Source organism: Sciurus carolinensis, chromosome 11 (genome assembly GCF_902686445.1).
Source record: "Sciurus carolinensis chromosome 11, mSciCar1.2, whole genome shotgun sequence".
In the NCBI taxonomy this organism is placed as follows: Eukaryota; Metazoa; Chordata; class Mammalia; order Rodentia; family Sciuridae; genus Sciurus; species Sciurus carolinensis.
Window position 1 is genome coordinate 19,360,013 of NC_062223.1, and position 131,747 is coordinate 19,491,759.

The 131,747-nt window shown below is 34.2% G+C and overlaps 10 protein-coding genes across 10 annotated transcripts; all 10 read right to left on the bottom strand.

Annotated features, from left to right (window-relative positions):
• Window positions 1–1,230: 1,230 nt before the first annotated feature.
• LOC124960159 (olfactory receptor 8J3-like) lies at window positions 1,231–2,163 on the bottom strand. The gene has a single exon (XM_047518731.1). The coding sequence runs from the start codon at window positions 2,161–2,163 to the stop codon at window positions 1,231–1,233; it is 933 nt and encodes a 310-aa protein (XP_047374687.1).
• A 5,394-nt stretch (window positions 2,164–7,557) lies between these two features.
• LOC124959118 (olfactory receptor 8K3-like) lies at window positions 7,558–12,597 on the bottom strand. Its single transcript, XM_047517755.1, has 2 exons — window positions 11,693–12,597; window positions 7,558–7,639 (listed from the first exon to the last, which is right to left on the bottom strand). The coding sequence occupies exons 1-2, from the start codon at window positions 12,595–12,597 to the stop codon at window positions 7,558–7,560; spliced, it is 987 nt and encodes a 328-aa protein (XP_047373711.1).
• A 5,743-nt stretch (window positions 12,598–18,340) lies between these two features.
• Window positions 18,341–19,309, bottom strand: LOC124960161 (olfactory receptor 1086-like). The gene has a single exon (XM_047518733.1). The coding sequence runs from the start codon at window positions 19,304–19,306 to the stop codon at window positions 18,341–18,343; it is 966 nt and encodes a 321-aa protein (XP_047374689.1). The 5' UTR covers window positions 19,307–19,309.
• A 16,912-nt stretch (window positions 19,310–36,221) lies between these two features.
• On the bottom strand, window positions 36,222–37,163 carry LOC124959728 (olfactory receptor 8K3-like). Its single transcript, XM_047518066.1, has one exon. The coding sequence runs from the start codon at window positions 37,161–37,163 to the stop codon at window positions 36,222–36,224; it is 942 nt and encodes a 313-aa protein (XP_047374022.1).
• Window positions 37,164–49,657: 12,494 nt separating this feature from the next.
• On the bottom strand, window positions 49,658–50,599 carry LOC124960267 (olfactory receptor 8K3-like). The gene has a single exon (XM_047518975.1). It carries the CDS (start codon window positions 50,597–50,599, stop codon window positions 49,658–49,660), a length of 942 nt encoding a protein of 313 aa, XP_047374931.1.
• A 14,454-nt stretch (window positions 50,600–65,053) lies between these two features.
• Window positions 65,054–69,317, bottom strand: LOC124958862 (olfactory receptor 8K3-like). Its single transcript, XM_047517397.1, has 2 exons — window positions 69,290–69,317; window positions 65,054–65,985 (listed from the first exon to the last, which is right to left on the bottom strand). The coding sequence occupies exons 1-2, from the start codon at window positions 69,315–69,317 to the stop codon at window positions 65,054–65,056; spliced, it is 960 nt and encodes a 319-aa protein (XP_047373353.1).
• Window positions 69,318–73,521: 4,204 nt separating this feature from the next.
• Window positions 73,522–74,472, bottom strand: LOC124959119 (olfactory receptor 1086-like). Its single transcript, XM_047517756.1, has one exon. The coding sequence runs from the start codon at window positions 74,467–74,469 to the stop codon at window positions 73,522–73,524; it is 948 nt and encodes a 315-aa protein (XP_047373712.1). The 5' UTR covers window positions 74,470–74,472.
• A 5,608-nt stretch (window positions 74,473–80,080) lies between these two features.
• LOC124960154 (olfactory receptor 1086-like) lies at window positions 80,081–83,771 on the bottom strand. Its single transcript, XM_047518725.1, has 2 exons — window positions 82,867–83,771; window positions 80,081–80,084 (listed from the first exon to the last, which is right to left on the bottom strand). The coding sequence occupies exons 1-2, from the start codon at window positions 83,769–83,771 to the stop codon at window positions 80,081–80,083; spliced, it is 909 nt and encodes a 302-aa protein (XP_047374681.1).
• Window positions 83,772–88,871: 5,100 nt separating this feature from the next.
• On the bottom strand, window positions 88,872–92,550 carry LOC124959121 (olfactory receptor 8K3-like). Its single transcript, XM_047517757.1, has 2 exons — window positions 92,014–92,550; window positions 88,872–88,916 (listed from the first exon to the last, which is right to left on the bottom strand). Exons 1-2 carry the CDS (start codon window positions 92,548–92,550, stop codon window positions 88,872–88,874), a joined length of 582 nt encoding a protein of 193 aa, XP_047373713.1.
• Window positions 92,551–116,625: 24,075 nt separating this feature from the next.
• On the bottom strand, window positions 116,626–117,567 carry LOC124958920 (olfactory receptor 8K3-like). The gene has a single exon (XM_047517515.1). The coding sequence runs from the start codon at window positions 117,565–117,567 to the stop codon at window positions 116,626–116,628; it is 942 nt and encodes a 313-aa protein (XP_047373471.1).
• Between the last annotated feature and the right edge of the window lie 14,180 nt (window positions 117,568–131,747).

Consider the following 131,747-nt stretch of genomic DNA (forward strand, 5'->3'; position numbering starts at 1 on the left):
ATAAAGTGGGATTGATTGCACCAGAACTAGAGTCTGTGTCTTTCATTCTCCATCCATCGCCGACGCTGTCTCCCCATACCCCATTTACCTGTGTGGAACCCATGGACTCCTGCTAGGGCTGGACCCCAGCAATAAATGCAGTTTCTTTCCAGATACTACATTTACATCAGGTTTCTGGTTCTTTCTCCTTTACTCCATTGTATATTGGTAGCATTTTGCTCATACCGAGATTTGACCCATGGCCATATTAACCTCTTTTGTTGTTGTTCAGGGGAGCTCTTGAGAATATGTGACACTTGCAGAACAATAGGACAATGTCTTCTATGAGGGAGGGTATAATTTTATTTCATTCCCAATTACATTAAATGAAAGTATTAAAAGAAGTGATATTGAGTGTTATGGCTTCAACAAAAAGAAAATCAACTTTAAACAATAACGTTAGCATGAGGTAGAAAAATTGGTCATACATTTTTTTGGGTGAATGACAGAATTTTGCTTTTTGTACATGCACCCAATGAGAGAGATGAAAGAAGAAAATGCTTATGTTGACTTGTTTTGGTTTATTTTTCTATGTGTTCTTTCCCATGTGTACTAAATACATTTTGTTTAGTATATATCTTTTGCTAAAAATTTACTTTTTCTTTGATACACATTTATTACTAAAAACAAGATAAAATGATACCTCAAAAGTTGAGAACTCAATGAAGAAACTGCTGCACAAATAAAATATATCATCTTTAGTAATTCAACAAAGATGTCAGTGGCAAAGAGGGTAATCTCATATTGGACCCTTTCCCAAGAAATTATTTTCACAGACCTTCTAGTCCCCTGTTATAAGCCATCTCTTACTTAGAAATCTTAAGAACTCCTTGGTATCTCCCATTTTAATTTAATATGTCCTTCTTTTATAATTATTATCTAGTTTTTTTTTTGTTGTTGTTATTTTTGAGGAAAAGGAAAAAGAAGTTTTATTGCTTTGCTAGCAAAGGAGAAGCACAGTGGACTTCTGTTCCAGAGACTGTGATTCTCCTATAATAATTATCTATTACATGCATAGGATTTTCTCTAGTTTCAGAGTAATTAAAGTTGGAATGAGTACAATTTAAATTTGTCCTACTGAAATAAGTGGAGTTTCTAATCACTTACTGCTGTTTTGGAAAAGAGAAGAGATTTCAGGAGGAAACAAAAACCAGTAATATAGTTGTAGTTTTAAATTTACATTGGTTTGAACTATTTGCATGGACTATGCAGGAATCCCTTCAAAACATCTTTTACATCTTTATTCCTTAGACTATAAATTACAGGGTTTAGCATGGGTATCACTAGGGTGTAGAAAACTGAAGCCATTTTGTCCGTGCTTAATGAGTGGTTGGTCCTTGGTTGCAAATACATGAAAAGGAGCGTCCCATAGAACACAGTGACGGCCACCATGTGGGAAGCACAGGTGGAAAAGGCTTTTTGTCGTCCCTGGGAGGAACGTATTCTCAAAATGGCAAGGACAATGTTGAAGTAGGATATGAGAACGATAATCATGAAGAAAAACAAATTTGTCCCTGAAAAGATAAACACCACTGTTTCTGGTATGTATGTATCAGAGCAGGACAGGGCTAACAAAGGGACGTTGTCACAGTAAAAATGGTTGATTTTGTTGGACGAGCAGTAAGACACAGAGAACACACAAGGCGTAACCACAATAGCTGTACAAAAGCCATAGAGGTAGGTGAGGGACACGAGCAGAAGGCAGATCCTACGAGATACCACCACCATGTAGAGCAGGGGGTTGCAAATGGCCACATAGCGGTCATAGGCCATCACTGCCAGCATGAAGATCTCAGCCACAATGAAAACCAGGAATCCTCCCAGTTGGGTGGCACATTCATAGTAGGAGGTGGTTTTCTTACTTACTAAGAAGTTGACCAGCATTTTAGGGGCAATGACAGTAGAGTAGCCAAGATTGATGACAGCCAGATGTCGGAGGAAAAAGTACATGGGGGTCTGAAGCCGAGAGTCAACACTGGTGAGGGTGATGATGCCCAGGTTCCCTGTCACAGTCAGTCCATAGATGAGCAGGAAGAGCAGGAATAGGGGGATCTGCAGCTCTGGGCGGTCCGAGACTCCCATGAGAACAAACTCAGTCACGTGGGTGAGATTCCCAGAAACCATTTATATTGTTGTGTTTGTCTTTTAATGAGGAAAATGGAAAGATATCAAAGTCACTTTCTCTGTTATGTGCTAGGTTTTTAAGTGCATCATTTAAAATTAGTTTATTTAAAACTTTTAAAATGTTTCAATACTTAATTGCTTTTCTCCCCTTCTTTTCACAAATCATGGAAACAGAAACCCACCAGAGATAATTGAGTTTCTTAGATATGTTTGGATAATAAATTTATTTGTTCATTGTGTGTGTATGTATGTATATATTTGTGTATATATATATATATACATAAATATATATATATATATACAAAAATATATATATATATATATACACACATCAGGGATTGAGCCCAGGGGTGCTTAAGCACCAAAATACATATATAAATATATAAGTGTGTGTGTATATATATATATATATATATATATATTTTTTTTTTAATTTGCAGGCAGCACTCTCTAAGATGCATAGGGCTTCACTGAGTTGATTAGGCTGGATTTGAAATTGCAATTCTCTTGCCTCAGTCTCCTGAGTCGCTGGGATTATTATAATGCAAATATCAGTCATATAGGCACCAAACTTGATGAATATACATATGTGTGTGTATATGTATGCCCACACCTATGTGTTTTCCCAGAGTGCTCTTTAAGAAATCAATGAACAGGCGTTACTTCCAGTTATCTTTCCTTGGCTTCTACAGGTGTCCTTTTCGGGCTATTTTTATCATCAGTCAACCTGGAGAATTTCAATATTTTCCTTTCTCCTTATAAATTGCAGCATCACTTTTTTTCAGCTGCCTGCAAACAGGCCTGAACCTCAATACTTCTTTTTTACAAAAAGTTTTATTCTATTACTTCTACTTTTAAAGTATCAAGCCCTTTTCAATATATTGGAGGAGAAGGTGTTCCACATGAGAACTGCTCCACTATGCACAGAGCACTGTTAACTGAAATTGCACACCTAACAAAGTCCATAATCTGAGTTGTCTCCTAACGTTCTTGAACCTTTCCCTCCTCCTCACTTCCTTCTCTCTATTTTCAGCCCTGTGGACAACTTCAGGCATTTGTAATGCTCAGAAATGTTTGAATAAATTCACATCCAGAAGTCACTTACAGAGCACAAACTTTCCTATGAATTTCAACACAAAATTTGCAAAACACGCTGATTTTACTACTATTTGGTCATACACTGACAATCTCTTTAACATCTAAAGACTAAATATTTAAAAATTATTACTCACTTTTCCGTTATATACACTATATACACAGCAAATCAAAATGCATAAAACATATAGAAACCTGATGTCTGAAAATGTCCAAGTACGGACACACTAACAAATTACCTTTTGCAACTGCCTCCCTCCCACCTCCTCCACATCACTGAACAAGTACAACAGTACTGTACTGCTCACAGAGGTGGTTCAATTATTCCATTCCCCAAAGACCATATCTCATATGAATTTTAGCAAAAAGATATTTACAAGTGATACTTTACTAACTCTAATGTCCTTACCTATTGCTAATTCCTTCCTCTACTGAAATATGACTGATAAATACACGGTTGCTTTACAGTAGCGGTGAGTACACCTGCTGAAATAGTTCCTATAGGACAGCACCAGTTTTCTCGTTTTTTTCCCCGTCCCTCCAGTCTTATTTGACTTAGCATTTGTGCTTGAGTTAGTTTAATTTTCTGTATTCTTTTCAAATTACTCATTAGTACAAATATTTCATACGTCTACTACTACAATAAAGTCATAGTAACAAAAAGTTTCAAAATATATAAGTAAAGTTAGTCATCTTAATGTCCTATTTTATTTCCAAATGTGACAAAATATGAACTAGGAATTATAATATGAATTATTAATTAACTTCTCAGATAATTTTAAAAATTATAGCCCATTGCTTTCTACCACAGAATGATTTCTTTTTTCACTGAGAATCAAACTCAGGACTTCATTCATGCTACATGAGTACTCTACCACTGAGCTATATCCCAAGTCCATGGAATTTGTTATAAACTTATTTAGACATGTATTGTATTTGGGATAAATACTGAATGACCTCATGTCTCCCAGTGCCCACTGTGAACACAGAGATTGACTATTGGCACCAGGGAATATTTCCATCTTAATTTTCTATCATGAGCAAAGCACAGATTCAAAAGAAGAAAGTTTATTTGTTCCTCTGCATACTCAAGCACTCTAATCTATCAATAGAGAAGTTAGACATAATTATTTAAGTTCTGTCACCATATCTGCCACTGAGCAATCTGTAGGCAGACAGTTGAGTCACTTGGAAAGAAAATACACCGTTTCAGTCTAGAGTCTAATTTGAATGTCAACATTTCAAAGTAGTTGGACCTTATATTTAGACTAAGTGATAAGTAAAATATTTGATGTAACCTACCTGTGCAGAGAACGCTGGTGAAGCCCCCAAATCAAGGTTGCTTTGGAGCATGATGAAGACTTACGAGGGTCCGGTGTCCCTGAAGACCTTCCCCCTCAATTATGTTTTCTACTGGGTTCAAATCCCTGGACATGAGAAATACATCTCTCAAATAAAGGCTTGATTCCAGAGGGAAAGCAACAAATAGAATGCTCATTAGTCAGGTAGGAATGAAAGATGAAGATCATGACTTCCCTTAAGCAATCAAACTGGGTAACAAAAGGCGCAGTAATGATATCAATTTCTTTCTCCTTCTCTTGAACTGTACCCCTGCACCCTGTGTTAACTGGGAAGTGCTGCTGCTGGTCCTGGGATGAATAAAATTCAACAGTTAGAAAGCACAGAACTGTGGCATTAATGATCACATGTGAATATAGGAAGTAGAACTGAATATAAGCCGCCATTTTTATTTCAAGAGTAACTCCCCCATGAAGGTAAACTTGAAAACTAGATGATATGCAAAATAAATTCAAAATGTTAATTATTTTAAATAGACCCAATATCAATTGTATTGAAATTTTTAAGATACCCCTCATATACCTGGTCTCATTTCTAGTTTTTAATTAAATAATTAGGATGGAAAAATATTTTTTTCTTCCAAGTTAGCAATGTTCCCTCAAAGCATGTTATCTGTTGAAATTTAAATCCTTACAACATTTTTATGTTTCTTATTGTGTGAATTTTTTATACTATGAACAAAATAAGTGAAAAAGTCATGTCAGTTCACCTATTATCAGTCTCTAAAAAAATACTCAGTAAAGAGATACTCAAAATATTTTTGTTGACTAACTGATGCAATACATAATGGAGTAAAGGAATAAATAAAATATCTATTCTAAAATTCTGCTCTAATATGCATGTTTTATTCCCCATAGGATAACAAAAATGTAAATGTGTTTTTAACTTTGCATGAACAGTATTCATTTTCATGTCATTATCTATATTATTTACTCCTTTTGGTAGAACAAGAGTGGTCTCTTTTCTTCTTGGTATTTTTTAAAAATATATATATGTGTGTGTGTGAGTGTGTGTGTATACACATATACATATACATATATATGTATATATATATTAACTCAGAATCTCAAAAAGAAATCATATGCTATCATGTGCACTTTCTCACTATTCAAAATGTCCAAGATGTAGATAAAACCTAAAGTCCATAGATGGATGACTAGATGCAGAAAATGTGACATGTTCAGAAATGAAATATTACTTAGCTTTAAAAGATAAAGGTAACTTGCAATATTTCACAATGTGGATAAACCATGAAGACATCATCTTAGTGAAATAAGCTGGTCACAAAAGGACCAAATTACACCATTCCACTTTTTTAAGTATCTGAAACAGTCATTCTCATAAAATCAGTAACTAAAATGGTGGTGTGTTGGGACTAGGGAAGGAGATACATATCAAAAGGTACAAAGATTTTTGTTTTTTGTGGGGGAGCGGACCAGTGGTTGAAACTCAGGGACCCTAGACCACTGAGCCACATCTCCAGTCCTATTTTGTATTTTATTTAGAAACAGGATCTCACTGAGTTCCTTAGTGTCTTGCTTTTGCTGAGACTGACTTTGAACTCGAGATCCTCCTGCCTCAGGCTCCCAAATCACTGGGATTGCAAGTGTGCACTGCCGTGTCTGGCTAGGTACAAAGTTTTAGTTGTGGAAAATTAATAAGTTGTGGAGACCTAGTGTCCAATATTGTGCATACAATTAATGTTCTATTGTACACTTAAAAGTTTAAGGGTGTATATTGCATGATAATTTTTTCACTACAATAAAATAAAAAATTTAGAAAAGTAGTGAATAGTTATAAGTAGTATTAGAAATAAGTATGTATGACTATTTAAACTAAAATATTCAAAGTAAAAGATGCCATGCAAAATAAGCTAAAATTTAGTATGACTTCATTTTTATGAACTACCTAAACAATACAAATCCACACCAACGAAACAAATTTTGTAGTACCCAGGGCACAGAAAGGAGGAAAATTTGGAGAAAAATTAGTGGATATCTAGGAGTGATGATAATGTTGTAAAACTGTAGAGAAGTGTTGACTGAACAAACTATGGATATGATAGTTGCTGCTAAATGGTTGTATTTAAGATAGTTAATAATATATTATGTGAATATTATCTCAATTTAAAAAGTGAATTTAGAAAAGTTCAATAATCAGATTACTGATCAATTTGTTCTGCGCTTTTAAAATGAAGTTTATTATTGAACTGTAACACTTGTATACATGCCTAAATAAATTTTGTTATTCTATATAATAAAATAGATTTTCATTTAGTTTATGATGTCTTTTGGCTTGTGGAAGATTTGCATTTCTCTGTCAAATATTAACATTGCTAAATGTTTTCCTGAATTAAACCATACTTGATCTTCATAATGAATTTTAAATAGAAATGAAATTGAGTACATATTCACATTAGTGTTTGATTTACTATAATCATTAAAATTACATTTTATGAAATTGAAACTTAACACACTATTTCCTCTTCCTTTTAATACTGGCCCTGACCCTTACAAGTTATTAGCGTTACCTGAGGAAAGTTCCAACTGCAATGTGTCATTTATGTGGAGGTTGTCATTGGCAACTTTACATTTATGTACTCATTAAAATTACATAGTATGGCCAGGCACACATGCCTGTAATCCCAGCAACTCCAGAGACTGAGGCAGGAGGATTAAGTTCTGGGTCTGTCTCAGCAAGAATCTTAGCTAAAATATTAGGAACTTCGTGAGACCCCTTATCCCAAAATAAAAAATAAGTTGAGTGTCCCTCTGTTCAAGCCCTAGCAAAAAAAAAAACAAAAAAACAAAAAAAAACAAAAAAAAACCAAAAATAGAATATGATTTTGCACATTTTAAGTTAATTTTTAAAACACTGAATGTCTGTCTAGTAGTGAAAATTTATTTCTTCTCTCAGATATGTATTTTGAACTTTTCCAAGTCATTCTATTTGGATATTAATTGTTCCTGGTTTTGCTGGATCTAGAAATACATTACATGTCTGCAAATTGTCTAACAATTTTGCACTCCCACTAGGAGAGTGGGAACGCTTTCCTTAATCCATCTCCCATCATTCTTTGGTTTTCCTTACTGTATACTTTTGTCAATTTTATGAGTTTGTAAAAGTATTTTATGTGCATTTATATTTTCACATTATTACTAAACTATATGCATAAGTCATAAGATACTATCATTTTGTGATTTTTCTGTGCATATACATTGTTTCTATGGATCTTAGCTCTATTGTTTATTAATCCAACAAATGAGCAATAGTACCTATTTTCCCTAGTCCATAGCTTCCTCTATCATTATATTTGCTATTATTTTTGTGCAAACTTCAGAAACTTTAAATTGCAAAATGTATCAATCTTTGTGATTTTCATTTGTGTTTAAGGATCTTTTCCATGCTCTGAATGATACACACACACACACACACAAACACACAAGAGAGAGAGAGAAAAGGGAGAGAGAGAGAGAAGCACAATTTGTTTGTCCTTGTTTGCATGTCCTGCATAAGCATGGATAACATGTATCAGTAACCATGATTTAATTCTGACATTTGAAGAGGAAACTGTGTGAGATGTTCTGAATAGGAACCGGCCAAACAAAAGCAGAGACACTGTGGAAGGAATTGATGATAAGAAATATTCTGTTTATGTATTTTTTCATGTATTAGTTGAACATAATAACATTTTATGGATATCCTTGATAAAATTGTTTCATAAGGGGATTTTCCTGTTCAAATTAAAGAATAATGTTTCCCCTTCAGGAAGAAAGTAGAATTAAAAAAAATAAAAATGATAAATGAAAAAGAAGGAAATGAGAGAGAATACTAACAGTCTTAGAAACTTTCATTTCAACATTAGGTGGTCAAGGGCTAGGGAGATAGTTCAGCTGGTAGAGTGCTTGCCTCGCAAGCACAAGACCCTGAGTTCAATCCCCAGTACCGCAAAAAAAGAAAAAAAAAATTAGTTGGTCAAAGTTTATGTACACTGGAACTTATAAAAAATTTCCACATCTATTGAAATGTGATAGACATGCATTCTTTTTTAGTCTCTTATTAAGGTGAATGACATTATGATATTTGAATGTTAAAGTAATATAAATTTGCTTAAATATGATTTTTTACTGTTTTTACACATCACTAGATTTGTCAGCTAACATTTTATTTGAAATTTTTGCACGTATTATTTCTTCATTGACCTTTGATAGTCAAGGAATATGCCTCCAAACGTTTGAAAATACAACATTTCTTCAGGATTCTGGAAGAATCTGTAGAAATAGTTATTCCTTTCCTCCTTAGCAATTAATAGAACTCACCATTCAGGCCAACTGGACCTAATCTTAAGGTGGTGGTAAAGTTATTTTCAGTATAAATTTCCATTTCAAGAGTCTTAATTAATTTTTTCTCATTTATATCTTGGTATCCATATAAATGAAAAACACAATATACTGCTTTTTATTATTTTAACTTCAAGTACAGATTGCTTTTATAAAGACATTCTAAATATCATGACAATTTTTGTATACTTCTTATTCTAAACTGCATTGAGCTTCCTGAATCATCATTGTACAAATGGTTGAACATTGTTGACACAAACTACCTTAGTAAAGGTTTTACCAGATTACAATTCCTGATTTTTAAAACTATATTTTATGGAAAAATATGTAACTGTCTGATATATCTTATACATCTACTTACCAATGAAAAACAGAGTAACTTTCAGAATGAATAAAATATTTTACCAAAATTTAAACCTCAATACATTTTGTTCTGTTTTTGATTTATCATTTGAGGGATTATGAAAAGTTACACTAAGGTCTGGGGATTCAACTCAGTGATAGAGTGCTTGCCAAGCATTCAAGAAGACCTGGGTTTGACCCCCAGTACAGAAAAAAAAAAACAAAAAACAAAAAACAAAGTCACACAAAAGTCACACAAAATTTGTAATAAAAGTGAAATAATGTTTTAAATTAATTTGGAGTGTTTTTTCAAGTATAGCTATTAGAAATATGTATCTTTCTCATACATTTTATTCACTGAATTAATTTTGGAAACATAACATAATTTAAAATAGTGAACACGAATTTGAGGAAACAATCAGTTCATACGTAGCATAAAGTGCCATGAAAACAAATCAATGAAAATAATGAAAAAGTGTTCCAGATTTTAGAGAGGTTTACAATGAATTAGTTCCTGAAAATGACCAGTACTACTATCAATACAGAGCATAATCCACTCTTATTAGAAGTAATTAGGGGGGTAGGGAAAAATAGAGGTACTTTGGATTAGGCTGGGGGAGTGAAGGAAGGTGAGGGGGCATAGGATTAGAAAGGATAGTAGAATGAACCAGACATTATTACCCAGTGCACATATATGATTACATGACCTGTGTGATTCTACATCATGTACCACCAGAAGAATGAGAAGGTATACTCCATTTATTTTTGAACTGTCAAAATGCATTCTACTGTTATGTATAACTAATTAGAACAAAGGGAAAAAAAGAAAAAAAAAAGCAATAAAGCATAGAGCAAATTGTAGGATTACCTGTTTGATTTTTCCCAGGCAGAAAATCAAATCAACTCAAAGAATGGATCCTAAGTGACATATGGATCAAATGTGAGGAATGTCAGTCACAAGAAACAGCAGCAGACTTACTTTGTCATAAGAGTAAGCATATAATGAAAGAAAAATACAAGTAAAGTGTGACTTTTCAACAAAAATTTTTCTTTTACTTTACAGAGGTAAGGAAGAGTAACTAGACATTAGGAATTATTTGCCATCAGAAATCAGTATCAACTCAGTAAGAAAAGTCAAAGGGCAAAAGTCTGGAAACTTCTTTGTCAGAACTCAAGAAATCTCTCTCAATGTGAGTATTCACTCACATATACACATGCACTGAAATAGAATCAGATGCTGTACTGAAGTCATGAGCTATTGATATTCAAATACAAATCATTAAAAAGACTGTGTTAGATTTAGACAAAAGTAAAGAAACTGTCAAGAAAAGAGTAAGACCCTAAGATGCCCCTGTGGATTATGGAATTTGAGCACATACATATGACTGATTTCAACAAATAACCATGTTATGCTGAACCTCCCAATTCTACAACCAACCCTGATTTTAACATAATCCATAGAAATGTATGAAGCACTGTATAGAGGGAAAAAAGGGGAGAGGGGTGGGGGGGAAGGGAAAAATGGCAAAATGAATCAAACAACATTGCCCTGTGTAAATTTATGATTACACGAATGGTATGCCTTTACTCCATGTACAGAGAATCAAAATGTATCCCATTTGTTTACAATAAAAAAAAGAAAAAAAAAGAAATGTATGAAGCATAAAACACATGGAATGTGCTTACCCCCCCCCAAAAAAAGAAAAGCCAAATACACATGGAGATGCTGCAAATTTTACTGTAATAGTTGAGAATGTTGCAGAAACCACTAAGCTGCCCAGCAGTGCCTACTCTTCTTCCTCACTCCCATTCAGCAAACAACTCTGTAAATGCCCTTTTTGTCTTTAAATCTGAAGACCATACTATGGTACATTTTTTCAAGCATCACATTCAACCCTATGTACATGTATGATTATGCAAATGGTATGAATCTACATCATGTACAACCATAGAAACGAAATGATGTACCCCATTTGTGTACAATGAATCAAAATGCCTGACTATAAAAATAAATAAATAAATAAATAAAATAATTAAAAATATAAGTCATAAAATGTAACAGCATGTAATTCTATGATAAAACTAGAATAAAAATATGGGTACTACAAGAAAAAGAAAATTAAAAAACTTCCAACTGGTAAAAGAAAAAAAAAAAAAAAGATTCAGTTTTTGTCCCCAAAGAAAAATCTTTTAAATATTTTGTTTCACTGATTTTTATGGCATTCTGATGTCTGACTATTACTAAGACAGCCAGTGTTTTAATATGTTGAACTCATTTGTACTTGCTACAGATTCTAGAGGAAACAACATGTTAACATTCAAATCTTATTTGATGGGTCATAAGGTTTATGAACTTTAGTAAAAAAATATTATGTATTTTTTTCCATGTCCTCTGAAGAGCATACTTTACATCTTTGTTTCTCAGGCTATAAATCAAGGGATTTAACATGGGGATGACCATAGTATAAAATATGGAAGCCACTTTATCAGTGTCCAAGGAGTGGTTGGACTTGGGCTGCACATACATAAATATCAAAGTCCCATAGAACACAGTGACCGCTGTCAGGTGGGATCCGCAGGTGGAGAAAGCCTTGCGCCTGCCCTCAGCTGACTTCATCCTGAGAATGGCTTTGAGAATGAACAGATAGGACACAAGGACAATCAGAAGAGAGGAAATCAAATTAAAAGCTGCTAAAAACAGATTCATCACTTCAATCTCATGTGTGTTTGAGCAGAGCAAAGATAACAAGGGGAGACTGTCACAGTAGAAATGACTGATGACATTGTAGCCACAGAAGGGCAAAGTAAAAATCTTTGTGGTGATTAGAAGTGACACAATTGTGCAGTAGAGATAGGGGATTGCCATCAGAACCCAACATACCTTCTGTGACATGATGACAGTGTAGAGGAGAGGGTTACAGATGGCCACATAGCGATCAAAGGCCATTGCAGAGAGAATAAATAGCTCACAAGCAATGAACACAAGAAAGCAAGCAAGCTGTGCAGCACAAAAATAATAGGAGATTGTATTTTGATCGAGAACAAAATTTGCTAACATTTTGGGACCCACAGCTGTAGAATAACCCAGATCTGTAATAGCCAGGTGCCTCAAGAAAAAGTACATGGGTGTTTGCAGGCTGTGGTCCACCTTGGTGAGGATGATCATGCCCAAGTTTCCCACCAGTGTGCTCATGTAGATGATGAGGAAGAGCCCAAACAGTGGAGCCTGCAGCTCAGGGCGCGAAGTGATGCCCTTCAGAATGAACTCATGTACCACTGTGAGGTTGTATTTCTCCATCCAAGTTTATCACAAAACCTGTTCTGGACAGAGACATCATCAGAGTCAATAGATTTCAAATATTATCACCTGGGGACTTCTATTAAGCAAGGTTGATGTAAATAAGATAGATGGAAAGTTTTCCATTTAAAATTTTTGAAAATAAACTCACCTTTCTTAAAAGAGAAAGATAAATAGTGTTAGAGACAGAGGCGGATCAGTGATGCTATTTAGGGTTCTTTACTCACAATACTATTCACTGCTGAAGATAATTTGCCCCAGTTCGTTGGTGACAGGCTTTTGGCATCTAATCAGAGGCTAGTTAGGCCGCTAAACATCCCACTGTATTCAATATCCACCCCGAAATTATCAATAGCTCCAAATGTAAAGATTTGAGAGAAAGAGAAAGAGAGAGAGAGAGAGAGAGAATAACTGGAGATGATAGATAGCACATGTGAATATTATAAAAGAATAAACACAATAGTAACTTTGGGTGATAGGTATATCAGAAATTATAGCACTTCTTTAAGTTTTATATTTACCATTCATGTAATTTTAATTAAATAGTAACATTTATTAATCAAGTTCAGTAACATGGTACAAAAAACATATACCAATTCTGTAATAAGAATTTTGAATGATAAATATACATATAACTCTCTAATTCAAATATTGTTCTTTCAATCCTTGTACCTACAGGTATTAGAGCAGAAGATGATAAAAACTTTGGTAGATATTACATAGATGTAAGAATAGGAAAACCATAATGGATCACATTGCAAATTGTCTTTATGCCAAGAAAAAAACCAAAATATATGTATGTACATACGGTCTCAGTTATACTTGAACTTAGTGTATATACCAAAGTAGTTTTTGGCAAATAATTTATCTAAAACTCTTCCTTCACATATACAAACCCACAGGTCCTTGCAGGCTTTGGGGAAGATTAAAGGAGGATTAATTATTTCAGTATAAAATTTTAAAATAAAGTACATTGGGTATGATAATTATAAATTTTCATAATTGTGGAAAGATAAAAATGTTTCATCTGAATAGTGTATGAATTATTTTAAAGTAACAAATTGCTTTATCCTAGTTTATTATCTTTGCTGTATACTTGAATTTTCATTTTTGACACGATAGTTTTGAGAAAAATTTACTCAGATCCCACTGCAAAATGAATAACATTTTATCATCACTTTAACAGCAGATACATAAAGTATCCTGATACTTAAATAATGCTGTGCAAACCTCAGTGTGAGGAGGACACTTCATTTCCTCATCAGGACATCTGGAATGGATCACATTTATACATTTATCTGCACAATCACTAAATGTTCAACTACTTTCTGTGGTATCAACAAAAGTGTCTAGACTTACTATTTGCAAAGACACCATTGAGTCTCAAGTTTTGCAAATAAAGAGGTTATGCCCCTTTATTTAATCTGTATCTCCTCTGAGTTTTGATCTCCATTAAATATAAAATTATATTTATATGAAATCAATTCTTTTGTGAAAACGCACATTATGTGTGTTTCAAAAATGCTTATGAGAGTATAGATAAAATATTCACAAATTACTATGAAGGAAAAAAAAACAGGTTCTATTTCTGCAGCTGTTAAGCAGTTGTAGAAAGCACAGAATCAAAAATGGCCACTTAGTTACATGGCAAATCCATAGCAAAATATGACAATTCCTGTAAGTTCTGGTAACACATGGCACCACCTAAACCTCTGTCTTTATTACCTGCAATGAAACCTCTCCCTTGATTTTCAAATGTGTTCCTGAACATGGGGTTTTGAGAGCAATTTGTGCTTTTTTATTTTATTTTTTTTTAATTTCTAATAATCTCCCTGAGGAGATGCCAAAGTAATTTGTTCATTATATTTAAAGCATTTGAGAGCTTAATGAAATGCCTGGAGGTTATTCACTAATAATCAGAAACAATTTATAATTGACTATGACTTTACTTCTGTATTCATTTAATTATTTACTTACATATTTATTTTACACTTAAATCTCACTTATAGGTTTTATCAAAAGTGTAGGTAATAAGATCTCAACGAGACTTTAGATTCTTATTTTCATTGCAGCATTTTTCTAAATAACCAATATATGCAAGCAACTTAATTATCCATTCATTGTTACATGAATAAATTGAAAATAGTATATAGAAAAGAGGTAATATTATTTCAACCTTAAGAATTACACCCTGTAATCTATGACAACAAGGATGAACCTGGAGAACATTATGTAAATTAAATAAGCCACTCGCTGAAACACTGCATAATCTGCCTTACATGAGATATTTAAAATATTCAACCTTATTAAATCAGAAAATCTGTAATTAGTTGCAAAGAACTGAGGACTGGGAAAAATGAATGGTTGCTAATAGGTAAACTTCAAAGTCTCAATTATGTAAAATAGAAGAGTTCTAGAGATTTGATGAAAAACATCATTGCTATAATTAACAGTATTGTATTGACAGAGTTGAAAATATTGAGAGGGTGTCACTCATGTTAAGCACACCAAACTTTTTTTTATATAAGTCATTAAGTGTCAATACATTCTACTAAAGATAAGAATCTTGATGATCATGTACTAATTCAAAGTACGTGGGCAACAATGATCATCTTTACTGTGAATCCTTTACATGAAATGTACGATTCAAAGAGATGGAAAAAATATTACTGGGGTGGAAAGAAGTGAGGATGGGGAAATTGCTTAGTGGGAATGTTGTAATGATGGAATCCTTGGTGCACTAGATAGAGGTGGTGGTTGTGTGGCACTCTTAATGTAAGAATTGCCACTAAACTGGTCCTTTAAAATAGCTAGTTTTGTGGCCTGTGAAATTTATCATGATGAGGTCTTTTTTAATTGCATATAATTTTATACTTTTGTTATTTGTATCTTATTTAGTAACAAGCCTAATTTTGCTTTTTGCCCATATAATTTGTATGCATTCTTAATAATAAATTGTGTATATTTTATCAATACAATGAATGTCTTCTCAGTTTGCCATAGATTTTGCTTTACTGAAGATTTGAATTTGGGGTACTGAAAGTGTTTGTATCTGCAAATTATATAACTTAAAAATATATGTAATTAACTACCAGGATCATGGTAACCTTAAATTTCTGACAAATATTAACAATATTACTATACGTTTTTCTTAAGTCAAAACATGCTTTCTTTTCTTAATGAATATTAGGTCAGAGCAAAACCTACTTTATATGTTCATCTTTGTCCTTTTTCTTTCTTCCTTCCTCCCCCTCCTTCCCTCTTCCTCCTCTCTACTCCCCTTCCTCCTTCCCTCTTCCTCATCTGTTTTCCTCCCTCCCTCCCTCTTCCTTCCTTCCTTCCTTCCTTCTTACTTCCTTTTCTTTCGTTTTCTTCTTTCATCAGTGTATATGATTGAATCTAACTGTGCTTTACCATTGAGCTATATCCATAGCTCATTTTTATTTTATTTTATTTTGTTTATTTGGAGGCAGAATCTCCCTAAGTTGCCTAGGCTGACCTTAAGCTCAATCTTGCCTCAGCCTCCTACATTGCTGGGATAATACACAAGGCCACCATACCTGGCTTACCTTAATCAGTCTTCATTTTTACCATAAAAATCACATTTTTCAAAATTGAAACTATTGGACATATTTCCTCTTCCTATTAATCATGATTTTTAACCTGTCAGTTTCTTTCTGTGGTCTGAGGTGAGCACTGTCTACCATTTGTCATTCTCTTGCATTTATCATTGGTGAGCCATACATTGGTGTATTTATAAAACATACTTTAACATTATAGATATTTTAAGTGAAATTGTATAATATGCTACTGAAATTCTTATTCTACATATTTATTTTTTTAAACTTGGTCGTTTGATTTTGGAATCATCCATCTTAATTCTTCTAGCAGGATCATATTCTCTGCCATTCCTGAATATATAAATACTAGAAATTAATAGACTGTGTTCAAAACAACTTACTTTTACATTCCATAAGCAGAGAGGAAATGTTCCTTTAGTCCAACTTTGCATAATTACTTTGAAGTTTCCATCTTTCTAATTACTGTCAATTTTAAGTACATATAAAAGTATCTAATTTCATTTTACATTAACAGTTTCCAAATCATTATTAAAATGCATACACTGTAGACAAAAAGTTTCTTTTTCCATGAATTGTCTATATGGATGCTTGTTCATTATTTCCTTAGTCAATTGTGTATTTAATCAACAGATGTATCTATTTTCTCAAATAATGATTTGTACTTTTAGTATATTTGTAATTGATTACTATAATCCAGATGAAATCTTTAAAGCATAAAATTCATCTTTTGAATTTTGAATTGTGTATAAGGAACTCTCCCATACTTAATTTTAAAACATGTATATGCAGGTTCAATAAAAAATTATATGCTTTAGATATGTGGAGATAATAGAAATCAATATCCATGATTTGGATTTGACATTTGAAGGAATGAGTCATGTGGTATAACAAGGGAGAACCCTCTAAGAGATGAAAACAAATTCAAATGCATTAAGTAGGAATACATTGTATATGAGATGCTCTGTAGTTTTACCATTGTGTTATCATTTAAATTTATTAGTTACATATTTAGAAAGTATCCTTCATATAATACATAATAAAGATCTTGTTCTGCTATAATTAATAAATAAATGTGGTCTTGAGGGAGAAATTAATTCACAAAATAATTAGAAGTAGTGATAACGAAAGGAAAAACAGTATCATATAAACTAAAATTTGAGGCCCATATTTTCAAATAAAATGAGGTATATTGGAAGGAGGGTTAAATATGAGTTTACCAGAGTTCTTTTCTGTTCTTTTCTTCCAGGAACATGACAATAAGGAAGAGGTGCATTTGCAACAGACTCACAGAGTATTAGCAGTTAAAAGAAAAATAAGTCAAAACTGTGGGGAGTCTCCTAATGGTGGATGTGGGCTTAGTCCTAGGTAAAGCAAAATCTGTTAACCAGTAGCACACGACTCTGAAATGTGTTTTCCTTCAGTTATTCTTGTGTGAAAGTGTAATTTTGAAAAATGCAGATGTATACTTAACTGCAATTGGTGAGGAATTAGAGAATAGTCTTAAAACAGTGTTGTCGAAGATACCAAAAAAGAGAAAAAATAATTCACACTCAAAACAGGGGCCAGTGATGAAACCCTGGAATTTGATCCAGTTGCTTGTGGTGTCTGAACCACAAGCTGAGTAGTGTGCTGCATAGACATAAGGATGTAGCAGATTGCTTTGAACTAGAATCAGGTACAAATGACTATGCAAAACACCCTAGGATTATGAACACAAAATTATTTTCCTTGTATTAAATGGTGTTGGGTCAAGCCAGACAGATATTACTAAACAATAATTTGTAATTCCAAATATAAGAACCTAAAATATGATCTAGATGGAGGTTAAAGTAACATACCCAGAATTTTAAAACAAATATTATGTAAGTATTCACCAGCATGTGTGGATCTTTTAGCATTTCACTTAGTATCAGCATAGATGCTCATAGGTATGTATGCATATTCATATATCAGTATGAACATTGTAAAAAGCAAAAGGATGTTAAAAATTTTTCTGCATGTAAAACAACATAGTGGAGATCATCAATGAACTTTATTTTCAAATGTCTTCAAACAAGAAATACACTAACACATTAAAATACACACTTTCATTATATCCTCTTGACACTGACATACCTATCACACAAATTTTTTCAATATAATTTTAGAGGGAAAGATATACTTTAATGATAAACTAATTTTGCCCAAAAACTCTGCATTGCTTCTTTTACATCCTTGTTCCTCAAACTGTAGATGAGGGGATTCAGCATGGGAATAACAATGGTGTAAAATATAGACACTACCATGTCGTGCTCCAAAGCATAGTTGGATGTTGGTCTCACATACATGAATACAGCAGTACCATGAGAAATGGACACTGCAGTTAGGTGGGAGCCACAGGTGGAAAAGACTTTCCTCTTCCCTTCAGCAGAGTGGATTCTCAGAATTGCCAACAGAATGAAACCATAGGAGATCAGGACGATTAGGATAGTGCATATCTCAATGGAGCCAGCAAAGTAGAAGAGCAGAAGCTGGTTGGGGTGGGTGTCAGAACAAGAAATGGCAAGGAGAAGAGGGATGTCACAGAAGATGTGTTTGATTACATTGGATCCACAGAAGGACAGGCTGAAAGTGGCAGTCGTGTGTGTTATAGCATGCAGAATCCCACCAACACAGGAAGCCACCATGAGCAGCACATAGACCCTGGGTGACATGCTCACTGAATAGAGAAGTGGGTTGTAGATGGCCACATAGCGATCATAAGCCATGGCTGCCAAGAGAAAGCACTCTGTGGTTCCACAGGTTACAGCAAGGAACATCTGGGCTGCACATGCACCAAATGAAATGGCTTTCTCCCTTGACAAAAAGTCCACCAACATCTTTGGAGTGATAGCAGAGGAATAGCAGGCATCTATTGAAGACAATACACCCAGAAAATAGTACATCGGGTTGTGCAGCCGGGAATCCACAATGACTAAGACAATCAGTCCTAAATTTCCCATGAGAGTAAACAGGTAAAGTGCTAGAAACAGGAGGAAGAAGAAAATCTGCAGTTCAGGACTGTCAGTGAAGCCCTTCAGCACAAATACAGTTACTTCAGTGACATTCTTCATGTTGAAATCCCATGGAGCACACTTGAAGATGATCATAAAATCACACCGACATAACTAGGAAAGAATGAACAGCACAGTGAACCTAAGGAGCATGGACATACATGCGTGTGTGTGTATGATGGTGAATGGCCAGCTCCCAGTATTCCCTGGAGAGCCACATAGAACACAAGGCTGTTTACACAGTGACTATACCCATGTCATTTCTTAAGTCATCAGGTAAACTGATTAATATACCATTAGATTCTATTAGCTTATTACAAAATTATTCACATTGAAACACAAGGTAAGTGGGAGAAAAAAATTCCTTCTGACATCTAAAACATGAGCTTTTGGCTGGGGTTTGCCTCAGTGGTAGAGCACTTGCCTAGCAGGTGTGAGGCAGCGGGTTGGATCCTCAACACCACATAGAAACAGAAATAAATAAAATAAATTTATTCATTGTATCCATCTTCAAATAAAAATATTTTTAAAATTAGCTATTATGTCAGGGACATAGCATTGGAATAGAATCAGAATTTTATATTGGTCATCAACCATGAAGAATGATTTGCTATAATATACTCACCTATACAATGTTAAATTTAATATTTAATTTCAACATTACAGTTAATATTTAGTGACATTATGTTAAATTTAAATCTTCTGAATGGCTTTAATTATAGAATGTGCTAAATTAGTTCATTCACAGGGTAACTTATTAGGATTAAATTCAATGAAACATTTTGATATATGAATTTTTCCAATGAATACATTTTATATTTCTCAATTACTCTTTAGAGAATAATAAATTGTGTGAACTGAGTGATTTGGCAAAAGCAGTATATGTGAAAATTATTACAGTTCCCTTTTCTACATTATAGGGGCTTACTTTTCCTTTGAATATATAAGATTTCAGATAAATTCTTCTTGGGACAGGCATTCCTATTAGATATTAAAAGAAAGTTATTCTGCACAGTAAGTCAATAATGACACATATTCAGAGACTTCAGAGAACTAAAGAGAAGATAACTATGAGCAAGTTATAAAATTAGTGTTCATTAATCCAATTTAAATTGAAGGTAAAGCCCACATATCTTGAGCTCCATGAGGAAGCACTATATTTGCAATAAAGGGGATAAATCATAACATCCATTTGCTGCATGAACTTTCGTGAACATTACATTGTTTTACCTAATAGCAAATTTTCTAGGTAATGTTTTCCAGAGTTAAAAAGCAGTCCCAGCTCTCCTTCAGGAGTGCATGCTCTTTCCAGTATGTTCAACTGGATCCCATTACACTGTGGCTCCCTTATGCAGCTGCACCCCTGCTTCTCAGGGATTTAAAGCAGAGGCTGGGTCAAGATGGGTTTGGCTATTTTAGATCATTAAAAATAGAGGCATGTTAAGAGAAAGTCATAGATCTCATATCTAGGCTCTGCTTCTTAACTATTATATCAAAATACAAGAGCTCCAATGGTTCAATATATCAAACTTTTTTATAATCCAGTGATCAAAGTCATAAATGTCCTTACTTTGAAACATATAAATCAGAAAAATTAAAATGTATACCTGATAAGGAACACACTTATTTACTTATGGAAACACACAAATTCAGTATTTTCCTTTTTTTTTTTTCCTTACCAAGAAGCTGGTTTAAAGTAATAAAACAGATTTTGTTGAATATATGTGATTTATATTTGTAAGAACTAATGTGTTTAGTACTTGAAGTTTAGCAGCTAAAATGTTAAATACAAAATGACATAGTTGTACTTGAAAGTCCAAAATATCTGTCAAATGATCTGAAATTTTCTCTTACCTAAGACACAGCAACACAGACTCAGGTACACTGTGATTACGGCTAATTTAGATTGCTTATATCCACTTACAGAATTATTGAAGAAGCCCACAGGGGGTGTCCCAAGGGGGATATGCCCCAGTAGTCACCTGCCTTAATACAGCAACATAATGATGTACTTCATAACAAAAAAGTAAATGTTTCCAGAATGGGTCTTACCTGCTGCCCATTCTGGAAACATTTACTTTTTTGTTCCCTGTTAGTTATTGTTCAAATGTTTCAGATGTGCATTTCCCTGATGATTAGTGACATGGAGTATGGAATATCTTTCAATACACCTGGAGGTCACTGTCTTCACTGAAGAAAAGTATTTTCAAGATGTTTGCCTACTTGTAAGTCAGATTTTTTTTTCTTTTTTAGAAGTTTCCTATATATTTTCAATATTGAGTTTCATATTAGAAATATGGTTTGCAAATATTTTATCCTACTTTTATAGTTTGCTTTTTGCACTATGGTCACTATTTCCTTTGTTTTGCAAAATCTTTTGGTTGGATGCAGACCTAGACCCACTTGTCTAAGTTTTGTGTTGCTGTTTGTTGATTGTGTCATTTCAAGAAATCATGGACAACCCCACAGTCCTGAAGATTTTCCCTGATGATTTGTTCTGGGAATTTTACTCTCAGGTGTTTAGTATAAAACTTTAATGCATTTTTTCTTTTCCTTTCTTTTTTCACTTTTTCCCTGTAGTCCTGGAGATTCAATTCCAAGGCACTCTACCACTGAACTACAATCAGCTCTATTTATTTGTTTGTATGTTTATTTCTTTATTTTTCCAGTACTGGGGATTGAACTCTGGGGTGCTTTACCACTAAACAATATTAGCAGCCTTTTTTTTTAATTTTAATTTTGACAAAGGGTCTCCCTAAATTGATGAAGCTGACTTTGAACTTTGATTTCTCCTGCCTCAGCCCCCCATGGAGCTGGGTTTGCAGGAGTGCAGCACCAAACCCAGCACCTTTGACCCATTTTAAGCTGATATTTCTGTATGTCCTTAAAGAACTGTCTCATTTCATTATTTCACTCTACTGTTGAAGAGACCCTCCTTTCTTCATGTTTTATTTTCCACCCTTGTTGAAAATCGGTTGGCCATACGTGTAGAGTAATGTATCGGGGCTTTCAATTGTCCTTCATTGCCTAAAATGTATTCCCTACACCCATTCCTTATGTTTTTATTCTGTTTTCATTATAACTTCATATTATCTGATATGTAAATCCCCAAATTATCCATATCAATAATGATAAGGTGGGCACCATGCACTGTTTCAATGCATGAATGCATTGTGTAGTGTTTCACCATGTTGAATGTGTTTTCCTCAAATACCTGTCCTTTCTTTATTATGCTAATCACAATCTTTTAGTTTTGAAATATACATTAATTAGTGCTATCTATAATCACCTTTCTGTGAGGTAACAAAACAGTAAGTTTTATTCCTATCTAAATACAATTTAGTGCTCATCAGTCAACATTTTTTTTTCCTTTCTCCCTCCTTCTATTGTTCCTGGTCCTTGAAAAACCATCATTCTACTTTCAAAGTTTGTGAGCACAACTATTTTATATACCAACTATGATGAGGAAATGAGATATTTGATATCATGTACCTGACTTATTAAAAAAAATAAATTGCTTTAATAATGAAATTTTAAAATATTGAAAATAACAAAATTTTTTTTTTTAATTTATTTTTTACGTTTACATAGGGTAATGATGTTTCTTTTTTTTCCGTTCCCCCCCACCCCTCCCACCCTTTTCCCTTTATACAGTCCTTCTTTCCTTCATTCTTACCGCTCTCCTTAGCCTAACTCTAAACCTAACCCTAAACCTAATGCTAACCCCTCCCACCCCCATTATATGTCCTCATCCGCTTATCAGCGAGATTTTTCGTCCTTTAGTTTTTTGAGATTGGCTTATCTCACTTAGCATGATATTCTCCAATTTCGACCATTTGCCTACAAATGCCATAATTTTATCATTCTTCATTGCGGAGTAATATTCCATTGTATAAATATGCCACAGTTTCTTTATCCATTCATCAACTGAAGGGCATCTAGGTTGGTTCCACAATCTGGCTATGGTGAATTGAGCAGCAATGAACATTGATGTGGCTGTATCTCTGTAGTATGCTGATTTTAAGTCCTTTGGGTATAGACCAAGGAGTGGGATAGCTGGGTCAAATGGTGTTTCCATTCCAAGCTTTCTGAGGAATCTCCACACTGCTTTCCAGAGTGGCTGCACTAATTTGCAACCCCACCAGCAATGTATGAGTGTTCCTTTTTCACCACATCCTCGCCAACACCTATTGTTGCTTGTGTTCTTGATAATCGCCATTCTAATTGGGGTGAGATGAAATCTTAGGGTAGTTTTGATTTGCATTTCTCTTATTACTAGGGATGTTGAACATTTTTTCATATATCTGTTGATTACTTGTACATCTTCTTCTGTGAAGTGTCTGTTCATTTCTTTAGCCCATTTGTTGATTGGATTATTTGTATTCTTCGTGTAGAGTTTTTTGAGTTCTTTATAGATTCTGGAAATTAGTGCTCTATCTGAGGTATGGTTGGCAAAAATATTCTCCCACTCTGTAGGCTCTCTCTTCACATTTCTGATAGTTTCCTTTGCTGAGAGAAAGCTTTTTAGTTTGAATCTATCCCAGTTGTTGATTCTTGCTTTTATTTCTTGTGCTATGGGAGTCCTGTTAAGGAAGTCTGATCCTAAGCCAACAAGTTGAAGATTTGTACCTACTTTTTCTTCTATAAGATGCATGGTCTCTGGTCTGATTCCAAGGTCCTTGATCCATTTTGAGTTGAGTTTTGTGTAGGGTGAGAGATAGGGGTTTAATTTCATTCTATTGCATATGGTTTTCCAGTTTTCCCAGCACCATTTGTTGAAGAGGCTATCTTTTCTCCATTGCATATTGTTGGAACCTTTGTCTAGTATGAGAAAATTGTATTTATTTGGGTTTGTGTCCATGTCCTCTATTCTGTACCACTGATCTACCTGTCTATTTTGGTACCAATACCATGCCGTTTTTGTTACTATTGCTTTGTAGTAGAGTTGAAGATCTGGTATTGCAATACCCCCTGCTTCGCTCTTGCTACTGAGGATTGCTTTAGCTATTCTAGGTTTTTTATTCTTCCAGATGAATTTCATAATTGCTTGCTCTATTTCTGCAAGGTACATCGTTGGGATTTTAATTGGAATTGCATTGAATCTGTATAGCACTTTAGGTAGTATAGCCATTTTGACAATATTAATTCTGCCTATCCAGGAACATGGGAGATCTTTCCATCTTCTAAGGTTTTCTTGAATTTCTTTCTTTAGTGTTCTGTAGTTCTCATTGTAGAGGTCTTTCACCTCTTTTGTGAGATTGATTCCCAAGTATTTTATTTTTTTCGATGCTATTGTGAATGGGGTAGTTTTCCTAATTTCTCTTTCTGAAGATTCATCACTTATGTATAAAAATGCATTGGATTTATGAGCATTGATCTTGTAACCTGCTACTTTACTGAATTCACTTATGAGTTCTAAAAGTTTTCTGGTGGAATTTCCAGGTTCCTCTAAATATATAATCATGTCATCAGCGAACAGGGATAGTTTGAGTTCTTCTTTTCCTATTCGTATCCCTTTAATTTCTTTGGTTTGTCTGATTGCTCTGGCTAGAGTCTCAAGGACGATGTTGAATAGAAGCGGTGAAAGAGGGCATCCCTGCCTTGTTCCAGTTTTTAGGGGGAACGCTTTCAGTTTTTCACCATTTAGAATGATATTAGCCATGGGCTTAGCATAGATTGCCTTTATAATGTTTAGGAATGTTCCCACTACCCCAATTTTTTCTAGTGTTTTGAGCATGAAGGGATGTTGTATTTTATCGAATGCTTTTTCTGCATCTATTGAAATAATCATGTGATTCTTAACTTTAAGTCTGTTGATATGGTGAATGACATTTATTGATTTCCGAATGTTGAACCCACCTTGCATCCCTGGGATAAAACCCACTTGATCGTGGTGCACTATCTTTTTAATATATATTTGTATGCGATTTGCTAAAATTTTGTTGAGAATTTTTGCATCGATGTTCATTAAGGATATTGGTCTGAAATTTTCTTTTCTCGAAGTGTCTCTGTCTGGTTTAGGTATCAGGGTGATATTGGCTTCATAGAACGAGTTTGGGAGGGTTCCCTCCTCTTCTATTTCATGGAATAGTTTGAGGAGTATTGGAATGTGCTCTTCTTTAAAGGTTTTGTAGAACTCGGCTGAGAACCCATCTGGTCCTGGACTTTTCTTTGTTGGTAGGCTTTTGATGACCTCTTCTATTTCATTGCTTGAAATTGGTTTATTTAAGTTGTGTATGTACTCCTCGTTCAGTTTAGGTAGTTTATATGTCTCTAGAAATTTGTTGATGTCTTCGAGGTTTTCTGTTTTGTTGGAGTATAGATTTTCGAAATAGCTTCTAATTATGTTTTGTATTTCACTCGTGTCTGTTGTGATGTTTCCTTGTTCGTTCCAAATTTTAGTAATTTGAGTTTTCTCCCTCTTTCTCTTTGTTAGTGTGGTTAAGGGTTATCAATTTTATTTATTTTTTCAAAGAACCAACTATTTAATTTGTTAATTTTTCCAATTATTTCTTTTGTTTCGATTTCGTTGATTTCAGCTCTGATTTTAACTATTTCCTGTCTTCTACTACTTTTGGTATTGGTCTGCTCTTCTTTTTCTAGCGCTTTGAGCTGTAGTGTTAAGTCGTTTATTTGTTGATTTCTACTTCTTTTTTTGAATGCACCCCATGAAATAAATCTTCCTCTAAGTACTGCTTTCATAGTGTCCCAGAGATTTTGATATGATGTGTCTTTGTTCTCGTTTACTTCTAAGAATTTTTTTATTTCCCTCCTGATGTCTTCTGTTATCCATTCATCGTATAATAGTGTATTATTTAGTCTCCAAGTATTGGAGAAGTTTCTGTTTTTTATTCTGTCATTTATTTCTAATTTATTTAAAAAACATAATGAAATGTTGTCAAGGGTGACAGGATGTCATTCCTGTTTATAGCTAAATAGTGCTCCATTGTGTGTACATACCACATTTTCTCTATTTATCCCTCAGTTGATGGACACTTGGTTTGCTTCCATTCAATGTCTGTTTTGAACAGTGCTACAGTGAACATGGTGTGTAGACATCTCTTCCACACTCGGACTTCTTTTCTTGGGATATGGAACTAGTAGTGGGGTTGCTGGATCAAGGGAAGGGTGTATGGAGCAGCAAAGAAATCATTGCTTTGAACTCTACAGCCTTGGGCAGGAGACTGCTGCTTCTGGGAATCGAGGGGTGCCAAGGTGCTAAAAGACACACCCATTCACAGGTGGCCGCTGTAAATGGGGCAGATTCCATGCCTGGTGTGACATTCATGGGTTCTATAGCTTTGAATTCAGCTACTGCTCTGGGGTTGAAGAAATATGGGTTCCCTCTCTGACCTTGAGGCACCAGCAGCCTGGAGCTGGAGAAGATATGCAAGTGAATAAGGTCCAATTAGCCTCTTCCTGCTTGACTTCCCTTTTTGTTTACCTCGAAGAAGTTTTCTTTTCAAAATAAATCTTTTTGATATGATTTCCTATACAATAAAGGACTGGGGCTTTTCTTCTTTGCTAGAAGTAAGACCCATCTGACTGATCAACACACATGGCCCTGATTTTAAAATATTTTCATGTCTTTTGTCTTTATTCTTTATTATTCTTTCTGACATTTATTTTCTTAGCTGGCTTACAACCTATGTGCAGTTAACTGCTCACTCGCTGTGCAGGCAAGTGGTACTCCAGAGGAACTTTTGTAAAATTTTTCATAATGATTGCATTGATTTAAATTCCCACCAATGCTATGCAATTTTCCTTTTTTTCCACATGCTTTCCTGTACTAGTTATATTTTTGATAATAATCCTTTTTACTGTGGTGAGGTGATATCACAATTGCTGTGTCTTTTATTTGGAGAAGGGAATCCATAATAATTTATAATAAGTATCAGGAGGTAAGGTGTTACTCTACCCATATTTTAATGTACTTTCTAGTTTGGCTATAGATGGCTATAGATTCTTTTCTCTCTCTCTCTCTCTCTCTCTCTCTCTCTCTCTCTCTCTCTCTCTCTCTCTGTCTCATATTCTTCCTTCGTGGTTAAGTGATTTGCTCAATAATGTGTTCCTATTCCTTTCTTTCTATCTTAGGTTTGTAACTTTTATATTTGATATCATGCTTACCTTCCCAAAATTTAGAGCTACCTAGAAATAATAGTAATATTACATGAATATAATGTGTAAATGAAATTAAATATTTTATAGAAAATAAATTAATAAAAATATCTCTGCATTTGAGCTATAGTCCCCTCCACATTTTGAGTTTTTAATATCACATTTTCTATCTTCTTCTGTTGCCTATATCTTAAACTAAAGATTTATCATTACTGCTTTTCATTGTTTTTTTTTTTTGTCTTCATATAAGATATGAGTAGTTTATGCATCCTGTGTACAACACTAGAGCATTCTGCATTTGAGTGTTTTGTTGTTATTACTAGTGAGTTTTCTGTTTTCCCATCTCTTCATCTTTTTAGTGTGTCTTTCAGTGTAAAAACAGTTTAGAAACTATTGTAGGACAGGCCTGATGGGATATATTATCTCAGTTTTTGCTTTTCTGAAATATCTTTATTTCTCCTTCATTTCTAAAGCATAGGAATACTCGGTGCATGTTCTTGTTTTGGCAGTTTTTCCTTTTCAACACTTTAAAAATCTCCAACCTCTCTTTCTTGTCCTGTAGGGGTAGGCTGATAAGTTCGCTATTAGGTGAATTGGAGCACTCCTCGGAGTTACTCAGTTGTTTTTTTCTTTTCTCTTGATGTCTGAGAATCTTCTTATCCTCACATGGGAGAACTGGGTTATAATATTTCTTGGAACAGACTTAGTTAATATTTATTTGTCTAGTGAACTTTAACCCTTTCAACCTGGTGTTAGGCATTCTTCTTTAGTGTGTGGTAAATATTTGTATGATCTCTTTGAATAAGGATTTGGGATTCACAGGTCCCCCAGAACCCAAATAACTAGAATAATTTCCTCACTCTTTTTTTAATTTTAATTTTTTAAAATTAGGTCTGAAGACTGAACTCAAGGCCTTTCATATGCTGGGCAGGTGCTCTGCCAATGAGCTAAATCTCCAAATCTGAATATTTTGTCTTTTAATGTTATCCCAAATGGACTGAAAATCTCCCTCACTACTCCTCATTCTTTATTTTGCCTCCTCCAATTATGTATTTTCAAACATCCTATCTTCATGCATACTCTCTTATCGTGGATACCTTCTTTCACACTTTTAATTTTACTTAGTGTTATTTTCAGATCAAGGGTTTCCGTTAAATTTTTTAATTGCTTCAATTTCTCTGCTAAAAGTCTGCATTAAAATATAGTCATGGAACCACCATTTGACTCAGCTACTTCACTCCTCCATTTATACCCAAAGAACTTAAAATCAACATACATGTGATGTGACACAACCACATCAATGTTTATAGCTACTCAACTTACAATATCTAAACTATGGAACCAACCTAGGTGCCCTTCAACAGATGAATGGATAAAGAAAATTGATCATATATATATGATCAAGTATTAATCATCTTTAAAGAAGAATGAAATCATGGCATTTGCCAGTAAATGGATGGAGTTGGAGAATATCATGCTAAGTGAAAAAAGTCAAACCCGCAAAACCAAAGGCCAAATGTTTTCTCAGATATGAAGATGCTACTTCACAATGGAGTGATGCTAGGGAGGAATAGAGTTACTTTATATTGGTAGAGAGAAGTGAAAGGAGAGGAAGGGGTTTGGGGGTAGAAAGGATAATAGAGTGAAACAGACATTATTACCTCATGTACATATATGACTGCATGACCAATGAGACCTACAATATGTACAATCAGAAAAATGCAAAATTACATCCCATCAATGTATGGAAAAATATATAGTCATTGATCTGCGTTTCCTTGAAGATCATTGGGTTAACTTTAATGGTTGTTTTTGGTCAGTTTCTGAAAACTTATTTTGACTATTAAGTTATTATTTCCTGAATGCTCTTGTCTTGTTAATATATGATGACATGGGGGGAAAAATAGGTATCCTAGCTTTATAAACTAGGTTTGTCTGTGTTTGTTTTTCTAGGATTCTAAGCAGTGTGCCAACTGTGATTGAGGCTATATTTCCTTCGAGTGCCTCGCAAGTAGGTGGCAACTCAACTGCAGGTTTCCTCAAGTCAGCTATTGCTGTTTTGACACAAAGCTATATTGCACCCTTAGTCCAGAACTCACCAAAATCATCACAGCACTGAGGGAAAACCAAGTCCTACAATGATCTGCACTGTGTATTGATGAGATGTCCTCATGGCCCAAGTTTACCAAAATCAGACACATTAGAGCTATCATGAATTAAATAATTTGGAACTGAATTTATTTTCTCATACTAAACAAAGGTGCCAAAAATATGCAATGGAGAAAAGATAGCCTCTTCAAAAAATGGTGCTGGGAAAACTGGAAATCAAATGTAGCAGAATGAAACTAACCCCCTCTCTCTCACCATCCACAAAATTCAACTCAAAATGGATCAAGGACCCTTGGAATCAGACCAGAGACCCTGCATCTTATAGAAGAAAAAGTAGGTCCAAATCTTCAACATGTTGGCTTAGGATCAGACTTCCTTAACAGGACTCCCATAGTACAAGAAATAAAAGCAAGAATCAATAACAGGAATAGATTCAAACTAAAAAGCTTTCTCTCAGCAAAGGAAACTATCAGCAATGTGAATAAAGAACCTACAGAGTGGGAGAATATCTTTGCCACTCATACTTCAGATAGAGCACTAATTTCCAGAATCTATAAAGAACTCAAAAAACTCTACACCAAGAATACAAATAACCCAATCAACAAGTGGGCTAAGGAAATGAACAGACACTTCACAGAAGATCTACAAGCAATCAACAGATACATGAAAAGTGTTGAACATCTTTAGTAATAAGAGAAATGCAAATCAAAACTACCCTAATATTCTATCTTACCCCAATTAGAATGGCGATTATCAAGAATACAAGCAACAATATGTGTTGGTGAGGATGTGGGGAAAAAGGTACACTCATACGTTGCTGGTAGGGTTGCAAATTGTAGCAACCACTCTGGAAAACAGTATGGAGATTTCTCAGAAAGCTTGGAATGGAACCACCATTTGACCCAGCTAATCCACTCCTTGGCCTATACCCAAAGGATTTAAAATCAGCATACTACAGAGATGTGGCCACATCAATTGTTCATAGCTGCTCAATTCACAGTAGCCAGATTGTGTAACCAACCTTGATGCCCTTCAATTGATGAATGGATAAAGAAACTGTGGTATATATAATATAGTGGAATATTACTCGCCATAAAGAATAATAAAATTATGGCATTTGCAGGCAAATGGATTAAATTTGAGAATATCACACTAAGTGATATAAGCCAATCTCAAAAAACCAAAGGACAAATGATCTCGCTGATAAGTGGATGACTACACATAATGGGGGGTGGGAAGGGGGCAAGAATGGAGGAAGGAGGGACTATATAGAGCGAAAAGAGGGGTGGGAGGGGTGGGGGGGGAAGAAAAAAATAACAGAATGAATCAAACACCATTACCCTAGGTAAATGTATCATTACACAAATGGTATGCCTTTACTTCATGTACAACCAGAGAAACAATAGGTATCCCTTTTGTTTACAATAAAAAAATAAAAAGTTAAATTAAAAAAAAATAATTTGGAACTGTCTTTCTCTGATAAACCATAGAATTGTTTGAAATAGAGTTTGAAAGCTGTTAAGTTCTGATCAGCTTTCAGTTTCACCAGCCTAGTAAGAAGTTCCAAGTTGAATCCTGCGCTAAGTACACTATCCTACTATGAGCAAATTGAGTCTTGCTTCAAGTTATGCTGCCCAAACGTTAAGATAGTTTTGGTGAAGGCAGTCCCTTGACCTCCACGACTGATGTTATGTTGGGACTTGCCTGAGTTTCACAGTTACAAGTACCTGCACAATCTCAGGAGTGCATCAAGGCTCAGGACTCAGCTGGCACTGAAGTTGGCTATAACACCTGTGTATCGCTGTGAGGCACTGGTCCGTGCCTGGTGCTGGGCAGATGTGTAGGTTCCATTGTATGAACACAAGCCTTGAGATAGCTGTGCTGTCAGAACTTAGTGACACTCTTTCTTCTTCTCCTTCTTCAATTTTCTGGATATTATAGCAAAATCAGGCTCAGTGCTCACTCCCCTGGCTTCCTTAGCTACCATGTAGGTAATTTCCTGCATGAAGAGCTATTATAATTTATGTAACTTTGGGAAGAGGATGACAGCAGCATCTTTCTCATCTGCCACCTTTATCTTCTCAACTTTGAACATATAAGTTACTAATTGATATTCTTAAATTCCTCTGTAAAGTATTCACAATAGAGCCACATATTTTCTTGTATTAAGTCATACTGTTTTATAATGAATATTATATAAGAAAAAATGACTTCACTTATTTAAATTAGTTAAAATTGATTTACTTGAAACTTTAATCATTTTTCATGCTAAATGAAATAAACCAGACTCAGAAAGTACAGGGTCAATAATTTTCTCTTATTTGCAAAAGCTAGAGAGAAATAATGAATTGGTAGGGGGAGGGAAATTTCATGAAAATAGAAAGGAGAACAGTGAATTAAAGTAAGGGAAATAAGAGAGGGGGGGGTGAGAAAGTAGAGGAATTACAGAATAAAATTGACCAAGTTATGTTATGTGCATACATGAATATATCACAATGAATTCCAATTTTTGTTTAACTATAGAGCACCAATTTAAAAAACAATAAATAAGTAAACATGAGGAAATTCAGTAGTGCAGAGGAAGGGAATTGAGGAGGAGGAAAAATGAAAAAAAACATAGAATGAAATCCACCAAATGATGCTATATGCATGTGTGAATATATCGCAAAGAATCCCACTTTTCTGTATGATTATAATGTACTAATTTAAAAAATAAATAAGTGGAAGGAAGTCCAGCAGAGTAGAGAAAGGGGATTAAGGGATAGGAAGAAAGAAGGGGAAGAGGAACTGGATCTTGAAATGAGGCAAATTGTTACATGCATTAATGGATATGTGAAAATGAACCCCACACTATTATTATGTATAAATATAACTAATAAAAATGTAAAAATGTATATTTTTATTATCGAGTCTTTATGCACTCTTCCTCTTTCTTTTTAATCCTTGTCTTGATACTAACGACTCACCTCCTTTACCAGAAGTAAGCCCTATCTAATAGTTTTTCATTCACGTGGATGTAGCCATTGGTAACGTATATGTATGTTCTCAAGAGCAATATGCTGTGTAGTTTTGCAGATACATTAAATTAATATTTTAAATGGTGAAAGTTTTATTTGGCAATTATTTTTTTACTTAGGTATGTTTTGGACGAATCCATGTTAACTCCTCCATAAACAAAAATTGTTCTTTGATTTTGCGGTATATCTAAACTTATTAGATTTTTTTTTTTGATATGTTTCCCAAAGAGAGGACGACTCTTAGACTCAGTGATTGAGTGGGAATGTTGCCTTTACTACATCTCATTACTGTTATTTGGTAGCCATGTACTTTTAAACTTTTGTCAGTAATGAGCTTCTAATAGTACTTTATACAAATTTTCATTCATCTTTTTCATATTATCAAAGCATTATAATTTTCTGTATATATAATTTTTTCTTTGTTCTATGGATTTTAGACCTGCCAATTAATTGTGTATGTCCACATTTGCATCTATTTTCTGCAGTCTGTGGCTTTTCTATTTTATTTATGATTATTTTCATTGTGTGGACATTAGAAACATTAACAACTAAATGTATCAAACTTTGTGATTTTCATTTTTTCCTGAGGGGGTGGGAGTGAGGTACCAGAGATTGAACTCAGGGATACTCAACCATTGAGCCCTCTTTTGTATTTTATTTAGAGACAGAGTATCACTGTGTTACTTAGAGTCTCTCTTTTGCTGAGGCTGGCTTCGAACGTGCGATCCTTCTGCCTCAACCTCCCAAATCACCAGGCATGCACCATTGTGCTCAATAAGAGACATTCCAATGCTGAGTCATACCCACACATTCACCAACACACATCTGCATAGACACACATATAAACACAAGCACACACACATGCACAGGGACAGTCCTTGTTTGCAACCCTAAGAAATACACAGCTAATGTGTAACTTTTGATATTTGAATAAGGAAATGTGATTAGCGGTGAAGACAGCCTGTGAATTAAAAACAGAGAAATAATGGTAGGATTGTGATGGGGAAAAGATAATCTTCTTATATAAATTTGAGGTATTATATAAACTTCTAAAAATCTAAACTTAGAGAAATATCATTTGATGGAATTCTGTCTTCTGAAGAGATTTTTCTGTGGAATTAAAGAATGAAGTCTGCGCTTGAGAAAAAAAATGACTACATTTATAATCATAATGAAAGTTATTAATAAAAAATGGAGGAGAATTGGAATTAAATGAGATGTCATTACATGCTTTCTTTTTTAGTTGCTGGGTATGGTGAATGGCATTGTGTTTTTGAATGTTGAGACAATTAAACTGTATTACAGGAGTTTCATGTGATTTTTTTTATCATATTAAGATATGATATAAAATTATGCATAGTGCTCTGTATTCAGCAGTTAACCTTCAGTTTAGAGTTTTACACCTACAATACCTTTAATATCAGGGACTTTTCACAAAAAATGTTAGAAAGTACAGCTTATCTTTACATTTCTGGAAGAATTTCCAGATAATGTTTGCTCTTTTTTCTCTAAATATGTATTAGAATTCTCCAGTTCAACAGTGATTTGGGGCAAAAAAGGTGAGTTTTTTAAACACAGTTTTCATGATTGACATCCTACTTACCACAATTTTTTCCTCATTCCAGTGCAAGTGGAAAATCACACTACTTACATCACTGGCAACCACAGAAAGCTTTTTCTTTTCTATTTTTTTCTTTTTCTTTTTTTTTTTTTTTTTTTTTTTTTGTGTGGTGCTGGGGATTGAACCCAGGGCCTTGTGCTTGTGAGGCAAGCACTCTTCCAACTGAGCTATATCCTAGCCCCGCAAAATGCTTTTTATAAACACTCTGAGCATCACCAAGATTTCGTTGAATTTTTTTCTTTTTCTAAATGTGTTTTGAAGTCACTCCATAAAATATGAAACTATATCCACACAAATTATTTTCTCAAATAATAAAATCATAAGTCAGATTCTTTTTTTATATTCCATGAAAAATTTCCTGAAATAACATTTTTTAAATCCATATAAAGATGTAAAAGAAAGCCACTGTGAAAATGAAAACATGTTGTCAAATATTAAATATTAGCCCATTATTTTGTGGTTTTAGAAGTTCTTTATTGAGTTATGTTTATTGATATTTTTAAATTTAAATATTAGAAACTCTTACCTTCATCTATTATGAAAGTCTAATTTTTTCCACGAAGTTAATTTGGTATAACATAAAAAAGCTAATAAATTTAATTAAAAAATTATTTTTTAAGCTATTACAATCTTGTGTTCTTTACCAAACCATATTAACATTTTATCTGACCTCTGTCCAACTTAAAACATCTAGCCAATCCCCAAACTTTATATATGCATATATGAGTAAATGCATAGCTAACAACTAGGTATATTATGCTTTCACAGGGAACAAAAAATAAAACATGTGCACTCTGTAGTAATGTTTATATCCACATGAAAAATATTTGTATGCTTTTACTTTTCCAATTAATTATTTTTATACATATGTTTAGATACATAGATAAATATTTACTTGAGAGTGTAAAGAGGAAACAGATCAATCTATATATGATGCAAATAAAATTCCATGAATGTTAAATGAAAAAAAATAATAAAGAAAACATGAATAAGTTGGGGGAGGGTTTTACATGAAATGTGCCAAAGCAACAAGAAAAGTGTTTGTGTTGACACAGCCACAGTACACTCTCCCTACAAACACAGATCAGCTCAAGTCATGGCTTGTCTCTATTTGATTCTTTCAAGTCCTGTTATCAAATCTATGCAAAGAACGAAAACTAATGAAAAGACCAGACACTCTCTTTGGGACCAAATACTAGGGAAAGCAGTCACTGAAGGAGGAGCAAGAGACTTGCTTCATCATACAACATGAGACATGGGCAAGAAAACGTAAAATATAGGCTGAGTTTTAGACAAAAATTATTCTGTTCTTTTGGAAAGGTGTGGACAATTAACCATTTATTAGACAAATATAGGGAGAAAAATTTAAAAGAAAAATGAAAGTGTTAGAAGCTTATAGTAAAAACAATATCATCTCTTAAATATATATTCATCAGTGTCTATAAAGGACTAGATTAGATGGAATTGTATTAGCAGCACTGAACCTCTGATTTTCTGAATGGTAAATTAGGTTAGGTAAATAGGCTCTTTTGAGCTCGTACATGAAAGAAAGGCCACTGATGAGGAAAAACTAGAGCCTGGAGCCCCAGGTAGAAGAGGGCCGCTGAGTTCTGGCATCTGACTCAGTCATTTAAATCACTGTGCTACAGTGAGCAACTGATGACACATGCAGTTTGATTTTAACACAACCCATAGATCTGTATGAAACCTAGAGCAGAAAGGTTATGCTTGCACAAAAAGAGAAACACACAAACACATGCACTGTCACTGGAAGTTTATTACAAGAGTTGTGAGTATAAAAAAAAACAAAAAAAAAAAAAAAAAAAACTTTTTCCACACGTAATAGTTTTTCTCATTTCAGTACAGCATCAAACTCTGACAACTCCCTGTGTAGACTATAAACCCTAAATTCATTCTACTTTATCATACAGTTTATTCAATATTTTTTCAATTCATCTTTCCCCATTCAGAAAAGCAGATCTTGCTGTTCTGCTCACTAATGTACTTCAAGCGTTTAGAAATTTTACTGTTGACTACAATAAAGGTAATTTTTTAAATATATGTTGTTTGCCGAACATGATAAACATGGGAAGACAGACCTGTTTCACAGTCAAACCATATTCATGCAATTCATATTCTATGCCCTTTAAGAGATGACACTGCATATCCTTTTCCATGTGTTTTGTAGAGCATACTTTACGTCTTTATTCCTCAAACTGTAGATCAAGGGATTCAACATTTGGATGATCAGAGTGTAAAATATGGAAGCCACTTTATCAGTGTCCAAGGAGTGACTGGACTTGGGCTGCACATGCATAAATATCAAAGTCCCATAGAACACAGTGACCACAGTCAAGTGGGATCCGCAGGTGGAGAAAGCCTTGAGCCTGCCCTCAGCTGACTTCATCCTGAGAATGGCTATGAGGATGAGCAGGTAGGACACCAGGACGATCAGAAGAGAGGAAAGCAGATCAAAAGCTGCAAAGCTCATAATTATTAGTTCAACATCATGAGTATCTGAACATAGCAAAGATAACAAAGGCATACAGTCACAGTAGAAATGATTAATGACATTGTAGCCACAGAAGGATAAACTAAAAATCTTTATAGTGACTGTCAGTGACATAAATGTACAATAGAGATAGGGGATTGCCACTAGCAACTGACATAACCTGTTCGACATGACGACAGTGTAGAGGAGAGGGTTACAGATGGCCACATAGCGATCGTAGGCCATTGCAGACAGAATAAAAAGTTCACTTCCAATGAAGAAGAGAAAGAAAGCCAGCTGCGTAGCACAAAAATAAAAGGAAATTGTATTTTGATCCGCAACAAAATTGACCAACATTTTGGGGCCCACAGATGTAGAATATCCAAAATCAGTGAAAGCAAGGTTTCTAAGAAAAAAGTACATGGGTGTTTGTAGCCTGGAGTCCACCTTGGTGAGAATGATCATGCCCAGGTTGCCCAGCACTGAAACCAGGTAGACGATGAGGAACAGCCCAAACAGTGGAGCCTGCAGCTCAGGGCACGACGTGATGCCCTTCAGAATGAAGTCATGCACCACTGTGAGATTGTGTTTCTCCATCCAAGTTTATTAAACAACCTGTTTCAGATACAGCATCAGTGCAATCAATGGATTGCAAATATTATTACTTGAGAAACTTTTATTATGGAAGGCTGGTATACCTAAGATATATTCAGGCTTTCCAAAGTAGTAAACTTGAATTCATATGCATAGGTACATGTACAAATACATAGAAATAAATTATCAATAGTTCTAATCTATGGTGATTTTACTCACAATAGAATCCTATTCATTGTTTAATCATATTTGGGTTGTCCCAACCTGGAAGTCAATTGCCACTGACATTTACTAATTAGAGGCCAGATAAGTTGCTAAACATTCAACTTTCTTCGATGTGCAGCCCAAACAATATTTGCATCACTTCCCTTCTTCCAAGGATGAGAAACCCTGATGCATAGAGAGATGTACAGATGTATATAGATAGATATGTAAAGCAAGTAGGAAAATAATTTAAATTTTGTTAATTTTTTTGGTATTAGATAAAAGTACAATTATAGGTTATTTTGTTTTTAAGTTTTTATTTTCATGTACTTAATTACACAGTCACATTTAAAATTGCATGAAACAATATCAGATAATGCACTACAGTTACACAGGAAGGATTCCTAAAGAGAAATTATAAGATTGTATACAACTCCCTACATTAAAAGTTACTGAATAATTTTCTTGAAATAAATGGTGGAAGAGGTCCACCTATTAACTCAGCTGGTTGATACTAGAAAGATGTATGAATAGACAATGTGCAATTGTTTTGGATTAATTATCTTCTAATCAAAACAACTATTATAAAAATAAATTAACGTATACTATCATAATAGAAATTAACAACATATTATTCATCCTGTGGTATTTTTATTTTAAATGAAATATGCTTACTTGTGTGTAACAAATTAGATTCACTTTATTGTGCTATAACATAAGGGAATATTAGGAAAATGTGAACAAATGTGGAGAAAGAGATATTTCATTGATGTTGTACAATGAGGACATATAATCTCATTTAGATACTTTAAAGAAAAAATGTTCAAATATTTTTAAAATAAATTTTAAAATGTTCTATATTGTACAATTTTTTGTGGCATATAACACCATGTATACAAAATAAACTATAATAAAGATGAAATAAAGATATTTGGATGTGTTTTATAGTGCTCTATACATTTAAACTGAAATAATTTCTTCCAATATAATGTATCACACTTACGGGTGTATGTGTGCATCACAAAATAAAATGTATCTAAACTTTTCTAATAACCCAGAAATTACAAGGGGTGGCATAATAGCAGGTGTTTGGCAGGTACATCCTTAGACTGATGTAAAATCTGTGAAGAAGCATTTTTTTCCTTCATAAAGAAGGGAAAGGGAAATGACCAACTGTGCAGTGCAAATTTTAGTGACAGGCACTTTTTACAAGAAATACAAACTAACAATTTTACAATGGTCTAAATAAAACTGTCTACATGTAATTTACACTTAGCTCAAATATAATATTTCTTATATAGTTGTGGCTGCTGATATCTTACCCTTAATTAAAATAATAAACTCCCTCATTTTGTTAGAGAAAAACCTTCAATAAAAGAATAGGAAATAGATTGAACCATGTAATTTATTTTTTCTGTTTTGGTTTGGTTAGCAATCATGAAATACTACAACACAACATGAATAAAATCAATATTAATTAATAATCTTATAAGATAAAGAAAAGTATCATTATTAGCTTAGTTGAATCATTTCACATTATATTGAAAAGTCATAATGCCATTTTATGTCCATACATGTGTATACCTGTAATTGTCAATAAAAAGTGAAAAATAAAGAATGTTTTATGTTCAACAGTTTTGAGGTTCCATGAAAAGAACCAAACTGCTTTTCACAGTTTACTCATCTTTACCAAATACTCAATTTTCCTTTTAATCTTATGCTCTGAGAAAAAATTAGTAAGATCTCACTGCAAAATGTGGAAAATTTTGCTCTTTTTATAAAACCAGGTCTCCTGATATTGAAAAAATGCTTTTTATATCTCAATGTGAGGCAGTAACTCCAATCTCTTAGTAAGAGATCTGGAATAAATCACATGTATTTAATTACATAATTTTAAATATTAAATTATCTTAGGGTCATAAGAGAGCCTAGAGCCACTAAATGCCTAAATATTTGGGAGGAAATAAAAATGTGGTTATTAATCTCTGTTGTTTCAATTTTTTGCCATTTTGTGGTCTTTTAATTTACATATCATCCTCAGGTTTTGTTTTTTTTTTTTTTGCTTTTACATATTAAATTGAATGTATGCACAATTAAATTATTTTATAAGCCCACACCTTGTGTACACACTTATGAGCTTTTAACTTCTCAGGTGTCAATATTCCAAAAAAATGAAGGAAACAGAAAGAGGTTCTATTGCTACTGAGCTATTAAGGAGCTGAAGAAAACTCAGAAACTGAAAGAGAAATGGTCACTTGCAAAAGATTACAATGTCACAGCAAAATGTATCTACTTCAGTAGCTCCTGCTAACACATACAAAACCTTCCATCTTTGTTACCTGCACTGAAGCTTCCCTCTTGATTCTCTCATGTGTTCCTAACATTGCATTATTGAGGACGATTTATGGATTTTTTTCATCATTTGAGACTCTCCCTCAGGAGATACCAAGCAACTATTAGATTATCCCTAAAGCATTTGAGAACTTAATGAAAGGCCTGGAGTTTGTCCATGAATTGTCAGGGACTATTTGTATTCAATATTTATTTATTTATGACAGGATGTAGCAAACTCTCTTTTGAGTTTTGTGCAGATTTGAAATTAGGATCTCAAATAAATGCCTGTACCCTCTTGTTTTTTGTAGCATAATTTGAAATAGATGAGATATGGGGAAACATTTAATACTATTTCTAGATTAATAAATTTGTAAAATGTGGCATAAACACAATGTGGAATATTAATTACCCTTAAGAATGATAACCTGCACTATGCACGTGGATGAAACTGGTGAACATTGTTGTGCTGTATGAAAAAATTGACTCACAGAAAGACAAATCCCCATGCTCTCCCTTACATTAAATATGGAAAATAATCAAACTTATGGAATTAGTATTGGAATGGTGATTACCAAGGGCTAAGAGTTTGGAGGAAAGAGGAGATGCTCAAAAATAGAGATGAAATCTTGATTATACTAAATAAAAAATTCAAGAGATCTGTTTTAAACACAGTCTCGTTTTCTGCTTTGAAATTATTAAGAGTCTGAATCTTACATTAAGCACAACACAGTTATCTTTAAAAGGAACTGTTTTAATACATGCCAGATATGAATATAGAAATCAAGCTAATTCAAAGTAGAAAAGAAACAAAGCTACCTTTGCCATAAATCCTGTTTTAAGAAATATGCATAGTAGAAAAATACATAGAAATGGAAAAGAGTTAAGGAGGAACAGAAGGAAGTGAAGAAGGGGGAGAGGTAACTAAATGGGTCCTTCATAATAATAAGTGCATCAATTATTAACAAACCTTCAAAGGATTCAGTGTTATAAAGAGTAAATAAGTATGAATGTTAGAGATTGAATATTATAGGATCAACTTCTAAAATTAGTATAAATCTACTTCTATTAATCCAAATAAATAGTACTTGGAAAACAAAATATCTTATGTTTTTGTTTTTTGATGAAGTTCTAAGTTCACAAAAGATGAGAGAAATTATAGCGATCCTATTGAACATGTGCTGCAGGAATGAGCTTTTGCTGTTTACTTCTTTTCATAATAAAGTCCTCAGTCTATTTATAAATTAAATTGTTCTTTACTATCGAAAGTACTTCAATATTAGTTCCATTTTAGATATATATTCCTGAAGATTTTCTCCTGTTTTGTACCTTGCCTTTCACTTTGCTGATCATTATCCTTTGCTTTGCAGAGGATTTTAAGTTACATGTGGTGATACTTGTATGATTTTGTTTCTTTTGCTTGACTTTGGAGTTATATCCTTTTAAATTATAGCCAACCTCCAGTTCTGATTTAACTGACCATTCTTTCTCCATTATGTGTTCTCTGCACCCATTTGAAAATCAGTTGACCATATAAGATGGTGTTGCTTCTGGACACTCCATTTTGTTGCTTTAGTATACTTCTGTCTTTAAGCCATTTCCAAAATTCTTAGTTACTGCAGCTTTGTAACTTATTTGCAATCAGAAAATTTGATTCCTGTAGCTTTGATCTTTTTCAAAATCATTTTGGAAGTCAATAAACCATATATGTGTGAGATTATTTGTGGTACATATATTGAATTCCAGTACTCAAAATGTCTCCTTTTTGCCAGACCCACAAGTTTTTAAACAATTTTATTAAAGTTAAATTCATCTTAACTCACACATAAAATAATACAAAATAATGAAGCACTAGGTGATGTTTCTATATGCATATGATTGGGTAATGTTTAAATCAGTTGAAAAAAGTTCATCCTCTTTAACACATCATTTCTATGAAGTGAAAATATTCAAAATTCTTTCTTCTGGTTTTTGAAACCTACAGTAAATTGCTACCTACACCATCCCTACTATAAAATAGCACAACAAAAATTCTTCAGCTTATCTAATTGTAATTTAGCACACAGAGATCAGTATTTCCTCAGAGCTCACACCTACCCTTCCTCCTGGCCACTGGTAACCACCAGTCTACTCTAAACTTTTATAAGAATAACTTTTTGACATGCCGCACATGTGTGAAAAAATGTGGCACTCGACTTTATGTGCCAGGTTTATTTCAAACAACCTAAGTTTTATTCAAGTTGTCAGAGAGGCCAGGATTTCATTCCTTTTGAGGTTAAACACCATCCATTGTGCATATGCACGTTTTTTTCTGCACATTCACCGGGGATGGATGCTTAGGCTGCCTCCCTTGGTGACTGCTGTAAGTAATGGTGCCGTGAACACAGGAGCACAGGTGTGTTGTTGCCCAAATACTAATTTCAGCTTTTTGAATACCAACCTAGCCATATGATTGCTGGATCATGTGGTAGAGGGATCACTAACTTTTTGAGGAACCTCCATGGTTTTCCATAATGGGTGTGCTAATTGACATTCCCACCAACAGAGTGCAAGTTTCCCTTTCCCCCATGTGCTTCCTGATGTCTACCATTTTTTTCTGCCATCTGATCTTCATTTGTGTATCTTCTTTTGATAAATGTTGATTTAGGTCTATTGTCTATTATATTTTGGGGGCTATTTTGGTTTTTAAGTTTTATTTGGAGTATCCTATGTCTTTGGGACATTGACCTTTGTTTAGTATATACATGGCAAATATTTTCTTCCATTCTTTGTGTTGGGTCTTGATGATGTTTTTCCCTGAGAGCAGGAGGTTTTAGTTCAGTGTAATCTAATTTGACTATTTATATTTTCAATTTGTGCTCTTCAAATCTCCAAAAAATTCTTTTCCATTTCAATATTCTGAAGAATTTTCTTTCTGTCTTCTGGAACTTTCATGGTTTTTGGGTCCTTGATTTATGTTATTTATTCATTTTGAGTTGATTTTCATAGCTGTTGAGAGATAGAGGGCTAGTTTCAGTGTTCTGCATGTGATTGAACAATGTTCTGAGCATGGTTTATTGAAAAGATTTTTCTTCTCCAGTGCATGTTTGTTAAGGTTTGGATATGTGATGTCCCCAAAAATCTCATGTATGAGACAATGCAAGATTCTTCAGAAGTGAATTGAGTGCATTATGAGAATATAACCTATCAGTGAATTAATCCACTAATATGGATTAACTGGTGGTAACTGTATGCAGATAAGGTATGGAGGAGATATGTAACTAGGGGTATGCCATTGGGTTTATATTTTTTCCCTGGTGAACAGAACTCTCTGTTTCCTGCTTACCATGTCTGAGCTGCTTTCCTCTACCATGTTCTTCCATCCTGATGTTCTGTCTCACCTTGGGCCCAAAGCTATGGAGTCAGTCATCCATGGACTGAGACCTCTGAAACTATGAGCCCCAAATACTTTTCCTCCTCTAAGTTGTTATTTCCAGGTCCTTGGGTCACAGTGTTGAAAAGGTGACTAACACAGCAGGATTAGAAGACAGATGGTGAAAAAAAAAAAAAAAAGAAGACAGATGGTGAAAAAGTCCATTGTCCATTAAGATTGGTGCTAAGCTGGGTCACAGTTGACAATCACAGTCCAGACAGCCTTGTTTGCTGTGTGCCTGACCCACTCTAAGTCTGGCAAAACTTAAATTTGCCTCACAAGCATGTAGGTCTCTACCTGATGTCAGTGCTATTCTTAAATTTCATCTTTGTGCTCTTGGCCTACATATAGGGCCATTTGTTTCTGGCTCTTGCTGGTTCTCTCTGCAGTGTGCCAGGTACTGAGCTCTACAACAAAGTCTTCTGGTGGTATTTATTCTGAGATTCTACGTGGGTAGAATCTTGTTTCCTACATTGCTGGGAAAGGTTCATGGAGGATGATGGAAGGAGTCGCTTTGCAGACTGGATAACGCTGTTCCAGTAGGTAGAGGTCAAAGTGCTCTGCCTAGGACTGGGGTCCAACATGGCAAGGCTTGATGCTGGGTTCATGCATAAGGCCTTGATTTAATTCCCCTTTTCTCTCCCATATGGGAGGTAGCTCTCTCCACACTGCAGTTTTAGGGGAGTTGGGAGAAGACCACCCTTTCTTTGCTGCCTTCTTTAACTCTGTTTTTTTTTTTTTATTGTAAACAAATGGGATACATGTTGTTTCTCTTTTTGTACATGGCGTAAAGGCATACCATTTGTGTAATCATAAATTTACATAGGGTAATGTTGTTTGATTCATTCTGTTATTATTTTCCCTTCCCCCCCACGTCACCCACCCCTCCCTTCCCTCCATACAGTCGTTCCCCCCTCCATTCTTGTCCCACTAACCCTATTCCTAACCCTAACCCTAACTCTAACACTAACGCCTCCCACCCCCCATTATGTGTCATCATCCACTTATTAGCGATATCATTCGTCTTTTGGTTTTTTGAGATTGGCTTATCTCACTTAGCATGATATTCTCCAGTTCCATCCATTTGCGTGCAAATGCCATAATTTTATCTTTCTTTATGGCTGAGTAATATTCCATTGTATATATATACCACAGTTTCTTTATCCATTCATCAATTGAAGGACATCTAGGTTGGTTCCACAATCTGGCTATTGTGAACTGAGCAGCTATGAACATTGATGTGGCTGTATCTCTGTAATATGCTGATTTTAAGTCCTTTGGGTATAGGCCAAGGAGTGGGATAGCTGGGTCAAATGGTGGTTCCATTCCAAGTTTTCTAAGGAGTCTCCACACTGCTTTCCAGAGTGGCTGCACTAATTTGCAGCCCCACCAGCAATGTATGAGTGTACCTTTCTCCCCACATCCTTTCAACACCTGTTGTTGCTTGTATTCTTGATCATCGCCATTCTAATTGGGGTGAGATGGAATCTTAGGGTGGTTTTGATTTGCATTTCTCTTATTACTAGAGATGTTGAACATTTTTCCATATGTTTGTTGATTGCTTGTACATCTTCTTCTGTGAAGTGTCTATTTCCTTAGCCCATTTGTCGATTGGATTATTTGCATTCTTGGTGTAGAGGTTTTTGAGTTCTTTATAGATTCTGGAGATTAGTGCTCTATCTAAAGTATCATTGGCAAAGATTTTCTCCCACTCTGTAGGCTCTTTCTTTGCATTGCTGATAGTTTCCTTTGCTGAGAGAAAGCTTTTTAGTTTGAATCTATCCCAGTTATTAATTCTTGCTTTTATTTCTTGTGCTATGGGAGTCCTGTTGAGGAAGTCTGGTCCTAAGCCAACATGTTGAAGCTCTGGGCCTACTTTTTCTTCTATAAGATGCAAGGTCTCTGGTCTGATTCCGAGATCCTTAATCCATTTTGAGTTTAGTTTCGTGCATGGTGAGAGATATGGGTTTAGTTTCATTCTGTTGCATATGGATTTCCAATTCTCCCAGCACCATTTGTTGAAGAGGCTATCTTTTCTCCATTGTATGTTTTTGACCCCTTTGTCTAGTATGAGAAAATTGTATTTATTTGGGTTTGTATCCGTGTCCTCTATTCTGTACCATTGATCTACCTGTCTATTTTGGTACCAATACCATGCCATTTTTGTTACTATTGCTTTGTAGTAGAGTTGAAGATCTGGTATTGCGATACCCCCTGCTTCACTCTTTCTGCCAAGGATTGCTTTAGCTATTCTGGGTTTTTTATTCTTCCAGATGAATTTCATAATTGCTTGCTCTATTTCTGTAAGGTACATCATTGGGATTTTAATTGGAATTGCATTGAATCTGTATAGCACTTTTGGTAGTATGGCCATTTTGACAATATTAATTCTTCCTATCCAAGAACATGGGAGATATTTCCATCTTCTAAGGTTTTCTTTAATTTCTTTCTTTAGTGTTCTGTAGTTCTCATTGTAGAGGTCTTTCACCTCTTTTGTGAGATTGATTCCCAAGTATTTTATATTTTTCGAATAAGATCGATGCACATAAATCTAAGGCATTTTTATACATAAGCGATGAATCTTCAGAAAGAGAAATTAGGAAAACTACCCCATTCACTATAACTCTGTTTTCATTATACTAAAACCAGACTCCATGTTCCCTCAGGTGGCTTCCTTAGCGCTAGTGATGGTAGGTTTGCTCACTCAATATCCATTACAATTAGTGTGACTATAGGAAGGGAAGCACTGGACAGTAATCCTCACTGGCTATCTTGTTCCACCACCCCAACATTTAAAATACGATTTAATTACTAAGGGAATTCTACTAACCTTAAATGCCCTGGCAAATTGCTACTGGTAGAATTACAGGTTTTTTCTATATTAAACCATGGTGGATTTCTTAATGAATATTTTTACTTCTTCTTTACTTCAGTTAATCTTTGATTTATTTTTATCATAAAATTATTCTTCATAAAAATTCATTTATACTCTTTCATCAATTTTGAATCCTGGTTCTGATCCTAATAAGAAGTCTTTTTTACCCTATTTCTAATTCATCATGTGTATGGAAGTAGCCTTTTGTAAGATATATTTGCATAATCATTAGAAATATCTAGTCTAGTTTTTCAGATTAAATTTGTATTTAAAATTCTAAATCTCACATTATACAAATTTTTTCAACCAGATATATTTTTGTTTCCATGTGAATTTATTTGGATCTAATTGGTCTTTGAATTTTTTTTTTAGGACACTTAAACTTACTAAATATGTGTAGATTATTTCCCCAAATTACTATAACTTGTATACCTCCATGGCAGCTCTACAGTTTAAAGTATGTTCCAATTTTATGAAACTGTAAGAGCAGTTGATATAAATTTTTACTTATTTTGTTCAGAATATTATTGAAGTGCAAGCATAGAACCGAAAATATTTCTAAATTTTTAATTTCTCTATATATACTCTGTTTGCTTTTCTATGGATTGTAGACATTTTAATTAGTAATTCCGTAGATGCACAATTATATTTCTTTTTCTAGTCTGTGGTGTGTATTTATTTTACCTTATTTGGGATTCTTTTCAGTGTACATACTTTGTAATATTTAATGCATAAATCTATCAATCTTTGTGATTTTCAATTGCATTTAAGTGTCATGTTTGTGCTGAATCACACTCATCTACATACACACACACACACACACACACACACACAGCACACACATGCAGACAGTCCTTGTTTGCAAGCTTAGAAATTCAGGGATAGTGTGAAACAGTGACCATGACTAAATGTTGACACTTAAGGAAAGAACCATATGAACAGTGGAGAAGAGAGCCTTCCAAAGCAAAGCAAAAATATTGCAGTAGAAATATGTGAGGCTGTGTGTATATAATATTGGGGATTATTTGAACTTAACAATATCAATTTAGAGTAATAAACTTTGAATTCTGCTTTCTAAGGGATTTTCCTGCAGGAATAAAATAGTAAAGTCTCTCCTTGACAAGGAAATGAGTCTTGCAATGTAATAAAAATTAAAGAACCAAAGAAGAGACAGAAAAAAGGGAGAATAATATATTAGGACATTCCATTTTAATATTACTCAGTGTTTTTGTTATTAATGCATATTCCAGCATTTGCCTTTTTTATATTTATTGTGATATCATAGGTGTTTTTCTTTTTAGTTTCATTATATAGTGAATGTTGCAATTTTGAATATTGAACCAAATACAGATGCCTTGCTTACACATAACTTGGTGTATTATTGATTGTACTTACTGCTAGATTTATTAGCTAATATTTTATTTAGAATTTTCAGACAAATGATACCTTTGTCTGTCTTTGATATCAGGGAAGTGGTCCTCAGAATGTCAGAAAACATAAAGTCTTTTTAGATTTTGGAATTTCTAGAGTGGTGATTCCTTTTCCCTTTGACACAGATTCATCATGGCCACTGAGGACTGATTTTTGAGTCAAGGAAGATATTTATTTTTAACACAAACTTCCATTTTCAGCCGATTTTCAACATGAAATTTTTCCTGTGGTGCATCTCAGTGACTCTGTAAATGGACAGCTGCAGTACACCACTGCTTATCACCTTGAGTAGTTTTCATAGACATCCTGATGTGCATACAGTTTTTGTATTTTTCTTATACTAAATTGAAGTTTCTGAATCTGTATTACAAAATGTGAAAATTTACTGATTCAAATTATTTCAGCAAATCATAAAATAATATGACAAATTCTAGTTTTTAAGTGTTTCATGATGTACGGAAAAGTATCTAAACCCTTCTAAAATAACTTATAAATTCATGCATTAATGAAAAAGAAACTAATTTTTAAAATGAAGGTGTGTTATGTTATCAATTGTTAAATGTTAGCATATTGCTCTGTGTTTTTTGTTTATCATTTGACACATTATGAAAATCCAATCAAGGCATATTTTAGTTATAGGGTTTGGTATTATGTTTATTCATATATTTTTGTTTGTATTTTAAAGCAGTTTACCTTTCTATATCATAAAAGTTATAATTTTCAAAATAATTAATTTGGTGAAACACATATATGATTTTTAAATATATTGTTTAAACTTTGTATAATCTTGTACCCACAGAAAAACAATGTAAGTATTCACTTTACATCTGTCCAACATACACTTTCAAAAAAATTACAGTATTTTCTTAGATATTTGTGTATATATGAATAAAAATATAGTGAACCATAAGGTATAAAATTGTCACAATAAACATAAAATCAGTTGTGTAAACAATTTAGGAGTATTTATTACCGGGTGAGAATATACATGTGATTTTACAATGCTACTTAATTATTCCACTCCTATTGATCAGCTGTATAAATAAATTTACTCATATTGGCATGGCAAGAAAAAAAAATTCTTTCTATTATATAAATAAATGCAATGTGTATCTAACAATAAAAATAATGAAAACAAATACAGGATTTTAGAGTGTCATGGATGAAGTATGTTCAGAGAGAAGAAAAGTACATCAATTACTACATATCAAAGTATACTCTCACTAGAATTATAGCATATATCAAACCCTGGTACTATCTTTGTTACTGCCCACAATTCCAAACATTAATTCCATATAGCCAAAGAATGGATTCTAACAAAAAATGTTACGATGATATATGGGGCAAATATAAAGAATGTTGGCTATAGGGAAGAGGCAAAACAAATCCATTTCATCATTAAGGATGCAACTTATATGGGAATTAAAAAACAGAGTATGCCTTTTAAACTAGAGATGTTCTTTTCATTTAGAGAATAAGGCAGAGCGACTGACTATCTATTAACAAAAACAAGCAATGAAAAGGGGAAACATCCTTCCAACTCCCAAAAACTTCTATGGAAAACCTTAAGAAATATATCTTAATTGGTTTCTTCACTCAAATACATACATATTCTGAATGAGAGAGAATTTGAGGCAGCACTTAATGAATCAGGTGCTACATAACCAAATATGTACATTTAATAGACTCTCCCAAGTTCATGTGTGAGAGAAAAGGTACTAAGGAAAACAAAGAAGAGTCTAAGATCCTCACATAGAATAGGAGCATCTGAACACATTCATGTGACTGAATGCTTCAAATTAGCCCAGTACAGAGAGCTACCTGATACCTTTGGAAGTGCATGACCTAAAATGGAAAGATTGTGTTCACACAAAAAGAGGAATTCATACAAAACAGACGTGGGAACTGGAAAGTTATTTGTAGTTGTTTAGAATAAATACAACTATTTAAATCCTCTTCTGTAAATACAAATACAAATCATTCTTACTCTTCTCCAACCTGCTGCTCTGCTACCTGATCTATGCTTGATAGACCCAAAACCTGTTCTAATTCACTCTAGAATTTACTCCATTATTATGATTAAAATCCATCTCTCTCCCTCCAGGAAAACAAAGACTTGACTTTCTTTGTTCACTAATGTATTTTCAGCCTTTAGAAGTTTTACTTTTATTCCATGCTGAACCCATTGGTACTTACTCTACATTCTGCATCCCTTGTTTGTAGAACTCCTTTTATATTTAACTTTTAAGAAATAACATAGCTTATCTTTTTCCATGTGCTTTGTATGGCATGTTTTACGTCTTTGTTCCTCAAGCTATAGATCAAGGGATTCAGCATGGGGATGACAAGTGTGTAAAATATGGAAGATACTTTATCATTTTCAGAGGAATGACTGGACTTGGGCTGTACGTACATAAATATCAAAGTCCCATAGAACACTATGACCACTGTCAAGTGGGATCCGCAGGTGGAGAAAGCCTTGCGCCTGCCCTCAGCTGAATTCATTCTGAGAATGGCTATGAGGATGAGCAGGTAGGACACAAGGACAAAGAGAAGAGAGGACATCAAATCAAAAGCTGCAAAGGTCATGATTATTAGTTCAACATCATGAGTATCTGAACACAGCAAAGATATCAAGGGGACACAGTCACAGTAGAAAAGATTGATGATATTGTAGCCACAGAAGGATAAACTAAAAATCTTTAGGGTGACTAGAAGAGACACAAATGAGCAGTAGAGATAAGGGATTGCCACCAGGGCCTGACACACCCTCTGTGACATGACAACAGTGTAGAGGAGAGGGTTACAGATGGCCACATAGCGATCATAGGACATGGCAGACAGAATAAACAGTTCACCTCCAATGAAGAAGAGAAAGAAAGTCAGCTGGGTAGCACACAAATAATAGGAAATTGTATTTTTTTCTGCAACAAAGTTCACCAACATTTTGGGACCCACAGCTGTAGAATAACCAAGATCGGTGAGAGCCAGGTTTCTGAGAAAAAAGTACATGGGTGTTTGCAGGCTGTGGTCCACCTTGGTGAGGATGATCATGCCCAAGTTGCCCAGCACTGTGATCAGGTAGATGATGAGGAACAGCCCAAACAGTGGAGTCTGCAGCTCAGGGCACGACGTGATGCCCTTCAGAATGAACTCATGCACCAGTGTGAGATGGTTTTTCTCCATCCAGGTATTTTATAAAGCCTATTCTGGGTAAAGATACCAGCACAGTTAAAAAAAAAAATCAGATATCATCAACTGGGATTGCATTATGCAAGGCCAGAGTAAATAAGGTAAAGAGATTTTTCAATTTAGAATATTTAAAAATGCACGTATATTTGCACTTACAATATGTATAGAGATAGTGGTAGATATGAGGTGTTCATCTTTTTTATTCACAGAATATTAATCAGTCTATCCACATTTTGCTTGTCCCAACTGAGGGTTGAACTGCTGTTGGCATTTAATATTTAGATAGTACTGTTGAACTGCTAACCATTTTATTATATCCAGTACCCAACACAAACCAATATTCACATACAAGGCTTGTAAATGCTTTAAGATAAGAAATCCTGATATATATATATATATATATATATATATATATGTATGTATATGTATATATATATGTAAAAGATATAGAGATAAAATATATAAAACAAAAATGAAAAAATATTTTGATAAATGGATGATTATTATACTCTAAGTTTTCTACATGTTCCTTTTTAGTTGTATTCCCAGTGAAATTTAATAGATACATTCAAAAACATACATGACACTATTACATATAGCATAAGAACCTTTTTGTGTAATCCTCCAGAATGTAATAAACTACCTACTTCAAAGTATAGTTCTATAAAATTTTTAGACTTAAACCTGTTGCAACTTAAACTTTTAATGCATTTGATAGATTTGGATGAAAGAATGAATGAATAAAATAGTAATGGATTACACTGAAATTTTCTCTATAAGAAAAAAACCAGGAGAAATATATGTAGGTAGATATAAGCTATATTATACATTAACTTGTATATTACAACAGGTCAAGTAGTACTTAATACGTGCAAATTCTTCCATTCTCTCCTTAGTACTGTTCCTCCCCACTCCATGACAACAATTAGACAATCAGTGTGCTATTATTTTGGATTAATTATTTTCTGTTTCAAAATAATTTAATGACATTTCAATACATGTTATCTTTTTTTTTATTTTTTTATGTTTACATAGGGTAATGATGTTTATTTTATTTTTCCCCTCCCCCCCACCCCTCCCACCCCTCCCACCCCTCTTTTCCCTCTACACAGTCCTTCTTTCCTTCATTCTTAGCGCTCTCCTTAGCCTAACTCTAAACCTAACCCTAAACCTAATGCTAGCCCGTCCCACTCCCCATTATATGTCCTCATCCGCTAATCAGCGAGATCATTCGTCCTTTAGTTTTTTGAGATTGGCATATCTTACTTAGCATGATATTCTCCAATTTCGACCATTTGCCTACAAATGCCATAATTTTATCATTCTTCATTGCGGAGTAATATTCCATTGTATAAATATGCCACAGTTTCTTTATCCATTCATCAACTGAAGGGCATCTAGGTTGGTTCCACAATCTGGCTATGGTGAATTGAGCAGCAATGAACATTGATGTGGCTGTATCTCTGTAGTATGCTGATTTTAAGTCCTTTGGGTATAGGCCAAGGAGTGGGATAGCTGGGTCAAATGGTGTTTCCATTCCAAGCTTTCTGAGGAATCTCCACACTGCTTTCCAGAGTGACTGCACTAATTTGCAACCCCACCAGCAATGTATGAGTGCTCCTTTTTCACCACATCCTCGCCAACACCTATTGTTGCTTGTGTTCTTGATAATCGCCATTCTAATTGGGGTGAGATGAAATCTTAGGGTAGTTTTGATTTGCATTTCCCTTATTACTAGGGATGTTGAACATTTTTTCATATATCTGGTGATTACTTGTACATCTTCTTCTGTGAAGTGTCTGTTCATTTCCTTAGCCCATTTGTTGATTGGATTATTTGTGTTCTTCGTGTAGAGTTTTTTGAGTTCTTTATAGATTCTGGAAATTAGCGCTCTATCTGAGGTATGGTTGGCAAAGATATTCTCCCACTCTGTAGGCTCTCTCTTCACATTTCTGATAGTTTCCTTTGCTGAGAGAAAGCTTTTTAGTTTGAATCTATCCCAGTTGTTGATTCTTGCTTTTATTTCTTGTGCTATGGGAGTCCTGTTAAGGAAATCTGATCCTAAGCCAACAAGTTGAAGATTTGGACCTACTTTTTCTTCTATAAGATGCAGGGTCTCTGGTCTGATTCCGAGGTCCTTGATCCATTTTGAGTTGAGTTTTGTGTAGGGTGAGAGATAGGGGTTTAATTTCATTCTAATGCATATAGTTTTCCAGTTTTCCCAGCACCATTTGTTGAAGAGGCTATCTTTTCTCCATTGCATATTGTTGGAACCTTTGTCTAGTATGAGAAAATTGTATTTATTTGGGTTTGTGTCCATGTCCTCTATTCTGTACCATTGATCTACCTGTCTATTTTGGTACCAATACCATGCCGTTTTTGTTACTATTGCTTTGTAGTAGAGTTGAAGATCTGGTATTGCAATACCCCCTGCTTCGCTCTTGCTACTGAGGATTGCTTTAGCTATTCTAGGTTTTTTATTCTTCCAGATGAATTTCATAATTGCTTGCTCTATTTCTGCAAGGTACATCATTGGGATTTTAATTGGAATTGCATTGAATCTGTATAGCACTTTAGGTAGTATAGCCATTTTAACGATATTAATTCTGCCAATCCAGGAACATGGGAGATCTTTCCATCTTCTAAGGTTTTCTTGAATTTCTTTCTTTAGTGTTCTGTAGTTCTCATTGTAGAGGTCTTTCACCTCTTTTGTGAGATTGATTCCCAAGTATTTTATTTTTTTCGATGCTATTGTGAATGGGGTAGTTTTCCTAATTTCTCTTTCTGAAGATTCATCACTTATGTATAAAAATGCATTGGATTTATGAGCATTGATCTTGTAACCTGCTACTTTACTGAATTCACTTATGAGTTCTAAAAGTTTTCTGGTGGAATTTCCAGGTTCCTCTAAATATATAATCATGTCATCAGCGAACAGGGATAGTTTGAGTTCTTCTTTTCCTATTCGTATCCCTTTAATTTCTTTGGTTTGTCTGATTGCTCTGGCTAGAGTCTCAAGGACGATGTTGAATAGAAGCGGTGAAAGAGGGCATCCCTGCCTTGTTGCAGTTTTTAGGGGGAACGCTTTCAGTTTTTCACCATTTAGAATGATATTAGCCATGGGCTTAGCATAGATTGCCTTTATAATGTTTAGGAATGTTCCCACTACCCCAATTTTTTCTAGTGTTTTGAGCATGAAGGGATGCTGTATTTTACCGAATGCTTTTTCTGCATCTATTGAAATAATCATGTGATTCTTAACTTTAAGTCTGTTGATATGGTGAATGACATTTATTGATTTCCGAATGTTGAACCAACCTTGCATCCCTGGGATAAAACCCACTTGATCATGGTGCACTATCTTTTTAATATATATTTGTATGCGATTTGCTAAAATTTTGTTGAGAATTTTTGCATCGATGTTCATTAAGGATATTGGTCTGAAATTTTCTTTCCTCGATGTGTCTCTGTCTAGTTTAGGTATCAGGGTGATATTGGCTTCATAGAACGAGTTTGGTAGGGTTCCCTCCTCTTCTTTTTCATGGAACAGTTTGAGGAGTATTGGAATGAGCTCTTCTTTAAAGGTTTTGTAGAACTCGGCTGAGAACCCATCTGGTCCTGGACTTTTCTTTGTTGGTAGGCTTTTGATGACCTCTTCTATTTCGTTGCTTGAAATTGGTTTATTTAAGTTGTGTATGTCCTCCTCGTTCAGTTTAGGTAGTTCATATGTCTCTAGAAATTTGTTGATGTCTTCAAGGTTTTCTGTTTTGTTGGAGTATAGATTTTCGAAATAGCTTCTAATTATGTTTTGTATTTCACTCGTGTCTGTTGTGATGTTTCCTTGTTCATTCCGAATTTTAGTAATTTGAGTTTTCTCCCTCTTTCTCTTTGTTAGTGTGGCTAAGGGTTTATCAATTTTATTTATTTTTTCAAAGAACCAACTATTTATTTTGTTAATTTTTCCGATTGTTTCTTTTGTTTCGATTTCGTTGATTTCAGCTCTGATTTTAACTATTTCCTGTCTTCTACTACTTTTGGTATTGGTCTGCTCTTCCTTTTCTAGTGCTTTGAGCTGTAGTGTTAAGTCGTTTATTTGTTGATTTCTACTTCTTTTTTTGAATGCACCCCATGAAATAAATCTTCCTCTAAGTACTGCTTTCATAGTGTCCCAGAGATTTTGGTATGATGTGTCTTTGTTCTCTTTTACTTCTAAGAATTTTTTTATTTCCCTCCTGATGTCTTCTGTTATCCATTCATCATATAATAGTGTATTATTTAGTCTCCAGGTATTGGAGAAGTTTCTGTTTTTTATTCTGTCATTTATTTCTAATTTCAATCCATTATGATCTGATAGAGTACAAGGTAGTATCTCTATCTTCTTGTATTTACTAACAGTAGCTTTGTGGCATAAAATATGGTCTATTTTAGAGAAGGATCCATGTGCTGCTGAGAAAAAAGTGTATTCATTCTTTGTTGGATGGTATATTCTATATATGTCCATTAAGTCTAAATTGCTGATTGTGTTGTTGAGATCTATAGTTTCTTTATTCAATTTTTGTTTGGATGATCTATCCAGTGGTGAGAGAGGTGTGTTAAAATCGCCTAGTATTATTGTGTTGTGGTCTATTTGATTTCTGGAGTTGAGAAGGATTTGTTTGACGTACGTGGATGAGCCAATGTTCGGGGCATAGATATTTATGATTGTTATGTCTTGCTGATTTATGCTTCCCTTAAGCAGCATGTAATGTCCTTCTTTATCCCTTCTGACTAGTTTTGGTTTGAAGTCCACATTATCTGAGATGAGGATGGATACTCCAGCTTTTTTGCTGTGTCCGTGTGCATGGTATGTTTTCCCCCATCCTTTCACCTTTAGTCTATGGGTGTCTCTTTCTATGAGATGAGTCTCTTCCAGGCAGCATATTGTTGGATTTTTCTTTTTAATCCAATCTGCCAGTCTGTGTCTTTTGATTGATGAATTCAGGCCATTAACATTCAGGGTTATTATTGTGATATGATTTGTATTCCCAGTCAATTGACTCATATTTGTTTTTGACATGATTTGGTTTCTCCTTTATTTGGCTATTCCTTTAGGCTAGCGCCTCCTGTTGCTGATTTGCATCGTTGTTTTTCATCTCTTCCTCATGGAATATTTTGCTGAGAATGTTCTGTAATGCTGGCTTTCTTTTTGTAAATTCCTTTAGCTTTTGTTTATCATGGAAGGATCTTATTTCATCGTCAAATTTGAAGGTAAGTTTTGCTGGGTATAAGATTCTTGGTTGGCATCCATTTTCTTTCAGGGCTTGGTATATGTTGTTCCAGGCCCTTCTAGCTTTTAGGGTCTGGATTGAAAAATCCGCTGATATTCTTATTGGTTTTCCTCTGAATGTAATTTGATTCTTTTCTCTCACGGCCTTTAAAATTCTGTCTTTATTTTGTATGTTAGGTATTTTCATAATAATGTGCCTTGGTGTGGGTCTGTTGTAATTTTGTATGTTTGGAGTTCTATAAGCCTCTTGTACTTGGTTTTCCATTTCATTCTTCAGATTTGGGAAATTTTCTGTTATTATTTCATTGAATAGATTGTTCATTCCTTTGGTTTGTTTCTCTAAGCCTTCCTCAATCCCAATAATTCTCAAATTTGGCCTTTTCATGATATCCCATAGTTCTTGGAGATTCTGTTCATGATTTCTTACCATCTTCTCTGTTTGTTCAACCTTGTTTTCAAGGTTAAATATTTTGTCTTCAATGTCTGAGGTTCTGTCTTCCAGGTGTTCTATCCTATTGGTTATGCTTTCTATGGAGTTTTTAACTTGGTTTATTGTTTCCTTCATTTCAAGGATTTCAGTTTGGTTTTTTTTCAGTATCTCTAACTCTTTATTGAAATGATCTCTTGCTTCCCGTATTTGGTCTTTTAACTGTTGATTGGTGCGATCATTTAATGCCTGCATTTGCTCTTTCATCTCCTCCTTCAATGCCTGCATTTGCTCTTTCATCTCCTCATTAGCTTCCATGATCGTTTTAATTACGTACATTCTGAACTCCCTTTCTGACATTTCTTCTGCTGTGCTGTCATTGGGTTTTATTGATGTAGTATCTAGGTTTGTTTGGGACATTTTCTTCCCTTGTTTTCTCATAATGGTCAGTTGTCAGTGGGACCCTGAGATATTGCAGTTTTCCACTATTGGCTTATAGTGTCCCAGTAGATTTCCAGTGTATCACCTCCCAGCCTTCAGTAGCCTGATGTCTTGGAGGAATCTGATAAAGCAGCTCATTCGAAGAATACTGCCCCTAGCCCCCTACTGGTTCCACGTTTTGGAACTGGCTCTGTGCGGAAATGCTCTCACTGTGGGCCTGCACCGTGTAGCTGGCCGTGTGGGAAGAGCCCACTGCCGGAGTGTGGAAGACTACCTTGGGAAGACTCTAGCTGCCCTGCCCAGCTCCGCTAAGCCACCTCTATCTGGGCCTGTCACCCGGGCTGAGCTTTACCCAGTGGGCAGACTCACCCGTGGCTCTATTTCAGTCCGAGTCTCTCTATGCCTCCCCCTCTTAGCTCCTGGGTTCTGGAGCGACCGGGGGTGCAGTCTCCCTCTAGGCCGCCATCTTGGATCTCCCCGTGAAGAGAGCCCGCAGCCGGAGTGGGCAGAGCCGCCTGAAGAGGTCTCCGGCTGCCCTGCCCTGATCTCTGAGGCTGCTTGCAGATCGAGGCTCTCCGCTGGTTCTTTGCAGGAGTACACTGCGCTGCAGCGGCTCCGGGACTCGGAGCCTGCTCTGTTCAGAAAGGCTCTCACTAGCGGGCCAGTTCCGTTCCGAGAACCTGGAGAAGCTGGCTGTCATACATGTTATCTTGATATGAATTTACTTAAAATATTATTTTCCTCAGTAAGAATATTTGTTATGATTGAAATATGCTTGTATTTAATAAATCAGATCCACTTTTTCATACCAAAAAAACTTAAAGACTATAAGAAATTTTGAACAACAACAAAGATATGTCATTGCATTGATTTTACACAATGAAGTCTCATAAAATTCATTTTGAACATTTTGAGTGAATACACACACACACACTTCTTTTTTTAAGTATTGGCGATTGAACCCAATGCACTTTACCAACTGAGCTACATCCCAACCATTTTTAATTTTTGTTTTGAGACAAGGGCTTGCTAAATTACCCAAATTGGTCTCAAACTTGCCATTCTCCTACCTCAGCCTCCTGATTCACCTAGATTACAGGCTGTACCAGCACGCACAGTAGAAATAATGTATTTTAAAGAAAAGAAGTCTAATTTAAGTACCTACCCTTGACTAAATTATGCGATGTGTATGTACAAATATGTGACAATATTGGTTACTATGTTGTATCGATAATTTTAAAGGTTGAAATGATTATAATAATTTTTATAAAATTTTATATCCTATAAAATTCTATATTTTGTATTCTATAAAATTTTCTATGGTACACAATAGGGACTCAATAAATAAACTAGAGTTGAGGTACACATTTACTGTTGGATACATTTTGAAATCTTCTGCCGCAAGGCCACAAAAACTTCTTCCAAATATGACAGAGCACATTATGTTAATAAATGTGCATATGACCAAATAGAATATATTTGATTATCTCGAAGAGCCCAGGTATTAAAAATCTAGCATACTAGCAGATAAATGGCATTTAAGTAAAACAATTATTATTCTTTTGTTATTATTTTTGAAGAAAATTAATACCAAAATGTTCTAGATAAAAAGAAATTGTAATTGGCACAATTTGCTTAAATATAGTGACAGTCATCTGTACATGAGCTACAAGCACATGAAATCATTCAGTTTTGCAACATGTACTTGTACAGATACCTTTCTCACATTAAATATTTCAAATTTGTCAGATATAGCATTAGATAAATATCTTCAATGGATGCAATAATAAATGTTTTTTTTATTATTTTTGTTTCGTTCATAATAATGAAAATACCTCTAAATAGGGTGCATATGATAAATCAGTACCAATATCCCTTTAAAGCAAAGAAAGATAAACATGCTTCCTTTAACCAGCTTTGGAGTTTAATGGCAAGAATTAAAGAAAAGCTTTTTCATTGTTCATTAATCCTTATTGAATTTTCAAGTTTATTTTTTAAAATTAGATTCAAAAACATGTGGTGGCATCTAAATACATTTTACTATTACCATTTCTTTAAAACTGGTCACTTAAAGTCTCCTGATACTAGAAAAATGTTTTCATATGTCTAAACAAGAGGTCAATTTTTTTCCTTATGAAGAGATCACAGATAAATCTCTTTCATACATTTATTTACATAATTAAAATTTAACGACTTTCTGAGAGAGTTCCCAAAAAAACTAAGAGCCGCTAAGTATGGAAGGACATTAAAATGGGATAAATGATCCTTGCTGTTACAATTTCTCCTTAAAAAAATAGTTTTTTATTTATGTTTCATCTACTATCACTTTTCCCATCCATTTGATATGAAACTGAATGTGTTCAAAATTAAGTATTTTCTCAGTACATACAATGTAAGCATTTCATGCTTATGAGTGCTTACCAGTTCAACTTGGGTGCAAATAATAATATTTAATATGCAGAGAGAAGAAAGAGTTCCTACTCTGAATGTTGTTCAAGCATTATGGAGTAGTAGAAGCATAGAAGCATAAAAGCTAATCAGATATAGAATAGATGTAATAGCCATAACAAATGTGATAATTTCTAAAGAGACATTTACCACAGTGTGACCTCATAAAACCTTCCTCTGTTACCTATAATGAAGCTTCTTTTGTGATCCTCCCATGTATTTCCGAATTTGGCATTTTCAAGGACAATTTATGCATTGTTTCAACTTTAGAGATGATCCCTGAGGAAATGCAAAGCAATTTATTTATTATCACTATGGCACTTGAATGCTTAATGAAATGCCTGGAGGCTGTCCACAGATTGTCAGGGGCAACGTTTTTCACATTTGATTTTCTTCCTTCCTTCCTTCCTTCCTTCCTTCCTTCCTTCCTTCCTTCCTCTCTCTCTCTTTCTTTCTTTCCTTCTTTCTTTTTCTCCTCATCATAGAATCCTCCAAACTTAATTCTGCATTTTATCCAAGAAGCATCTGAACATTAGGGTTCCAGAAATATTAGTGCTCTCACTTTCCTTGCAGCATAATTTGAAGGAGCAAAGCTGTATAAATATTCATTGATGGATGAATAAATAAAAAGTGATATATGCAAACAATGGACTATCTTTCAACCTTAAAGATTTCTATCCTGATATGTGTGATAACATGGAGGTACTTGGAGAACATTATTCTGAATAAACCGATCATCGAATGATGAATACTGCATGTTGCCATTTACATGAGATATTCAAAATACTCAAACTCACAGATTCAGAAAGTGGAAGGATGGCTGCAAAGGACAGAGAGTTGGGGGAAATGAGGAGTTGATAATAAATAGGCATGAAGACTCAATATTTTCAAGATAATCAAATTCCAGAGATGTGTTGAAAAACATTGTGCCAATTGTTAACAGTACTGAATTGCGTAGTTTCAATATTAAGAATGCAGAATTCATGTTAAGCACAGTGACTGGGCATGGTAGCACAGGCCTCTAATCCTAGTGGCTCAGGAGGTTGAGGCAGAAGGATCACAAGTTCAAAGCCAACCTCTGCAATTTAGTGAGGCCTTAAGCAACTTAGTTAGACACTGTCTCAAAATAAAATGTAAAAAGGGCAAAAAAAAGCACTATGTTTTTAAAAGGAATAAAGTATTTGACGTAGAAACATCTTTGCAATGAAAACAAGATGTGCTGGAAAGCAAGGCTAGATAGAACACAGTAAAGAACCTTTTCTGATCTTTCCATCTTGGATTTCAGCAATGAGAAAGTGTATCATCTGTAAAGCTCTCACAAAGTAATAATGTCAAAAGAAAACACAGCTAAAAGCTGAGTAGGGGCCAGACTAGTATGTATTTGTTTTTCTTGAATTTAAGACTAATCTTGATGAAAATGCTGTATAGTTTCTGTATTCTGTGAGGAATTAAAAATGGATCTATACCTGTGGTACAGATGATAAAAAGGGGGGAGGGGACACAGCATCATGAGTCAACTCAGGGATAATACTTAGGAATTTCAGTCCATTACCTGAACCACAGCCTGCGATTGAGAATGGAGCTCATTGCTTTGAACTGAAATCAGGTGCTGATGACTTCATGGAAAGTGCTCTGGGCTTATGGCAACAGTGATAAGTGTTTGGATTAGAAGTATTCGATGAAGTTATTCAGATCCATCAGTATCAGCATTTGTGTACCCACATACTTAAATGCACATATTAGTATAAATACTGGAAAATGCAAATAGAGGATTTTTGTTCTGCATTTTAAGTGAACCAAGACAGAATTCACATTAATCTTTATTTTAAAGTATCTGCAAAAGAAGAGAATTGCAGATTGTTGTATATTGTTCCATATACAACCCAGTGGTGCCAGGACAGTGGTGTGCATTGTGGAAAAGCCAAAGGAAGTGCCAGAGATTGTGTGTGAGACCTATGATTTATTGAGGAAAGCTTATGAGATCAGTGATTGCTCCAAGAAGAGTTTGGTGGTGAGAGGCTGAAGAGATGGCACCTGCATCCCTCAAGGAGCTTCAGCAAGCAATTCCTCTTCTCCCTCGTGCTTTGTCCAGTGATACCTGACTGATCAGTGACTCATATCCTTTCTATGGTGTCCTCAGTTCCAGCCAGTCACCATTGAGAGAGGAACAGAAACAGTGACATAATTAGCAACAGAATGCTTAGTTTTATTGTATGACCAGCATCCCAAAGGAACAGTACCCTAGCATACATGCAAGAAAGTAACTTTCTACAGGTAACACTAACAGGGCCTAGTTCCTGCTGTGCATGAAAAAGCCAGTTTCCTCAATGATAATATGCATCTGGTCATCTTGACCCAGGCTTGTTCTCATTTTCTCCTTAGCTTGGCAAGGTTTTAGGAAACATAAAGGGGACATGTGTGGATATGGTGTTTAACTTCCCCCCTTTTCTTTAACAGTTATGCATATTAATGAATAAAAACAAAAATTTCACCTTACCCACTTGATATAGACATATGGAACATCATTTTTTAAAATGTGGAAAATGTGCTTAAACGATAAACCATTTTTTTTCAAATTTTTCTGTGTTGCCTCTTTTGCATCTTTATCAAATTAAAAATGATGTGACTCAGCATGGGAATCACAATTGTATAATATAGCTATTTTATTAAGTCATGATACAAAGCCTAGTTGGAATTTTAACTCTCATATCTGAAAAGAAAAGTCCTATGAGAAATGGATACACATTAGGAAGAACCACATGGAGAAAAGACTGTTTTCCTTCAGCAGAGTATATCCTCAGAATAGCCAACAGAAGGAAACCATAGGAGATCAGGACTACTAGTACAGTAGATATCTCAGGAAACCTGGAACAGAACAAGAGGAGAAGCTGGTTTGTGCTGATCTTAAAATAAGCAATAGCAAGGACAGAAGGGATATCACCGAAAATGTGTCTGATCTCATTGATCCACAGGATAGTGTGAAAATGGCCACTGTGTGTATACTAGCCTGCAGAATTCCTCCAACATAGGACACAAAGATGAGTGTCACGTAGCCTGTCTGATAAGCTCACTGAATTGTGTAGTCAAAGGCTACATAGTTTCATAAGCCTTTGCAACCAAGAGAAATCCTTCTGTGTCTCTGAAAGTTATACCAAGAAACATCTATGCTGCATATCCAAGGAAGTTTCCAACTTACAGTTTGTTCAAAGTTTGTGTCATTAATGCATATTGGAACTTCCACTTTTTTTTGTATTCATTAACATGTCACATACGTTTTATTTCTTTATTTCTAGTTTGTCAATATAGGTAATGACCTTTTGATTTTCAAATGATAAGTGAAACTTTAGATTCTGGCTTAAATCCAGCACAGTGTATTATTGTTTGTATGTTCTGCTAAATTCACCTTCTAACATTTCATTAAGAATTTTGAAAGATTTGATGCCTTTATTTGTCTGTGATATCAGGTGAGTACTCCTCAAAAAGTTGAAAAATGTACCACCTTCTTAGTTTTCTTTAAATGTTTCTAAGAATTAGTTACTCTTTTTTTTCCCCTATACATTTTGAAGAATTTCAGATTGAATCACCTGGACCTGATTTGGGGATGGTGTGGGAAGATTGCTTTTAATACATTTCCATTTTGTGACCCTCTTCATTCATGATTTTTTTTTCTAACGTGTTGTTTAGTGTCTCTGAAATTATTCAGTATAATACCCCACAGCTTATGATTCTAATCGTAACTACAGATTTGTTTGTTTAAATACTCAGAGGGCTCTTAATTTTCAAAGTATCTTATTCTAAATTGTATAGACCTTTGGAATCATTATTGTATACAATATTTAATTCTATTGACTCAAATTTTCCAATCAAGTATTTAAATCATATGCCTTTCTTGGCTTTTAGAATATTACATTCAATGAAAAAAATCCATGAAATACCTTCTAATTCCACATAATAATGCAATAAACACCAATTTTCTAAATGAGCAAGATGTTATAAAATGTTCAACCAGAGCATACTAATAATGTGATAATTTGAAGAATTATCAAAAAGCTTCTCAATGTTTATTTTAGTAGTAACATATTAGGCAATATTTATTCACAGTGTGGTTTTTGAAATTTAAATATTAGAATTATTTTTTCTTAAAAAGTTATAATTATCACTGAAATTAATTTGAAGAAACATAATTAGGAATTATATTAATTTATACATATACAGAATTTGTATTCCCAAACTACTAATTAGAAACATTTCATTTTATCTCTGTTCAACGTAAGGTCTCTTGGGAATTAAAATATTTTTTTAGCTAGGTACAGTGGCACACACCAGTAATCCCAGTGACTTGGGAGACTGAGGATGGAGGATTGCAAGTTCAAAGCCAGCTTCAGCAGCAACTTAGTGAGACCCTATGTCAAAATAAAATATTAAGTAAGGGCTCAGGGATGAGGCTCAGTGTTGAAACATCACTGTGCTTAATCCCCAGTACAAACAAAAAGAATATATATATATATATATATATATATATATATATATATATACCATTTGCAGAAATTTTGTCATATATAAGCCTCTTAGTTATATATACCTACACATGAAAATATACAATTGCTGTTAGTATTCCAATGAAATATTTTTATTCACATTTGATAGGTTCAAAGATAACATTATTACATGATGGTATTCTAAGAAAATAGACCAGTCCTTACATAATATAAAGGAAATGCTACAAATGTGAAAGAATAACAATAATAATAAAGCACGGATAACTTTAGAGAGAGTTACAAAGTGTGTCCAGAAGATAAGACAATTATATATAGATACATATCATGCTAATCTCTATTGGAAATATATTATGGTTCAAATTGTGAGACTATCTTTGTTTGCTTCCATTAACCGGGATTATGAAATAATGGAGGTTAACCAAAAGATAGTACACTGTCATATGTACCAAACCTAAAGAATGTTATCCAAAGGGGAAAGAATGAGAGAGAGAGAGAGAGAGAGAGAGAGAGAGAGAGAGAGAGAGGCCAAGAGTCTATTCCATAAGAGACAAGTTCCTTAGGTAAGAATAAAATAAGAAATAGACAATGATTTTTCAAACAGGATTTATTCTTTGCATTTAAACCTGGTAAAGGAGAGTAAATAGCATGAGACAAAAGAAAGCTCTAATGAATCAAGACTGAGCCAGGAAAGAAGTGGGAGCAAAACCCAGAAGCTTCAAGGGCAGAACTTAAGAGATCTGCCTTAATTGGTGCATTCACTTCCATACACAGATGCGGTGAATTAGGTAAGATTACATACAGCACTGAACCTATAGGCTACTAAATAGTCAAATATGTTAATAGAATGTCTTGGACACATATAAAACTAAGACTATTGATAAGAAAAGAGAAAAATCTCAAGATCTTCAAGTGGAAAAGGAAAATGAGCAGATTTTTGTGACTGATTCCTTCAAATAATCAAGCTACACAACTTATAGAAATGTGCTTAAGACAGAACGGTTACATTTACATCAAAGAACAACAAGCATGTGAACAGAAAATACGTTTCATAGTTGAGATTACAGAAAAGTACGACTCCTTTTCTGCACATATTACTTATTCTCACTCTCCTACTGCATACACCTTAAAATATATAGACCCTAAGCCCATTTATTCAGAATTTCCTTAATTTTTATACCACAATTCATCTCTCCCCCTCAAGGAAGGCAAAATCTTTCAGTTATTGTTCAATTAAATATTTATAGTATTCAGAAATGTGAAGGTCAATCTTTAAAGATATGTCAAACCCAGTTCTGCTTACTGTTCTGGAGGGAAACAGAACAGGTTCACAACCAAACACAATTTATGACTCATAGAATATATAAACATCAAGAAAATACATTGCATATCTTATTCCAGGTTCTCTTTAGGGCATACTTTACATCTTTGTTCCTCAGGCTGTAGATCAAGGGATTCAACATTGGGATGACCATAGTATAAAATATGGAAGCCACTTTATCGGTGTCAAAGGAGTGGTTGGACTTGGGCTGCACATACATAAATATCAAAGTCCCATAGAACACAGTGACCGCTGTCAGGTGGGATCTGCAGGTGGAGAAAGCCTTGCGACTGCCCTCAGCTGACTTCATCCTGAGAATGGCTATGAGGATGAGCAGGTAGGACACAACAATGACCAGAAGAGAGGAAATCAAATTAAAAGCTGCTAAGATCAGAATTATCACTTCAATTTCATGTGTGTTTGAGCAGAGCAAAGATATTAAAGGGAGACTGTCACAGTAGAAATGACTGATGACATTGTAGCCACAGAAGGATAAGGTAAAAATCTTTATGGTAACTAGAAGAGACACAAATGTGCAGTAGAGATATGGGATTGCCACTAATACATGACATACCCTCTGTGACATGATGACAGTGTAGACGAGAGGGTTACAGATGGCCACGTAGCGGTCATAGGACATGGCGGACAGAATAAAGAGTTCACTGATAATAAACACAAGAAAGAAAGCTAGCTGTGTAGCACAAAAGTGATAGGAGATTGTATTTTGATCCACAACAAAATTTACTAACATCTTGGGTCCTACAACTGTAGAATAACCAAGATCTGTAATAGCCAGGTGTCTGAGAAAAAAGTACATGGGTGTTTGTAGGCTGTGGTCCACCTTGGTGAGGATGATCATGCCCAAGTTACCCAGCACTGTGACCAGGTAGATGATGAGGAACAGCCCAAACAGTGGAGCCTGCAGCTCAGGGCGCAACGTGATGCCCTTCAGAATGAACTCATGCACCACTGTGAGATTGGGTTTTTCCATCCAATTTTATTAGAAAGCCTGGATTGGAAACACACAGTAGCAATGTCAGTAGATTACAAATATTATCATGTGGAGATTTATTCTACAAATCTGCAAATAAGATAAATCCTTAGTTTCTGAGTTATATTAAAAAATAGACATCTTTACAAATGAAAATATGCAGAAATCGAGACTGAGATCAACTTATTCTGATATAGGGTGATTTGGCTTACCAATGAAATTTGTGCAATGTCTGGAGATATTTTGATATTTGCAACAAGAAAATGAATTGCTACTGTCATCTGATGATTAAAGAGTATCTGTGATCCACAATATCTTGCCCAAAACAATATCCACACCAACAACTTGTACCAAGGTTGAGAAACCTACATAGATAGATAGATGATAGATAGATAATGATAGATGCATAAATAGATGAATAAGCAGAGATACTGATGAAGTTATACAGAATTATAAAGCAAAAATGGCCACCAAAGTTTAAATAACCTAAATACTATTTTTGTTAGATAAATGGATAATTGTACTATTCTTTAATATTCTGTATAATTGCAATAACATCTTGACATCTGTTAATTTCATTTAACAAACGAACATTGTATTGTTGTAAATTACACAAGAAAATGTCTAATAATCAATTTTCTAATGCATACAACTCTCTCCTTCAATAAATGGTCCTTTGAAATTCAAATTCTCACAGGTAGAGTTGAAAATGTACCACAATTGCCAGTTATGAATAGGAAACTCTAAGTGATCACGTTGCTAATTGTTTTTATCAAAAGAAACAAATCAGAAGAAAGATATACATAGGTTAATACTGTTTTATTTGCATGTAACCTTTTCATCTATAACTCTGTGACAGTAATTTAGCCTAAACACTTTATTCTCAGATACAAAATCAGTATATCCTTCCAGATTTGTTGAGAAGGTGATTAAATAATTCGGTGTGCACATATTACCCACTAATAGCTCTCAGGATCATGTTCTTATTGCTGGTGTTTTTTGCTTGGTTTTGTTTGTTTTTTTAACAGCAAACTACCTGAAGAAGTTTTCCTTACAGATGAACATGAACACTCCTCAGCACTTTACTCACCAAACTCAGATGATGAATAGGTGAGGAACAGGTCAAGGTAGGATGTAAACTTGCAACCTGTCCTGATCTCTGCAGCTGCCCCAGTTTCTTGAAGACTTAAATTGAACCAACTAGGCTGTGGTTTTGGATGACCTACCATCTATAGTTTTTAAATTTAATAAAATTTTAATGCAAGATATTATGATTCAAATTCACTTAAAATATTAATCTTCCCCTGGGTACACTGTCAGAGTAATTGATATATACTTGTTTACATGTAACAAATCCAATATATAGTACATGCAAGAACACAGGGTGAGTATAAGGAAGTCTGATCAAATTAGGACAAACAGGTGCATTCTGTCTTTATACAAAAAAGAGTCAAGAAACTGGATTTGGATGAAGGGACACTGTACTTTAAGGAGAAAGAAAGTTTCATATGCTTTTGATTTTATAAATTTCTATCCTGTATAAAACTTATAATATGATATGTAATATCATAGAAATATAATGAAACACAATCAAAATGACATATGCATGGAGTCTTAGATGTTATTTGAAATCCCTCTGTCCACAAAGTCCACAAGAACATTTTTTCAAATGTGATAAAGCATTTTGGGTAAATGAACATGTGTAAAAAACAAGATATATCTTCATGGTTCTAATAGACTGGACATTGAAAGGAGTAACATGCAAGCAGGCATTTCACAGTGAAGGCAGAATAATTATTACCACTTGTGTAAAATAATGTGAGCACCAATCTCTCCTAAACTACCAAAGAAGAATAAGGGCATACTTTACACTGAAAATTATGACAGAAGTCTGTAAGAAATGCATAGGAAAACAGGCAAAATCATGACATTTGACAATGTTAAATATACAGCTGATTAGGTACAACTTCCATTTACTGTATGTAAAATCCTGCATACACTGTTATGACTATCTGAAATTCAACCTTGCCCTATACATACATTACATACATGCTTCTTTAATTAGAAATATGAAAGTGCACCAGTGTAAAGCATTAGAGAAATACTTTTGATAAATCCAATAAGAAAAAGGGTATATCTTGTTTTTGTTGTTTAGTTTGCTGGAATCTGTAATCATAAGAAGCTAAAAGACAAAGTGCCTTGTTAAGTACCAATCTCCTAAGAGGTAAGCAGAGATAGAAGCTGCTTCCTCTCACCAGTCTTAGAGTTCAATGGAAAAAATAACAATCTGCTTTTATGTCTGTCTGTCTTTCCCTTCCTCTTTACTTCCTTCCTTCCTTTCTTTTCTTTTCTTTCTTTTTTTTTTTTTTTTTGTATCAGGAATTGACCCCACTGAGCCACATCCCCAGCCCTTTTCTTGTATTTTATTTTGAGACAGGGTCACACTAGTTTGCTTACAACCTCTCTAGGCTGCTGCCATACTCTGCCTCAGCTGCCCAAGCTGCTGGGATTAAAGGTCTGCAAAACAATCTGCTTTTTCATAGTTTGCTATTTTTACTGAATATTAGAATTTAATTTTTAACCCTATGCACCAAGAAAAGTTGAATCAGATACCACTCCAAAATAAAGAATATTTTACCATCAGTATACAACTGGGGACTTTGTCTCCTAATCGTCAAGAAAGGCTTTCCATCTCTCAGTGTAAAGTGGAAACTCCCATTTGCTTATTAAGAGATTGAGAATGTATCACATTTACATATAATTTACATAATCATTAAATTTTAAATTACTTTTGAAAGGGTGACAAAAAGAGCCTAGAGTGACTAAATTAGTATTTGGGAGAACTTCAAAATGAATGACTGAATTTTGGCAGTCCTTCAGCCTCTTGGGTTGGAGTTGTCATTCAGTGGTGCAGTACTTGTCCAGTAGGAATGGGGCCCTGCGAATTGCCAGCAACAAGAAATTCGAATTTTGCCTTTCACCCCCCAAAAAATCCTTTGGGGTTCATCTCCTCATGTCCTCTTTCTTTGAACTTCTGTCATTCATACACACACACACACACACATACACACATAACATAATACACACATGAATGTATACATATGTGTATATATAATATATTATTATATATGTGTTTATATTTTTCAACCTCACAATCTGTTTCCAAAATACTCAATTTAAAAATATTCAATATTAAAAAATTAATATGAAGAGAAAAGAAAGAGATCTTAGTGCATTTAAGGCATTGCAAAGGAGAAATAGTCACTTTCATTAGATGGCAAAGCCAGGGAATATTGTGTCCATTTCTGTAGATATTATTCATATACTATACCCCTTGAAACCTTCACTCTTTGTTACCTGTAATGAAATATCTCTCTTGATCCCCCCATGTTTTCTTAACATGGCATTTGTGAGGATGTTTTATAGATTTTTTTTTATATTTTGAGACTCTCCCTGAGGAGGAGTCAAGCAACAAGTAGATTATCCCTAAAGCATTTGAAAGTATAATCAAAAGCCTAGAAGATATCCACTAATTATCAAGGACAATTTGTATTCAACTGTGGATTCATTTATTTATTAATAGTATAGTATGAACCAGCCATCCAACTTCTGGATTTTGTTCAAAAGAATTGAAATTAGAACTCAAGGAGATATCAGTGCCCTCCTGTTCTTTGAAACAGCCCAAAGTGGAAGTAACATAAATATGCATTCATGGTGGAAAACATGAATACAATTTATGTACAATATGGAATATTCATAAGACTTAAAAATGATATACTCTGCTGAATGTGGTGGTGCATGTCTGTAATCCCAGTGACATGGGAGGCTTAGGCAAGAGGATTGAAAGTCTGAGGCCAGTTCCTGGAACATAGCAAGACTCTATTTTAAAATTTAAAAAACAAAAATTTTTAGGATGTAGCTCAGAAGTAAAGCACCTCTGGATTCAATCCCCAGAACCAAAGAAAAGCGGGGAGGACAGGTTTTGGCTCAGTGGTAGAGTACTTGCCTAGCACATGTAAAGCACCACATTTAAAAAAAAATAGATAAATAAATAAAATAGAAGTATTATAAAACCTCTTTAAAAAAATATATCCTCTAACATATGATATCACAGAAACCTTGGAGAAAATTATGTTGAATAAAATAGTCACAGACAAATAATTAATGATTTTCACTTATGGTATTAAAAATTATGAAATCAGAATGTAGGATGATAGTTTCCAAGGGTTAGGGGTTGGGGGAAATGAGGAGTTGCTAACAGATGTGAAGAGTCAATTACTGAAATCAAATATGTTCCAGAGGTCTGCTGTGAAACATTGAGTTACAGTTAAGAGTTCAGCTTTATACATTTGAAATTATTAAAACTGCAGCTTTTATGTTTACTACTATGAAATGAGTATTTAAAAATCATAATGAAGTACCGTACAAACTCTTAACAGGTGTGACTCTCGAAAATATAATACTCAAAGCATCTGGGGAACAAAGGTCACCTCTATTATGAATACTTTTGGAGTTATACAGAAAAGAAAAGGAAAAGAAAACACATGAGGAAGGATGAGCAAAGCCAGAATGAGGAGAAATTAACTTTCACTGGTGGAAATACTGCTCTAGAGTTGGTGGCTATAAAGCATTGTGAACATAATTGGCACTAAATCATTACCTTTTAATTTAAAATAATTCACTTCAAGGAAGGTGAATTTTACTTCAATAAAGTATCTTTAAATGAGTTTAGATATAACTTACATGTTTGTTGTCTATGTCTTTTATAAGTAGTGCCTATTTTTATAATGTGTCTATGTAGTATGTATGCATTCTTGATAATAAATTGTGTATTTTACATGCAATAAGTAATTGTCTTTTTATTAGTCATAATAGTTTTGGTTTACAGAAGTTTCCCATGTAGTGTGCTTACATTAGTTTGTGTTTAAAAATTATTAATTTTTAATGAAAAAACAAAAGGGATTCTACTTAATAGTTCTGGTAAATGTTAAAATATTAACCATAAAAATATACCTTTTTTTTTTTAAGTACTGAGGATTGAACCCAAGAGTGATTAACAACTGAGTCACATCCCCAGCCCTTTTTTATATTTTATTTAGAGACAGGGTCTCCCTGAGTTGCTAAGTACCTCACTAAGTTGCCGAGGCTGACTTTGACCTTGGGATACTCCTGCCTCAGTCTCTGGAGCTGCCAGAATTACAGATGTGCGCCACCTTAGTTGGCACAAATAAAGATTTACTTTTCCCTATAATTTAATGGATTTACTTTTTCCTATAATTTAATGGATTTGGTTTTCCTAACAGATATTAAATATAAGTGTGAGTGCCTTTATATATTAATGTTATTCTTTTTTACACATAAATATCATGTTTTATAAAATTTGAAGTCTTTGTACATCTGTTTCACTTTGAGTTTCTTCTGGTACAAATTCCACTCAGTTCTCTCCTTTCCCAGATGTAAGCACTATTTACTCTTTGTCATTGGTTAAATCAAAATTTACTCACTCTTCAGCAAACATGCTATAAATTTACAGAGGCTCTAAGTAAATATTTGTAACATATTACTGAATGTCTTAGTGTGCAAATTTCTTTCTTCACATGGTTATTTTTTACTATTTAATGTTACTTCATCTAGTTAGAGATTCTCCTTGTGATTCTGTTGAATACATAAATTTATCAGAAATTTGATATATTCTCACATCTCATATTCACAGCACAAGACTTTTTATTTATTTGTTTGTTTTACTTCATCTCCTCCCCACCTATATGAAATCACCAACTTTTAAATTTGTGTTGATTTAGGGCATTTAGAGTTTTTAAAATGACTTTACATTTAAATTTTTCAAGTCATTAAATTTAAGTTCAAACATTAACCCTAAGAGGTTTATTTCTTTGTTATTTTCTTTGGTGAAATATGCTATCTAAATGTCCTAAAATTAATAGTCATTTAATTCAGCAATGTGTATTGTAGCTATTTTTAAAAGTATGTGGTGTATTTCACTATTGTTGTGATTACTATGAGGTAGATGCAGAGCTGAAAATGTATATGCTTAAAATTCTTGGTAGGTTTGAACAGTGATTAAAGAACTCTTGCATCCTTAATAATACATGAACACACACACACATTTGCATACACAAGGTCAGTCCTGATTTTCATCTACTGGAAATGCACAGATATTAAATGCCAATCATCAGGACTCAGTTTTAATACTTGAAGGGAATACTCATATAATGTTACAAGAGAGCATAATCTAAGGGAGAAAAAGTCTTAAAAGTATTGTGTAGGATTACACTGTGGTAGGAGATAGACTGTATTTGTCTATTACAAAGTTATTTAAGTGTATTCATTCCATTTTAGGAACACACCTTCAGGTTGAATTCTTTGTTATAAGCATGATATTCTGCATCAACTATTGAATAAAGGGGACCCTTGAGGGAGAAAACAAGTTTACAAAATAATTCAAAAACAATAGAGGAAAATGAAGGAAGAAAAGAAGAAAAATGTCACTGAAACAAATTTAATGGAGACATATCTGTGTAGTGAAAATTTGGAGTGTTGGAAGTAGGGTTAAAAGTGAGCACAGTAGAGAGGCTAGAATGTTCATTCTTGTACCTTGGGTGGCGAGAAAGGGCGCCGTCTTCAAGACCTTCACAGACTGGGGGCATCAAGAACAGAGCCAAAGCTGAGTATGCACCAGGCCTGTAGGGAATCTTATAATGACCCATGTGTGCTCCATTATGGCAAGAGCAAAAGCCGTCATTCGGTTGTACGTCAAAACTTTCTGAATCGTGCTTTTCTTTTGATTTGTATTCAAATTTAACCTTGAAAAATGCTGATAGTATCAATGGTCTAGTATCAATATCTATGAGGAATTAAAGGATGGGATTAGGCCTATGATGTGGAAGACAGAATAAAAGGAGGAAATTCACCCTCACAAATCAGGTCAGTGATCAGACCCTGGAATTCAAGCATGCTATCTGTGGTGTAGGAACAACAAGATGAATAGATTGCTCACAGATATAACATGCAGTAGATTGCTCTAACTGGACTGAAGTACTTATGACATCATGGAAGATTTCCAAACATTCTGGGCTTATGAAAACAGTGGCTTTTTGTGTGTGTTCTTTTTGGGTTAGCATGGTGCTTGATCAAGCTGGTCAGACGATATCTATTAAAAAATTGATAATTGCAACTAAAATATAATTTAGATAGAAATCAATAAAACAATACACAGAATATTAAAGAATATGTAAATATATTCAAGTGTGTGTTGGATTTTGTGCACTTCACTTATATCAGCACTATGTATATGCATATGCATATGCATATAGAAATATGACCATTGTAGAGTAAATGGATGATGTAGGATTTCTGCATTTAAAATAGCACAAGAGAGGATTGAGTATGATCTATATTTTAAATATTCACAATAAGAGAATTACAATGATAAGAGAAAACAAACATTTTCACCATACTGTCATGAGACTGTCAAACATGTCACTCTCAATTTTTTCATTGAATGTCTTCTATGAAAAACAGACTTTATTGATAAACCAATTATTCCCCAAAACTCTCTTCACTGCCTCTTTTACATCTTTGTTCCTCAAACTGTAGATGAGGGGATTCAGCATGGAAATAAAAATGGTGTAAAATATCGACACTGTCATGTCATGCTCCAAAGCATAGTTGGATGTTGGTCTCACGTACATGAAAAGAACAGTACCATGAAAAATGGACACTGCAGTTAGGTGAGAGCCACAGGTAGAAAAGACTTTCCTCTTCCCTTCAGCAGAGCGGATTCTCAGAATTGCCAACAGAATGAAACCATAGGAGATCAGGACGATTAGGATAGTGCATATCTCAATGGAGCCAGCAAAGTAGAAGAGCAGAAGCTGGTTGGGGCGGGTGTCAGAACAAGAAATGGCAAGGAGAGGAGGGATGTCACAGAAGATGTGTTTGATTACATTGGATCCACAGAAGGACAGGCTGAAAGTGGCAGTCGTGTGTGTTATAGCATGCAGAATCCCACCAACACAGGAAGCCACCATGAGCAGCATATAGACCCTGGGTGACATGCTCACTGAATAGAGAAGTGGGTTGTAGATGGCCACATAGCGATCATAAGCCATGGCTGCCAAGAGAAAGCACTCTGTAGTTCCACAGGTTACAGCAAGGAACATCTGGGCTGCACATGCACCAAATGAAATGGCTTTCTCCCTTGACAAAAAGTCCACCAACATATTTGGAGTGATAGCAGAGGAATAGCAGGCATCTATTGAAGACAATACACCCAGAAAATAGTACATTGGGTTGTGCAGCCGGGAATCCACAATGACTAAGACAATCAGTCCTAAATTTCCCATGAGAGTAAACAGGTAAAGTGCTAGAAACAGGAGGAAGAAGAAGATCTGCAGTTCAGGATTGTCAGTGAAGCCCTTCAGCACAAATACAGTTACTTCAGTGACATTCTTCATGTTGAAATCCCATGGAGCACACTTGAAGATGATTCATAAAATCACAGCTGACATAACTAGGAAAGAAGAACAGCACCATGACTGTAAATTTATAGGCATGGATCATGCCTATAAATGTGTACAAATGTATTTCTGACAGTGTGTAATTTCCAAGCAGCATATCAAAAGACAGTGTGAATCAACCAATCATTTCAGTAACTGAAGAATCATTTGCAGGTTATGGATGTTAACACATTGATGCATCTCATGCCATTTTCCTGAAATGATCCAATCAAATGATTGTTGTACCACCGAGTTCCATTAACTCTTTCCATTTAAAATCAGATTAAAGCAAAAAGGGCATAACTAAAATGTGTGTGTTGAAGGATGTGGATTCTGATTCCATCCAATGTTTTGCTCTCACATAACAGCTCAAGTATGCAGATATCAAATACATATATTTAATATATATGATAAATATATATTTTTGAAAAGTATATATTTGAAATATAGTTGATATATATTTGATAAGTATGTATTTGATAATGTTTGTTTGATAATTATATATATTTGGTATATATTTGATAAACATATATTTGATCACACTGGAGATGTTGTCAGAGATGAATATTGGAACAGAATCAGAATTCTACATCATTTCAACAATTGCATTCATTGATTTGCCATAAAATACTCATGTGAAGAATCTGCACACTAATATTTATTTTACAATTTTGCAGTAAATGTTCAGGAATAAACAACATAGTTTCAAGAATGTGGTGAATTAGTTTCCACTTACGGAGTATTCTTTGGGGATTAAATGCATTTAATCACACAGGGTGATTATATTTTTCCTGTAACTACACTTTATATCCCTGAATTACTCTTTAGAGAATAAAAAGCTCTGTAAATTGTGTTATATGTGAAAAAAACTCATATGCTCTTGAAAATTGCATTTCCATTTTCTATGTTACAGAAGACATACTTTTGCTTTGAGGAAATTATATAGTTTCAGCTAAATTTTTTGATGAGACAGACATTTCTTCTATGTGCTAAAAAAGTCATATTATTTCAATACATCAGTATTCACACATGGCCAAAGGAATCAGTTACCATAAGAGAATAACTATGATACTTGCAGACAGTATAAATTCAAATTATAAATTTAATCTAGATCTACTTCTCCAAATCCAATCTCAATCGTTAGAAAACAACAATCATGTTGGGCTTCTTGAACAAATACTGAGTCTGCAAAAGAGGAGAGAAATCATAATGCCCCCTTATTGAGCTCCTGGTACAGAAACATTTCTTTGTGCATATTATGCTCTTTTACCTTTTGTGACTTTCACAGATAATAATTGTCAGAAACAAGATACAGTGCCAGATCTCCTTCCAGAGTGGATGTACTTGACAAACTCTTTTCCTGCCTCCTTTAATATCTTGTCTTCATTGTGCCACTGAACTCTGCCCCAAACAACACCCTGCCCCACGTAATTAAAGGCTCAATTTGATCTTTTGGGATTTTTAAGTCATTAAACCTAAAAGAAATGCTATGAAATGATTAGCCATTGGAAGAGACTAGGAGATTGTGTAGCAGTTACCTGACTTTTACCAAATTATTGTTCTTTTCCAACTATATCAACATAGAAGACCCCACAAAGTGGAAAATGTCCTTTTTCTTACCCCGTGTTGATAGATTCCTAATTGTCCTTACTTTCAACTATTTTCCTTCATCATCAGCATGAAAGCACACATTCCTAAGGAGCATACTTATTGTGTAGGAAACAAAAATTCAACAATTTCCACTTTTCTTCTTTTCCCAGTAGTTTGAGTTTAAATTCCTAGATAGAAAAAACTCTTACTAAATCAGATCTTAATATAAGTGATGCACACATACAAAAGGAAAGAACTCCTTATTACTTCGTTAGTAGCTAAAATGCTAGAAATAAATAATAGACTTGTTCTTGAAATCCTAGGTTCTAGTGCCCAAAATACCCTTCAAAATTTCTGAAATTTTCTCTTTCCAATGGATCAGCAAATAGAAGTTTGGGTTCAAGGTGAATACATTGAATTTAAATCATTTATAACAACTGAAGGAGCGATTGACAAAGCCCACAGCAGATACCCCAAAGGGAATATGCCCAAATTATCTTCTGTTTCCACAGAGCAGTTTAATGATTTGCTTCATAACAAAAAGTAGATCATTCCAACTGAGACCTGACCTGATGCTCTTTATTGAGTGAATAGTTTTCTCTGTCCTGTGTTTTAAGTATTTCAGATTTGCATTTCCCTAATTATTAGTGATGTTGAACATCTTTTCCACACAACTTTTGGTCTTTTTCTTCCTTGCAGAAAGTATATTCGGCTCTTCTGATTATTTATAAATAACTGATTTTGTTATTTTCTAGGAATTTCTATTTATTTATTTATGCTTGCTGGAGATTGAACCCCAGGCCTTATGGATTCTAGACTAATACTCTTCCACTGAGCCACATCCGAGGCCTTCATTATGTGTTTTTAATATTTCTTTCATATTAGAGTGTGGTTTGCAAATATTTCATCCAATATTGTCAGTTGCCTTTTCACACTGTTGATTGTGTTGATTGGATCTTTGCCTGGCAGGAAATTTTTAATTGAATGTAGTCTCACCCATTTTTTTTTGTTTGTTTGTTTGCTTGACTTGAAATGGTCACCAAGAAATTATGGCCAACAGCTTTTCTATTACAAGTTTTTCTTTTAGGATTTATGTTTAAACCTTCAATCCATTTTATGTCCATATAACTAGAAGATATAGTTGGAGAGTCTGATTACATCCCTTTGCATGTACATATTTAAATTTACTAAAACTACTTCCTAATGATACTATCTTTTGCCAATCATGCATTTCTAAAGTCATTGTTAAATATCAGTAGCCATATATGCATGGCTTTCTGTCTAGTTTGCCGATTGTGTTCCTTTGCCCAAAATTTATTTTTCATGGCAAAACTTCTTGTAGTTATTTTAATGAATTCATTTTCATGTTACACATTAAATTGTAAATTATGCATACTAGTTGGTGACCATGTGGTGCTTCAAGGTATGTATTCATTATGTAATATTAAATCTGGTTGAAAATTTATAGATATATATTTATATGGTTTTTCAAATAACATTGATCACCTGTTCCATCCATGTTGTTCCAAATTAAAGCATTTCCTTGCTTTCTCTGTGCAAATCACATTCCATTGTGTCATCTACCACATACTCTCTATACCTCCATCAGTTGGTGAACACTTAGGTTGCTTCCAGCTTATGTCTATTGTGAACTGTGTGCAAAGAACACCGGAGTGTAGATGTCTCTTCAATATGCTGATTCCATTTCCCTTGTGTGTGTGCTCAGCTGAGGGATGAATGGAGAACCTTGCAGATCTATATTTTATTTTACCATAATGCATATTCTGATTTAACATTCCATCAACAGTGACCAAGTCTTCCCTTTTGTTTCATGTCTTTACCTGATTTTGTTATTGTTTGTACTTATTTTTGTTTGTTGTTGTTTTGAAAATAGTTGCTTTTACTTTTTTGAGGTGACATTTCATTATGATTTTGATTTGAACCTCCCAGGTGATTCGTGATGCTGAACATTTTTTTCATTTTTCTGTTCTCAATTTATATGTCTTCTTTGTAGAAAAGTCAGTGTAGATCTACTGTCCATTTATAATTTGTATTATTTGTGATTTTTAGCTATTGATTGTTGACATTATTTATAGTCTGTACAGTTACCCCTTGTCTAATACATAGATTTCTTGCATTTTCTCCCACTCCACAGGTTGCCTCTTCACTCTGAGGAATATTTCCTTTACTTTGTTGAACCTTATGGTTTGAAATAAGCCTATTTGTCTGCTTATAATTTTCTTTGGTGCTTTGCATTGTCTCCTCATGATACCCTTCCCCATTTCAATGTTCTGAAGTATTTCCCCTACATGATCTTCTGGTAGTTACTTGTTTTCAGATCTCCCATTTAAATCTTTCATAAACCATTTTGAGTTTATTTTAGTAACTAATGAGAGATACAGGTCTAGGTTTATTCTTCTGAATACAGATATCCTTTTCTCCCTGCCCTTTTTCTTGAAAAGACTTTTTCCCTAATGTGTGTTCTTAGCACTTCTTTGGAAGTTCAGGTGGCTTGAGATGCAAGGTCCCTGTCCCATGGGTCTTAGAGTCGGTTTCTAGGTGAACTGCAAGTCATCCGACTACTGTAGCTTTGTAGTATGTTTTGAAAGAAGGCAGGGTACTGACTCCGACTTTGTTTTTCTTGGTCATCGTGACTTTGGCTGTTGGGGTGTGTGTGTGTGTGTGTGTGTGTGTGTGTGTGTGTGTTTCCCTATAAATCTTGGGCAACTTTTTATGGTTATTTGAATTAGGGCAATGATATCTTCATAGGGATTGCCTTAAATTTATGAATTCTTTAGGATAGAATGGGCATTTTGAGATTATATATTCTTCCAGCCTAGGACGATGTGATTTTTTAAAAAAAAATTTATTGTGACTTCAACTTATTTCATTAATATTTCATTTGCTCATTTTAGGAATTTTTTTCACTTTGTTAATTTTCTCCTAGATCTTTGTTTATATTTGTATCTTTTGTGAATGGTACTTTTGTCTCCATTTCCTTTTCAGATGATTTTATGTTTTCATAAAGCAAAGCTCCTGGTTCTTGTATTTTGATTTTGTGCTCCATAACATTGCTGCATTTTTATTAATTTTAAGAGTACTTTGCTGCAATCTTTTAGATTTTCTATGTATATGATCATGTTGTCTACAAACAGTGACAGATTCACTCCTTCTTTTCCAATTCAGGTGACCTTTTCCTTTTTTCTTACCTGGTTGCTCTGACTAGTGAATAAAAATGGAAAAAGTGGACACCCTTGTTCCGGATCATGGAGAGGAAGACTTCAGTTTTTCTCCTTTTAGTATAATGTCAGTAACTGGCTAGTTACATATGGTCTCCATGATCCTGAGGTGTCTTCCCTTCCATTTCTACATGTTCAGTGTTCTTGTTTTAAGAAACACATTTTCTGCACATGTGGAGATAATCAGACATATGGTTTTGATTTTCGTTCTGGTGATAATGTGTATCACATTTATAGTTTTGTATATTGACACATATCTGAATCCCTGGTATTGATGTCACATGATAATACTGAAAACACTTTTCAACATGTTGTTGCATCTGATTTGCTGGAATTTTTTTAAGGATTATTGTCTCATTTTTTATCAAGGATATTAGCCAATACTTTTTATGGCATGTCTTGTATGGTTTTGGTGTTGGGGTATTGCTGGCCTCATTGAATGTGTTAGAAAGAATTACTCCCATTTTTATTTCTTGGAACAAATTAAGAAGAGTTTGTGTTAGTTATCTTTTACCTCTTTAGAACCCAGAGGGAAATTTTTTTTCCTGAGCTTTTCATTCATGAGAGATTTTTATTACTTATTCAAACTTGTTGCTTCTTACAGGTTTACTCAGGTTTTATATTTCTTCTTGATTGGTTGGTTCTGTTGCTTCTTGGTCAGGTATGCACATCCAGGATTTTGTCCATTTCTTCTAAATTATCAACCCTGCTGACATAGTGCTGCTCATAAAAATCTCTGATTACCTTTTGCATTTCTGAGGTGTCATATGAAATTAACTCCCACTATTTTTTCTTCTGTATTGGGTTTGAACCCAGGACCTTGTGCATGCTAGGAAAATGTTCAAATGACTGTGCTCTATCTCTGCTCCCTATTCATACATTTTTTATTTAATCAAGTCTTTTTTCCCTTTTGCTAGTCTAAATATGGGTGCATCAATTTTTCTGATCTTTTTTGAAGAAACAGTTCCTCATTTTATTGATTGTTTGCATTTGTGTTAGTCTCAGTTTCACTTATTTAAAGTCTATTCTTTATCATTTTTTCCTTTGAAAATCTTTGTTTGCTTGGGTTTGTTTTGTTTTCCTTCTTATTCTTGTTTCATGAGTGGTACTGGTAGAGTGTTTGAGTTCTATTTTTTTTTTTTATGTAGGCATTGCTTGATATATAATCACCTTTTGATATTCATTTTCCAAATCCCACCGTTTGTTTATTGTATGTTACATCTGTCTCTAAATTTATTCCATGAATCATTTAAACTTTCTTCTTGAGTTTTACCATGATCCATTAGTTTATCCAAGGTAGACTATTTCATTTTCATGTAATTTTACAGTGTCCAACATATCTCCATCCAATGATTTCTAGTTTTCTTATATTTAGATTGAAAAAGATAATACGATTTCAACTAAAACATTTTTCATAGTTGTCTTTAATTGGTCATGTGAAGAATTCTGCAGAACATGTTATGTGCTGATGAGATGGAGGTGTAGACTCAGAGTGTGATGGAATTTTCTGTGAATGTCTATTAGGTCTGCTTGGTCTGAGAAGCAATTTAACTCTTGTTTCTTCACTGATTTTCACTCTGCTCAATATATCCAAAGCTGGAAAAGGAGTATTAAATTCCCTTAGCATTATTTTATTACAGTATTATTATTATCTCTAAAGAAAAAGAGAGAAACTGTAATCTTCCTTTAATATTTGTATATTTGGGAGCTCTGATTTTGGATACATAAATATTTAGAATTTTTATTACCTCTAGCTTAATTGACTCCTATATCATTTTATAATTATCCTTTTGTAGTTTTGTGACTTCTTATTTTAAGTACATTTTATCTGATGTAAATATGGTTACCTCTTTTCTCCTGTGGATTCCATCTGCATGGGATATCTTACTTTATTTTTCAAAATCAACCCCAGCATTTACTTAGATGTAAAGTCAACCTCTTGAAAGAAACATATAGTAGTTTCTTGGTTTTTTAAAAGTATTCAAACACTCTACATCTTTTAATTGGAATATTTAATCCAATTACATCTATGGTAATTATGCACAGGGTCTTCATTTCCATGTCATGGCTAAAATGATGAATAACAGGGATCACATCAAGCAGAATGAAAACAGGCAATTTACCCCAATCTCTATCTTCCCCTCACATATCCAGACAAAAACATTGGGCAATTTCCAGTTGTTTTGTTTTTCTTGTTTTGTTTTTTGGTGTTTAAGGAAGATTTTAATGTAAATTAACTTGATATAAATTTACATAAAATATTCATCTTCATCTGGGGAATTATTATAATTGAGATACTCTTACTTAGGTATAATAAGTAGGATATTCTGCATTGTCTGTTACAGGCTTATTTGAATTTATTAATCCCATTCTAGAAAAATATCTTTTGGTTGTATTCTATGTAATAAACTCCTTGTCCTACAGCAATTAATGAAAAAAAGAACCCTTCAGAGAGGAAATGGTGTTACAAAATAATACAATAAAGAAAAATGAAGGAAGAAAGGAAAAAATATCACTATAACAAATGTAATAAAGACACACCTGTACAGTGAAGTTTTGGTTTGTTGGGAGCAGGGTTAAAGATGAGCACAGTAGCCATTCTAGAGTATTCATTCTTGTAGCTGGGCAAAAAGGTGGCACACCATTTGCAAGAGCTTCTCAGAATGCCGAATCAAGAAAAAGCTGAACAGGGGCCAGGTCTGTAGGGGATCTCATCATGACCCTGTGTGCTCAGTTCTGGCAAGAACAAAATCTGTTATCCAGTCGTACATTACTCTCCAAATTGTGCTTTCCTTTTGTTATTCTTGTTTAAGTTTAATCTTGAACATTGCTAAAGTCTACATCAATAGTTTGTGAGAAACTAAAGAATGATTTTATGCCTATGCTAGGGAAGGTACAAAAAGAAGAAGAAATCCCCCTTCACCAGTCATGGCATGGAAGTGATTCTGGAATATGAGCATGTTATCTTTGGTGTTTAAACCATAGATTGAATTATGGGTATTGCATAGAGATAAGAATAGAGCAGATTGCTTTGAACCGCATCCAAGTACCTATGATTCTACGGAAAACATCCTGGGCTCATGGAAATGGTGACTTTTTTCCCATGGTTTAATATAGTACTTGATCAAGTTGGTTGACATAATGTAATTATTCACAACTACAAGGAATATAGTCCATACATTATGATTTAGGCAGAAAAAATATACAGAATCTTAAAAATTACATCAATAAATACAAGTGCGTATTGGAGTTTTGTATATTTCACTTAGTACATGATGTACATACATATGTGTATACATGTTTAAGTATGATCATAGCAAAAAGCAAATGGATGATTCCACATTTACAACAACACAAGAAAGAATGACCATGACTGGTATACCAAATGGCCACAAATCAGAGAACTATCAATACCAGGAAATTTTGAGGAACCCTTATGATCCTGTCAAATGTATCTCTCTTAATTTATTCAGTGAAAGCCTACTGTGAAAAACAGCCTTTATTGATAGGCTGATAATTCCCAAACACTTTCTGCATTGCTGCTTTTATATCTTTGTTCCTCAAACTGTAGATGAGAGGATTCAGCATGGAAATAAAAGTGGTGTAAAATATAGACACTACCATGTCATGCTCCAAAGCATAATTGGATGCTGGTCTCACATACACGAATACAGCAGTGCCATAAAAAATGGACACTGCAGTTAGGTGAGAGCCACAGGTAGAAAAGACTTTCCTCTTCCCTTCAGCAGAGCGGATTCTCAGAATTGCCAACAGAATGAAACCATAGGAGATCAGGATGATTAGGATAGTGCAAATCTGAATAGAGCCAGCAAAGTAGAAGAGCAGAAGCTGGTTGGGGCGGGTGTCAGAACAAGAAATAGCAAGGAGAGGAGGGATGTCACAGAAGACGTGTTTGATTACATTGGATCCACAGAAGGACAGGCTGAAAGTGGCAGTCGTGTGTGTTATAGCATGCAGAATCCCACCAACACAGGAAGCCACCATGAGTGGCATATAGACCCTGGGTGACATGCTCACTGAATAGAGAAGTGGGTTGTAGATGGCCACATAGCGATCATAAGCCATGGCTGCCAAGAGAAAGCACTCTGTGGTTCCACAGGTTACAGCAAGGAACATCTGGGCTGCACATGCACCAAATGAAATGGCTTTCTCCCTTGACAAAAAGTCCACCAACATATTTGGAGTGATAGCAGAGGAATAGCAGGTGTCTATTGAAGACAATACACCCAGAAAATAGTACATTGGGTTGTGCAGCCGGGAATCCGCAATGACTAAGACAATCAGTCCTAAATTTCCCATGAGAGTAAACAGGTAAAGTGCTAGAAACAGGAGGAAGAAGAAGATCTGCAGTTCAGGATTGTCAGTGAAGCCCTTCAGCACAAATACAGTTACTTCAGTGACATTCTTCATGTTGAAATCCCATGGAACACACTTGAAGATGACCATAAAATCACAACTGAGATTACTAGGAAAGAATGAACAGCACCATGACTGTAAGGAACAGGATCCATGCCCTATAATGTACAAATGTATGTTGTTGAGATTTTTCTGGGTCCTCTCTACCATATCCCACCTGGAGGAGGAAAGGGTTGACTGCTGGAGGAGGCTGTTGGCAGTTTTTCTATTAACCCCAATATTTATCTAGTCAATAAACACACAAGAGCCCATACTCTTTTTATGAGAGGGGATGTGATGGGTCTGGCCATACCAACTCTAGCCTCTTTACCACAACCGAGTCGCCCAGCTCTCTTATATTTATAACATACAGGTAAAGGGGGCCAGAACTGGGAAGAGCTTCTTCTGTGATGGACAGGATAGGGTGGAATTAGGGGAGCCATCCTCTTATGGGGAAAATTCCAGAAGGAGACAGAGAACCACTCCCACACTGTGCCACATACTTCCTGGCAGTTCCTAGAAGCCAGGCCTCTGCATCCCTTGGCTCAACCTAGTTTGTCTCTGCTAAATAAGGAAGGCTTTGCACATATATTGTATAAATTCTATACAGCAGATCAGAAGACAGTTTCAATGGATTTTTCATGCTGATCACTGCAGAATCATGGGAAAGTTATCGGTGTTCTCACAGGACAGATATCATGTCATTTTTTTAAAAGTAATCCTGTCAACAGGTTAATGTACTACTGAGTTCCGTTAGACTTTTACTTTTTCTTTTTCTTTTCTTTTTTTTTTTTTTTATTAAAGCACATTAGGGCAAATCTGAGGAGCAAAAAAACATGTATTTGATATCTACTTACTGGAGATATTATATCGGGGCAAAGCATTGGAACAGAATCAGAATTCTACATCTTTCAACTATTGAATAAAATGATTTCATATAAAATACTCATCTATAAGTATCAGAGCACCAATATTTTTTTCAGGATTGCAGGGATGAGTAACTTTAGAGGAAGTGCTGCATTAGGTTGCCTTTAAAGATTATTCTCTCTGGTTAAATGCATTAAATCACACTTAGGATTTTTATACTTTTTCCATGCTAATGCTTTATGTTCCTGAATTCCTTTTTTTTTTTCCTTTCTTTTTTTTGTAGCAGGGATTGAACACTGTGTTGCTTAACAACTGAGTCACATCCCCAGTCCTTTTCATCTTTTTATTTGGAGACAGAATTTTTTAAAAAATTGCTATGGCCTCACTAATCTCTTGAGGCTCATTTTGAAGTTGAGATCCTCCTGCTTCAGTCTCCTGAGTAACTGAGATTACAAGTGTGCCCCACCGCACCTGGCTCCTGTATTATTCTTTAGAGAATAAAAAGCTTTTTGAATTGAGTGATTTTTAAAAAAACACTTGAAAATTGCCATAATTCATTTTTCTACATTACAAGGGGCTTACTTTTGCTGTGATAAATTATATTTCAACAAAATTCTTCCTAGACAGACATTTATCCTAAATTAAAAAGGAACACTATTTAAAGTGAATCAATATTAGTATATATTCATGCAATCAGTTAGAGAGAGAAAATAGCTATGATTCTTGAAGATAATATAAGAGAAAGTTATAAATTTAATCTTGATCTACTTCTACAAATCTAATCCCAGTTGAAGGTAGATAGCATGGATTAGTTTGGGATTCATGAGCAAACATTGAATCTGCAAAAGAGGAGGGAAATGACAAAACCCACTTATTGAGCTGTTGGTGCAGAAATGTTACTTTGTATTTTCTGCTATTTCACCTTTTGTGAATTTCCCACATAATAATTGCTAGAGAGCAGATTTAGTGCCAGATTTCCCTCCAGAGTGGATGCATTTATGGACACTGTTTTCTTGCCTCCTTTATATTATTGACTTCATTGTGCCATTGACCCAGGAAATTAAAGCAAGTCTCAGTTTGATGTTTTAGGATTTTTTAAATCAGTTTTTTTAAATTAGCAAATGGTATGAAATAAGTAGCAATCTGTAGAGACTACTGGATTACATGCAAGGATTATTACAAAATTTGAGCCCTACCCAATTTGTCAAAATAGAAGATGCCAAAGAATTTGAAGTTAATATCAAGTGCCTTCTTACCCTGTGTCCAGAGTCTTGATTGTCCTTACCTTGAACGATCTTCAATCATCATCAGCAGGAAAGCACACATGCATTAAGAAGCACACTCATTGGTGCAGTAAATGTAAATTCAATATTTTCTATTTTTCTTCTTTTCCTTGAAGTTTGAGTTTAAATTTCTAGGCAGAATACTTACTAAATCAGATATTAACGAGTATAAGTGATCCACACATGCAATAGGCAAGAACTAAAGTGTTTAGTACTACTGCTATTACTAAAATGTCTAGTACCAAATAATAGACTTGCTCTTGAAATCCTAGGTTCAAGTGCCCAAAACACCCTTCAAAATTTCTGAAATTTCCTCTTACTGAAGGATCAGCAAATATACGTTGGGATGCAACGTGAATGTGGCAAAATTAAACAGTTTATATCCACCAAAGGAACTGTTAACGAAGCCCACAGCAGATGTCCCAAAGGGAATATGCTCAAATTATCTTCTGTTTCCACAGGGCAGTCAAATTATTTGCTTCATAACAAAAAAAAATAAATCATTCTGGCTGAGGCCTGACCTGATGCCATTTATTGAGTGAATGGTGTTCTCTGTCCTGTGATTTAAATGTTTCGGATTTACATTTCCCTAATTATGAGTGATGTTGAACATCTTTTGCACACATCTTTTTGCCATTTTCTTCTTTGCCTAAAGCATTCTCAATTCCTGTGATTATTTAGAAATAAGATCTTGTTATTTGGGCTTTAGGAAATCCTTGTGTTGTTCATACTCATTTCATATTAGATTGTGGTTTGCAAATATTTCATCGCTTTTTGTCACTTTCCTTTTCGCCTGCTGATGGCTTCTTTCCCTGGCAGAAGCTTTATAGTTGCATATAGTATCATTTATCTAATTTTGATTTTGCTGCTTGGATTTGGTGTGGTCACCAAAATCTCATGGTCAACCCCATAACCCTGCAACCTTTTTTCTTTATGAATTATTCCTTTAGGACTTTTGTTTAAATCTTCAATTCATATTAAGTTGATATACCAACATGGTGTAGTTTGAGAGTCTGATTACATTCTTTGCATGTGTATATTTATTTATACCAAAACCATTTGTTTATGATACCATCCTTTCCTCATCCCGTAGTCTTCACACCATTGTTGAGGATCAGTGGACATAACATGTGTGGCTTTGTTTCTAGTAGCCAATTGAGTTCAGTTGCTCAAGATTTATTTTTCATGGTAGCACCTTATTTTAAGAACTTCTTTTGGTTACGTTAATAAATTCTTACTGATCTGATACATACAAATCAAATTATTTTGATACATAAAAATCAAATTATACATATTTATGGGCTACCATTTAATATTTTATGTATTCATTATGTAATGCTGAAATCAGGTAAAAATATTTATCTCCTCACCTATTTCTTTTAAGTGAAACATACAAAATATTTATATTTTGATTTATTATTGCTTTTGACAATTACCCACTATGCAATATCACTACAGAATCTATTATACCTGTCTTCTCTGTATTGACACATCAAGCAACAGGTCCTCATCCTTCCCTCACCCTACTATCCTGCCCTTTGCTAAACAGCATTCTTCTCTCAACTTTTTGAGGTTAACTTGTTTGTGGGCCACATTTAAGTGAGAAAATGACTTACTTGCCATTTTGTATCTGGTTACATACAATAGCACAATTTATCTCCTGTTCCATCCATGTCATCCCAAGTGACAGGATTCGATTCCATTCGGGAGGTAGATAATACATCATTGTCTCTGTGCACCAATTTTCTCTATACCTGCATCAGTTGGTGAGCACTTAGGTTGAGCTTAAGCTATTGTGAACAGTGATGGAAAGAACACTGGAGTGTAGATGTCTCTTCACCATGATGATTCCTTTTTCCTTTGGATATGTACTCAGCAGAGGGATGACTAAATAACATTGCAGAATCATTTTTCATTTTTCTACAATCTTTGCTGTCAGTCAAATATCAAGAAATAGACCTGGGTGGGACTCTTGGGAAATATCCCTGGAGCTCCCAATAAAACTGGAGGGCAGGACACATGTTCCTTTTCTTCTCAGAAAGAACCCACGGTCTCCATGAGAGTATCCCTTTTTCCTATCCCTTTTAATAAACTTTGTTATTCTTTTACTGAGACTCCTGTCTTGCCCAGATTCTTCACAAGCAAGAACACAGGAATCCTGTGCAGGGAACTCTGAAGTTGCACGACAGAGGCTCTGCAAATGGATCTTCTCTGCAACACACTGGGATAAAATTGACTTTATTCACATCAGGAAGTCTGGTTTGTTTCAATCATTAAAATGTGTATTTCATACAACAGAAACTTCATGCACTCATTTGTCTTCCTTTAATCCTGGCACTGACCCTAACAAGTTATCTATTTTACTAGAGGTAAGCCCTACCTACAATTTGTCATTCATATGGATATTGTAATTGGTGACATATCTTCATGCCCTCATTACAATCTATAGTATAGTTTTGCAAGTATTTGAATTAATGTTGAAATTGTTGTAGGTTTTATCGTGAAAATATTTTTCACTCAGATGTGATTTATGACCTATTCATGCTAATTGACTTATATAAAAAATGTTTCCGAATTTGCAGGTATTACAAGAAATTTGAAAATTGTTTCCCAAAGATGTATAAATTTTATACACTAGTAGAATGAGAATGTTTCCTTCACTCCCTCACCAGTACTTAGTAGCACTGCAGTTTTGAACTTTGGTCAACTTCACAAGTTCCTAAGTGGTTTGTATATGAATTTGTATTTATTTTTCACAATACTAATATATATGCCACAAGATATTTCTGACTTTGTAAATTCTCTGAGTATACATTTTGTTCATTTTCTATGGCTTTTGAATTGGTTCATAATAATTCCACCTATATATCTAGTTTTACTAATTGGTTGCTAGTTTCTGTTATTATATTTGCTGTTATTTTCTTTGTGCACACTTTAAAATTTCATACATCAATCTTTGTGATTTTCAGTTGTGTTTAATGATCTTTTCCATGATCTTTTTCATATACATCTGTAGACACAAAAACACAAACACATACACACACAGGGGTGATTTTTATCTGTGAGTCTAGTAAATGCATGGATAATGTGTATGTGTCCATGACTTATGTGAAGAAGTAATGTGTGAAAGTTGCCTTCCAAAACAAACAAACACACAACAAAGCAAGGCATTCTCATAGGAACACACAATGGGAAGAATAAAATTATTGTAAACAAAAATGTAAATTGTAAACAAAAATGAAAGAGAACAGAAGAACACCTCCAATCTCAGAAACTTTGGTTCTAATATTAATGTGGTCATAGTTATTCCTATTAATGCATACAGGAACTTAAGCATTTTAAATACATAGAGGTTTCATATGAATGCTTTCTTTTTCAGTTTCGTCACATGGCACGTGAAATTCAAATACTGAACGTTAAAACAAAACTAAAGTCTTTGCTTAAATCTAACTTATTGTATTACATATTGCTAGGGTCACCAGCTAGTATACTGTTTAGAATTTTTATAGATGTGATGCCTTTATTTGCCTTTGATATCTGAGGAGTGCTCCACAAAATGTTGTAAAATTCACCTTCTCTTCATCTTTCCAAAAGGGTTTCCAGAGATTTATTACTGGATTTTACCTGAACACTTGGTACCATTCTGTCAAGCCACCAGGACTAGATTTATAGGTAGGGGTGAACTAGTATTTTTAATACAAACGTTCATTTGAGATTCCATTACTTATGAATTTTTTTCTAATATCTCTTAGTGTCTTTGTAAATGAAAAATTATAATACACCACTGTTTAGGATATTCACCTAAAACACAGGTTGATATTTTTATAGACATTTTCAGTGTCCCTAAATAGTCTTATATTTTTCTTATTCTAAATTTTGCTGACTTTTATGAATTACCATTATATAAAATATGAAAGTCTATTGAATCTATTGAAGCCAATAAAATAATCATATGCCAGGTACATATTTTAAAACTGTACTCCATGGTAAAAAGTATAATGAAAAAATGAAATGAATAAACTGAAAATGAATGAAATATGCTAATGAATATTAAATATTAGCACATTTCTTTTTTGGGTTTTCATCATTTCAAGGACTATTAATGTACAACCAAGACATGTTGAAAGTGATATTTTGGATAATTATATTCATTTTTTTTCATATAAGGGAGTTTATTAAGCACACAAAGTGTCTCCCTGCAGGGTAAGAGAGAAATTGAGAGGAAAAGAGAAAGGGTGCACACACAGGAGAGTGAAATGGAGGAGACAGCATGAAAGCGAAGAGGAGGAGAGAGAAAGAAAGTGAGGAGAGGAGAGAGAAAGCATGAATGTGAGGAGAAGAAGAAGAGAGAGAGCATGAGAAAATATCTCTATTCATATTTTTCAAATTCAGAAATTAAAAAACATATCTTTCTCTATTATAAAAGTGGTACTATTTCACTGAAGTTAGTTTGGTGAATCATATGAAATAATTTAAATAGAGATTAAATTACACATTTCTATAATCCTATACCAACAAAAGCCAACATGAACATTTCACTTTACCTCTAACAACCCTTTCTATAAATTTATGCTCTTTTCTTAAATACTAATGAATTTAAATTCACAAGTCAATGGCTAGCCATTAGGTATATATAATTTTGTCATGATTAATAAACAATAAAATTTATCAGCCATAGACAATTAACACGTGCTTTTATCATTCCAATGAATTATTTTTATTCATCTCTGATCAAATATATACGCATAATTTTATTGCATGAACCTCTACTAAAAAAACAATTCTTTCATTATATAAATAATGTCATGAATGCTAAATAATAAAAATGTTGAAGACATGGAGGATTATAGAGAGGGTGTGGATGAAATACATGCAGAAGACATGAAAAGCTTAGGACCCAGTGCCCATGATTCTGCATCTCACCAGAGATACAGGAATGCCCAGATTGTGGGGTTATGCCAGTTTGCTTCCTCTAAGATGGGTTAAACAATCAATGAAGTCAAAGAATGCATCTTAACCAAAAGATAGCATGCTCACTTGCCTACTTTGAAGAACATGGGCCCCTAGAAAGAAGATCATAAAAGTACTTCACCATAGAGAAGGAAGAATAAAATCATAAACAGACCATGACATCTAAAAAAAATACTTTTACCTTTGTTTAGAGAGGTAAGGAAAATAACTCTCCATTAGATAAAAAAAGGTAGTAAGAAATCAAGATCATGCCAGTAAGGAAGAGAAGAAAAGAAAAACGAGCAAAAACTTTGAAACTTCTTTGACAAAACTTAGGAAATTTATCTTAACTGGTACATTCATTCATATACACACTACACTGAATTAGACATTATTGGATGGAGTGTTCAAGTTAAGTGTTATTATACAGTCAAAATTTTAATAGATTCTTTGGAATTCATACATGAAAGGCCTGGATAAGGAAAGAAAAAAGAAAGAAAAAGGAGTCTAAGACTAAGATCCCCATTTGGAATAAGGACATCTGGGCACATTTGAATGACTGTTCCTTCAAAGAACACTACTAAGACTCCTAATATCATAATGAAGCTCAATACAACACTCAGAAGTAGATGAAGTTTAAAATTAAAGATTATGCTTACACAAACACACACAAACACACACACACACAATACAAAAACATGTGCATGGACTTGGGAGAGTTTACGATAATACTTGGATTGCAACAAGAAATATTTCAAGTCCTCTTCCATACATATTTTCTTCTAAATATACTGGTCTTCCTCATGCTCATGCAGAATACAAATCTGCTTCCTGATCTTATGGTCTACAGATGCTAAACCTGATTTCTTTACTAGACAATTACTCAGTTATTACGTCTACAATTCATCCTTCCACCTCATGGAAAACAAAGACTATACTGTTTTTTTTTCATGAGTATGTTTTGGCTTTCAGAAATTTGGTGGGAATTGAGAAGGCAAATTCTTATATATATGTTAAGTCCCTTTGTGCTTATCATACATGCCAGGAGAACACAAGGAAGGTTTGTACCCCAACCATATTCTTAGGATTTATATTTTATGGAAATATTTTTGAATGTGATGTATCTTTTTCCATATTTGTTTTAGAGCATGTTTTACATCTTTGTTCCTTAAGCTATAGATCAAGGGGTTCAACATGGGGATAACCAGAGTGTAAAATATGGAAGTCATTTTATCAGTGTCGAATGAGTGGCTGGACTTGGGCTGCACATACATGAAGAACAAAGTCCCATAGAACACCATGACCACCATCAGGTGGGATCTGCAGGTGGAGAAAGCCTTGCACCTGCCTTTAGCTGACTTCATCCTGAGAATGAGTTTGAGGATGATCAGGTAGGACACAATGATGACCAGAAAAGAGAAAATCAAATTACTGTATGTTAAAACCATAAATATCACTTCAATTTCATGTGTATTTGAGCAGAGCAAAGATAATAAAGGAAGACCATCACAATAGAAATGACTGATTACATTGTAACCACAGAAAGATAAAGTAAAAATCTTTATGGTGACCAGAAGAGACACGAACGTACTGTAGAGAAAGGGGACAACTTCCAGCATATAACATACCCTCTGTGAAATAATGACTGTGTAGAGGAGAGGTTTACAGATGGCCACATAGTGATCATAAGCCATCGAAGACAGAATAAAAAGTTCACTACCAATGAACAAAATGAAGAATGCTAGTTGTGTAGCACATAAATATTATGAGATTGCGTTTTGAAACACCACAAAATTTACTAACATCTTGGAACTCACAGCTAAAGAATAACCAAGATCTGTAATAGCCAGGCATCTGAGAAAAAAGTACATGGTGTTTGCAGGCTGTGGTCCACCTTGGTGAGGATGATCATGCCCAGGTTGTCCAGCACTGCGACTAGGTAGATGATGAGGAACAGCCCAAACAGTGGAGCCTGCAGTTCAGGGCGTGATGTGATACCCATCAGAATGAACTCATGCACCACTGTCAGACTGTGTTTCTCCACTCAGTGGTATTAGAAAGCCTGTATTTGATAGACACAGTAGGAAGGTTATTATGTTTTGACTGTCATCCTATGAAGACTAATTATGCAAATCTAGGGTATATAAGATATATCCAATATTTCTAATTTAGAATAGTTGAAAATGAATCAATATTGACACAAATAAATATATAAATAGAGATAGAGGCAGAGGTGCAGCAGTGGTTCTCATATAGGGTGAATTTACTCAAAAAAGAGCATTTTTAATTGCTGCATATTTCCATCAACCCAACTGGGACATGAACTGCTACTGACCTCTAATGGTTAGTGGTTATTTAAACTGTTCAATGTACCATATCCAATATCTAGCCCAAAGTGCTATCCATGTCAATAAGCGTGTTGCAAATTGAGAAAAAGTAACAGATGGAATACCTAGAAAATAAAAAGATAGACGTACAGATTCAGATAAATTGGTATAAATTATAACACAAAAGTGAATTAAGTTTAAACATTATTAAAATGTTTGCTATTAAGTAAATTGATGATTATTACACTGTTAAGTTTTCTGTTTTTCATTTGTATCATTACATTTATATGGTGATATTTAATAAGTACTTTCAATATTACTTAATATATATTCTAATTATGTGCTTTTTTTAAAATGACAAATTCCGAAAAATTGCAATTGACCTCCCAATTCAAAACTTAGTCTTATAGATCCTAATACTTTAAGGAGGTAAATGAGCAAGTTGTAACTCCCTTGATAGTTATTGGCCAGATGCATGAATAAAAAGTCAGTAGTAGATCACACTGCATTTGTATTGACATGAAGAAACAAACCAGGAGTTGTATGCATGTAGATACAGTTCATACTATATTAACTCAGTGTATACAGAGGTTACTGTATTAAAATTGATCCTCACATACAGAACAAAAATGATCTTGCAGTGTATTTGGAAGGATGATCCATGATTAAATGGTTCAATGTGTCCATACTATTTCAAAATACTTCTCAAATATCCCTTTGCTTTTATTTTTATTTTTAAGTGGTGATAGTAACCTACCTGATATAGGTTTTCTTTACATATTTTTTCTGTACATTCTTCTACAGAGTAGGTCCACTTCTTTTTAAAGGCTAAAATGAAGAATCAGTGAGAATAGGTCAAGTAGGTAAAATGCATTCTGATTTTTCCATTTTCTATTACTCTTATTATTCTTCTCGATTACTTAACTTCTATTTTTTATAAAATTTTATAGCATTTTAATATAATTTAACTTGATGTAAATTTATTTAAAATATTGCATTTCCCCTGAGGGCAATTTCATTAAAATTGAAATATATTCGCTTGCACATAACAAATCTGATAGACTTTATCATTCACCTGAAGGAGTGTGAGGAAATCTGAACAATCAGGAGAAATAAAGGTCATTGGCACTGGTTTTGTACAATGTCATAAAATGTACAATGTACATATGTCATAAAATTTCCTTAGGATAAAGGACACTGTATCTCAAAGAAAATAAGAAAGGTCAAAAACTTTTAAATATTTTTTTTTTTTTTAAATAAAAGATTTTTTTTTTTATTTTTTTTTTTACGTTTACATAGGGTAATGATGTTTATTATATTTTTCCCCTCCCCCCCACCCCTCCCACCCCTCCAACCCCTCCCACCCCTCTTTTCCCTCTACACAGTCCTTCTTTCCTTCATTCTTACTGCTCTCCTTAGCCTAACTCTAAACCTAACCCTAAACCTAATGCTAGCCCGTCCCACCCCCCATTATATGTCCTCATCCGCTTATCAGCGAGATCATTCGTCCTTTAGTTTTTTGAGATTGGCTTATCTTACTTAGCATGATATTCTCCAATTTCGACCATTTGCCTACAAATGCCATAATTTTATCATTCTTCATTGCGGAGTAATATTCCATTGTATAAATATGCCACAGTTTCTTTATCCATTCATCAACTGAAGGGCATCTAGGTTGGTTCCACAATCTGGCTATGGTGAATTGAGCAGCAATGAACATTGATGTGGCTGTATCTCTGTAGTATGCTGATTTTAAGTCCTTTGGGTATAGGCCAAGGAGTGGGATAGCTGGGTCAAATGGTGTTTCCATTCCAAGCTTTCTGAGGAATCTCCACACTGCTTTCCAGAGTGGTTGCACTAATTTGCAACCCCACCAGCAATGTATGAGTGTTCCTTTTTCACCACATCCTCGCCAACACCTATTGTTGCTTGTATTCTTGATAATCGCCATTCTAATTGGGGTGAGATGAAATCTTAGGGTAGTTTTGATTTGCATTTCTCTTATTACTAGGGATGTTGAACATTTTTTCATATATCTGGTGATTACTTGTACATCTTCTTCTGTGAAGTGTCTGTTCATTTCCTTAGCCCATTTGTTGATTGGATTATTTGTATTCTTCGTGTAGAGTTTTTTGAGTTCTTTATAGATTCTGGAAATTAGCGCTCTATCTGAGGTATGGTTGGCAAAGATATTCTCCCACTCTGTAGGCTCTCTCTTCACATTTCTGATAGTTTCCTTTGCTGAGAGAAAGCTTTTTAGTTTGAATCTATCCCAGTTGTTTATTCTTGCTTTTATTTCTTGTGCTATGGGAGTCCTGTTAAGGAAATCTGATCCTGAGCCAACAAGTTGAAGATTTGGACCTACTTTTTCTTCTATAAGATGCAGGGTCTCTGGTCTGATTCCGAGGTCCTTGATCCATTTTGAGTTGAGTTTTGTGTAGGGTGAGAGATAGGGGTTTAGTTTCATTCTATTGCATATAGTTTTCCAGTTTTCCCAGCACCATTTGTTGAAGAGGCTATCTTTTCTCCATTGCATATTGTTGGAACCTTTGTCTAGTATGAGAAAATTGTATTTATTTGGGTTTGTGTCCATGTCCTCTATTCTGTACCATTGATCTACCTGTCTATTTTGGTACCAATACCATGCCGTTTTTGTTACTATTGCTTTGTAGTAGAGTTGAAGATCTGGTATTGCAATACCCCCTGCTTCGCTCTTGCTACTGAGGATTGCTTTAGCTATTCTAGGTTTTTTAAATATATTTTTAAAGTTATATATAATATAAAATATTTACTATGGTGTGTAATACCACAGAGACATATACACTGAAGAGGTGGTATATAAGGCTTCTTCTTCATCTTTTAGAATCTTATTTACGATAACTTCATGAGTACACTTTTTCAACTATGACAACACATTATTCAGATAAATATCCAAATAAAATTATATCTGAACACCTAAAACAGTCCAGAGATTAAAAAAAAAAGGATAGTAACAGACAAGTCACATTTTTAAGGTAAGATTATTAATATTTCTATAAAAATGTATAATTAATTTTCCGTACATAAGAAAAATTAACAGAATGACACTCTATAGTAAAAATAGTAGCAATGGCTGTCTGTGTATGAGCTACAAGCAAACAAAAACATCATACGATTCTGCAAATTTACATATAAACTCAGTTATATTTACATACAATTTGGTCTTAAATCACATATGGTTGAGGCTACCTGATATCCTACTCTGTTCCGACCAGAACCCTTTCTCATATTAAATATAACAAAGTACTTCAGATTATCCCACCAAAGATGTCCATTCAATAAATGAAATAATAATGTTTAAATCTCACTTTTATGGTTTTGTTTTGATTTGGTGTGAAGTCATGAGATACTACCAAGTAATTTGCATACGATAAGTAACAATCTATTTTGCTACAATGTAAAAAAAATACAGAAATATTTCCTCCTATTGGTTTTGGGGTCCAACAGAAAAGAACTAAGCTGATTTCGCATACTTTAATAACCTATGTTCATACTCAAGTGTACGTTTTAAATTACACTGTGAAAAAAATTTAGTCAAATTCCAATGCAAAAGGAAAAATATTTTATATGACTATAAAATTAGATATATAAAAATCTCTTGAAAGTCAATAACCTATTTCTCTACATGAATAGGAAACTCTTTTCCTTATCAACAGATTCGAAATGAATCTCATTCATACAGACATATACATAATTTTAAATGCTAATTATGTTGAGAGGATCACAAAATGAGTCTAGAGGCACGAAGACCTACATATTCAGAAAGACCTAAGAATGAAAGACTGAATCCTTGCTGTTTCCACTTTTGCTTTAAAATATGTCTCCTTTTATTTATGCTTCATCTGCTCTTTTTTCATCTGTTAAATGTAAAAGTATATCTCTATAAAATTCAATATTATCTAGGTACCCACACAATATGCATGTTTCAAAGGTGCTTATTTTGTGCATTTGGCCCATTCAAGTTGGGTGAAAAAGTTGGGTGAAAATTAATATGAAGAAAAAGAGAAAAAAAGTCCATTGCTGTTGAGGCATTCTTGAGTAGAAGAAAGTGCACAAGAAATGCTCACTTATATTAGAGGGAACAGCTATTGTGATCATATGCTCATTTCTGTAGAGACTGGTGAATATGCCAACTCATTAAACTACCTTTGTTATCTATAATGAAACCCTTCTCTTGATTCTCCTGTGTATTCCTTAACATGGCATTTCTTTGCAAAATTTGTTAATTTCTTTTTAATGTAGAGATTCTCCCTGAGGAGACACCAAACAATTTGTGATCATTCCTAAAGCACTTGAAACCCTAATGAAATTCCTGGAGGTTGTCAACTAATTACCAGGGAAAAAATCATAAAAATTTGACTACTTGTTTATGCATTTATTGTAGAATCCTACAAACTAATTTCTGGATGTTATCTAGAACTATTTGCATATTAGGATCACAATGAGATATTAGTACACTTATGTTCATTGCTGCATAATCTGAAAGGAAGACATATAAATGTATTTATCAAAGGATGAATGGATAAGACAGATGTTGCACATGCAAACAATGAAATATCATTCAGACTTAAACAGTTATATGCTTCATTGTGTGATAACATGGATAGACCAGGAGAAAAACATATTAAATAAAACAAACCAATCACAGAAGAAAAAATACTGCTATTCTCCGTTTACATCATTTATACAAAATACTCAAAAATAGAATCATAAAGTGGAGTAGTGATTGCAGAAGACAGGGAATTGAGGAAAATGAGGAGTTGCAAATAAATAGACATGAAATCTCAATCATGCAGATAAATTTCAAGATGGGCTGTACACATTGTGCCTATTGTTAACAGTACTAAATGGAACATTTAAAATATTGAGAATGTAAATTTCATGTTAAGCACAATTAAATAAATTTTTACAAAGAAACAAAAACCCAATACCTCTTAAAATAGATATGAATCTTCAAAATATTAAACCAATTAAAAAACAGGCAAGTAATGATATCTTTCCTCTCAGTTCTTTATTTGTTAAAATGTATTTATTTATTTTAAATTTATTTTAGGTATACATGACAGTAGAGTATATTTTGACATAGTATATATAGAAAGACTATAACTTTTTTTATTTAGGATCCCATACTTGCAGTGCTATGTGATGTTGTGTTTCACTGATGGTGTATTCAAATATGAACATAGGAAAGTTATGTCTGATTTATTCTACTCTCTTTTCTATTTCCATCCCTTCTTCCTTTTCTTTATGCCACTTTGTCTAATATGATGAACTTCTATTCTTCCCTCACCACCACTTTTTTTTGTGTTAGCATCCTTATATCAGAGAGCACATTTCACCTTTGATTTAAGAGATTGATTTATTTCACAAATAATGATAATCTCCAGTTACATTCATTTACCAAAATGCCATTATTTCATTTTCCTTTATGATTGAGTAATATCCCATTGTGTATATATACCATATTTTCTTTATCCATTCATCTATTGAAGGGCACCTAGGTTGGTTCACAGTTTAGTTATTGTGAATTGATCTACTATAAACATTTATGCAGCTGCAACACTGTAATATGCTGATTTTAAGTCCTTTGGGTATATAGCAAGATAAGGGATGACTTACCTGGGTCAAATGGTGGTTCCATTCAAAGTTTTCTGAGGAGTCTCCAAACTGCTTTTCATAGTGGTTAGACCAATATGTAATCCCACAAACATTGTATGATTGTATCTTTTTCTCCTACATCCTTGCCAACATTTATTGTTATTTTATTCTTGATAATTGCCATTCTGACTGGAGTGAAATAAAATCTCAATCTAATTTTAATTTGCATTTCTCTAATTGCTACCAATGTTGAACATTTTTTCATATATTTGTTGGCCATTCCTATTTCTTATTCTGTGAAGTGTCTGTTGAGTTCCCACACCCATTTATTGATTGGGTTATTTTGTTTCTTGGTGTTAAGTTGTTTGAGTTCTTTACATACAGTGGAGATCAATGTCCTATCTGAGGTGCAGGTTGCAAATGTTTTCTCCCATTTTCTAGGCTTTCTGTTCATGTTCTTGATTGTTTCCTTTGACTTGAAGAAGCATTTAAGTTGTTACCATTCCATTCTTTGATTCTTGATTTTACTTCTCATGCTTTAGAAGTCTTGTTTAGGAAGTCAGTTCCTAAACAGACGTGATAGAGATTTGAGTCTACATTTTCTTATAGTAGAAACAGGGTCTCTGGTCCAATGCCTAATTTCTTGATTCACTTTTTGTTGAGTATTATGCGGGGTGAAAGATAGGGTTTCAATTTCATTCCACTATATATGGATTTCCAGTTTTACCAGCACCAGTTATTGAAGAGGCGACCTTTTTGCCAACATATGTTGATGGTACCTTGGTCTTGTATGATATAAATGACTATATGTGAGTTTGTCTCTATTCACCTCTATGAATTATATTCTGTTACATTGGTATTCATGTCTGTTTGGGGGCCAACACCATGCTGTTTTTGTTACTGTAACTTTGTAGTATAATTTAAGGTTTAGTATTCACTTTTCTCATTAAGAATTGCTTTGATTATTCTGGGCCTCTTATTTTTTCAAATGAATTTCATGACTGCTTTTTCTATGAAGAACATCAGTGAAATTTTAAGAGGGATTCCATTAAATCTGTATAGCCCTTTTGGTAGTATGTCCTTTTTGACAATATTAATTCTGTCTATCCATTGTCTAAGGTCTTCAATTTCTTACTTCAGTGTTCTGCAGTTTTCATTGTAGAGGTCTTTCACTTCCTTTGTTCGATTGATTCCAAAGTATTTTTTTTTTGAGGCTATTGTGAATGGGATGGTTTTCATAATTCCTCTTTCAACTGATTCATCATTGGCATCTAGGAACAAAAACTATTTATGGGTATTAATTTTTTTTTTCCTTCTGAGGCATGGGGGATTCAAACTGCAGCCCTTGCGCATGCTAGGTGAGCACTCTCCAAAACAAACTATTTCTTCAGTTCAAATGAGGTATTTCTTCAGCTCTAATTTTTTTATCTTGCTACTTTAATGAATTTATTTATGAGTTCTATGAGCTGTCTGGTGTAATCTGGTGGGTCTTGTTAATATTAGATTGTGTCATTGGAAAGTAGGGATAGTTTGAGTTCCTCTTTTCCTATTTGTGTCCCTTTTATTTATTTTGTCTAATTACTTTGGCTAGGGTTTGAATAACCATGATAAGTAGAAGTGGTGAAGAAAGGCATCCCTGTCTTGTTTCAATTTTTGGAGGAAATGCTTTGAATTTTTCTCTATTTGGAAAGATGTTGCCCTTGATTTTGGCATACATAGCTTTTACAATGTTGATGTATGTTCCTACTCTCCCTTGTGTTTTGAACATGAATAAATGTTGAATTCTGTCAACACTTTTTCTGTATCCATAAAGATAATCATATGATTCCTGGCTTTAAATCTACTGATGTGATAAATTAGTTACATTTATTGATTTCTTCATGTTGAAACAACCTTGCATCCCTGGGTTGAATACCACTTGATCATGGTGGACTATATTCTTACTATATTTTGCATGTGATTTGGCCAGTATTTTATTATGAATTTTGCATCTGTGTTCATTAGGAATAGTAGTTGGAAAGTGTTCTTTCCTTCCTTGTATGTGTCCTTGTATGATTTTGGTATCACAATGATACTCTTAGAATAAGTTTGGAAGGGTTCTCTCCTTTTCTATTTAATGGAATAATTTAAGGAATATTTGTGTGAATTTATCTTTGAAAGTTTTGTAGAAGTTGACTGAGAATCCATCTGGTCCTAAGCTTTAATTCGTTGGTAGGCTTTTGATGGCATCTTCAGTTTCATTGCTTAAAATTGATCTGTTTAAATTTTCTAAGTCCTCCTGATTCAATTTGGTAGATTATATGTCTATAGAAATTCATTGATGTCTTCATTATTTTCTATTTTATTAGAGTATAAATTTTTTAAATAGTTTCTGGTTTTCATTTGTATTTCAGTAGTGTCCATGGTAATATTTCCTTTTCACCATGAATTTAAATGATTTCAGTTTTTTTCTCATTTTTTTTTTTCATGAGTTTGGCTTGGGGTGTGTCAATTTTATTATTTTTTTTCAAAGAACCATCTTTTTTCTCATTGATTTTTAAAAGTCTTTTTGTTTGCTTCAATTTCATTTATTTTGGTTCTGATTTTAGTAATTTCCTGTTTTCTACTGCTTTTAATGTTGACTGGTTCTTCTTTCTCTAGGACTTTGAGATGTAATGTTAGGTTATTGATTTGGTGACTTCTATTCTTTTAATGAATGAGCTCGATGGAATAAATTTCCTCTTGGAACCATCTTCATAATGTCCCAGTGATTTTGATAAGTTTTGTCACTATCCTCATTTACCTCTAAGCTTTTTTTAAAATTTCATACCTGATTTCTTTTGCTATCCATTGGTCATTCAACAGCATATTATTTTGTTTCTGACTGTTATAGTAGTTTCTATTTTTAAAAATTTTATCATTAATTTCTAATTTCATTCCATTATAACCTGATAGAATGCAAGTTATTATCTAAAACTTTTGTGGTTGCTAAGAGTTACTTTGTGGCCTAAGATATGGTTTATTTTGGAGAAGGATCCATGCTCTGCTGAGAAGAAAGTGTATTCAGTTATTAATGGATAAAATATATTCTATATATATTTGTTAATTCTAAATAATTAACTGTATTTTTAATTCTATAGCTTCCTTATTTAGTTTTTGCTTGGTATATCTATCTAGTGATGAGAGAGGCATTTTAAAGTTACCCAATATTATTGTGTTTTGGTCTTTTTGATTCTTGAAATTGAGATGAGTTTGTTTGATATACATAGATACTCCATTTTTTGGGACATAAATATTTATGATTGTTCTGTCTTCCTTATGTATGATTCCCTTAATCAGTATGAAATTTCCTTCTTTGTCCCTTTTGATTATATTTGGCTTGACATCCACTTTAATTGATATGAGGATAGAAAACCCTGCTTGTTTATGAGATCCATATGAATGGTATGTGTTTTTTCCCTCCTTTTACCTTCAGTCTGGGGATGACTTTACCTATGAGGTTAGTGCTTTGGAGACAATATATTGTGGGTTATTGTGTTTTAATACACTATGCCACTTGTTGTCTGTTGATTGATGAACATAGACCATTCACCCTCAGGGTTATTACTGAGAAATAATTCTTATTCCCTATCATTTTGATTTCTTTCAAGTTTTTAATTTGAAATAGTTTCTCCTATGATTGATTGTTTTTCTAGTGAATTTCCTCCCTTTTCTGGTTGTCAATTTTATTTTTCATTTTTCTTCATGAAATATTTTATTATGTTTTGTAGTGTGAGCTATCTATTTGTGAATTCATTTAACTTTTGTTTCTAGAAGGTTTTTATTTCATCATTGAATCAGAAGGTTAATATTGTGGGATGCACATTCTTAGTTGGCATCCATTTTCTTTCAGGCCTTGGTTTATATTTTTCCAAGACTTCCTAGCTTTGAGAATCTGAGTTGAAAAATCAGCTGACATCCAGATTGTTTTTCCTCTAAACATGACCAGTCATTTTTCTCTAATAGTCTTTAAAATTCTATCCTTATTCTGTATGCTAGGCATTTTCTTAATAATGGAACTGTTTTAATTTTGCATATTTGGGGTCCTCTATTTGACTTTTCATTTCTTTACTTAGGTCTGAGAAATTTTCAGATATCATTGAATTGAAAACATTGTATATTACTTTGGTTTGTATATACAAGTTTTCATCTATCCCAACAATTCTTAAGTTTGGTCTTTTCATGTTATCCCATATTTCTTGAAAGTTCTGTTAGTTCTGTTCATGGTCTCTTAACATCTTTTTTCTGTGGTTAACATTATTTTCAAGATTACATGTGTTATCTTCATTGCCTGAAACTGTCTTCAAAGTAGTTTAGTCTGCTGGCCATGCTTTCCAGTTAATTTTTAATTTTGATCATTGCTTCCTTCATTTTGAGAATTTTTGACTGATTCTTTTTCAGGATCTCTATTTCTTTATTGAAGTGATCTTTCACTTTTTATATTTTCTCTCTGATTTCAATTCTTACATCATCTTTTACTCATGGATTACTTTAACCATGCAATTTCTGAATTCCATTTCTAACATTCCCTTCATTATAGGGTCACTGGAATTGATGTTGAGGTATTCTATGTTGTTTTGGATGATTTGTTCCCTTCCTTTTCCATATTGCTTGTGTGTCTTCCCATCTATCTGGATAAAACTGAAGGTGTAAAGTTTCTCTCTTATGACTTTATAGTGTCCTTCAATATTACTGCCTCACAGATTAAGGGGGAAGACCAAAATAATAACAACAATCTATGCAAACAATATATAGCAATAAATTTGGTATTTAGTTCCTATTTTGATATTTATAGTGTTAATTGGTACAATATGCCAAAATAGTAGGAACAACAATTTCCAACAGAAAAACAGTAAATAACCATGAATTATGTCTGGCATAAAATCAAACAATAGGAGTTGTCTATGACTTCTGCCTTATCAGTTATTTCTGTGCTATTTTATATATATATATATGTACATATATATATAAAATATATCTCATATATATATATAAATATATCAATTAGTATTAAGAGGTATTAAAGATAGGGGAAAAGGGTGTGAGGGCATCTTGATCCTGGCTCATCCAGTCACCCAGTCTGGCACCCACCAGAATCTCAGAGACAATTCGGGCAACACTTGTTGGGACCCACCATCACCTGGTCTGCTGTTTTGGCAATTGACAGGGTCCTCTGGTTCCCCAATCCCCACTTTCCCAACCATCCCCTAACCACCCACATGGTTCAGGTCCTGCAGCTCTGTGGCTGGCCCACAGCTTTCAGTGCCTGGTCCTGATTTTTCCAATACAGATTTTTCCATCTTTCCCAGACAGGGCCATAGGTCTGCGACTTAGCCCTCAGGACCTCCAGGGAGAGACACAATTCAGAGACTAAATTATAGACCAGGAATTTTGGAGCCCACAAGTGAGGGAAGGGACTAAGATGAAGCTCCCTACATCACATTAGTGGATCCCAAAGGAGAAACCAGATGTGCAGTCTTCCAGAGGGACTGGCAGTTGCTATACCCTGCCTCAAGGAGTCTCACCTCCAAGTCTAATCCTCCCACTTTAGCAACTGTCACCATCCTGAGACTGGAGTTACCTACAAACTCCAGACAACCCTGCCTATCAGCATAGAGGGGAGAAGAGGAGATATTAAACACCACACACACAATTGTTCAATTTTCCTTCAAGATCTTTTTTATTTCTTTTCCCCTCAATGTTTTCTTTTTTCATTTCCTACTCTCACATCCCATGGTCTTTGAAATCAAATACCTTTCATGCATCAGGCAACTGAAGACTGGGAGGTTTGAATAGTATATTACTGTTTTGTTGTAGATTTTTTTCTAACTTATTCTCCCTATCCTCCTCTTGTTTATCTGTTTCTTCAGAGTCTCTTTCTCCCTTTTCTCCTGCTAACAACCAACTTCTTTTGATTCCATTTTTACTCTTCCTATGATCTAGTACCTCTATATTTTCACTACTTACCTCATTAACATCTCATACTACACCCTTCCCACATCTTCTCTTTGTCTACCATTAGAAATTTTAGACCTTATTGAAAATCTACTGTTTATGCTGTAGATAATAATCAAAAACATCATCTCTGTTTATTATGACAGTACTGTTAACATCTTAACAGGGGATATTTGGTTTAAGGGGGCATATTGTTTGCATCAAGTGATGTTAATACTGATATCCCCTTAAAGGTGAGGTATTAGAAACCTGCAGGGATTCTATAAATCTATAGTGTAGAAACCACACTATCTTGGATTTGTACTGGTAGAGGGGAAGATATATGAACAACATGAAAACACAAGGGAAGAAAGTCACCCAAACAAAGATTCTATATTAATAGAATTCATTGACAGCATAGTAGAAGTAATGTCAGAAAAGGGCTTCAGAATGTACGTAGCTGAAATGATCTGCAAAGTAAAGGATGATATAAGAGAGCAAACGCAAGCAACAAAATATCACTTCAATAGAGTTAAAAGAACAAATTCAGGAAGCAAAAGTTTATTTCAATAAAGAGATAGAAATTCTGAAAAAAATATCAAACAGAAATCCTTGAAATGAAGAAAACAATAAACCAAATTAAAAACTCAATAGAAAGCATTACCAGTAGACTAGAACACTTGGAAAACAGAACTTCAGACAATGAAGACAAAATATTTAATCTTGAAAATAAAGTTGACCACACAAAGAGAGAAAATGGTTGGAAATCATGAACAGAACCTTCAAGAATTATGAGATAACATGAAAAGACCAAAATTAAAAATTATTGGGATTGAGGAAGGTACACACATATAATCCAAAGGAATAAACAATCTATTTAATGAAATAATATCAGAAATCCTCCCAAATTTGAAGAATGAAATGGAAAGTCAAATAAAAGAGGCTTATATGACAGCAAATGTACAACATTGCAACAGATCCACAGCAAGGCACATTATAATGAAAATGCCCAGCATACAAGATAAAGATAGAATTTTAAAGGCTATAAGATAAAAGCATCAGATTACATATAGGGGGAAACCAATATGGATATCAACAGATTTATCAGCCCAGACCCTAAAAGTTAAGAGTGTTTGGAACAATATATACCAAGCTCTGAAAGAAAATGGATGCCAACCAAGATTCTTATATCCAGCAAAAATAACCTTAAGATTTTACAAATAAAAAGTCTGCATGACAGAACATTCTAAGGAAAATATTTCATGAGGAGGAAATGAAAAACAACAATGAAAGTCATCAAAGGGAGGAATTATACTGGTGGAAAAATCAATCAAAGGAGAAACCAAGTCAAGGTAAAAAAATAAGTAAATAAATAATAAGCCAAAATAACTGGGAATACAAATCACACCTCAATAATTACCCTGAATATTAATGGCCTAAACTCACTAATCACAAGAAATAGACTGACATATTGCATTTTTTAAAAAGACCCAATAATATGCTTCCTTCAAGAGACTCATCTCATAGGAAAGGTATCCACAACTGAAGGTGAAAGAATGGGGTAAAACATCATCCACACCAATGCATTAAAAAATAGGGAGTTCCATTCTCATATCAGATAGAGTGGACTTCAAGCCAAAGTTTGTCAGAAGGTATAAAGAAGGACATTTCATACTGCTTAGGGGAACCATATATCAATAAAACATAACAATTGTAAATGTTTATGCCCCAAACAATGAAGCATCTATGTACATCAAACAAACACTTCTCAATTTCAGGAATCAAATAGGCAACAACACAATAATACTGGGTTACTTGCGCACACCTCTTTCACCAATGGATAGATTTTCCAAACAAAAACTGAACAAAGATACTATGGAACTCAATAATGCAATCAATAATTTAGACTTAACAAACATATAGAATATTTAATCCATCAATGAGCAAATACACTTTTTCCTCAGCAACACATGGATCCTTCTATAAAATAGACCATATGTTTTACCACAAAACAATTCTTAGCAAATACGAAAAAAAAAATAGAAATGCTACTTTGCATTCTACCTTATCATAATGGAATGAAAATAGAAATCAATGATAAATTAAAAAATATAAACTACTTCAAAACCTGGAGTCTAAATAATACATTATTGAATGATGTATGGATAGTAGAAGACATAAGGGAGGAGATAAAAAAAATTCTTAGAGGTAAATGAAAACACTGATACAACATACAAAAGTCTCTGGGAAACTATGAAAGCAGTACTAAGAGGAAAGTTCACTGCATTGAGCTCATTCAATAAAAGAACAAATGACTTAACATTACATCTCAAAACCCTTGAAAAAGAAGACAAGGTCAACACCAAAAGTAGGAGACAAAAGGAAATAATTAAACTCAGAGCTGAAATCAATTAAATTGAAACAAAAGAAAGAATTGAAAAACATGACAAAACAAAAAGTTGGTTCTTTAAAAAAATAAACAAAATTGATAAAACATTAGGCACACTAATGAAGAGGAGAGAGAAAAATCAAACTACCAAAATTTGTGGTGCAAAATGAAATATCATGAAGACACAATTGAAATACAAAACATAATTAGAAGTTATTTTGAAAATCTATACTCCAACAAAATTGAAAATTTCAAAGATATGTACAAACTTCTAGAGACACATGATCCACTCAAACTAAATCAGAAGGACATATGTAATCAATTGCAATCAATGAAATGGAAGAAGCCATCAAAAATCTACCAACCAAGGAAAGCCCATGACTAGACTGATTCTCAGCTAAGTTCTACCAAGACTTTCAAAGAAGAACTAATACCAATACTCCTCAAAGTATTCCAGGAAATAGAAAAGGAAGGAACCCTTTCAAACTCATTCTATGATGCTAGTATCAGACTGTTATCAAAAGCAAACAAAGACATATCAAGGAAAGAAAATATCCTGATGAACCAATATCCCTGATGAACACAGATGCCAAAGTTTTTAACATAATTCTGGCACATCACATGCAAAAACATATTAAAAAGATAGTGCACCATGATCAAGTGGGATTCATTCCAGGGATGCAAGTTTGGTTCAACATCCAGAAATCAATAAATGTAATTCAGCACAACAATAGACTTAGAGTCAAGAATCATATGATAACTTCGATAGATGCAGAAAAGCGTTTGAAAAAATACAGCAAACCTTCATGCTCAAAACACTAGAAAAAATAGGGATAGTAGAAACGTACCTCAACATTGTAAAGACTATCTATGCTAAGCCCACAACCAACATCATTCTAAATGGAGAAAAACTGAAAGCATTCCCTCTAAAGACTGGAATGAGACAGGGATGCCCTCTTTCACCATTTCTATTCAACATTGTCCTTGAAACACTAGCCAGAGCAATTAGAATAAAGAAATTAAAGGGATACAGGGATACAAATAGGAAAAGAAGAACTCAAGCTATCACTATTTGCCAATGACATGATTCTATATTTAGGAGATTCAAAGAACTTCACCAGAAAACTTCTATAATTAATAAATGAATCCAGCAAAGTATCAGGATATAAAATCAACACTCATAAATCTAATGCTTTTCTATTCATAAACAATGAATCTTCTGAAAAAGAAATAGAAACTACTCCATTCACAATAGCCTCAAAACAAAACAGAATAAAACAAAACAAAACTTGGGAATCAATTTAACAAAAGAGGTGAAAGACCTCTACAATGAAAACTAGAGAACAGTAAAGAAGGAAATTGAAGAAAACTTTAGAAGATAGAAAGATCTCCCATGATCTTGGATAGACAGAATTAATATAATCAAAATGGCCATTCTACCAAAAGCCCTATACATATTCAATGCAATTCCAATTACAATCCCATGATGTTCCTCATAGAAGTAGAGAAAGCAATCATGAAATTCATATTGAAGAATAAGAGACCCAAAATAACCAAATCAACACTAAGCAGGAAAAGTGAAGCAAGAGGTATCACCATACCAGAACTTTAACTATACTACAGAGCAATAGTAACAAAACGGCATAATACAGGCACCAAAATAGGTAGGTAGACCAATAGTACAGAGTAGAAGACACAGAGATGAACCCACATAAGTACAGTTATCTCATACTACACAGAGATACCAAAAACATACAAGGGAGGAAAGATAGCTCTTCAACAAATGGTGCTGGAAAACTGGAAATCCATATGTAGCAAAATGAAATGAAACCCCTCTCTCTCACCCTGTGCAAAACTCAACTCAAAATGGATCAAGCATCTAGGATTTAGACCAGAGACCCAGCACCAAATAGAAGGAAATTAGGCCCAAATCTTCATCATGTGGGCTTAGGACCCAGACTTCTAACAAGTCAACCAAAGTGAAATAAATAAAAACTAGAATCAATAAATGGAATGGATTCAAGCTAAAAAGCTCTTACTCAGCACAGGAAACAATAAATAATTGGAGAGGCAGCCTTCAGGGTGGGAGAAAAATCTTTACCACATGCACTTCATATAGAGCACAAATTTCCTGAATTATAAAGAACTCAAAAAACTTAACACCAAAAATACAAATAACCCAATCAATAAATGGGTTTAGAAACTGAACAGACACTTCACAGAAGAGGATATAGAATCGATTAACAAATTTCTGAAAAAATATTCAACATCTCTAGTAATTAGAGAAATGCAAAAGAAAACTACATTAAGATTTCATCTTGCTTTAATTAGAATGACTATTATCAAGAATAGAAGCAACAGTAGGTGTTGGGGAGGATGTGGGAACATAGGTGCCTTTCGGGAGGTGAAGGGATAAAGAAACTGTACTATATATACACAATGGAATATTACTCAGTCATTAAGAAGAATAAAATTTATGGCATTCGCTGGTAAATGGATGGAGTTGGAGAATACCATGCTAAGTGAGATAAGCCAACCCCCAAAAAACAAAAGCTAATTGTTTTCTCTGAAAGTAGATACTGATACATATTGGGGGACTGGGGATAAAGAAAGAATGGAAGAATTTTGGATTATGTAGAGGGAAATATGGGAGGGAGGAGGAAAGTAGTAGTGTAGTAAAGATGGTGGAATGAGACAAATATCATTACAGTATGTACATGTATGATTACAAAAATGGTCTGACTTTGTATCATGTACAACCAGAGAAATGAAAAGTTGTACTCCATTTGTTTACAATGAATCAAAATGCATTCTGCTGTCATGTATAATTAAATAGAACAAACAATAAAATGAGAAAAAGAATAGAAAATCCATAGAGACAGAATACAGGTTGTCAGGAGCTTAAGGATGTGAGGAACAGGAGAAATTGCTTTATGGTTATGCTGCAGCCAAAAAAATTTAAGAAAATTTATTTATATAAGCTTACAGGTTGGATTATTCATAGAAAAAGACTAGAACCCACATAAAAACTGAGTATTGAAAGGATATCGGTATGAGAGGCTGAATCCCAGCTATTTTTGATTCAGTCTCATGGGCTAGAACTAGTCAGCGGTGGTGGCTGCACAACATTGCAAATGTAATAACTGCCCCTAAATTGTTCCCTTTAAAATAGTTGATTTTATGATATGTAAATTTGCCTCCAAAATTTTCAGGTAGACTCTGATATAATCTTATGTTTATTATCTGTTTTATTATTGAAAAGCTTAATCATATATTTTATTATACATATACATCCCTACTAATAATTTGTGTCTAAATACCTACAATATTTTTTTAATTAGTTGATGTTAATTTTGGGATAATTAAAACTTTGGTTCTGATATATTCAAAATAATTTGTATTTGCAAATTCCTCAACTTAAATTATATATATTAAATATATGTATTTAAATTCTATATATAATATAGTATTATATATTTAGCACACATGATATATATATGAACCATATCATATATTTATTTATAAATATATATATATAATTAACCAGATTGCATTCTACTAATAATGAAAGTTCTGGTAAATATTAACACTATTAATATGCATTTTCTTAAAATAAAACATACTTGTTTTTCACAATCAAATTACAAAAGAGTTCACCTGACTTTGTATATTCATAGTAGTCCATTTTTAATTTACTTTTACTTCAAATATTGTGTTCTATGAACTGATAATCTTTGTTGAACCTTCTTCTCCCTGTGAGTCTCGGTCCTGATCCAAGTGAGTTTACTTCTTTACTGGAGGTTATCACTATCTATCTACCACATTTCATTCATAAGTGTCCTTGGTTATCAATAAAATTATGTTCTTATGAAAGACATGCTGACAGATGTTTACTCTTTTAATGGTAAGCAAAAGAAATATGGAGTGGCTATAACAGACCAAATAGACATTAAGGAGTATTGCCAGAGATAAGGTGGGAGGTTTTATAATCATAAAAGAATCAAAAATCAGTAGATGTATAATATGAACTTGGAAACAGAATTTTAAAATTTAAACAAAAATTAGGTTTTATTTTTCTTTATTTTTAAAGACAAATGAACAATCTTAATCATACTTGTAAGTTTTAATATCTTCCTCTAAGTAACTGGTACAACAGTGACTGATAAAACATTAATTGATAGAACAACTAAATGATGTCAGTGAGGATATCTGAAGAAAATTAGATCACTTCAACCTAACTGATATGTACAAAAACATGTGCAAGTGAATAAGGTGATTCTTTTAAAATTCATAAAGATAATGATATGCCTCATAAAGTCTTAATAAATCTTGACAATGGAAATAAAAAAATAATAATGTGTTATACTACCTAATATCTTAGTATGCAAATTTCTTTTTTCTTTGGATCATTTTTAGTACATCCATGTTAATTTATTTAGTGGGCATCCTTCTGATTTTTCTGACTATTTGAGGTCAATTGTAACTCACACATTACTTTCAAAATCCCTTAAGTACCCATCCACCAGAGGAGTGGAACTATTTTTAATACTCTTATCTTCTTAGGATTAAAGTCACCGACTCTTAATTTTGTACCAATTTATAGGTATGTAAGGCTGTTTTATATCATTTTATACATGTAATTTCCAGAAAAATATAAATTACATGAAATACATAAAATAAAATGTATACATTATCCATGAGAAATTTTTTTTTATAATTTTTGTATGTATACTTTGTCCAAAAAATGTGTCATCTGTAATAGACACAGAGTAGTAGGTTCAAAAGCAAGCAAAACACTGAATAGGTACCAAGTCTGCAGAAAATCCCATAATGATGGATGTAGATTCAGTTCTGGGAAGACCAAATCTGCCAACCTGTTCTGTGAGTTGTGAATTTTATTTTTTTTTAATATTAACTTTAATTTTTTTTTAGTTTTAGTATGATCTTGAAAAATATTAATGTCTAATCTTTGTATTCTGTGATAAATTAAAAATGTATTTTATATCTGTGCTATGGATTATATGATAAAAGTAGAAAATCTCCCTCATAAGTCAGCCCAATGATGATGCCACAATTTGAGTGTGTTCCCTGTGCTGTCTGAGCTGTGTGAATAAATTGCTGTGTAGACTGAAGGATTGAGCAGATTACTTCAAATCCAGAACTCAGTACTAATAACTCCATGGAAAATAGTGTGGGCTTATGAGAAAAGTAGTTACTGTTTTTATTAGGTCATGTTTGATTAAACTACTTAGAAATTTTAAACATTATTTATAAATGTGATGATGGTGGTGTGGATAATTTGACTTAGATGGAGATTAAGGAAAATAAGATAGAGCATTTTAAATAAAATTTATGTAAATATATGCCTGTGCATGTGTTTTGTACATATCAGTCAATAACTGCATTCATGTAAAAATTACATATGTATATGCACATATATTGTTAGGAATATTGCGAAAATCAAAATAAAAGGGCAGCTCATAATTTGCTCATTATCCCAAAGCTAGCAACAAAAGTAGATGCTGATTCTGCCAAGAATAAATCCTGGTCTCTAGGAAAACAAAAATCAAGGAAAACATCATTTCTTTGGATGTGACACTGAACTCTAGTTTCAGATACATCAACATCAATACAAATCTTTTTCTGAAATGTTATATGTCCCTTAAAACAATTTTTCAATTTTTGAGTCAGAACGGCAAAGATGGATTCAAAGGATTGGGACTTGTCATCCTCTGAGGCCTCAGAGGCTTCCTCATGTCTGATAAATGGTAGTGTGGGGAAATTCAACAAGAGTAAACAAACGACTTAAAAAAATTGTAAAGAAAGATCTGCTTTAATGACCAAAATGCAAAACAAAACAAATCAAAAACCACACACACCAAAAGCATTAAATCCTGTTTTCAGGGGAAATACATTAACCGAGTCAACACCTATTTATTTACCCTTCTCCCCTTCTGATATCAGCAGAGATTAGTTGTTTCTTCACTGTTGCTATTAGAGTCTCTAAGCACAAATGCAATTTTCTGTCCTTTTCTGAAATACCTGCCACATCTTCCTTGCACCAATCATGATGAAAAGAAAATTACATTAGGCTGTGACCATTCCATTCAAAAGTCATTTTCCTGTGACCTTCTTCCTTGCCAGACTCATGATATCTGTCCCACTGCACTCTGTGAGTCCAGAGTGAGGGGAAAGAAAAGACTGGGGCTGGGGGTCAGAACACCTGGCTCAGGTGAGAGAGCTCTTCACTACAGGAGGCATTCAGGTGATAGGCAGAAAAGACATGGGTGAAGCCTAGGGTATCTTCAGCCATAAGAGGCAAAAGCTCTGTAGCAAAAGGGATACCTGAGAGGGAAGGAGCCTTTAGAACTTCCTCCCTGTGAGTGGCCCCTGCCTGGTTTTTAATCCTCCTGCCTTTGGACACTGGTATTGAGATGACCACCAAGAAGGCTTTTGTAGTTGGCAGACTTGGGATCTATTTTTGTTGCTAGCATCAAAATTGTGAGCAAATTACTAACCTCAGCTTTGTTTTTTTTGTTTTTTTTTTTTCCTGTTGTTTTCATTTTTGGGTGGTTGTTAACTTTTTGTTGTTCTGTTTTGTTTTTATATGATGGGGAGGATTACTTCATTCCATATTCAATGGCTATTAAAGTACACTAATGGGGGCTCTGAAAATGGCTGTGGAGAGCAACGCCCCCCCCAATACAATGCATGCTCTCTGAATGAATCAGAATAAGTGCTAAGTGACAGTTCTATATGGCAGGATGAGGTGGGAACGATGTGGAAAATTGCCAGAAGGCAACTTGAGAACTAGTAACCAGGTAAAAGCAACTGATATTGGGTTTGGGGAGAGAAAGGCAATTTGTAAAATGAACAGACTGAAGAAGCACCAGGTATGTGGGTTCGCTCAGTGGGGGAGGGAAGGTCCCCTCGTAAACTTGAAGGGAAGTCTGCCAGGATGTTTAACAGCAGGCTACGCTGTGCAGGACATTCTGTGTGAGCAGGAAAAATGCTTAGATACTGGGAAGTGAGCTGATGCGGGAGGGAGTCCAGGCACTTCCCAGCTGACTTCCTGAAAATGGCCACACTGCAACAGCAGCATAAAGTGACTCCTTGGATTTTCTGAATAGGATTGTAAACCCCTACATTTTCCCTTCTTTTTCTTTTTTCTCTCTGCATGCATCTGTGTATATATGGTATGTATGTAATTTTTGCAGCTCTGGGGTTTGAACCCAGGGCCTCACATGTGCCAGTCAAGTATTCTAACACTTGTCTACATCCCAGCTGTGAATTTGTTTTTCTGGTTTTTATTTATTTATTTTATATATTTATTTTTTTGGCAGGAGGAGATTCTGAAATTAAAAATCTAGAAAGAAGCATTTGCTTTTCAAAATTAAATATTGAAACTTTAACTTTCTCTAAAATGGATAATTGTTCATTAAAGTTAATTTGGGGTAGCACAAAATAAAGTATTTTAATATAAACATTGTAAAACTTGTAGTGAATTAACATTCCACTGTATCTCTGCTCTGTGTATTTTCTAGGAAATTAAAATATATTTTTGTATATATAAACCAATTGCTGAAACTCTGTTATATATTTTTTTCATAATAAATAGAACATAACTGTATAAACTTCAGGAATATTCATCCTTAACTGACTGTATATATTTCAATGATTTTTCATTCATATTTGATTGGTAAAAGATCATTTTATTAGATGATATTACACTAGGAAAACAGATCAGTCTCTATGTCAGTAAAATGCTATGAATGTTAAATTAATAAATAATGAAAACATACAGATCATTTTATACAGGATACAGTATCTTCAGACACTATGATGGTATGTATGTCAATATACAATATATTATGCCTTCATTAAAAATGTAACATATTGCAGGGTGGGGGAAACAGTTCAGTGGTAGAGGGCTCCCCTAATGTACCTGAAGAACTGGGTCTGAATTCTAGCACCACAAAAAAAGGACAAACTAAGAATAAATACAGCATAGTTCAAATATTGTAGGATTATCTCTGTTGCTTCCTTCAAACCAGATTACCATCAGTACAGTCAAAGAATGGATCATATCCAAAAAATAGTACTTTCACATGGAACCAATCTGAGGAAAATCAGCCACAAGTAAGAACAACAATGCTAGTTCATTACAGAGTAGGTACCTTGGATAAGAATGAAATATCAAACAGACCATGACTTTTAAACAAGATTTTTTCTTTGCATTTAGAGAAGCAAGGGAGAGTTACCATCCATTAGACAAAAATAGGCAGTCAGGAATTAATATTAATCCAGTAAGGAATAAATAAATGAAAGAAAAAGAAGGAAAAGAAAGAAAGAAAGAAAGAAAGAAAGAAAGAAAGAAAGAAAGAAAGAAAGAAAGAAAGAAAGACAGGCAAGGAAAGAAAGAAAGAAAGAAAGAAAGAAAGAAAGAAAGAAAGAAAGAAAGAAAGAAAGAAAGAAAGACAGGCAAGGAAAGAAAGATAAAGAAACAAAAAGGAAGAAGGAAAGAAAGCAGAGAAAGAAAGAAGGAAGAGACAGAAAGAGAAGAAAGAAAAGAAAGAAAGAGGGAAGAGACAGAAAGAGAAGAAAGAAAAGAAAGAAAGAGGGAAGAGACAGAAAGAGAAGAAAGAAAAGAAAGAAAGAGGGAAGAGAAAGGAAAGAAAGGAAGGAATGAAGGAAAAGAAAGAAGGAAAGAAAAAAGGAGTAAAATCTTGGAAGCATCTATGGAAGAACTTAAGTTTATCTTAATTGGTACATCCACTCAAACATATATTCAAGGACTAGATTAGACAAAAATCAAGTTCAGTGCTGAATCTATGAGTTACTAAATAGCCAAATACGTTGAGTTAGAGGCACTCCTGGGCTCACTCATGTATGAAAGTAAGGATACAGATAAGAAAAGGGTAGGACTCTAAGATTTCCAAGTGGAGGAGGGACATTGAGCATATTCTTATGACATGCAAATCAGCATGCTACACTGAGTCTCTTTGCACCACAATTAAATTTGATTTAACACAATCCATAGATGTGTATGAAGCATAACATGGAACAATCATGCTTACCCCAAGGCACAACAATTCACAAACACAAATATGGGTCCTAAAATCTTATTACAACAGTCGAGGCTATAACAATAAGTAGCTCATCTCTTATCTGTACATGATATTCTTTCTCACTCTCATACAACATACAGCCTATAGTGCAGAGATGACAGACCAGTCATATTGTACTGATGAATTACTTTGATTTTCACACTACTAACTAAAGTCTCTCCATTCAGGAAGGCAAGGTTCTTTACCATTTTGTTCAGTGTGTGTTCATAGCATTTAGAAGTTTCAAGAAGATAAAGAAGGTCAATCTCAATATATTTTGAGCCCATTTTTTGCTAGCTATGCTATTTGGAGAAATGCAGTAGATGGTCCCATAACAACCTGCTGGGTATGCAGTTTTCAAGAAAAAACAGTGCATGTCTTTTTCCATGTGTTTTGTATGGCATGTTTTACATCTTTGTTCCTCAAGCTGTAGATCAAGGGATTCAACATGGGGATAATTACAGTGTAAAATATGGAAGCCAATTTATCAGTGTCAAAATAGTGACTGGACTTAGGCTGCACGTACATGAAGATCAAAGTCCCGTAGAACACTATGACCACCGTCAGGTGGGATCCACAGGTGGAGAAAGACTTGCGCCTGCCCTCAGCTGACTTCATCCTGAGAATGGTTATGAGGATGAGCAGGTAGGACACCAGGATGATCAGAAGAGAGGAAAGCAAATTAAATGCTGCCAAGATCAGAATTATCACTTCAATTTCATGTGTGTTTGAACAGAGCAATGGTAACAAAGGGAGACTGTCACAGTAGAAATGACTGATGACATTGTAGCCACAGAAGCGTAAAGTAAAAATCTTTATGGTGACCAGAAGAGACACAAATGTGCTGTAGAGATAGGGAACAACTACCAGTAGATGACATACCCTCTGTGACATGATGACAGTGTAGAGGAGAGGGTTACAGATGGCCACAGAGCGGTCATAAGCCATTGCTGCTAGAAGGAAAAGTTCACAAGCAATGAACACAAGAAAGAAAGCTAGTTGTGTAGCACACAAATAATAGGAGATTGTATTTTGATCCACCACAAAATTTATCAACATTTTGGGGCCCACAACTGTAGAATAACCAAGATCTGTAATAGCCAGGTGTCTTAGGAAAAAGTACATGGGTGTTTGCAGGCTGTGGTCCACCTTGGTGAGGATGATCATGCCCAGGTTGCCCAGCACTGTGACCAGGTAGATGATGAGGAAGAGCCCAAACAGTGGAGCCTGCAGCTCAGGGCGCGATGTGATACCCATCAGAATGAACTCATGCACCAAAGTCAGATTGTATTTTTCCATCTGTTTTTATTAGAAAGCCTATTCTGGATAGATAGTATCAAAGTCAATAGATTCAAATATTTGCAAGAGTCTAATATTTGTTATGCAAAGCTAGTGTAAATAAGCTATGTCCAAATGTTCATATTTAAAATAGTAAAAAATAAATACATATTTAAAAATAAAAATCTAGAGAAAAGAAGTCAGAGATTGATCATTCATTCTCATCAAGGTTACTTTTCTTACTAATGATCATTTTGTAATATCTAGAGATATTTTGTCATGATTGTAAAGAGAACTGCTGCTGTTATCTTAGGTTAGTGATCAGGTAAACTACTGAGAACTCTACCCAGATTAGTGTCCAGATCAACAATCTCATTCTGAGGTTAAAAATCCTTGATAGATAGAGGTAGTAGGTAGATAGACAAATAGATAAATTGACTTTACATAGATGATGGATATATATATAAAGTAGGAAATACAGATACAGTTATATGAATACAGAAAGCAAAATGATGAAAGTTTAAATATTATAAAATGAATACAATAATGAATAATAATTTTGTTTCTTATATTTATTTGCACTTCTATAATTACAATCACATATTTACAATTACATTTAATTAAATTACATGTCATCTATGCTGATTATGTAATAAAAATCTCTAATGACAAATTCCATAAATTCATACAATTTTCTACTTTGACATAGTCTTATAATATCTATACACTACTAGTTGTTACAACTCAAACTCAGCCTATTCAGTGTATATAAATACCAAAACTACTACAAAAAAAATCACTGGAAATTATCTTTATATGTGTATAAAGAAATATATAGGTGTATACATATTATCCAAGTTGTATGTAAGCATATGGTTTACGAAGATTATTTTCAGAAAGTGTTTTAACAAAACACTTTTCTGTAGTTGTTGAGAATGAAGGGTGACTAAATGATTCAATGTGTCTCTGCTACTTTGAAATATTTCCCACAGGTCATGTACCGAATGTCTTTGTTCTCTTGGTGTTGGTTATGTGACTGTTACCGACCTGAAAGAGGTTTTCTTTAGGAAGGTAAATGAGCATTCTTGTGCACAGGGACTCCACTTGTTGTCCAGGGCTGAAATAGTGAAGAGATGAACAGGTCACATAGGACAAGTATATAAAACATATCCAGACTCTATCCCATGACCCCCACGCTTACTAAAACTGGAAGTGTGCTGTTGGCTTGGATTACCTACCTTTTGTTTTTCACAACAATTTTAGAAATATTTTAATGTAAATCACCTTAGTATAAAATGCCTTAAAATGCTAATTTCCTCCTGGGACACTGTCATTATTAGAATAACCTAACTTGTATGTAACAGATTCTTAGTATCTTATACGCACAAATCTGGATGTGGATGAGATAATGTGAAGAAATTTGTAGAAAATCAGTGGCACTGGTTGTATACAATGAAGATTCATAAAATTCTCTTTTGATAAAGGAATATTAATTTTAAGAAGAAAAAAGGCTGAAATTATTTTGCAATAAATTTTATGAAGCTCTACAATTTGTAAACTTTTAATATGGTACGTAATCCCTTAGAAACACAATAAAATACAGTAAAGATGATGTGGATGGGTTGCTGGATGTCATTGGAAATCCTACTGTGCATTAAATTCATAGAAATTCTTTCAGATCTGCTGTAGAACATCTTCCAAATATGGTAATGCATATAAACCTGTGTATAAGCAAATGAAATCTAGCTGAGCATCTAAAAGATTGAAGATGGACAGGTATAGCATAGGAGTGGAGGTATGACATTTAAAGAAAAAAAAAATTACTGATGGAATAAAATATTGTGAGCACCAATGTTTCCTAAATTAAAAAAAAATAGACATGATACTTTATAGTGAAAATTGTCATGACATCAATCTACAAGTGGGCTCCTCGAGTCAGAATCATAGAATTTGATGACATTAATTATTTATCAGATTACATGCCATGGACTTTTAACTTACTCAAAATATTTCTTAGTCATGTGACTACCTGACAGCCTACCCTGCTACAAGTACTCATCATTCCTAAATTAGTCATATGAAAATGTTGCAGACTAAAACATTAGAAGATATACTTTTAATAAATTCAATGAGAAAGAGTGGAATTCTTATTTTTTGTTGTTTAGGTTTGGTTTTATTTGTAACCATGAAGCGTTTAAAAAGTGACCTGGTCAGTATGAACTTCTATAAGTAAAGATGAAAACTGCTTTCACCAGTGTTGAAATTCAATGGGAAAAAAATCTGGTTTTTGTAGTTGAATATCTTTACCGTATCCTGGAATTTCATTTTAAACTCTATGTTCTAATTTCTTAGACTCAGTTCCCCACTGCAAAAAGAGGAGTACTTTACCATCACTATAGAACTGGGTACTTGAAAGTCTCTGACTCTTCAAAAAATGCTTTTCATATCTCAGTGTGAAGTGGAAGCTCACTTTTGCTTATGAAGAGATCAGGAATGAATCACATTTATCTATTTACATAATCATTAAATTTCAAACCATTTGTTAAAATGTCACAAAAACAGGGCTGGGGAGATAGCTCAGCTGGTAGAGTGCTTGCCTTGCAAGCACAGGCCCTGAGTTCGATTCCTGGTACTGCAAAAAAAAAAAAAAAGTCACAAAAACAGCCTAGAGACACTCACTAGGTAATTATGTCAAAATAAGTCCTAATGTTATATATAACTAAAAAACAATTCTACCAAAAAAAAAAAAAAAAAAACAACAGCTTAGAATCACTAGGTAACTATATGTTTGAAACTAGAATCAGAAATGATCAGTAACATTAGACGACAGAACCATAGCAAAATGTGACCTTTTCTATAGGTACTGGTAACATACGCACCACATTAAAACTTCTGCTTCTGTCCTTGTTACCTGAAATGAAACCTATTCTCTTGATTCCCCTGTTTTCTTGGCATGGCACTTGTAAGGATGATTTATGGATTCTTTCACCTCTGGAGAATTTCCCTGAGGAGAAGTCAAGCAACTAGTAGAATATCCCTAAAGTGTTTGGAAGATCAACAAAAGGCCTGAAAGTTAGCCACTAATTGTCAGGAACAATTTGTATTTAATTGTGACTTTATTAACTAATTGATCACATGAGCCAGTAATCCAACTTCTGAATTTTATCCAAAAGTATCTAGATATTAGAATCTCAAAAATATACAAGCACTCTCATGCTCATTGCAACATTATTTGAAATACCCAAGATGTGGAAAAAGCATAGACATCCACTTATACAAGGTATTGAAAATACTCTGTAGCACTAGTTTTCATTTGTCTTGTTATCTGTGAATGTGTATATCTACAAGCATTGTAAGTTTGCAGAGATTTTAAGTAAATTTTTGTAATATGCTAGTGACTGTCTTCTTCAGAAGATTTTTTTTCTTCTTTTAATTATTTGTTTTGGAATCCTCCATGATAATTAGCTAGATGTTCTTCCCTTATTTTGCTCAATACATAAATTTATTAGATATTTGAAATGTTTCCAAAAATATTTGTTATGATTTTATTATATAGTCCTATGAAAAGAGTAAAAATGTTCCTTTACCTCATTTGGTCACAATTACTTTGAAGTCACCAACTTTAAATTTGAGTCAGTTTATGAGTATTAATAGTGTTTGATATAATTTATTTAGAATTTTCAAGTTACTTTAAAATTTGAGTACAGATATTAACAATAAGACCTTTCATTCTGTGAGATTTTTGGTGTTTCTGTGTCATTCAATGCCATAGGGATTAATGGTCTATTAATTCACCAAAAGTATATGTGTAGCTGTTTTCTAGGCTCTATGGTACATTTTACTATATTTGTGATTGATCTTTATGATTCATACTTAAAATTTGGTATGCATATATTCATCATTCTTTGTAAGTTTGAGTGGGCTTAAGAAACTCTTGGTGCTTAACATATGCATATATATATATATATATATATATATATATATATATACACACATAAAAAGACCTATATAATACAGTGCTCATTTTTCCATGTGCGTATTCAGAAATAATAATATGTATCAATGACCATGATATATTTTTGAAATTTTGAAGAAAAGATTCATATAGGAGAACCCTCCAGAGAAGAAAAACATTCTTAAGGTGTTGTGTAACCATCTGTTGCAGTAAGAGGTGATCTCTATTTGACTGTTATAGTGCTATTGAAATTGATCAATACCATGTTAGATAAAATCCTTTGGTTGTATTCTATGTAATAAGGATATTGTTTTGCTATAATTAATGAATAAATGGAATGCTTGTAGGGGAAAATCAGTTCACAAAATCACTTAAAAGGAAACAGGGAAAGAAGGGAAACAATACCAGTTAAAATGACTTTTAAGATTTTTTTGTGTGTGGTGCTAGGAATCAAAACAAAGGCCTCCTGCACTGATGGATGTCCCAACACTCTCAACTGTCTCTTGGAGACATACCTGTGCAGTGGACATGAGGTGTGCTGGAGGCAGCATTAGACGTGAGCAGAGCAGAGATTCTTCTCTGGGCTTCCATTCCTGGACCTGAGCCACCAGGCAAGTGGCATCAATAAGAGCCTCACAGAGTGGTGAGTGTCAAAAGAATAAAGCCAACAGCTGAGCCCCCAGGAAATCCTGATGGAGACTCTGTTCTGGGGAGAGCTATATCTGTGAGCCTATTCTGTTTTATTTTATGAACTGTACTTTTTTTTATCACTGTCATTCCTAACATTTAAATATAAACTTGGTAAGTGCTAATGTCTACTCTGTGCATCCTGGTGAATTACAGAAGGGGTTTATTCCTGTGGCATATATAATATAATAAAAGAGGAAAAATGTCATCATCAAATAAGCCCTGGGATGGATGATGTATAGAAATTTGATATTATCTACAATGTCTTAACCACAGAATGTGATAAGCTTGCAGAACAGAACTAAGAATAGAGCACATTGCTTTGAACTAGAATCCTAGGCTTATGGGAGCAGTATTTTATTTTCCCTTTGAATTACCTGGAGTCTGATCAATCCAGCCCAATAAACCTGAAAATTTGTTTATAATTGCAACTATCATAGTATACAAAATATGATATGGAAAATTAAAGAAAACCATGTACAGCATTTTGAAATAGAGATAGCATAGTGTGTGTGCATTTTGTCTATTTCAGTTACTATTAGTGTCAACTTACAAGTATATGCATATGCAAATATTAGTATGAGCATTGTAAATACCAAAGGGATGACAGGGTCTTTCACACATTTAAAACAACACAGGAGAGGATTGCACTTGATCTTTATTATGAAATATGTATAAAGAGATAATTACACTAATAAAACAAACATTTTTAAGATATCCTCTTGATACTAACATACATAATACACTCTAGATTTTTGCAATGAAATTTTTAGTGCAAACCATATGCCTTTTTGTTAAACCAATTGTTGCTCCAAATTTTTGCATTACTTTAAATAATTGTACCTTTTGTCGATTGGATTATTTGCATTCTTGGTGTAGAGGTTTTTGAGTTCTTTACAGATTCTGGAGATTAGTGCTCTATCTGAAGTATGATTGGCAAAGATTTTCTCCCACTCTGTAGGCTCTTTCTTTGCATTGCTGATGGTTTCCTTTGCTGAGAGAAAGCTTTTTAGTTTGAATCTATCCCAGTTATTAATTCTTGCTTTTATTTCTTGTGCTATGGGAGTCCTGTTGAGGAAGTCTGGTCCTAAGCCGACATGTTGAAGCTCTGGACCTACTTTTTCTTCTATAAGATGCAAGGTCTCTGGTCTGATTCCGAGATCCTTAATCCATTTTGAGTTTAGTTTCGTGCATGGTGAGAGATATGAGTTTAGTTTCATTCTGTTGCATATGGATTTCCAATTCTCCCAGCACCATTTGTTGAAGAGGCTATCTTTTCTCCATTGCATATTTTTGGCCCCTTTTTCTAGTATGAGAAAATTGTATTTATTTGGGTTTGTGTCTGTGTCCTCTATTCTGTACCATTGATCCACCTTTCTATTTTGGTACCAATACCATGCCGTTTTTGTTACTATTGCTTTGTTGTAGAGTTGAAGATCTGGTATTGTGATACCCCCTGCTTCACTCTTTCTGCCAAGGATTGCTTTAGCTATTCTGGGTTTTTTATTATTCCAGATGAATTTCATAATTGAAATGGGCTAAGGAAATGAATAGACACTTCACAGAGGAAGATGTACAAGCAATTAACAAACATATGGAAAAATGTTCAACATCTCTAGTAATAAGAGAAATGCAAATCAAAACCACCCTAAGATTCCATCTCACCCCAATTAGAATGGTGATTATCAAGAATACAAGCAACAACAGGTGTTGGCGAGGATGTGGGGAGAAAGGTACACTCATACATTGCTGGTGGGGCCACTCTGGAAAGCAGTGTGGAGACTCTTAGAAAACTTGGAATGGAACCACCATTTGACCCAGCTATCCCACTCCTTGGCCTATACCCAAAGGACTTAAAATCAGCATATTACAGAGATACAGCCACATCAATGTTCATAGCTGCTCAGTTCACAAAAGCCAGATTGTGGAACCAACCTAGATGTCCTTCAATTGATGAATGGATAAAGAAACTGTGGTATATATATATATACAATGGAATATTACTCAGCCATGAAGAATGATAAAATTATGGCATTTGCAGACAAATGGATGAAACTGGAGAATATCATGCTAAGTGAGATAAGCCAATCTCAAAAAACCAAAGGACGAATGATATCGCTAATAAGTGGATGATGACACATAATGGGGGGTGGGAGGGGTTAGTGTTAGGGTTAGAGTTAGGGTTGGGGGGGAAAGAATGAAGGAAAGAAGGACTGTATAGAGGGAAAAGAGGGGTGGGAGGGGTGGGGGGGAAGGGAAAAAATAACAGAATGAATCAAACAACATTACCCTATGTAAATTTATGATTACACAAATGGTATGCCTTTACGCCTTGTACAAACAGAGAAACAACATGTATCCCATTTGTTTACAATAAAAAAAAATGTTCCTCAAACCCAAGATTATGGAATTCAACATGGGAATCACAATGGTGTATACTATCACAATTATCATGTCATGATCCAAAGAATATTGGGAATTTGGTCTCATATCCATGAAAAACAATACCATATAAAATGAAAAGTCTACCTAGGCAAGAGCCACATGTAGAAAACACTTCATATTTCCCCACAGAAGAGTGTATCCACAGAACAGTCGACAGAATAAAACCACAGAAGATCAGGACAATTGTACAGAAGATACTGACTCACCAAAGCAGCTTGGTGAAAGTGTAGAAATAGAAAGACGGGGAAAATCACTGACCTGGACCTTCACTGGATCCACAGGACAAATTCAAAGTAGCTGCTGTGTGTAGAAAGGGATGTGGAATTGCATCCCTTTCTTGTAGATAGCTACATAGTCTAGATGTGTTTGGATATTTTTAAGCAATTTAAGCTGGAGAATCTTTAAGAAATAAGCAGTCATCTGAAATGACTACTGGATTACATAACTAGATAACTAATTTTACAGAATCGTTCTTTATTTCCCTATTATATCAAAATAAGACACCCCTGCTACTTGAACATGCCCATTGTTTCCAACACTCTATTGATGGACTCCTGAGTGTCCTTACCTCAAACCATCTGCATCCATCTGTAAAATGGAAGTGCACACCCTGTAAGGAGACTCTTATTTGCTTATCCAGACATAAATTCAAATTTTTTCTTCATTTTTTGCAAGAAATATTGCTTTATAATTCCTAGCCAGGGCCTTGACTTAATCACCTTTATGAATACATGTGACTCACACATACAATAGTCAAAAACTGAACAGTTTTATACTTCTTATCAGTAGCTAAAATGTTCTGCACATGTCATTGAAAATTTATGTTCACATTTACAAAATAACCTTCAAATTGTCTGAAGTTTTCTCCTTCCCAATGAAAGGCAATTACAGTTTTACATATACTGTGAATATGGCTAATTTTGATTGTGCAGTTCAACTTATTCATCTGCTGATGAAGTCCATAGGACATACCCCAAGGGAAATAGGCCCCTGTGATCTGCTCTTCAATGTTGCAATTTAATGATTTATTTCATTCTGGAGTAAGGTCAAGAGTGTTGTTGCTGTTTTTTGAATAAATAGTGTGCTTTGTCATCTATTTGAAATGCTTTAGATCTGCATCTCTCTAATGATTAGTAAAATTGAACAACTTTTCATATACTTGTTGGCCATTTCCTTCATTAAAGAAAAATATTCATGTCCTTTATGTATTTATAAATTAACTATTTTTTGTGATTGAATTTTAAGAATTCCTTAAATTTGTTTATATTAACCCTTTATTAGACTTATTACTTTATCCTATTTTGTAGTTTGCCTTTTCACTTTGCTGATTGTCTTTTATGCTCAGCAGAAGCTTTTTGAATTGCATGTAGAACCATTTGCCGAACTTGGTTTTATTGCTCAGTTTTGGTGTCCTATCCAAGAAATCATGGCCAATCCAGAATCCTGAAGCTTTCCCCTTATGGTTTGTTCTGGACATTTTACTTCTGGGTCTTAAGTTCACATCTTTAGTTGATTTCTAGTTCATTTTTCTGTATGTTGTGAGGAGGGTCCCAGTTCATTCTATTGCATGTGCATATTCAGTTTTGCCAACACCACCTGCTGAGGAGACTCTCCTCCTTTCATTTGTTCATTATATTTATGGTATTAGGGCAGTATGAATATATCTGTTTTGTTACCCTTACAAGAAAGTTACATGTTGTACCAAATTTTCATCTTATTCATTGATGTCTCTTTCAGTTAGAAAAGCACTTTAGCAATTCTTTTAAGACAGATCTGATGGAGGTCTATGCTTTCCATTTTGTTGTCTGGAAAAAATCGATGACTCACCGTCATTTATTTTTAATTTGTAACAAATGTCAAAATATACTCTATTTATACAAACATTGAGTACCTCTCCATTTTATTCTAATTAGGATCACAGTCTTGTGGTTGTTCATAATATGGAGATTCACTGTGATGTATTTATACATGTACATAGGAAAGTTAAATCAGATTCATTCCACTCTAACCTTCATTTCTAAAAGAATGTTTTACAGTGTGAAGAATTTTTAAGTGACTAATTCTTTTTTTTTTTTTTTATTCTTTCACTACTGTGAAAATTTCATGTCAATTTCTTTGACCTACAAGGTTTCTGCTGAAAACTCTATTAGGTGAATTAGGACATACTTTGATCTTTCATTTTTCTCTTCCAGGATTGAGAATCTTCTGTTTATCTTTTACCTTTTAGAGTTGGTTTATATTTCTTAGGGAGGGAACTGGTTGTCTGGAGACTTGACATTCTTCTACTTGGAATTTTGTATCATTCTTGAAGTTTGAAATTTATTCCTTAAATAAAATTTCAAATTTCTTTGGAATCCTGTAACCCCTCTTGAATCCCAATTTTCTGAATATTTTCACTCTTAATGCTATCCCAAATTTTCTACAATCTTTCTTCATCCCTGCTTATTCTCTTTTTCTCCTTCAATGGAGTATTTATTATGAATTGACCTGTCTTTATACTCACTAATGTTATCTTCAGTTTGACTAATCCTACTGCTGATGTCTTCTATAACTAATTTCACTTAGTATATTTTTTCTGTTCAAGAATATCTACATATCTCTAAATTGCTTCTATTTGTCATTAAGTTCGAGGTTGGAATATTTCTTTTTTTTTCTTTTCTTTTTTTTTTAAGTTGCAAAAGGTTATTTCACTGTAATACTTTTATTGGCCATTAAATTTAACTAAAAAGACTCCAGAGAAGGAAAGAAAATTCATTGCTTTTTTCAGCACTTTTGCTCCTTTCAGTTTGTCCTCTTCTTGAGGTTCTGAGATTCCTTCTTTTTTCATTTGTTTGGTTTAAAGACCATCCTTTACCACTGTTACAGGAAAAGTCTATCGGCAACAAATTCTGTTTTCCTTCATTTGAGAATGTCTTGATTTCCTCTTATTTCTTTTGTCCTCCCACTTGCTAGGCAAGCACTCTGTCACTGAACTACATCTTCAATTCTCTGCCTTTTTTATTTTACTTTGAGAGAGAGCTCACAAACTTAACCACTCTGGCCTCAAACCTATGGTCTTCCTGCCTCAGTCTTCCAAGAAGTCAAGATTATAGGTGAACACCAGTCTGCTCAGCCTCTTCTTTCCCAGAAGATATTTTCATTGGACATACAGTTCTAGGATGACTTAAAGAATGTTCTGTTCTTTCAGCATTTGAAGAATGTTCTATCACTTCCTTTTGATACCCATACTTTTGGGTAAGAAATCCTGTCATTTGAATTACTTCATGATTTGAATTTAAGTAAGGTCAATTCTCCTTAATGACTTCAAATTTTCATTGTCTTTAATTTTCAGAAGTTTGACTCTGGTGTGTCTTGGCATCTATTTCTTTGCATTTATACTATCTAGAGTTCATTCAGATAGTTGAGTCCTTCATTTCTCTTTGTTTTCTTGAAGCTCCTTGACTTAAGTAGCTGGTTTAAACACTCTAATCTGGGATTTCTCCCATATTGTTTACTATGCATTTTGTTCTAGCACCTTATTTTGAACATTTAGTGATGTCATCATTTCCTAAAAACTTTTGATATTCCTCATCATGGAACGTCATCTGGACATTGAAACCTTGGGTATTTATACTAATCTTTGCTATCTTTCCAGAAATTCAAAGAAGTATTCCTATTTTCTTTGAGTCTGTAGTTACTTACCACACTTCAACACTAGATGGCAACCTGTGTTCAGGTTTCCCACCGATCAGTGCTTGAACATTTTTGTCCCTGCATAACCGTTGAAGATGATGGAAGCCCGGGTTTTACCAAGTTTGCACTGTTGTGTGGTTCAACATGAACTAAGAGTACTTTTAGGTAGCCCATCCCTGGAAGCCCTTTCCTGTGACTGAAATAGCCACTTATGCCTTGTCCACGGTCACTGGCCTGTGTTTGGACACTAGTGTTCTGTTTGGATCTGGGTCCAATCTCCATGGAGGGACCACCACGGGCTCCTGTGCCAGACCTGTACTCTTCAACAACACAAAGCTATGTCACACCCTTAACCCACACCCCAACAAGGTCAGCAGAGCACTGGAAGAGGACAAAAGCCTGGCTGCTAAGAGGTGCCCATTGATGAAGATGTGCTCATGGCCTGAAATCAACACATTCAAGCCTCGGTTGATGCTGACATGAATAGAAATGCTGGGTCTGTGTCTCTCTTCCTAACACCAGGAATGTTCCAGAAGCTCTCCCAAGAGACAGGTCTGAAGATAGGGATTCCAGCATTTCATTTCTCCATCCTGGCCTGAGATCTGAGTCAAATTCCTCTGCTCAGTGTCCTGAAATTCTCTCAGTGAATAGAGTCTTGCACAATGGTCTACTGCCCGAGGTGGGTATAGTGTTGGTAAAGGCAGTCCTTAGGTCAACAAGGCTGACGCTAATCTGGGTCTTGCCTGAGTCAATAGCCACAAGGTTCTTCGTAGTCTTAAGAGCACCTGGAGGCCCATATCCCAGCTGTCAGCAATGAAGGCCAAAACTTGAGTGTCCCACTGAGGGACAGTTCACTACTAGTGATGGACCCAATCTACAACACTGGTCTGAAAATAACTGTGCTGTCAAAGGGAAGGGAAGGGGTGGTACAGACAGTCCATTGTTCAGCAAGGATAATGCTAGGCTGGATCATAAGCCCTCACAGTGCATGTTGTCTTGGGCTGGGTGTGCCCCACTAACACTCTAAGATTGGCAAAGACACAGGCAAAACTTAACTGTGTTCTACTCAAACACGGTTCTCTACCTGATGCAGGATTTGTAGAGGCTTCATCTGTGGGCTCTGCCCTGGGCATAAGGTCCCTTGATTTCTGCTTATGCTGGTTCTTTCTGCAGTGGACCTGGCCCTGAACTCTAAGACAAAGGCATGTGCCCAGTTCTATACCATGCTAACCTGCTGACAGTCTTGCTTCCTGCACTGATGTCCAAGGCTAGTAGAAGCATGCTGGAAGCAGTTTCATTGTAACCTGGATTATGAGTTCTAGAGGCTGAGTCTCAGTATCACCTTTAAGTACGGATCAAAGAACTCTTCCTGGCACTCGGCTTTATCTTGGTATGTTTAAAACTAGGTTTCAAGTCTATGGCCTGGACTCGATTCTCTGTTCCCCTTTCACAGGGAAAGCATTTCTTTTCAAGTTTTACTGCAAAGAGTTGGGTAAGGGGAGTGCAAGGCACTATTCCCTTCCTGGTTTTCTAAATTTCTTTTTATTATACTGAACCAGGGCTCTATGGTACCTCACCTGGCTTCCTAAGGTGTTATGAAGATAGTTTGGGCTTCAAAGACTGTTCTAATTAGTATAAATTTGGGAAGAGGACACTGCCTTCTCTATCTCCCTAGCTTTTAAAATACAATTTAATTAACCAACAGAAATCTACTAAACCTAAATGCCCTGGCAATTATTAACAATATAACCACATGATTCCACTATTACATCATACTGTATTTTCAAACTGAAATTGTTAAAAATTGACTTCACCTATTCACGTTAGTCTATTTTTTATTTATTTTTATTATTTATTTTTTCATTTATTGATACCAGGAATTGAATCCAGGGACCCTTAACCACTGACCCATATCCCCTGCCCTTTTTTAATTTTTTAGAGACAGGGTCTCCCTGAGTTCCTTAGGGCCTCACTAAGTTGGAAAGGCTGTCTTCATACCCGCAGTCTCCTGACTCAGTCTCTCAAGCTAATGGTAATACAGGCATGTCCCGCCTCACCCAACTTGATTTATTTTTATAATAAAAATTATATTTTAGAAAATTGAAATTTTGTACATCACTTTTCGTCCCTCTTAATCATGGTCCCAAACCTAAAAATTTTACTCTTTACCAGAGGCAAATCCTATCACTAATTTGTCATTCATTTGAAAGTGGACATTAAATTGATGTACTCATTAAAAATATTTAGTATAGATTTGCAAATAATTGAAATTAACATTTAAAAAATTGAAGGTCTTATTCTGAAAAATATTTTGTTCACTCTGATAAATGCAGTTGAACTAATCCATGTAATTATATATAAATAAAAAATGTTCCTTGATTTTTCAGGTTGTTCAACCTTATTGATTGCAAATTTTTTCCCAAAATGGCTAAAAATTTTGTATTCCCACTAGAACAGTGGGTATGTTTCTTTTACTCCACATTTCCACCATGACCTGAGAGTCCTATAATTTAACACTTTTCCATTTTACAAGATTGTGTTTCATATGTTTTTGCTTTTTCAAATTATTTTGGAAGTATAAGCATAGATCATAATATTTTTAACTTTATGATTCTTTTGTATATATCCTTTGTCAACTTTTCTATGAATTTTTGACCTATTAATTATTAATTCTACATTTGCAAAATTGTATCTATTTTCTCCAACTGTGGCATGTTTACTTTTTTATATTTGTGGTTATTTCCATTGTATAAATATTAGAAATTTTAATAAATAAGCGTTTTGATCAATCTTTTTGATTTTTAGTTTTGTTTAAGGACATTTTCTGTGCTGAATCATACACAATTAGACACACACATACACACACAGAGAATACATACAGATAATCAGTATCAGTGACCATATTTAACTTTGACATTTAAAGAAGAAACCATGTGAATAATAGTGAAGAGAGCCTTCCAATCAAAAGTAGAGAAATTGCACTAAGAATATGTGATGAAAAGAAGTACTCTAAAAATATGTTTTTAAAGGATTAGTTAAACATAAAAATATCAGTTTAGGAAAATAATGATTGAATTCTGTTTTCTGAGATTTTCCTATCAAAATTAAAGAATAAAAGGCACCCCTCAAGAAAGAGTTATGCAATATAAAAATATTTTAAATACAAAAGAAGGAGAGAAGAAAAAAAGATATAATTACCAGTCTTAGAAACTTCAATTTTGCTTTGAGAAAGTTATTATAACAATGCATATGAGAATTAAAACTTTTTTATGTGTATTAACGTGTCTGTTTTAGTTTCTTCATGTGGTAAATGACATTAAATTTTAAATATTGAAGCAAACATAAATTCCTTAATCCTGACTTGGTGTATTATTGTTAGTATATTGTTGGACTTATCAAGTAACATGCTTTTCCCTCTTCCTTTGCAATTTGGACACTTTAA

Coding starts and splice junctions, on each gene's coding strand:
- LOC124960159 (XM_047518731.1), bottom strand. CDS start 2,163: ATGGTTTCTGGGAATCTCACCCACGTGACTGAGTTTGTTCTCATGGGA.
- LOC124959118 (XM_047517755.1), bottom strand. CDS start 12,597: ATGGAGAAATACAACCTCACAGTGGTACATGAGTTCATTCTGAAGGGC. Junction 7,640..11,692: donor GATGTAAAGTATGCTCTTCA/GAGGACATGGAA, acceptor TAGTGGGAGTGC/AAAATTGTTAGACAATTTGC.
- LOC124960161 (XM_047518733.1), bottom strand. CDS start 19,306: ATGATCATCTTCAAGTGTGCTCCATGGGATTTCAACATGAAGAATGTC.
- LOC124959728 (XM_047518066.1), bottom strand. CDS start 37,163: ATGGAGAAACACAATCTCACAGTGGTGCATGACTTCATTCTGAAGGGC.
- LOC124960267 (XM_047518975.1), bottom strand. CDS start 50,599: ATGGAGAAAAACCATCTCACACTGGTGCATGAGTTCATTCTGAAGGGC.
- LOC124958862 (XM_047517397.1), bottom strand. CDS start 69,317: ATGAATAATATCTACAGAAATGGACACA. Junction 65,986..69,289: donor TATCTACAGAAATGGACACA/ATATTCCCTGGC, acceptor GGATGGAAAAAC/CCAATCTCACAGTGGTGCAT.
- LOC124959119 (XM_047517756.1), bottom strand. CDS start 74,469: ATGAAGAATGTCACTGAAGTAACTGTATTTGTGCTGAAGGGCTTCACT.
- LOC124960154 (XM_047518725.1), bottom strand. CDS start 83,771: ATGAAGAATGTCACTGAAGTAACTGTATTTGTGCTGAAGGGCTTCACT.
- LOC124959121 (XM_047517757.1), bottom strand. CDS start 92,550: ATGGCTTATGATCACTATGTGGCCATCTGTAAACCTCTCCTCTACACA. Junction 88,917..92,013: donor ATAGCTTAAGGAACAAAGAT/GTAAAACATGCT, acceptor TTGTGTCTACAG/ATGTATATGAAAAAGATCAT.
- LOC124958920 (XM_047517515.1), bottom strand. CDS start 117,567: ATGGAAAAATACAATCTGACTTTGGTGCATGAGTTCATTCTGATGGGT.